The sequence below is a fragment of the Pecten maximus genome, chromosome 11 (genome assembly GCF_902652985.1).
Source record: "Pecten maximus chromosome 11, xPecMax1.1, whole genome shotgun sequence".
NCBI lineage: Eukaryota > Metazoa > Mollusca > Bivalvia > Pectinida > Pectinidae > Pecten > Pecten maximus.
In genome coordinates, this window is record NC_047025.1 from 10,437,128 (window position 1) to 10,548,509 (window position 111,382).

At 35.8% G+C, this 111,382-nt stretch overlaps 4 protein-coding genes across 5 annotated transcripts; 2 read left to right on the plus strand and 2 right to left on the minus strand.

Moving 5' to 3' along the window:
• Nucleotides 1-506: 506 nt before the first annotated feature.
• Nucleotides 507-4,686, minus strand: LOC117337977. Its single transcript, XM_033899135.1, has 2 exons — nt 4,386-4,686; nt 507-4,285 (listed from the first exon to the last, which is right to left on the minus strand). The coding sequence occupies exon 2, from the start codon at nt 1,931-1,933 to the stop codon at nt 764-766; it is 1,170 nt and encodes a 389-aa protein (XP_033755026.1). The 5' UTR covers nt 1,934-4,285; nt 4,386-4,686; the 3' UTR covers nt 507-763.
• Nucleotides 4,687-7,233: 2,547 nt separating this feature from the next.
• LOC117337519 (poly [ADP-ribose] polymerase 2-like) lies at nt 7,234-25,741 on the plus strand. The gene is made up of 18 exons (XM_033898533.1): nt 7,234-7,297; nt 9,252-9,439; nt 9,864-9,978; nt 10,627-10,836; nt 11,309-11,512; nt 11,859-11,974; nt 12,834-13,003; nt 13,505-13,601; nt 14,254-14,343; nt 14,841-14,925; nt 15,501-15,639; nt 15,999-16,062; nt 16,525-16,656; nt 18,752-18,876; nt 20,179-20,278; nt 21,243-21,341; nt 22,208-22,332; nt 23,060-25,741. Exons 1-18 carry the CDS (start codon nt 7,279-7,281, stop codon nt 23,211-23,213), a joined length of 2,232 nt encoding a protein of 743 aa, XP_033754424.1. The 5' UTR covers nt 7,234-7,278; the 3' UTR covers nt 23,214-25,741.
• A 1,901-nt stretch (nt 25,742-27,642) lies between these two features.
• LOC117337640 lies at nt 27,643-62,151 on the minus strand. Of its 2 annotated transcripts, none has more exons than XM_033898724.1 (20): nt 62,044-62,151; nt 59,352-59,578; nt 58,116-58,332; nt 57,231-57,368; nt 54,193-54,458; nt 52,687-53,208; nt 51,699-51,863; nt 50,915-51,068; nt 49,882-50,065; nt 49,088-49,183; nt 48,134-48,373; nt 47,803-47,930; nt 46,667-46,902; nt 46,060-46,198; nt 44,138-44,378; nt 42,986-43,106; nt 42,255-42,405; nt 33,534-33,646; nt 32,667-32,874; nt 27,643-30,772 (listed from the first exon to the last, which is right to left on the minus strand). In XM_033898724.1, exons 2-20 carry the CDS (start codon nt 59,446-59,448, stop codon nt 30,154-30,156), a joined length of 4,035 nt encoding a protein of 1,344 aa, XP_033754615.1. In that variant the 5' UTR covers nt 59,449-59,578; nt 62,044-62,151; the 3' UTR covers nt 27,643-30,153. The 2 variants fall into 2 exon arrangements, with proteins under 2 accessions (XP_033754615.1, XP_033754616.1); XM_033898725.1 differs by having other exon boundaries at nt 59,352-59,566; nt 62,044-62,140.
• A 24,058-nt stretch (nt 62,152-86,209) lies between these two features.
• On the plus strand, nt 86,210-89,571 carry LOC117338240. The gene is made up of 3 exons (XM_033899503.1): nt 86,210-86,438; nt 87,699-87,887; nt 88,989-89,571. Exons 1-3 carry the CDS (start codon nt 86,228-86,230, stop codon nt 89,054-89,056), a joined length of 468 nt encoding a protein of 155 aa, XP_033755394.1. The 5' UTR covers nt 86,210-86,227; the 3' UTR covers nt 89,057-89,571.
• The last annotated feature ends 21,811 nt before the right edge of the window (nt 89,572-111,382 follow it).

A 111,382-nucleotide genomic window follows, 5' to 3' on the forward strand; every position in this document is an offset into this window, starting at 1 on the left:
CTTTCCGTGGTGTTTTATTTGTTTTTGGTTTCTTCAGCTGTACCTGTGAAGTGTGTGCTCTTCGACGTTTCCTGCTAGACTGACGATGATGTTGGGTGCGTTTCCTTTTCATCTCTGACTTGACTTGTTCTACGACTTGTTGAGCTGGAGAGACCATGTTTACATTTACCTCCCTCGCAGGTAAAGACTTCTCTCCTTCTTTATCGTTTTTATCGATGGGAATCATGAATTCGTTCCTATTCTGTGACAATCCCCCACCGAATTGCTTCACGTTTCGTTTGGTGTTTTCTGTATAGGCATTTTCCTTTCCACGTGCTACCTCTTGGTAATATTTGATCCATTTTCCCACGTTAGGAACGTACATCTTTGTAACATTCATGATAGAAAAGGATATTGCTTAAAATGAAGTGTAATCGTCACTCGATCTTTTAAGAATGAAGCGATTTCACCTTTTCCTGTCTTTATATAAAATTCTACGTCTCTAACGTCCGACTTTTTTACAGGCATGTAGTATGGAACATCGAACGATTGGGACCAATTGGCTACCTTAACTGCTTTGATGGGGCGAAGTAGAGTTTCCTTTTCACCATCGACAAAGCTTTCTTCACACACGTCACTATGTAGGTATAAATTTTGTCTGGTCTTCGTTCCACTCGTTGTTAATGTTATGTCCATTAACGCCACCTTCCAAGTTCCGTGTAGATTTAGCGGTGTTTGGAAATGTGTGCCGAAATAGTAAGGTTTGTTTTGTGGAAAGTATTTGCTACTTCCGTCGTTGTGAATGACTACGTAATGTGACATCTTCGGCTTTGCTTACATCTGTGATGTCTTTCTCTGCTATCCACTGGTTATATTTAGACGGCCAGCCTTCGAATTTGACGAACCATTCGGTTCGGCCTGCTCTCTTACGTTCTTTTAATTTTTCTTCTATGTACCACAATGTAGTTTCGTCCTTGTCCACTCTCTGTAGTTCGGCCTGATAAAAGTTGCCCATGATTGGTTCGTTTAAAAAGTCGATCAATTGGTATTGTGGTATTCCTTGACGTAAGAAACGTTTCTTGACCTTGAAGATTTCTGACGACCATTGCTGTTGATAAGCTCTTGTAAACGGTTGCTTCAAGTGAGAGATTCTCACGAGACTTCCTATCTTAAACCTAAATTTTGGTTTCTGGACAGTTTTCCTAACAGAAGGTCTCGTGTGTTTTTTTCTGAGGTACATATAGGCAAAAAGGTCCGCTTCGTTGGTCTTGTTTACATCTTTGGGTGTTATACCGTTTAGTGAACTATGAGGTGTAGCGTTGTAACTCTTGACGAAATCCTGTAATTTGTCTGCGTACTCGTAAGTTCTGTATTTTGTGAAATACCTATACATCATGGTCTTCAATGTCCTAATTAAACGCTCTACTACCGAGGCCTTCTTTTCGTTAAGACTAATAAAGCACTTAATACCATTGTCTTTGCAATATTGTTTCATCAGGTTCCCCGTGAATTCTTTGCCAGCATCGGTATATACACGTTTCGGCTTTTTACTCCTATCGATTATCTTTCTAAATGCATCTAATACATCTTTCGTCGTTTTTGTTTTTATAGGTTCCACCCATAAGAATCGGCTGAATACATCTATGACTACTAGTAGGAATCGAATACCACCATTCTGTTTCGAGAGGTTCGATACATCTGCAAGATCGGCTTGAAATTCCTCGTATGGACCAGAGACTTCAACTCGTGCTCTCTTGAAAGATCGTTTGACTGGTTTTTGTAAACTGTAATCGTCTAGACTCTGAATATATCTCCTAATCTTATATAGACCTGGTGAATTGAATCCGCGAGATTTCAATACTTGATGAACTTTAGTTGGACTCAGAAATGCACCTCCGTTATTCAGATCGTAATACACTCCATCTATAAGTCGTTTCTCTTTAACGGTCAACATATTCAATGAGGCAAAATATAGATGTACATGACTTTTATTACAATATATACATTCAATATTTTACAATGTTTTATGAAACCAGTCTTCTACGCGATTCATAGATTTGACCATATTACATACACATTTTTTCCATTTTTCTGTTTTGATCTCGTTTACTCTCCATTCGGCATTGCATAATTGTGATATGAATGAGTTTCTAACACCTCGCTGGACATCAAAACGAAGAGTCTCTCGAATGAAGTCTCGGATCACTTTGATATCATCTAAATGAATAAAAGCGTCGTTAAAATCACATTGTCTTTCATTCATGATTTCTCGAATATGATTTGCATACGTCAGTTTTAATAAGTTCTCCATACTGATGACTTCTGATGACTCCATATCTATACAAAACCTGTACTGGGAGGATATGGTAAAACACAATGTTTGTCAATACATTTCACTGAAAAGTTTCTATGCTTCCAATATCTCAGTGTTTTCCCACACTTATAACATGTCACATAATCACCAACACCTTGATAATAAAATCCACCAGTAGCCAGTTGATATGGAGTTTGACGAAGTCTACAGTTCCAATTATAAAACGTCATCAAGCGATCAACACAGCTTGTCATCGATGAATTGATTGAAGGGTAGTAGTGTCCATCTATAAATGGAATGAGTAAATAGTTGTTAATATTCTTTTCCGTAGTGTAACGTTGTTTGTTTAGTACAACTACAGCCAAGTATCTTTCGGATGGTCTTCCAATATGTGTTTCACTAATCGTTTCTGACCTCTATCAGAGTAGTTTTCATAATGACACAGACAGATGGGACAAATGTATCTACGACGTCTCCCGCGGTCTTCAACGATTACGGAAATCTCATCACCATCAACGTCAATGTCTACATACTGATCACCACCCATCATACGTCTACTCTCTGCAACTGTTCAAAGTCAAATGAATAGAGATGTCTGAACTTCACCGATTTTCTTTACGTATTTCTTTATTTTTTCACTACAATGTTGTTTCACATAGTTTTCATCTCTCAAACGTTCATCGTTCATTAGTCTATGTAATGTGGCTGCAGGTATGCAAGACTGTATAGCGAACTCACGCCAGGTTTGTTCCACTGTCAAATGATTAGTATGAGCTAATGCTTCGTCAAAGTGTAAGTCTATAACAACAGCACCTGAATACATCACACATTCGTGTTCATGTTGACTTTCTCGACGGTTCTCACACCCCAAACATACGAATAGTTCTGTTATTTTTGGTTTCACAACGTATGCATAAGAGAGACACAGCAGATTTTTTAATATTCTCCGATAAGCTTTTGCTTCGGTTTTTTCTAACAAATAGTTCTGTATTCTTTTATCCAACAAATCTGTATTCAATTCCATAATGTTAGTTATGTAGTCATTAAATCTACTATGTCGTTTAGATCAATAAAGTTTAATAACTCACTTCAGCTCCTATGTGTTCATTAAATACAAAACACAATCTAATATATTCATTGTCGATATATCCATCTCTTTCCTCCAGTTTCACCAATAACTTTAATAGCTCTGTTATGTGTTCCTTTTTTATCTCTCTGTTATTGTATGACCAACCTTCTTCTCTTAGCGAATCTATGTTATTTGGATGCACCCACACGTCACACTCCGTACAACTACACCTTCTATTCTCGTCTCCGTCGAGAAATAAAAACGTGATTCCTCCCATATCTACATCACAAACATCATCTGTTGATAGAGACAATCCTTCGACCACCTCACGTGTTCTGTTTTGATATCATCGAAATAGTTCCAATGTTGAAGGGAGACACCGCACATGAAACAAGTCACGCGGTCTTCTATTCCAGTGTAGAAAAATCCGTTTGTAGCCAGTTGTTGAGGAGTCTTGTGATGATGTCTTGGCCAATGTATATAAGTGTTCAGACGATCACAGCATTTGACTAATGATGGATGATTGGGTTTTATCACGGATGAAACGTTATGGACACTTACACTATCTGTTTCGGTGTTCATGCTATTTTTCTACAAATGCACATATACACCACAAACTCTCCGATAAAGTTAAAAGTTTTTTTTAGAAATTCTCCCGATAGTCTGGTTTTCTTTCCTTCGTCAATCAAACAGATCCTAAGCTCACCTTTAAGTTTTCTGATGATGGCTTCCTGTGTAGGACTGAGACGGCAAACAACTTTGTTGGATGAAATGTCCGTTATACTTATGTCTTCTTTCTTGATCTGATCGATGTGAGCTTGCGCCATTGAAAAATGAATATGATGATGAAAACGCTGTCCTTTTATATGATCACATACCGGATCAGTGAACTTGACTATTACCATGTTGTCTAACTTTAACACCTGTGTCCTGGCTGAATGACTTGACTATTGGCATGCTAACATTTCCCCTTACTTTAACACTAGCCTGGCGCATGCATGTAAAAGCTGGCGTTTTTAACACCTGTGTCCTGGCTGAATGACTTGACTATTGGCATGCTAACATTTCCCCTTACTTTAACACTAGCCTGGCGCATGCATGTAAAAGCTGGCGTTTTTAACACCTGTGTCCTGGCTGAATGACTTGACTATTGGCATGCTAACATTTCCCCTTACTTTAACACTAGCCTGGCGCATGCATGTAAGACTGGCTTTGACATGCTAACATTTCCCCTTACTTTAACACTAGCCTGGCGCATGCATGTAAGACTGGCTTTGACATGCTAACATTTCCCCTTACTTTAACACTAGCCTGGCGCATGCCTGTAAAAGCTGGCGTTTTAATCCTCTTAAAATACATCTACTGATTTTCTAACTTTGACGACAGAATCAAACCTTTACCGAAACACCCTCATCTATTGACAATTCCAAAATCCGCGTCAAAACCTACTTGAATTGCCCAACTGCTTCAAACTACAGTAATTTAAAAAAATTGTCTGGCAAAGGCTCGGTGAGCAATTAAAACTGACAAAAGAAACAGCTGAAGAAAATATGTAATTATTATCCAAGATACCATCAAACATGTCCTCCAAGAAAGTATTGGATAAGGTTAGGAAAATAAGTAGGAAAAAGAATCATTAAACAATCTCACACCTCATTAAAAACATGCATTTACAAACCACATAGCAATTAACTCATCGACTTCAAACCAGCCCCGAAAAATACTAGTCTTTAAAGAGAAAGAAAAGAAACAGCTAAAATTCAATTCAACAAACCAGGAAAGTTACAGTGAAATATTTACTCTACGAGAGGTTTCAGATTCACTTTGAAAATCACAGGACTCTACTTCATGCCCAGATGACATTCCATATCAATTTTTCAATCACTAACCGGACTCGTCACTATCGTTCCTTCTTTACACGTTTAACCGAGTTTATGCTTCTAGGGCTCAAAGTAGCGCCTATTTCAGTGGCCATTGCGCCTTTAATTCACCATTGGCGACCAGTTATTGACCTATAAGGCGCCTGCATGGCCACTAAAAAGATTGTGTACATTTGCAATTTTGTTAATCTTTCAAATGTTGCAGTTAATGCTAAAATGACAGTCACCATCGAAAAAGTTACAGAGAGATGTTATACTGATCTAAAGATCTATTGAATTTAAGACAACTAGACCAGGCAACTAACTTTTCCAATTGGCTTGGTAGCCAAAACGGCCACCTGGTAAAAATATCCACTTTGAGCCCTTGCTTCTGGAAAGATTCCAGATTCGTGGAAGAAATCCACTGTTATCCCAGAACCGGGAAAGGATGCTACTGATCCAAACATTTACCGTCCTGTTTCTTTCACTAGTTTAGAACGAAAAAAAAAGTTTGGTTTCTTGAGGCCAACGATGTAATATCCCCTCTTCAAAGTGGTTTCAAAAACAGAAGAGGGACAAATGAACATCTCATGAGACTGCAGACATTCATTCGAGACTTTTCGCTAAGGAACACCTTGTTGCAATGTTCTTTTATCTTGAGAAGGCCTATGACACCACTTGGCAGTATGGCATCATAAAAGATCGTCCTGATATTGGCGTACATCCCCAGTTTCATATCAAATTACTGTACCTGTCAGATAGACACTTCGAAGTCCGTGTTGGCTCAACTTTTTCTGAAACTGACAAACAGGAAATGGGAGTCCCACATGGTGGAATCATATCAGTTACCCTGTTTAGTATTAAATCAACCATATAGTTAAATCCCTTGGTCAATTAACCGGAATATCGCTATTCGTGGATGATTTCTTGATGTTATAGATCCAAGAACATGCACACGATAGAACGATCCCTACAACATAATTTAAACCAAAAAAACAAAAAACAAAAAAACTGAGAAGACGAAAACGGCTTCAAAACAGACAAATTGTCTTAGTCTCGTTTTCGATTCGAAGCTTTGTTTAATTCCACACATGAAGTATCTGAAGGATAAGTGTTCCAGCTAGGGTGTTAAACACTATACGAGTCATTTCTAACACAAATTTGGGAGCGGACCGTTACCCTCTTATTTTTTTTTACAATAAGCAAAAGAATCGCCATGGCACGAGAATACCACAGTCGTCGATGGGCCGTTTAACAGAAACAAAAAAAACAAAATTTGCATTGTAAATATATTGCATTTTGTAATTTATATTTTTGTATATGGTTAAAGGGACGTAACTCGAGCATACTGTAGTGTTGGTGTGTGCCTTGTGTTAATGCCATTGGCATCACTTGGTCAGTTGTACCTATTCAAATTAGATTTTTGGTCAGAAAACAATATATCCGACAGCTTCGGCCAGATCAGTATAACAAAGGACCAGTAAAGATCACTCTTGGGTCCCTTAACTTTAGTGTTATAGCTAGGCTTAACGTTACATGTTTTTCACTAGCGTAGGTGCCGGTTTCATTATTTCCTGTCCGGATTTTATCTTTCTCTCGTCATATTACCTGCCTATGTGTTTAACTAATAATGAAATCTTTAATCTTTCAACTTCACGTGTAAATTGTCGACTACTGTACATAATACATATATTTATAAGGTGAAATGCATTGAAATTCCACCGCAAGGGTCGTTTGCCGCTTTTAGTGCTTCCACGTACGCCTCGTTTTAAAAGTGAAACTGACTGTTCCGGCAAACCATTATATAATATTGATGTAAATGTTAATACTAGCCTCGAAATTATTAAGAAGTTAAAACGTTGTTTACTCCTTCACTAATCTAAAAAGAAAAATCCGTGCAGAAACTATTTAATATTGTAACGTGACTGTCCAACCGTAATGTAGGCCAATGTTGCGTTTCATTAAAAAGTATTGTAATTTCGAAATATACATAAACCTTGTGTAATCATTATTTTGCTGAACGTACACAAACTTTGTCAAGCAAGGGGTTGCTAGCTATGCCGCGCAAAAGGAAAGGTGAGAAATTGCTTGTTTTTCATGACATGCTATTGTAAATATTGGATCCTATTTAATGACCTTGTCGGGACATATTAACGCTGAAATGTAACGGAAATTAATTTTCAAGACCGAAGTATTTTTCCCGCCATCGGATCGTTGAACTAACAGTAACAGAATAGAGATCTAACCCTGGCATGCAATTTTCCAGTTTTGGACTCTTAATAGTTAAACGGTTTAACTGCATAACAAATGCTTTAGCTTTTGACTTCTGAAATGTGATGAAGAATACTGATGTCATTATTTATATAATTAGTTTCCCTTAATCGGAAGTCATGACGTTAAAACTCACACTGCATGTACTGTCAGGTTAACATTATCTGAGTGGATTAAGAAGCATAACTGGACTTAACTGCATGGTCGCCGATTGCCTAAGTACATATATTCCTGTCCCCACCCCTGCATCTCCTCTCTCCCAAATTGCAGGACTCGTTAGAGGCGAATAAATATTGAGTCTGTTATCTTTTCTCTTCTTTCTTCATGATGTCTCCCTTGACACTGCTTATACTTTTTGGCCCGTTATCAAGCCTTCGCTCTTGTGAGGAAGGTCTAGCTTAAATTACTAGGGTTATATTAGCCTGAGTTTCCTCTGACCCTGACAACATGTCTGGTGTAGGGCTAGAGCACACAGCTATATAATATGAAACCGTGGAATTCTCCGACACTGTTTGGTGGCGCTAAGATTGAAAATCAGGGGTGACATATAACACCTACCTGACATATACAAGAGATATTTTGTTACCCCAAAACCCCCATTTAGTCCCATATCAATGTTATATTCCATCTGTATAGACCCTATTATTTATGGGATTTTGTAAATAATATAGTCAAGACTACTTGTCTGGCAGCTGTATTCTTTCGGTTTGTTTTCTGTTTATAATAAATTTTATTTATTCATATAATAAAATATAACAATAATAATAATATTGGACGAAGCCAATACTAGCATCCAGATAGAAGTTACAATGAGTTTTTTCCCGAAATATGGATCAGTTCATTATTGTCTATCTCATGATTATAAAAACATTCAGTTTGCCCCCAATGCTTATCCAATCGGGATTCAAATGTTTTGATCGTTGGGGACGTAACGACGGAATTAGGAAGAGAGTTCCAATGGTTAACAATCCGCTCACTGATAGAATATTTTCTCAAATTTAGTCTACTTCTTCTTTTTAGTAGTGGCAGACTATGTCCTCTTGTTATTTTGTTATTGTTTAATTTGGAATTAACAAACCCGCAATGACAGCTTTATCGTATCCTCCATTTGTTAGTTTGTATACTTGGATCATATCTCCTCTCAGTCTTCTATGCCTTAGTGTTGGTAAATTAAGGACCCTCAATCTGTTTTCATAACTTTGATCTGTCATCCCCTGTATCTGCTTCGTTGCTCTCCTTTGCACATTTTCTATTTCATTTATATCTTCTTGGAGATAGGGATTCCATACACAAGCCCCGTATTCAAGATGTGGTCATACAAGCACTTTGTATAAAAGACAGTTCTAATGTAGTGTTATCTTAGTATGTGTACATTCTTCGGATAGTTCCCATTATTCTATCAGCTTTTAGTACTGCATCGTGAATATTATCATTGAAATTCAATTGAGGTTGTTGTCTGTTACAATTCCTAGGTCTTTTTCTTTTGTCATGTGGTCTAATGTGACCTTAATTGACTCTTCCATTTTCCTCATCTTTATATAAATGTAACGCTGCATTATTAGTTTTCTTCCCCACATGCATAACTTTGCATTTGTCCGGATGAAACTTCAGAAGCCATTTTATCTGACCATTTTATATTAGATTATTATATGTAATATTATATTATATTATATTAAAAGGAGTGAAATATAATCTTAGATTATCTATTATTAAATTCTAAATCTTACCCATAATCATAAACATTATATATGTTTTACAGTAGTTGAAAGTAAAGCAGGAGGAGATGCCAGTTCATCCAAGAAGTCATGTCCCGATGGATTAGGTGGGGCAACCATTGATTCATGCACGGTTCGCTTCGAGTGGGAAGGCGATAAAAATGTATGGACTCAGTATGCCAGCAGTGTCAATGAGTCGGTGTGTGCTGCTGTAGCTAATGGATTGAAAGAGGTAAGAATAGTATCCATTTTTGCCTGCATGATGTAGCCAGGTAAATAGTAACATTTTTGATACAAATACTGAAAATATGTATGAAATAAAGTCATTGTCTTCACATTGGGAAAATATGTTCTCAAAAAAAGAATTAAAGCAGCCTTTTATATTTTCTGTTGTACATCCCAGCAAAAAAAATCTCTACAATCATAAGTATTCTGTTGAACTCTTTTAACATTTGCTGATAGGTTTCAAAGAGGTATGTATAATTTAGATATAAATATAAAAATTCAATATACCACATTAATGGGATTGTCATTTTCTCGTCCATTCATTATTACACCAAATCATTTAATAATTCTTCTGATTATTACACCAAAACATTACTTTTCCTGTTCTTTCTCTGCTCTCAAATATGATTTCAATATTTTTTGTTTTCAAGATTGATTTTGCTGTTGGAAAGACGTCCTTTACTGTCAAGTTGGAAACAATGGTCCAGAAAAACAAGAAAACTGGATGGCAAAGACGTCTCAGATGTTGTGTACAGGAAGATGGGGGTAATGCTTGTCCTCTTTCTGAACTAGTACTAAATATTAACCCTATAATACTCTCCTCTACAATCATATTTGAATTTCCCCTACTTTGACAGAAATTTCAGAAAAAAAAACTGGCCTCGGGTAGTGAAAATTAAAATCAATGACTTGCAATTGTCATAAAACTGAAAAATAGAAATGAACTTAACAGTTTGTTGTAAATGTTCTTACTTAAGATTTATTACCTCAAAATTGGTATTCTTTGAAAGTTGAATCATATTCCAATGTACAATATATAAATTTACTAAATTAATATCTTAAGTAAAATGTGTACTGTTTATCCATAATTTGCAAAAATGTTGTCCCAAATTTAGGAATAAGCCATGCTAAGGATTTCTGTCAGTGTCTTAACAAATCAAATGCATAAAAATGGTAGCTCTAGAAAAATCTGGAAGTCATATTTTGTCCCAAAAAGATTTGCTGAGAATATATATATCATCTCTGTATTATAAGGAATCCTTTTGATACATCCATGATGGATGGTTGACACTTAATTTATAGAATGGTATTTTTCAGTCTCGCAGTATAAAGTTCTTTTTTCTCTTGTTGAGTGAATTCCCTCTAATAGGTGATTTCCTCATGGGATCCTTAATAAATTTCCTGGAATTGTAGGATTCTATGTATGGCAGTGGGAGGATGAGAAAGGGAGGTGGAATCCCTACAGCTACGATGTCGCGGTTAAATTGGAAAAGGCTCGACAGCTCAAGGAGACTGAAGTAGATATATCGGCTTGTGCTCGATCTTACAGTGTGGACATCTCAGCCATGGAACAAACCAATACCGCTACAGATGTAGTGAGAAACGTAGCCAGGATCAAGTCAGGTACCTAAAGGAAAAATAATGAATTTCGTTATACAGTGGATCCCGCTTATAATAATATTATACTTTTCAGAGGGAAATATTAAAAATAAGATTAGATATAATAAAAACCAAGCAAGCAACAAATATATTCCCCTTTAACAGGAATGAAGGCCTATTACGACCGTAAGGCCTGTGACATTGCATAGAAAGGAATGAAAAACATCTTAGTGTAGAAATAAATTTTTATATAGAGGAAAAATATCAAAGTTTGACAACCACTGAACCAGCTTACTATCAGTTTTCACCCTTTGCTGGGCTGTTCAGGTAAGGCTTATTTTGGAAGGACAATTCAATGATGTCATGTCATAATGAACGTGTGTTCACATTACAAATATACAAAACACTGCAAATTTTTCTATGACCTGTTGAGACTAGGTTCTGGTATTTTTTATTAATTGATCCTCTATATTGGCCTGTTTGGTGATGTTACTAGATGCAGAAGAAGCTTCGGGAGAAGAACCAACAGTAACCAGTTCCCTGAATGATACTGCAGCAACAAAATCAGGCAAGGGAAAGGTCAAGGCAGAACCAGTGGACAATGAGGCAACAAAATCTGGGGGGAGTGCTGCAAAAAGTGGAGGAAAGGCTTCAAAATCAGGCAAAGGGTCCGACAGGTCAGGGGAAGGTGAATCAAGGGGTAGGTATTAAGTGGAATTACTAGAACAAAGCCATATAGATTTTGAATCATACAGATGGATCGCTCGGTTTAAGCTGGCAGTTTATAGCATAAAATTATTGGTATGTTGTTTGTTCGAGGTAGTCACCGCTCATGTAAAGCGTGGTCAAAGTTAACTTGGTAAGTTTGGTCAAAGAAAGATATCTATAGATATTTTTGCAAGCACATATTTCAGAACCCATGTCCAGTGTAGCGTGAAGCTTTATTGATGGGGATATTGACAAACAATTTGTACTTCGTTAAGTTTTATCAGAAAATCGTCATTTGCCATGACTACATTAATAGTTTTTATTTGACTGTTTTGTAGTGAAAACGGTAATCGTAAAGAAAGGAAGTGCCCCTGTAGACCCAGAATGCACTTTGGCCGGAAAAGCTGAGGTTTTCACCGAAGGCAAAAATGTTTGGGACTGCATGCTCAATCAGGTATTATAAATGAAAAATAAATGTATAAACAGAACAAACAATTTGAGGTAGACAAATTTTGTGTGTTTAAAATATATATAGTATTAAATATTCCCGAACTGAATCTTGTATGATATTGTAAAATAATAATGGGATAAAATCTCTTTTCTTTCACTGATTTCATTTCAGGAGGAAATTGTAAAATTACAGGATTCTTTACATAATGAAAGATTACAGTATTTATCCAACCTGTAATATGTCCATGGGTCCATCACAACCTTGACTCAAAACACAGAAAAAGCATTTGTTGGCACTTAAAATTCTGCTGAACTGCAATATATAGGCATACATTTTTTTGTAGGTGGGCCAGGTACCATAGTGTTGTTCCATTTAATTGATGATTATTCGTTTTACCTCTGACCATAACTAATTGATCATGGTTTTCTGTGATCAGTCATGGTTTAAGTATAACTTTGAAATTTGCGGGAGTTATTGAGATTAACAGCAGGCTTGAAACATGAATAAATGAACAAGATCACTGATAAATTTATATAAAATGTACATTTAAACAACATTTTAAAACATAAGCCAGGCACCTTAAAACATATCCACAAAATTATATATTCATCCATTTTTGTGTATGCGTTTGCAGAGAGTTTCCTTCATGTTCATGATCAATCAATAATCAGTCATCAATCGTTTTAAAAAATAACGATTATCATGAGTTTGAAGTACCGGTCATGGGCTGATAGTTATTGTCTGATAAATACAGAACCGGGCGTACAGTCAACACCAGGGAAACTTTGAGAATTCTCATTTAAAAAATAATCGATAAAATAAAAATGATAATGGTATGATACTTCAGTTTTACTATTTCCAGACAAATGTAAGCAATAACAACAACAAGTACTACCTCATCCAGCTACTGAATGAAGGCAAGGGAAAATTCCACGTGTGGCAACGATGGGGTCGGGTCGGCTATAATGGCCAGAACAATCTTGTACCATGTGGAGGTGACCTGGATAAGGCCAAGACAATGTTTACAAAAAAGTAAGTAATTTATACTCTGTGCATGGAATTTGTGTAGGATAAAAATGTTATTAAAATTCTTTAATTGCCTTGAAAAGTTTCTGAATTTTCATTTTTGGATTTAAAGAGTACTTGATTAGCAGTATTTTTTGTATTATTTATGTCATTAACAGTGAAACTACTTGTTATTGAAGCTCAGAATATTTCATATAATAGGAACACTACTGTAAGAGCTTAGGATACGAATCTTGTGGTCTAGCTACCATGAATTCTGTCCATAAGTTCGTTATATTCTGTTACACTGAAACCTGACTTTACCAACACTGTTGAACTGAGTCAATGTGTGGGATATGACAGTGTGTCGTTATTGACAGTGGAACATGTCGCGGTTCAGGTGGATATGGTCAGACGATACAGGATGTTGTTAAAGTCAGTGTTGGTAAAGTCAGGTTTATTTTCACAGAATGCATTTTACCAAACAAGTGCTTCTTGTAAAACAGTCATTTAAAACATATCTTTCAGATTTACTGACAAGACGAGAAATGATTGGGCTAACAGAGATAAGTTTGTTAAAGTTCCTGGAAAATACGACCTTCTTAAGATGGACTATGGTGAAAAGGTTAGTAATCTGAAAATAATAACAAATAATTGTTCATCTTGAACAAACTGAAGATTGTAAATGTGACTCAACCTTTTGCTTTGTGATATTTATGTTCAAATATAAACAGTTTTAGCTCACCTTGTCCAAAGTACCATGGTGTAACATCCTCTTTCAAACTTTCAAAATTTTTGTTTGATATTATCTTTAAATATTTCTCTAAATCCTTAATCTGCATCAAATTTGTTTGGGTATCATTTGTAACATCCTTGGGTGAAGCATACTTGCTCAGTGTTGTGTAAATGGAGGGTTTGCACTGCTCCCTTGGGGGCTGAGGGGCATGTCCCCTCATAGAGAGACATGGATATTAAGTTTGAGCAGTTTTCGACCAAATTTTCTAGGAATCATTAATTACTAGAAAGACAAAACAAATTCTGTATACAGACATAAGTATTGTCTCCCTTGGTACCAACAAAGAGCCTTTAATTGGGCTATGACTATTTCGAAATGATCAGTGATATATCCAAGCAAGTGTGGCTGTTGTAGCCTGCACTAATGTGAAATACTGAAGTTTTTATTGTTTTTGACTATTTTGTCATTGTCCATATATATGTGCTACATGTAGACAATGTTCTTACATGATATATATTTCATCCAATTGATATTTCTTCAGGAAGGTGAAGATGAAATGGATGCTGGGCCTTCGGGTAGTCTCAAGGACGATACACCGGTTCCTTCCTCAAAACTGGACCAGAGGTTGCAGGTAAGATAGATTACAGTGAAGAGCCGATATTAAGATGACATTTAAGGAGACTGTCTTTAGATCAGGTAGTGTTACATTAGATATAGAAGTCTTTATCGTCAAGGTTAAAGGTCAAAAGTCACATTCAACTGTGTTTTCTTAAACAAGAAATCCAATACAGTCGGTTAGTATTACTGAGGATTGGACAAATTTATATTTTAAGCCCACAGGGCATACTGTATCGTTTAATTTCACTGGCTAATATTTTTGTGGTTGTTTCAGTCGAACCAAGTATGTGATTATTAAATTCTGTAACCATGCATTTAAAAAGACACAGTGAATAATGCTGTACATCTGCATTTATATAACATTTATATGTATATATTTACTGGGTATAAATTTTCGTGTTATATTAAATGACCACAAATATAGCAAAATTAAACCCCCGCAAATATTACCGACTATACAGTATGATGCCGTAGTTATACAGTAATGAGCTATTGGTGTTTGTTATCCAGGACCTGGTGAATTTGATATGCGACATTAAATCCATGGAAGAGGCTGTGATTGAAATGAAATATGACGCCAAAAAGGCTCCTCTAGGTCAGTATAGTCCAAAAAAAAATAATAAAAAATCTGTCAAGGCACTAATTTTGGACTGGAGACCCAATTTATTTTTGTAAATTTGACAATCTCTAGTGCAAAAATGTGGTCTCAAATTGCCTTGAGGTTATTTGAAAAAAACTATCATTTCCATTGACATATAATATATTTGACTTAACTGCTGAGTTGATAACAGTTTGTACATGAGGTTGTAATATAATTGAAGATGTTTCAGTCACAAAATTGGATTTAGATAACAGCCCGTATATCTTAGATTTGAAGGACTCTCCCCAAGCTGGAGATGTCAAGTTTTTAATTTAAAAAAAAAAAAAAAATTTACCGAATTACTCTTCACAGGTATGATATAATTGTATTGATATTAAAAAAAGACACTTCAAGGTTGACCAGTGTTATGAAGCTTGTGAAGAGAACAATTTGGGAAAGACATATTTAAAAAAGATTTGGATTTAACGTCATTGTCGTTGTTATTTACCAATGACTTCCATTAATATGTTTTTGTGTATGTCAGTTGGTTTGTATGAATATTCACATCTTTTCTTTCCCACTTTGTACAGGAAAGCTAACAACAGAACAAATCAAAGCGGGATATGCCGCCCTGAAAGTCATTGATACATGTATCACCAATGGTGACTTCGGTACAAAACTAAACCGGGCATGTGACGATTTCTATACCAGGATCCCCCACGAGTTTGGGTTGGTCTTCACATTCTTAGTTTTATATCTACCTGTTCATATCTCATCAAGTGTTTGTAAGCATAGGGGGCTAACACATCAACTTCAATTAAATGTTGGGGATGGGATTATTGCAGAAGAATAAATAACATTTAATTGAAATTTACTATTAACAGTAGACATGAGTGCGCTTATTACAAGGCTCGTGCTTATTGTCCAATAAATATTTAATAAATGAATAAAGTACATGTTTTGGCATAGCAATATTGGAGTTACAGTCAATATACTGTACATGCATCATGTATATGATGAAAAATTTTACTCCTTACAATTAATAAAGTTACGAAATCATCTGTCTGATGAGAAACAATTTGTTTAAGGATGCGACAGCCGCCTGTGATACGGACCAAAGAGGTGGTAGAACTCAAGATGCAGCTTCTTGAGGTATGATCCATAGCATGTAAACCTGAAAATAGTCCCAAGAAAAAATGTAATTAAACATTTTACAGAAAGGTCGCTAATCTATCAGTATAGGGAGTCCTCTCAAACAGACTTGTTTCTAAGTGGTAAATTGTATACAAGGGGTGAGATGGCAGTAGTCGGTCAGAGAAACGAAGGATTGGAGTGGTAATATATATTGTTATATACCAGATGATATCAGTAGTCTCCCTTAAAATGAAGATTTTGTTTATACACAAAAAAGGATATGGTATGTATCTGAATAACACATCTGATTGTAGAACTATATTATATATTATAATCCAATTTATAAGTGATTTTCTGATGATCTTTTATTTCCAAAAATTGATCACAAAGTAAATGATGTTGGAGGGTTTATTACCAGACATGTACAAGTCTTGCCCACCAAGTGTTTATGCGTCATATTTTTTGTTGTATCATGTATAGGCACTTGGCGATATTGAAATTGCGATTAAGACACTGAAGATGGGAGACCGATCCGAGAACCCAGTGGACAGACACTACCACTCACTCAAGTGTAAAATGGAACCAATGGACCATAAGTCGGACGACTTCAAGGTAGGTGGATTGTCACATTGGCAAAGTAAAAATATGCCGTGTAAACAGAACAAAATTTGTAGATCTATGAGAGATTCCAAAAATTATTTCTGTTATTCTTGTCAAGAGAGGAGGGCTTATGACGTATGTGTGTGTTGTGGCGTCTATAGTTAGTCTGTCACATTGCAGTCAATGGAAAATAGGATTAAGGTAGTTACAGGTGCTCTATACAGGTACATTGGACCTCTTGTACTGCATTTTTGTGCCAGAGATCTTTCAGTGAGTCAAGTGTATTGAATCAATAAATGTTAAAAGTAAACAACCATATTTTATATTTAGGATAATATCATGTTACCTGTATTACCTGTGTCATGTTATAGATGATAACAGATTACCTGTGTTGTGTTATAGATGATAACAGATTACCTGTGTTATAGATGATAACAGATTACCTGTGTTGTGTTATAGATGATAACAGATTACCTGTGTTGTGTTATAGATGATAACAGATTACCTGTGTTGTGTTATAGATGATAACAGATTACCTGTGTTGTGTTATAGATGATAACAGATTACCTGTGTTGTGTTATAGATGATAACAGATTACCTGTGTTGTGTTATAGATGATAACAGATTACCTGTGTTGTGTTATAGATGATAACAGATTACCTGTGCTGTGTTATAGATGATAACATATTACCTGTGTCGTGTTATAGATGATAACAGATTACCTGTGTCGTGTTATAGATGATAACAGATTACCTGTGTCATGTTATAGATGATAACAGATTACCTGTGTTGAGTTATAGATGATAACAGATTACCTGTGTTGTGTTATAGATGATAACAGATTACCTGTGTTGTGTTATAGATGATAACAGATTACCTGTGTCGTGTTATAGATAACAGATTACCTGTGTTGTGTTATAGATGATAACATATTACCTGTGTTGTGTTATACATGATAACAGATTACATGTATTGTGTTATAGATGATAACAGATTACCTGTGTCGTGTTATAGATAACAGATTACCTGTGTTGTGTTATAGATGATAACAGATTACCTGTGTCGTGTTATAGATGATAACAGATTACCTGTGTTGTGTTATAGATGATAACAGATTACCTGTGTCGTGTTATAGATAACAGATTACCTGTGTTGTGTTATAGATGATAACAGATTACCCGTGTCGTGTTATAGATGATAACAGATTACCTGTGTTGTGTTATAGATAACAGATTACCTGTGTCGTGTTATAGATGATAACATATTACCTGTGTTGTACTTATAGATGATAACAGATTACCTGTGTTGTGTTATACATGATAATATATTACCTGTGTTGTGTTATACATGATAATATATTACCTGTGTTGTGTTATAGATGATAACAGATTACCTGTGTTGTGTTATACATGATAACAGATTACCTGTGTCATGTTATAGATGATAACAGATTACCTGTGTTGTGTTATAGATGATAACATATTACCTGTGTTGTGTTATACATGATAATATATTACCTGTGTTGTGTTATAGATGATAACAGATTACCTGTGTCGTGTTATAGATGATAACAGATTACCTGTGTTGTGTTATAGATGATAACAGATTACCTGTGTTGTGTTATAGATGATAACATATTACCTGTGTTGTGTTATAGATGATAACAGATTACCTGTGTTGTGTTATAGATGATAACAGATTACCTGTGTTGTGTTATAGATGATAACATATTACCTGTGTTGTGTTATAGATGATAACATATTACCTGTGTTATAGATGATAACAGATTACCTGTGTTGTGTTATAGATGATAACAGATTACCTGTGTTGTGTTATAGATGATAACAGATTACCTGTGTTGTGTTATAGATGATAACAGATTACCTGTGTTGTGTTATAGATGATAACAGATTACCTGTGTTGTGTTATAGATGATAACAGATTACCTGTGTTGTGTTATAGATGATAACAGATTACCTGTGTTGTGTTATAGATGATAACAGATTACCTGTGTTATAGATGATAACATATTACCTGTGTTGTGTTATAGATGATAACAGATTACCTGTGTTATAGATGATAACAGATTACCTGTGTTGTGTTATAGATGATAACAGATTACCTGTTCAACACTCACGCCGCTACACATAACCAGTATAAGTACCAGGTGGTGGATATCTTTGATGTTGACAAAGATGGAGAAACAGCTGCTTTTAAAGATTATGGAAATAGGTTTGTTAACAAAAAAATTTATTGTCTATTTTAACGTCAGGGTGTCTTTGGCACCTGCCATTATAGTCGTGGTGGGTAAATGTTGTTAGTGACACTTTTGTTTCCGTGCAACAACTTCTCTTTTCTGTAATACAAATGATATTCATCCACAGCCTAATATAATTCCTATTCTAACAGCAATTATTGACACGATTTAACTGATAGTTTCCGTGTTTACTGCAATTATTTAAAATTAAATATGAATGTTTGGTGTTCTAGACTATTTTAGATTATAAATATAAACATTTTCCTCATCAGTACATGCAATTTTGTTTGCGTCGGATTACGTAGTTCTGTCTCAACCCTGCATCAAAAACGAAAGTAAAAATATTTAGTTTGATCGTCGTTGAAACAAGTGTCCACAGAGAAACTATCCACATATCTTCATCCTGAGATCATATGCAGGAACATTTCATATAAGCCTAAAACCATTTTGGTTGTACTAGTATGTAACTGTTAATAGACCGATTTGTCATTCAGTTGATTTTTTTCCAAAGTTTACAAGCAGCTTTACTGATTCAGAAGTATATCAATTATCTTCAACAAACATTAAATAATTAGGTCAGAGAAAGAACTATACTCAGCTATTGGAAAGTTTTCAAACATAGATATGTTGTACATGTTTTCTTGAATATATATAGAATAGGAATAACCAGATTAAGACATTTCATCTGATACAAATGTAGCTGTCTGACTATAAAATCCGATTTTAAATTTCTTATTTTATGACCTCAGACCCTGACATTTATCAGGGCCTTTGGCCCTTTGATTGTATAATAGTATAGATATTTTGGCAATAAAATCTAATATTAAACTGTTTAATGCTTCCTGTTGAGAGTAAAATTTACGATCAAATTTCTTTATTTTGAGATAAGAAATATTGTACATGTATATTGTACTTAACACCAGAGTTTTCAGCACTTTAGCAGCTCGTTCCTTCAGGGAATTTGATCAAACTTCACACAATGATAAAGGACAATAATATCTGGGGGACAAATTTGAGTTTCTGGGTTTTTAGGTCAAGATGAAAGTCACTGTAACTATTTTTAGCTGGGGCTTGTAGAGGGTATATATTGCCAGTACACTTCTGAATTTACATCATATTCTGTTTACAAATTTTACTTATTTAGAGTACATTGAATATCAAAGGTTTTACTGACAGCAGTGGGAGATTATTTTTCATTGTTTTAATTGGATGGTGCCATTTAGCAATATTGTGCACCTGATTCATCCCTCAATAAATGTCCCTGTATTTGATTACAGAATGTTACTGTGGCACGGATCACGTCTAACAAATTGGGTCGGAATCCTGAGTCGAGGATTACGGATAGCTCCACCGGAGGCTCCCGTTACAGGATACATGGTAAGCAGAGTTTATCATGCTGAAGGCTTTAGGAGGTTTTTATGCTATACTAAGATTTGAAAAAAGAATCACCAGTGATGGAATTATTTTGTCATATCAAATTGATAAATATCTGTAGAAATTCCCAAGTATTGATAATACAGATATAATGGAATTATTGATTTCACAGAATGTGGTGTGCGGAATGTTTTATGCTGGTCGTACTTTGAACCAACTAAAATATCACTGAAAGAATTGTGAAATCTTGTAAGAAAATGAACATTTATTTGGTACAGCCACCAGCTACTAGATCGATACCCTATCTCAAAATAGTCCTGACTGTTTACTGGGCAATAACTAACAAACATAGATTTGTCATCTGTTTTTTAATAATTATGATATAGGTTTAATAGACTTTTCTTAGCTTGCAGCTCTTACAGTAAAATTTATCTATCCATCATCTAAACAGTAAAATTTATCTATCCATCATCTAAACAGTAAAATTTATCTATCCATCATCTATGCATTTATTTATGTAGGATATATATGCTACCAGAGTACCCCAAAAAGCAGGAAACCATTTACATGCAGAGAAATTGTAGCATTTCAGAAAAGCTAGAATCTTCTTGTTCAGAAATTATACTGGAATAGCTTTGACCTGGACATTCTAAATCTTGAAATCAAGGGACAGATCAAGCTGTCTGCATTTTAGTTACTGAAGAAAATGGTATATGTTTATCTGTCTTAAAAGTTTCTCATCTCTGTTACTGTACATACTTTTATATTTTAAAAATTCTCATCTCTGTTACTGTACATATGTACTTTTCTATTTTAAAAGTTTCTCATCTCTGTTACTGTACATACTTTTATATTTTAAAAAGTTTCTCATCTCTGTTACTGTACATACTTTTATATTTCAAAAAGTTTCTCATCTCTGTTACTGTACATACTTTTATATTTTAAAAGTTTCACATCTCTGTTACAGTTTGGCAAGGGAGTATATTTTGCTGATATGTCCAGTAAAAGCGCAAACTATTGCTTTGCCACAAAGACAAAGAACACAGCACTCATCCTTCTATGTGAGGTAAGGCTTCAGGACGACATTTTCTAACTATCTATGGCCACATCATGTAACAGAAGGGATTTTTTTCTCTTTAGTTTTAATTTTCTAAAATTCCTATATTTATAAAAATAACCAAATACTGATCAAAAATACATTTAGATATATCATGTGTTTTCTTTGATACAATAAAACTGTTCCCCTGCAAGAGAGCTTTATTAGCATTATGGTAAAAAAGAACTGACTATTTTATGATTATTAGACTTGAATGAGTTGCTGTGTACATCCGATGACTAATGATGGTAAACTTAAGATTCCTGTTATCAGTAAGTTTGTTTAGTTTGAATCCTTGGATTAAATCATCGTTTTCTTCCTTGATCTCACGGATTGATGAATTGAGTTTATTCTGACAAAGCCAACATGAGCTGAAAGAAGATTCACCTCCTGAAGAGAGACAAAAACCTTATTGGTGAATCTGAAATATTGTACACCAACAGAATCACAAAGGATGTGATACATAGGAGTGTTGTTCCAATCAATCAATTTAGTTGATAATTAGACATTTTTCCTCTGACAATGACTAATTGATCATGAACTACTGTGATCCGTCATGGCTGCCTTACTTAAAGGAGTTGCTGAGATCTACCGCAGATTTGAAACAAAGTGATTAAATGATCAAACTTACTGATAAACTTAACCACCATTCATTAGAACAATACTTTAAAATATATCCCAATTTTCATTAATGCTTTTGTGGATAATTAACCTTTCTGTTCATGATCAATCTCCTGATAAATTGAAATAGTCAGCCACAACTCTGAAAGGGATTCCTCACACTAATAAAAAGATTATTAACAAATGGATTCTACATTTTAAATTTTTATTTCCAGGTTTCTCTCGGACAAACCCATGACTTACTCAATGCTGACTATAATGCAGCTAAGCTACCACCAGGCAAACATAGCACAATGGGCCTTGGCAGGATAGCCCCTGACCCAGCTGCCAATAAAACACTGTAAGTCTTGATACCAAGAGGCTTAGCGTAAATGTAAACTTTATTTATTTCACAACAATTGCGAAACAAGTTATATCAACTTATATTAATCACGCTTGTTGATTCGGATTGAGGAGGCAACCGGAGTACCTGGGGAAAACCCATGTGGTCAGGCAGGTGACCCAATACCTTTTCATGTCCGATATGGGAATCAAATCCTGGCCACATAGGTGACAGGCAAGCAAGTCTGTTACGATTATGCCAACCAACCACCCATAGGGCCTGTAACATGTGATGAAGGAGTAACAAGTTTGTTCAAATAATGATTGACCTTGACCTACTTTCTTTATAATTGGGATGGTAAACTCAGGTCAAGGTTGGATATTGTGAATTAAGGTCAAAGTCAACAATGGTGTTATTTTGTATACTAAGGTCAAGGTCAAAGATGGTAACTAAGGTCAACATTTGTATTCATTTGAAGAAATGAAGTTTTCATCTTGCTCTGGAAAAGACTTTTTAAACCCTATCTATATAAAAAATATTCCTTGTTTTTGGTAAATAACAGTATCATTTCATCGAGTTGGATGAAATTTTTGATATTTTTCAAAAGTGTGAGTGAAAATATCAAAACTGTTATTTTCATTTAAGTGAAAATATAACTTGTGTACATTATAAAACCTTATTTTTCACTGCAAAAGTAATAAGATTGTTTTGATTTAATCATGTTTATCTCCTATTTGATTTGCAGGTCTGATGGCACAATTGTCCCCCTTGGCAAGAGTAAAGACACAGGAGTTAAAAATCCCAAAGGCTACACACTGAACTATAATGAATTCATTGTGTACGACACAAAACAGATACGAATGAAATATCTTGTCAAAGTGAAATTAAATTTCAAGTGAGGGATTTGAGTGTCAAATTGTACTGAAAAATGCTCTGACAATGTAAAAAGACAATAACGAAGTTGATAAAATGCCATAATTAACATTGAACTTGAAAGTTTTGTTGAAACTTAAAGTTGGAAGACATTGGAAACTGAAAGGTCTTATCTAGGCTGCTTGAACTCTGAATTCTTCACCACAGATTGAACTCTTGACCTTGTTACTTGCTGTGATATCACACAGAGTACCTGGTAATTGAATTAATTACAAAGGTTTCAAAAACAATGTTTTAAGACCTTTTGTTTGCATGATTTTTAATAAACTTAAAGAGAAAATATGTATGCTTTTTGATTAAAAATTTTTTTTACTTAAAATTGGAGGGCTAAGTTGCCAATTCACCTGATTATATCAGGTCAACTTGATGGTTTTGGTCGTATTGTGATTGGTTCAACCTTAAATTGTTGGAAACACTGATATTTTTATCAAAGTTTCAATTTTTTACAGAATAAGTTAGAATGTACTATAACTGTCTTAAGTTATTCACAAATATGATTGATTACCGGTATATAAGGCCATTCCACTATTTTTGAATGGCTATTAACAAATCATATATTCAAACGTAACAAAATTTTAACAGGTTATACAATAATTTTGCAGTAGAAATAGTGATTAGAATAGGAACACTGTAATTAGCACAGTTATAATTAACCATAATGCTTCCTATACGCAAAAATTAAAAAAAAAAAAAAAAAAAAAATAACTCAATAATTATGTGAAGTGTGCAGAACACTTGACTTTAGTCATTGGGACAAAACCTAGCAATAGACGAAGTCGTGAAGGAGGTAAACCAGTAACTATGCTTACAGAACAATTTAGTCAGTGAGACAAAATCTAGCAATAGACGGAGTCATGTAGGTGGTAAACCAGTAACTAACGCCAACAGAACACTGACTATAGTCAGTGAGACAAAACTTAACAACAGACAGAGTCATGTAGGTGAGAACTATAATAGTAACTAATGCCTGTAGATCACTAAATAAGTGAGATGCAACCTACTAATAACTAATGCAGACAGAACACTGACTGTAGTCAGTAAGACAAAACTTATAGCAATATAGGTGGAGTTATGTAGGGGTTAACCAGTTACTAGTGCCTACAGAACATTAGCTATAGCCAGTGAGACAAAACAGTGGCGAAATAAGGGAGAGTTGATATTTCTTCAACCATTATTAACATATATAAATATACAATAAAAAAGGTGAGGCACTCATTCATCAATTGATAATACATGTGGTTTTGACATGGAAAGCTTTGTATTAGGTATTGAAAACCATTAATATCGTCTCCCATTAGCATGTAAAGTGTAAATTGTATGTTGTTAAAGACTTGTGACAATTTCGCTTCTGATCCATCTTTGATACTCCAGGGGTTACATTTACGTTAACTCTCTAAACCCCTGATATATATTTCGTGGCAAATTTGAAGACAAGCAGTCAATTCCATGTAGCTACTTAATTGTTGTCGGGAGAAAAACCTACCAAATCGCAAAGCTGATGCATTTGAAGAAGACGACCAATTTCAAAGCCGATCATTTTAACAGTATGGTAACCTTGATATTCAATTTATGTTTATGAATAGATCCATCTAAGTCTGCCTTCAATTTTATGAGGGCATATTCCAGGGGTGCAGAGAGCGAAAGTGAATGTAACCCTGTATTAACGAAGATGATTCTGACCAATAAGAGGCTTTCTTATGTTGACCAGGCAGCTATTCTGTATATATTAACACTATCTTCAATGTCAACCGAACATTGACTTAATCTCCAATCAGATGAACCCTAGCAATTCAAGAAGCAGTTTCATAGTCGGAAAAGTTTTTACTCTCCACCTGCCCATTTACAGTAATCCTAACATTTGAAAATTAATACATGATCATTCGCTTTAAATAATCATGTGTAAGGCTTGATTAAAATCTGGTAAACCCCGGGAGGATTTGTCAAGTACTTCAGAACAGTACTTTATTGCTGTGGAATTGGCTTAGTTTTGTGTAATAAGACACCTGTCCTTTTAAATAGTATTTAATTTGTACATGAATGTGTCATTTGTACCATTTCTGATAATCAGTATTCTGCTTGTTAGAAAGCGCAGTAAAAAAGAAAGAAAAAAAAGAAAAAGCCAGATACCAAAGCACAATAGAATTACAGATGTTTAATGGAACTTTAACTACTGTATATTTGGCTGTGGTACAGCAGTATATCTTCTGGGTATGTGAAACAAGAACAGAATAATCTGTTGGGTAAATTTCCAAGAACCAAGTTCAGGTTGAATTCATGTGTGTTGTGATTCATATACCACATTATAGTAGGTGTCTTGATGATATCTATACAGTGGTAAAATCAAACAAATCAAAATAGAATAGAAGTCCCAACTCCTAATTTATAAGCCAGCTTTCCAAACAGTATATATTCTACTTGCTTATATAGCTTGTTGCTGACGTGTTTCTGGGTATATGGGAACAGAAATACCCCAGCAAAAACAGGTTTTGTAAAAAAAAAAAAAAAAAATCATGTACATGTATATGGATATATACATGTACAAAATTGTATTTAGAATATTTTCCGTATCCTGTAATATGGATAATTTAAATCTCGGAGGATGTCAGACTTTGGTCTCAGAATTATCATATATACTGGTAAAATATTCTTCAAATTTCTGGGATGTAGAATGTACAAATTTATGAAGGATGGCAATGTTTGTTTTTGTATAGTTTGTGTTGTTAGATATACGAGTGCAACTCAAATTCCATTGTTGTAACTTACTGATGTGTGTAATTTTTTTTTTTTTATGTAGAGTATATTTGTTAAACATTAAAATTTCTCAACAATCATGATATTTGTTCATGTCTGAAATGTTCATTAGAATATTTTTTTGTTAATAAAATATTTTTTTTAGTATAAACTAGTTTTGTAATATGTTAAATTAGTTGTTTGTTTTTCCTTTAGTACAAGTTTGGAATTGAATCACCAATAAATCATCTTAATAAAGACATTTATGAATCAACTTGATAGGTTTTGATAACTTATATCTGATACGACTGTTATATCTTACATAATATATATAATCACAATTGTTGACCCAGATGGAAGCATGATAGGGGTCTCGGCGTTAGAGGAAACCCAAAGTACCCAGAGAAAACCCACAAGGTCAGGCAAGTGTCCCCATACCATTTTTTGTCCGATCTGTGTATATTTCTGTAACATAAATTTTATAGAATCTAATGATCTCGCAGAGAGTATCACCGTAATATTGATATTGGAATCAAAAGTTCTGGAGGCAATGGTTTTAAAAATGTTTGTTATAAATATCCACCATTTCGTATTTTGAAGTTTATTTTTAATATTTATTAAGAAGTGCTGGAATTATATAAGAGGAAAAGGGGAAATAAGGGCCGGAAAGAACTAAAGATACATATGTGTATATAGTGGGCGCCAAGATTCCAATGGAATCTCTTGTCTTTTGTACAATTTCATGGTTTCATAGTATCTTAATTCAGCAGGTGTTTATTAATGAATGGTTTTGACAGGTTATTACTGATCCATAGACAGGTTTTCATAGTTCCAGTTTAGACAGGTTTTCATAGTTCCAGTTTAGACAGGTTTTCATAGTTCCATGTTAGACAGGTTTTCATAGTTCCATGTTAGACAGGTTTTCATAGTTCCATGTTAGACAGGTTTTCATAGTTCCATTTTAGACAGGTTTTCATAGTTCCAGTTTAGACAGGTTTTTCATAGTTCTAGTTTTAATAGACTGATTGTAACTATTAAGTGTTCCTGACAGGCTGTAGCTGTTTCAGTAATTTTCTTTCAGATTCACTTTACGCAGGTTTTCACCTAGTGGGTTTTCAGTTCAGTGACCAATAGTTGAGTTTTCAGTTCAGTGACCAATAGTTGAGTTTTCATTTTAGTAGTCTGTGGTCATATGGGCAGTAACTGCCATCAGTGTATAGTCAGTTCTGCAAGCTTAGGGATCAACTGTGGTCATTCAGTTCAGCAGTCTGGCAGGCATTCACTGTAAGACAGGCAGGTTTTCACTTTCTAAGTTGAGTTGTCTGAATGATTTGGTAAACAAGTATATAATAATCACATCGGTTGTGAAAACATTCAAGGTATTTGATCGACTTACAGTATAAAAATCATCCAAAATACCGTAAATGTAATTTATTAGACTCCCTCAAATTTTAGTGCAAAACCAAATTAAAACAGATTTAGTGGAATAATGAATTAGAGCATCAACAATGTTTGCAACCGATATAGATAAATTACAATTAGTGCAATCATAATTTAATGGAATGCTGAAATATGCCTGTTTACAGTTTTAGTTGAGGTACGTCTGTACAAACAGTTTTAAATACATCACTGTTTTGCTATGAAATGAAATGGAAACAGTCTCTAGATATTTTGACACAATTTTTATTATCAAAAGAACACATATTTCTACACCATAAATCATTTTTCTTAAGAAAAAGTAGAATTGTATTTCTAAATAACTTTGTTCACTGTTTTTGACTGAGCCAATCGGTGATCACCTGGGTTAATTCAGTCCAGTAGCAGATGAGACATCACAATCAGTAACCCTTTCTTTCTGCTGAAAAACCGTTAACAATATATGTTCGCAAACTACTCCGAAAAGGGAGATAATAACTCCATAATGATATAAACTTTTGATTACAAAAATCTTTGAAACCAATCTTTTTGTGTAGTTGTTTTCCTTCAGCACCGGTTACTTTGAAGCTTAGGTAAATAAAATTCAGGTAGGAGAAAAAAACTGAAGTCTTCTATCACAATTATAGTTGTACAATCTGATTAATCAAAATCCTTGATTGCTCGGCTAAATGTTCACTTGCATAGAGGCTTTCCTTAGTTTTATAAAACCTAGATAATAATTAAAAAAAAAAATATAAGATCTACTGGCTGCATGTAAATTTACAGAGCAAGAAATATCAGAAAAGTTTTTCCGATGTCAAAAAATGTTAAAAATTATTAATAGTGGTATCAAAAATAATATTCATTACAAAGAACATGTAGATGGCAATGTAAATGTTGAACATTGATTGGAAATAGTGACTTGTACATACTGTATTTATCATGCAATAAACACAGGGGCTGACACGACTCCTGTCAGGGTTGGGTTAAATTGTATATACATACTGTACTTATCGTACATAAACTATGGGGCCAACACCACTCAGTTAGGGATGGATTTGAATATGTGACTTGTACATACCATATTTATCATGCAATATTAAACCCTGGGGCCAACACGACTCAAGCAAGGTTGGGTTTTGATTTGTGACATATACATACTATATTTATCATGCCATAAACCATGGGGCCGACACGACTCCGTCAGGGTTGGGTTTAGATTTGTGACGTATACATACCGTATTTATCATGCAATAAACCCAGGGGCCAAATCAACTCAGTCAGGGGTGGGTTTAAAATTTTTACTCATACATAACTAGGTCATGGGGATCATTTTTAAATCTTACACTTTAATACATTAATTCCAAGTACACAGTGTATATTTATATATGTTTTTTACTTTTTATGTATTGAGATATTTAATTTTACATAAATCTCCAGAGGAGTAATAAACAATGGGTTGTTAATTGAAGTACCTGGCAGATATATATTTATTTGAAAAAAAAAGGGAGATTTAAACAATATTATCCATTTAGAGCTATCATATTTAGTTTAGGAAATTAATTAACTAGTGGATTAGGGTTTTTGAAAACTATTGTCGGTATCCCACATGCAATTTATTTAAAATCTGTTCTTTGATGTAAAACTTCTTATTCTAGGACCCGAGTGTAAGAATGTACATTTCAAGTCAATACCTTTTTAAATATGCAGACTAGTTTATTGCAATTTCTACATAATTCATTCATTTAAGAACACAAGAGTTATTATTTTCTAGTACATCATTCTATTTTGTTCTTTTTCTAAAAATCGTAAAGGATTTAAGAATTTTACATTTAATTTTGTGCTTTTCTATTTACAGTGTAAAATACAAATTCTCACATATATTTGTAAAATCTTTACATTCTTGCTTACTTTTTACAGTGTAAATTTACAAATTGTCACATACAATAGATTTCTAAAATCATTACAAGTTTGCTACCAGGTATTTTTTACAGTGCAAAAATACCAATTCTCACATAAACTTTGCAAAAACATTTACATTGTAAAATTTTACATATAAAGTACACATACAGGAAACATCTGAACAGCACAAAAAATATATTTCATATTATGTTAAATATAAACTACATACAATGTAGTATGTGTATATAATGCTATCAATCCTGAATGAATTCACACAAAAATGTGTAAGAAATATATATATATACATGTACACCTATATAAAAATCTGTGGCAAACATTATTTCATTAAAATGCTTTTTCTCCCCAGGTATTGTTAAAAGATATTTGGAAAGATACAAATGTATTAATGCTAAAATTACTCTCCTGATCAGGCTGCGGGTTTACCATGTTTAACCAACAGTATCACGAAAAAAATGTGATGAAATTAAAAAAAAGTTCATAGCACATGTTTTATGGAATGTATATAATAAGTCCTTCAAATCCACAGTCCTGATATGAAGGTCACATTCTTAATTAAGATGGGAGCTTAAATTTCTCAAGCCTCAAACAGATCGGTAGGTCAGTTAAGATCCTCATCAGAAATAATGTCAGATGTAGTAAAATAGACATTACTAGAGTTCACAGCAGATTCTAAGAATTAACGGTCCTTACAGTCTTCAGCCTCGGAGTGCAGTCACTCAAGTTCGTTCACATGTCCTTCCAAAGTCTTAATTCTGAGGGAGAGCTCATATAGTCTCAAGAATTAATTGCGAGAGTTCAATTAACAAAAAAAAAAAAAAAAAAACCTCCAGCCTATCCTCAGACAGAGGTAACAGTTTCACACATTTCCAGGACTGTCAGCTGATCTTTTGAATAATCACTGAAATAATCACTAGTGGAGTCGCCTCGCTCACCCGGGCTTAATAGAGGATAATGGCTATAACCACTGTCTCCGTGGATTTCATGTGAGTTGCGATTGGATTTTACGGCTGTTTCACAATTTTCGGGACTTTCATTGTCTTGGATTTCTTCAAATTGATTGTACAGGTCCTTTTTACACGGTGATTGGGCTACCAGATCAAGGCTGTTGCTGCGGGAACGTGTAAATATAGAAGGCACAAAAGTTTTGATTGATAGTTTTGTGGGCGTTGAGAGTTTGTTACCCTGACTCCCCGAACTAAGGCGTTTAACATCCTGAGAAGTCTGTGATAATCTGTTTAGCAGGGTTGGTAGCACCGAATGTGATTTTGTGATTGTGCTTTGACAGGAAGCGTTAACAAGTTCTACCGATTCCATATCTTCTATTACAACACTTGTAGTGGGAGCATCCAGACACGGTTGAATAAATGACGGATCCTTTGTCAACTTGTCAAATATATCCTCGATATCTGGACGATCATTTGCTTCATAAGACAAACAGGAATGTATAAAGTCACACCTGAAACAGTTTTCAAAAAAGCTTAAATTTTATTGAAATATTTTATGTCATTCTTAAGAAGAAATTATCACTGCTGAAATATATAGAGGATATCTAACAGTGTTTTCAGTAATACCAAATATATTTCACGAGTGGGGCTAATATTTTGATATTTTTCACGAGTGCGCAGCACGAGTGAAAAATATCTAAATATTAGCCACACGAGTGAAATATATTTGGTATTACTGAAGACACTGTTAGATATTCTGTTTATTACATTTTTTATCAACGAAAAACCTACCCCGTATGCTAACTAGGCCTACAGCGATAATTTGTAAACAAAATATGTAGTTCCCCCTGTCCAGGTGCTGAGATATATGTCGGGCTTTCTGATTGGTCAATTATTTTGGTATTTTCTAATCATTAATTTGATTGGTCAAATCAGCAAAAGTGATATTTTTCACTAGTGATAAATATGATATTTTTCACTTTCACTAATATCACTTTTATAGAATGAATAATTTTTGATATTTCACTGGTAAAAATGTAATATATACCTTTATGTTAAGATTTATTCCTATATTTGTATGTACAAACAAAAAATGTACCTTCAGGAAAGCCAGGAAATCTTAATTTTGGCACTTTTTAAAAAAAAATTGATTCTCCAATAACATGACATTAGTGTCCACATTATAAGCAATCATAAGTACAGTATACTCTTAAGTCCAAAATCACAATTCAGAAATCACATTCTCATGTACTAGCTTTAATACAAAATTTGACATCAGTGCATTGGACTCATACTGATATCGGTATATACAGTTTAACTTATCTGCAATTTCAAATACTTGTAAATAAATGTTTGTTTTCATACTGAAACATGAATTTAGAGCGAATCCTCATATATGACACTCACTGTTGTGAGGTAAAAAAAAGTTTATCTTTTTGTTTTCTTATTGGAAGTACATTAATTAACAAGTGCAATCAATGATTGCGAGAGCTCACCGGCGGCAGCAATCACACTATGCATTCATTTTTTATGTATGTATAAGCATGTCATTTTGAAATTTTATGTCACATAATATTGCTCCTAGACCTCTAATGGATGTATAAACCAAATAAGAAGGGTGTGGACTTACAAGCTTTTCAAAACTAAGTCAACTAAATAGTAAAATGCCAAAATGCCAATTTTTTTCTGCATGATTTGCCACAGCATCCCTCCTGGATCTCTAATGAATGTATAAACCAAATTAGAAGGGTGATAGGTGTATACTTTTGGACTTACCCCAAAACTTTAAAGTGCATGGGTTTTGGTGCAAAAAACCATAAAATGGTAAAATGCGAAAAAAATCACAATTTTTTTCTGCATGATTTTGCCATAACATCACTCCTAGACCTCTAATGAATGTATAAACCAAATAAGAAGGGCATGAGGTGTATACTTTTGGACTTACAAGCTTTCCAAAAACTTACTCCAAAAACTTTAAAGTTTTGGGGTGGGACGCGGACGCGGACGCGGATGCGGACGCCGGGGTGACAGCATTAGCTCTCGGTTACTCGTAACCGGTGAGCTAAAAACTGCTTTAGTAATTAATTGGTTTGATTTTGTTAAGTGATGTTTTATTATCAATCCAAAAGAAAAAGTGTTCATGAAACAACTTGCATGGTTTTGAAAAACCAGGAATTATTTTTATAAGCTTGTGTCCGGACAAAATTGATTATTTTTCAGTGCTAATTTAATCTTACTCAATGAAAATTGACATTTGGAGGGCAGTTCCAGTAGACACTTGAGAGTATGTTTTTGACTCCCCATGAGAATGATATGTGACTGCGGGGTCTGAAGGGATTATGACTGTCTTAAACAAATGATATTTTACATGACTAAAAATCAAGAATCACTGTATGATTTACTTACAAATCTTCTGGACAGTTTCCAGGCAGAATAAGTCGGTTTCCCTTCTTTACAAACTCTAGCACCTGGTTATTTGACAGGCCTTGGTAAGGAAAACTCCCAAATGTTACAACCTCAAAAACCAAGATCCCAAAACTCCATATATCTGACTTGGAGGTAAACATTCCATCCCATAGGCTTTCTGGGGACATCCATCGCACAGGTAACATCCCTGTCAGTGAAAACGTCACAATTGTTATACTGGTATAACATGAGTAACATTTCATGTAAAATTCATGAAATATGAGTCATTTTAATTACAGGATTATACAAAAAACAAGCGAGAAACCAAAATCTTTAACTACAAAAATTTTGATTTTAAATACAGTTCGAGTAAAAAATGAATTAAACTGCATCATACAACTTCTATAGGTCTCATAAGTGATGCAGAGAACCTATGAAGTGATGACACTTACCATTAGGAGGCAATTAGGGAAACTCAAATTTAGTCAAAAGAAATGTCTAAATCTAGATGGAGACATGGAATAACCAGGATGCTTTAATTGATTTTTTGATTTTCATAACTGGATTTCAAAAGAATATATACATGTACTTGTATATATGTCCAGCACATAAGTATATGTATTCTGGAGTGTTTCACATTTCAATTAAAGTCTACACCACCTGTAAACTTGACGGATTGGACAAATGACACACAAGTAGCACCATTCAATTGAAAACAAATGAAAAAAATGGAAACGAAATTATCTAAAGATGAAAAATTGTAATGAAATCTAAATTTGCCATATGTATTTTCACTGCATGCTTCTCTGACTTTAAGTGAAGTAATCCATGTATATAACTTTTGATATGTTTTATAATTTATGTAACCTTTTTTGGTGAATCTGTAGTAATCAGACTCTATGAGTGTCCTTGTCATTCCGAAATCTCCAATTTTCACAGTCTGATTAGCATGAACAAGACAATTCCTACAGGCCAAGTCTCTGCAACAAAAAAAATCAAAGGTAAATATTTCAATAACACAAAAAAGCTAAAGTTTTGAAAATGCGGTATATAAACCTTTTAACATATTTTTTTCAATGGTTCTAGAAGGATATTACTTGTATGAATTGTTTTTTAATTTTGACTGCAATTGACCTTATAATTATATAAATGTACCAAACGGCAATGACATTTATCATGACTAAATGCCACTGGTGTCATAATAGCCATCTGTCTGAGAAACTGTGACAACAGAACTAGTCAATAGGAGTATCGACTTAAATATGCAGGCATAATTATACATATATAATATATATGTATAACAGAGATCATGTATTACCTATGAAGGTATCTGAGGTCGTGTATTACTTATGTACATATCTGAGGTCGTGTATTACCTATGAATGTATCTGTGGTTGTGTATTACCTATGTATGTATCTGAGGTCATGTATTACCTATGTACGTATCTGAGGTCGTGTATTACCTATGTAGGTATCTGTGGTCGTGTATTACCTATGTATGTATCTGTGGTCGTGTATTACCTATGTATGTATCTGAGGTCGTGTATTACCTATGTATGTATCTGTGGTCGTGTATTACCTATGTATGTATCTGAGGTCATGTATTACCTATCTATCAATCTGAGGTCATGTATTACCTATGTATAAATCTGAGGTGGTGTATTACCTATGTATGTATCTGAGGTCGTGTATTACCTATCTATAAATCTGAGGTCGTGTATTACCTATGTATGTATCTGAGGTCGTGTATTACCTATCTATAAATCTGAGGTCGTGTATTACCTATCTATAAATCTGAGGTCGTGTATTACCTATGTAGGTATCTGAGGTCGTGTATTACCTATGCATGTATCTGAGGTCGTGTATTACCTATGTAGGTATCTGAGGTCGTGTATTACCTATGTAGGTATCTGAGGTCGTGTATTACCTATGTATGTATCTGAGGTCGTGTATTACCTATGTATGTATCTGAGGTTGTGTATTACCTATGTATGTATCTGAGGTCATGTATTACCTATGTATGTATCTGAGGTCGTGTATTACCTATGTAGGTATCTGAGGGGGTCGTGTATTACCTATGTATGTATCTGAGGTCATGTATTACCTATGTATGTATCTGTGGTTGTGTATTACCTATGTATGTATCTGAGGTCATGTATTACCTATGTATGTATCTGAGGTCGTGTATTACCTATGTATGTATCTGAGGTCGTGTATTACCTATGTATGTATCTGAGGTTGTGTATTACCTATGTATGTATCTGAGGTCATGTATTACCTATGTAGGTATCTGAGGTTGTGTATTACCTATGTATGTATCTGAGGTCGTGTATTACCTATGTATGTATCTGAGGTCGTGTATTACCTATGTATGTATCTGAGGTCGTGTATTACCTATGTAGGTATCTGAGGTCGTGTATTACCTATGTATGTATCTGAGGTTGTGTATTACCTATGTATGTATCTGAGGTGATGTATTACCTATGTAGGTATCTGAGGTTGTGTATTACCTATGTAGGTATCTGAGGTCGTGTATTACCTATGAACATATCTGAGGTCGTGTATTACCTATGTATGTATCTGAGGTCGTGTATTACCTATGTAGGTATCTGAGGTCGTGTATTACCTATGTAGGTATCTGCGGTCGTGTATTACCTATGTAGGTATCTGAGGTTGTGTATTACCTATGTAGGTATCTGAGGTTGTGTATTACCTATGTAGGTATCTGAGGTCGTGTATTACCTATGAACATATCTGAGGTCATGTATTACCTATGTATGTATCTGAGGTTGTGTATTACCTATGTAGGTATCTGAGGTCATGTATTACCTATGTATGTATCTGAGGTCATGTATTACCTATGTAGGTATCTGAGGTCATGTATTACCTATGTATGTATCTGAGGTCGTGTATTACCTATGTATGTATCTGAGGTCGTGTATTACCTATGTAGGTATCTGAGGTCGTGTATTACCTATGTAGGTATCTGCGGTCGTGTATTACCTATGTAGGTATCTGAGGTTGTGTATTACCTATGTAGGTATCTGAGGTTGTGTATTACCTATGTAGGTATCTGAGGTTGTGTATTACCTATGTATGTATCTGAGGTGATGTATTACCTATGTAGGTATCTGAGGTGGTGTATTACCTATGTATGTATCTGAGGTGATGTATTACCTATGTAGGTATCTGAGGTGGTGTATTACCTATGTAGGTATCTGAGGTCATGTATTACCTATGTATGTATCTGAGGTCATGTATTACCTGTATCTGAGGTCGTGTATTACCTATGTATGTATCTGAGGTCATGTATTACCTATGTAGGTATCTGAGGTCGTGTATTACCTATGTAGGTATCTGAGGTCGTGTATTACCTATGTATGTATCTGAGGTCGTGTATTACCTATGTAGGTATCTGAGGTCGTGTATTACCTATGTAGGTATCTGAGGTCGTGTATTACCTATGTAGGTATCTGAGGTCGTGTATTACCTATGTAGGTATCTGCGGTCGTGTATTACCTATGTAGGTATCTGAGGTCGTGTATTACCTATGTATGTATCTGAGGTCGTGTATTACCTATGTAGGTATCTGAGGTCGTGTATTACATGTACCTATGTATGTATCTGAGGTCGTGTATTACCTATGTACATATCTGAGGTCGTGTATTACCTATGTATGTATCTGAGGTCGTGTGTTACCTATGTACGTATCTGAGGTTGTGTATTACCTATGTAGGTATCTGAGGTTGTGTATTACCTATGTAGGTATCTGTGGTTGTGTATTACCTATGTATGTATCTGAGGTCGTGTATTACCTATGTATGTATCTGAGGTCGTGTATTACCTATGTATGTATCTGAGGTTGTGTATTACCTATGTATGTATCTGAGGTCATGTATTACCTATGTAGGTATCTGAGGTTGTGTATTACCTATGTATGTATCTGAGGTCGTGTATTACCTATGTATGTATCTGAGGTCGTGTATTACCTATGTATGTATCTGAGGTCGTGTATTACCTATGTATGTATCTGAGGTTGTGTATTACCTATGTATGTATCTGAGGTGATGTATTACCTATGTAGGTATCTGAGGTTGTGTATTACCTATGTAGGTATCTGAGGTCGTGTATTACCTATGAACATATCTGAGGTCGTGTATTACCTATGTATGTATCTGAGGTCGTGTATTACCTATGTAGGTATCTGAGGTCGTGTATTACCTATGTAGGTATCTGCGGTCGTGTATTACCTATGTAGGTATCTGAGGTTGTGTATTACCTATGTAGGTATCTGAGGTTGTGTATTACCTATGTAGGTATCTGAGGTCGTGTATTACCTATGAACATATCTGAGGTCGTGTATTACCTATGTATGTATCTGAGGTCGTGTATTACCTATGTAGGTATCTGAGGTCGTGTATTACCTATGTAGGTATCTGCGGTCGTGTATTACCTATGTAGGTATCTGAGGTTGTGTATTACCTATGTAGGTATCTGAGGTTGTGTATTACCTATGTAGGTATCTGAGGTTGTGTATTACCTATGTATGTATCTGAGGTGATGTATTACCTATGTAGGTATCTGAGGTGGTGTATTACCTATGTATGTATCTGAGGTGATGTATTACCTATGTAGGTATCTGAGGTGGTGTATTACCTATGTAGGTATCTGAGGTCATGTATTACCTATGTATGTATCTGAGGTCATGTATTACCTGTATCTGAGGTCGTGTATTACCTATGTATGTATCTGAGGTCGTGTATTACCTATGTATGTATCTAATGTCATGTATTACCTGTATCTGAGGTCGTGTATTACCTATGTACGTATCTGAGGTTGTGTATTACCTATGTATGTATCTGAGGTCGTGTATTACCTATGTATGTATCTGAGGTCGTGTATTACCTATGTATGTATCTGAGGTCGTGTATTACCTATGTATGTATCTAATGTCATGTATTACCTGTATCTGAGGTCGTGTATTACCTATGTACGTATCTGAGGTTGTGTATTACCTATGTATGTATCTGAGGTCGTGTATTACCTATGTATGTATCTGAGGTCGTGTATTACCTATGTATGTATCTGAGGTGGTGTATTACCTATGTAGGTATCTGAGGTCATGTATTACATGTACCTATGTTTGTATCTGAGGTCGTGTATTACCTATGTATGTATCTAATGTCATGTATTACCTGTATCTGAGGTCGTGTATTACCTATGTACGTATCTGAGGTTGTGTATTACCTATGTATGTATCTGAGGTCGTGTATTACCTATGTATGTATCTGAGGTCGTGTATTACCTATGTATGTATCTGAGGTCGTGTATTACCTATGTAGGTATCTGAGGTCGTGTATTACATGTACCTATGTATGTATCTGAGGTCGTGTATTACCTATGTACATATCTGAGGTCGTGTATTACCTATGTATGTATCTGAGGTCGTGTGTTACCTATGTACGTATCTGAGGTTGTGTATTACCTATGTATGTATCTGAGGTCGTGTATTACCTATGTATGTATCTGAGGTCGTGTATTACCTATGTAGGTATCTGAGGTTGTGTATTACCTATGTATGTATCAGAGGTCATTTATTTAACCTATGTATGTATCTGAGGTCATGTATTACCTATGTATGTATCTGAGGTCATGTATTACCTATGTACATATCTAAGGTAATGTATTACCTATGTATATATCTGAGGTCGTGTATTACCTATGTATATATCTGAGGTCATGTATTACCTATGTATATATCTGAGGTCATGTATTACCTATGTAGGTATCTGAGGTCGTGTATTACCTATGTACATATCTAAGGTCATGTATTACCTATGTACATATCTAAGGTCATGTATTACCTATGTATGTATCTGAGGTTGTGTATTACCTATGTAGGTATCTGAGGTTGTGTATTACCTATGTACGTATCTGAGGTCGTGTATTACCTATGTATGTATCTGAGGTTGTGTATTACCTATGTAGGTATCTGAGGTCGTGTATTACCTATGTAGGTATCTGAGGTTGTGTATTACCTATGTAGGTATCTGAGGTTGTGTATTACCTATGTATGTATCTGAGGTTGTGTATTACCTATGTATGTATCTGAGGTTGTGTATTACCTATGTAGGTATCTGAGGTTGTGTATTACCTATGTACGTATCTGAGGTCGTGTATTACCTATGTATGTATCTGAGGTTGTGTATTACCTATGTAGGTATCTGAGGTCGTGTATTACCTATGTAGGTATCTGAGGTTGTGTATTACCTATGTAGGTATCTGAGGTCGTGTATTACCTATGTAGGTATCTGAGGTGATGTATTACCTATGTAGGTATCTGAGGTTGTGTATTACCTATGTAGGTATCTGAGGTTGTGTATTACCTATGTATGTATCTGAGGGGGTCGTGTATTACCTATGTAGGTATCTGAGGTTGTGTATTACCTATGTAGGTATCTGAGGTCGTGTATTACCTATGTATGTATCTGAGGTCATGTATTACCTATGTATGTATCTGAGGTCATGTATTACCTATGTATGTATCTGAGGTCGTGTATTACCTATGTATGTATCTGAGGTAATGTATTACCTATGTATGTATCTGAGGTCGTGTATTACCTATGTATGTATCTGAGGTCATGTATTACCTGTATCTGAGGTCGTGTATTACCTATGTATGTATCTGAGGTCATGTATTACCTATGTACGTATCTGAGGTTGTGTATTACCTATGTAGGTATCTGAGGTCGTGTATTACCTATGTATGTATCTGAGGTCATGTATTACCTATGTATGTATCTGAGGTCATGTATTACCTATGTATGTATCTGAGGTCGTGTATTACCTATGTATGTATCTGAGGTAATGTATTACCTATGTATGTATCTGAGGTCGTGTATTACCTATGTATGTATCTGAGGTCATGTATTACCTGTATCTGAGGTCGTGTATTACCTATGTATGTATCTGAGGTCATGTATTACCTATGTACGTATCTGAGGTTGTGTATTACCTATGTATGTATCTGAGGTCGTGTATTACCTATGTATGTATCAGAGGTCATTTATTTAACCTATGTATGTATCTGAGGTCATGTATTACCTATGTACATATCTGAGGTCATGTATTACCTATGTATGTATCTGAGGTCATGTATTACCTATGTACATATCTAAGGTCATGTATTACCTATGTACGTATCTGAGGTCGTGTATTACCTATGTACATATCTGAGGTCGTGTATTACCTATGTAGGTATCTGAGGTTGTGCATTACCTATGTAGGTATCTGAGGTTGTGTATTACCTATGTATGTATCTGAGGTCGTGTATTACCTATGTATGTATTTGAGGTTGTGCATTACCTATGTAGGTATCTGAGGTCGTGTATCACCTATGTATGTATCTGAGGTCATGTATTACCTATGTATGTATCTTAGGTCATGTATTACCTATGTTTGTATCTGTGGTTGTGTATTACCTATGTATGTATCTGAGGTCATGTATTACCTATGTATGTATCTGAGGTCGTGTATTACCTATGTAGGTATCTGAGGTCGTGTATTACCTATGTAGGTATCTGAGGTCGTGTATTACCTATGTAGGTATCTGAGGTCGTGTATTACCTATGTATGTATCTGAGGTCATGTATTACCTATGTATAAATCTGAGGTCGTGTATTACCCATGTATGTATCTGAGGTTGTGTATTACCTATGTATAAATATGAGGTTGTGTATTACCTATGTAGGTATCTGAGGTTGTGTATTACCTATGTAGGTATCTGAGGTCGTGTATTACCTATGTATGTATCTGAGGTCATGTATTACCTATGTATAAATCTGAGGTCGTGTATTACCCATGTATGTATCTGAGGTTGTGTATTACCTATGTATAAATATGAGGTTGTGTATTACCTATGTATGTATCTGAGGTCATGTATTACCTATGTATGTATCTGAGGTCATGTATTACCTATGTATGTATCTGAGGTCGTGTATTACCTATGTATGTATCTGAGGTTGTGTATTACCTATGTAGGTATCTGAGGTCATGTATTACCTATGTAGGTATCTGAGGTTGTGTATTACCTATGTATGTATCTGAGGTCGTGTATTACCTATGTATGTATCTGAGGTCGTGTATTACCTATGTATGTATTTGAGGTCATGTATTACCTGTATCTGAGGTCATGTATTACCTATGTACGTATCTGAGGTTGTGTATTACCTATGTATGTATCTGAGGTCATGTATTACCTATGTATGTATCTGAGGTCGTGTATTACCTATGTACGTATCTGAGGTTGTGTATTACCTATGTAGGTATCTGAGGTTGTGTATTACCTATGTAGGTATCTGAGGTTGTGTATTACCTATGTATGTATCTGAGGTCATGTATTACCTATGTATGTATCTGTGGTTGTGTATTACCTATGTATGTATCTGAGGTCATGTATTACCTGTATCTGAGGTCATGTATTACCTATGTACGTATCTGAGGTTGTGTATTACCTATGTATGTATCTGAGGTCGTGTATTACCTATGTATGTATCAGAGGTCATTTATTTAACCTATGTATGTATCTGAGGTCATGTATTACCTATGTACATATCTGAGGTCATGTATTATCTATGTATGTATCTGAGGTCATGTATTACCTATGTACATATCTAAGGTCATGTATTACCTATGTACGTATCTGAGGTCGTGTATTACCTATGTATGTATCTGAGGTTGTGCATTACCTATGTAGGTATCTGAGGTTGTGTATTACCTATGTATGTATCTGAGGTCATGTATTACCTATGTACGTATCTGAGGTCGTGTATTACCTATGTATGTATTTGAGGTTGTGCATTACCTATGTAGGTATCTGAGGTCGTGTATCACCTATGTATGTATCTGAGGTCATGTATTACCTATGTATGTATCTTAGGTCATGTATTACCTATGTATGTATCTGTGGTTGTGTATTACCTATGTAGGTATCTGAGGTCATGTATTACCTATGTATGTATCTGAGGTCGTGTATTATCTATGTACGTATCTGAGGTCGTGTATTACCTATGTAGGTATCTGAGGTCGTGTATTACCTATGAATGTATCTGTGGTTGTGTATTACCTATGTATGTATCTGTGGTTGTGTATTACCTATGTAGGTATCTGAGGTCATGTATTACCTATGTATGTATCTGAGGTCGTGTATTATCTATGTACGTATCTGAGGTCGTGTATTACCTATGTAGGTATCTGAGGTCGTGTATTACCTATGTATGTATCTGAGGTCGTGTATTACATATGTAGGTTTCTGAGGTCGTGTATTACCTATGTAGGTATCTGAGGTCGTGTATTACCTATGTAGGTATCTGAGGTCGTGTATTACCTATGTAGGTATCTGAGGTCGTGTATTACCTATGTATGTATCTGAGGTCATGTATTACCTATGTATAAATCTGAGGTCGTGTATTACCCATGTATGTATCTGAGGTTGTGTATTACCTATGTATAAATATGAGGTTGTGTATTACCTATGTAGGTATCTGAGGTTGTGTATTACCTATGTAGGTATCTGAGGTCGTGTATTACCTATGTACGTATCTGAGGTCATGTATGTACTTCAGACCACTAGTCACATCAAGCACCATCTGAGTGAGACGTTCCGCACTGATATCTTCTGCCTCGCGTGACACCTGTCCGACTAGACTTCTTCGGGACAGCAGATAGGTCTTAAGATCACCTAAACACAGGTAGCATTAATCACAGCTTATAAGTAGCTAAATTAAAACACATAATGTAACAATCGCTAACATTTTGAATTTACATCCAAGAAAAATTATACAACATGGTTTGAAATAAGCAAGCCCATCCATCAGGTCCATTACAGTTCAGTAAAACTGCTTACACACTAATTTACTGTTCTACAATACACCCATTAGGTGATATGGACAAGACCGACTTATGGGAGGAAGTGTTTTGTCTGAGAACTTGTTAGGTGCAAGACAAGTTTGAATTTGATATGGACATTACATTTAATTTCTGTTCATTCTGTCGCTAAAAAAGCACATGCCCAGTGAGATTAAATGATGAATTATGGGAAAAAACACAAATTTACATTAAATTTCCTCTCCTATAGGCAACGAAGATTTTTGCACGGAATGAATCGTAAATTCACCCCACAAGTATATCTGAGTGAGTGCTTGTACTTTGAGTGAAAGGTTGATTGTGCTGACTCCATGGGCTAATTGCTGGATAGATATAAAACTCTACAATATTTAAAATTTATCAAGTAATATCTGCCTCCAGGAAATTTAACTTACCATGGAGATGGTACTCCATTATAGCCAGTACCGGCTCACCTCGAGTACACACCCCTAGTAACTTGACAATATTGGGATGCGAAAACCGTTTCATGATCTCCGATTCAGTCAGGAAGTCAATCTAAAAAGAAATAAAACTCCTTATCAAACATTTTATAACTTATGATCAATGTTTCCGCTCATTCTAATTAAACCTCTTCAAATATTTCAAAGTATTATTTCAGCCAGGATCATTTTATGTCGGGGTCCTTTGTGTAATAGTTTTTACAGCCCTGTGAACAGCCAGGATCATTTTATGTTAGGGTATCTTTGTGTAATATCAAGTGTTTACCTCAAGGAACCGAGTGAGCATTACAAGAACATCACAATTCACCAATATAAATCTTACAAATTTTACTATAATGTAACACATGACCCTTGACCTTTGACCACTGACTCTGAAATTTCTAAATTTCCTTCTTTGCTTGATAAAGGAGAGCAATTTCAGTTTGCCAAGTTTAATTTTCTTCCATTGGTACAATTTTCTCTGAATTGTACTGATTACGAGTTATTATTTGGCCTTGACCCCTGACTCATGATTTTAAAAAAAGATGGGTTCATCCTCTCATGAAAGAACATACATATATGCCATAGTTAAACCATCTGAATTATGCTGATTACCAGTTGGACATATGGATGGCTGCAATACGTATCTGTCCATAATGGTTCAAGGGAGACAATTAATATCAACAATAAGGGGAAAAACTTCAAAACCTACTCATATGTATATTCTGTGTCTATATATAAATATATGCATCATCAACATCTGACTTAAAAACAAACTGATCATTGTTAAAGATTTGTTTCACATAAATACAATTTGAATACGGCAGGCTCACATATATTAACTTCCCACTCTCATCAAGTGTGACCTTTGAGATTTAACTTTAGATTAGCCCCAAATATAACCAGTTGTAGAACTTGGAATGCCATCATGGGATGGTGTAGTATGGATTATGAACTATATCTGTCCAGGGGTTCATGATGTTGTACACAAGCTTTGCACGGATGCATGGATGGACGTATTCAAATTGATTACAGAAACACACACCTCCCCTTTACTAGGTAAGGGGTATCATAATAAGCTAACAACATATAACTCCTGGGACATACCTTTTCCTCTACCCTTGATCCTATTTTAAGGGTTTTTACAGCAACGGGTACCCATCCCTCATCTTCCTGATAGGCTTCACCCCCAAACACTGTACCAAACGCGCCCTCGCCCAGCTTCCTGTTAAGGACTACGTTGTCTCGTCGGATCTCCCACTCATCAAGGGACAGACACGAGAAATCCTGGGAAAGGAGACCTAACTCTTTCATACGATCGTGTGTGCTCCGCATCTTCTTGTCAAACCTGATAACAGCAGTTAATATTACACAGTATATGGTATAAGTACATATGCTATATATATAATTATATGATAAATATTGGTGTTTTAGGAAAACATTGTCATATTACAACATGTAAATTTCTGCTTATATATACTTAACTGTAAGCTTTTGTAGACATGATTAAATTCCTAAATATAGGTGCAGTTGAAAAATAGTATTAAAAACTTATTGTAAATTTCAGCTGTATTAACATAAGTTGTGGGTGGACGGGTGGCCCAGTGGTTAGCATGCTTGCCTCTCACTTCAGCAGACGGAGTTCAATCCCCGACCGGAGTTGAAAAAGTTAGGGTCACCTGCCCAACCACATGGATTTTCTGTGGTATGCTCTAGTTTCCTCCCACGTTTAGACCCCTCACTACTTCCATCCAGGCCAACAAGAGGGATTGATATAAGCTGACATAACTTGTTTTGCAATTGTTGTTTACATTTAAATTAACCAGTAGTTAAATTGTTTGATTTTAGGGATTTAACATCCTCACAAAAGCCAGTGTCCTATAAAGTCAGGTGTCAAAGAGAAAGTGAAGAAAGGAAGGAAATATTCATGATCCAAGTGTTGTAATAGTTAAATTGTAAGCATCTGTTTATTTGTGTGCTTTAAAATTTTTCATGCATTTGATCAAATTCAATTACATTAGCAATTAGATGAGTTGAAACGTGTGTTGTAAATAAAATTTGTAAACATATGTTGTAATGTATGTTTTGTAAATCCAGGTCCAGGTAAACATGGGATGTAAATTAATGCATGCATATCATTTGCAAATATTCAGTTATAATTAAGAAATAATTAACGATGATTCGTGTATTATTGCAGGATATACAACTCGGACTCCGATATTTTGCAATTGAATTAATAACGAAGGCCGCAGGCCTGAGTTATTAATTAAAATTGCAAAATATCGGAGTCCGAGTTGTACTACTATATCCTGCAACAATACACGAGTCAAAGTTGATTATTTCTATTCTACCATGTACTGTTTAGTTCTGAGATCGACCTCTTTCTAATAGAAAAACAGCAAAGAAACCCCGAGAAAACCTTGTAATTTATTTCTTGAGTATTGCATTATTTGTTGATGAAATATACAGGCAATACAGTACTACGATCAAGAGCATCTATCATATAGCATTGATTTTGAAAATAAAAAAAGAATAAAAAAAGAAAGAAAAAAGAAGAAAAAAAAGGGGGGCCTCCGTAGGATTCGAACTCGCGTCGTGATAAAAATTTATTGAAAGACTAACCCATTAGCCCACTCGGCTATGGTAACCTTTTATAAAATATGTGAATATTAGATACATGTATATAAAATTGTTACAGCCGTGACTCCTGACCATGTATTATTGGCACGAGCGTGGGTTATTGGAAAATAATACATGGTTTTAAACCAATCAAAACTGGCGTTGCATAGCAAACATGGTAGAATTATACATAAATTTTAAATATAGATAATAAACAAATAAAATTTTGATGTTTTTTTCCCCTTAAAGATGTGTTTTATGTATTATATCAAATAAAACAAAATGTAATACATTTAAAGAATATTATAAACATGCATTATAAAATGTATAGTTGTGAATATTATGTGTAAAGAACCATAGTGATTGTAGACACCATTTGCAGTGAATTTCTTACATTATACAGTTTTTACCTGAACTTGATGACGACCAGTACAAACACGACTAAGATGACGAACACTCCGAATCCAATGACGTTAGCGATGACAATGGACATCTCGCAGCTGACACTGAACATCTCACGGAAATCTTCTATCACGCACAACTTCTCCTCTATACAAAAAATGTCCAGGATATTCATGTCATTGCAGTAATGAAGATTGGTTTGGTAAGTTTTTTCATCTGATAAACATATGATACATTAATCCTATATGTACAGAATGTAAATATAAGCATGTTCCAAACATTTCCCAACTATTAATCATTGATTATCCCCTTTGAACCGGTCAATCATGGACAGATATGTATTGCTGCTATCCATTTGTCAAACTGGTAATATCATGCATTATATACAAATTAATTTTGCATGTAACAGGCATTTTCATTGGCCTAAGAAATATAGCTAACAACAGATGTTTATTATTCTATGTACATGTATATGTATATATATTTTTTTACATGAAACATGTTTTATTTCAGCATAGACATTGCTCACAATAAAGATTTCAATTTTGAAAAGACATTTTTGAAGTAAAATTCATGACCAACAGTTACATGAACATCATGAGCCTATTATATTACCTGGCTGTCCATCACTAGGAGTTTGACCACCAGGGGTCAGCCATTTGATGTGGGACTGGTACAGTTCCAGTGTCCCTGCCCCCGCGGGAACCCCAGGGGTGTACTTGCCCACAACCCTTGTGATGTTATGGAAGAATTGCATGATTTGTATCTGACCGGGTCTGTCTCCTCCGTCAAACCGTACCCTCCCGGACACGCCTTGAAAGTTTGTCTCATTAAAGTAATGCACCAAGGTACTGAAAAATAAAGATATTTGTCAAAACTTTGTCAAAATGTTTTTTTTAGTAAAAGTGTTGTTAACAAAAACATTTAATAAAACATGACATTCATTATCTGATTATCAGGAAAAACCACAGCAGGTAAAAATGTTAAATACATGTATTAGTTATAAAGGTGGTCCATTATTACAAGTATAATTATGTGATAGGAATGGTAAGTGGTCACTTAATACAGATGATCACTTAATACAGATGGTCACTTACTACAGATGGTCACTTACTACAGATGGTCACTTAATACAGATGGTCACTTACTACAGATGGTCACTTAATACAGATGATCACTTAATACAAGTGGTCACTTAATACAAGTGGTCACTTAATACAGATGATCACTTACTACAGATGGTCACTTAATACAAGTGGTCACTTACTAAAGATGGTCACTTAATACAAGTGGTCACTTACTACAGACGGTCACTTAATACAAGTGGTCACTTACTACAGATGGTCACTTACTACAGTTGGTCACTCAATACAAGTGGTCACTTAAGCCAGTGGTCACTCAATACAAGTGACCAAATAATAACAAGTGATCACTTAATCCAGATGGTCACTTGATACAGGTGATCACTTAATACAGGTAGTCACTGCATATGGGTGGTCATTTAATTAATACTGGTGGTCTCTCAATACATGTCACCACATAATAACAAGTGGTCACTTAAAACAGATGGTCACTCCTGATGGTACAGGTCATTTAATACCGGTGGTCACTCAATACAAGTGACCACATAATACAGGACAGACATACTTTGCTGTAGATTTGGACAGACATACTTTGCTGTAGATTTGGACAGACATACTTTGCTGTAGATTTGGACAGACATACTTTGCTGTAGATTTGGACAGACATACTTTGCTGTAGATTTCTGATGAAGCAGCTCTAGGGCTCCTGGTTGAGAGCTGAGAAGCTTGTGGAGTCCGAGAGCATAAACCCACACAGCATCATACACATAGTTAGCGTACGGACTGGGTTTCACATTCTACAACGGAACATATACCTCAATATCAAGTTTGTTTCATAATTAAAATAATATAGGCAAGGTTGCTTACTTCTAATTATGTCTTTCAAGAACAAACTTTTTTATGTCTATATAGAATTTTTTCTCTTAGTTTATTACAATAAAGCCTTTACCAGGAGGTAATTGCAACAGAATTCAAACATTTAAGTATCTGTTAAACTTACTGCTTTTCCAACTCTTTCTGCATACAACTTCTTAAACATTCCTACAGTAAAGTTTCCCATAATCACGGTTTGATCCGAGTCGGCAAAAGTCTTTGACAGTATAAAATGACCATCAATGGCGTAAAGCATCTGTTGGGTGGTACAGGGGATGTCGGCAGCCTCGTGATGGACCTGCCACCAGCCGAAAGAGTACCACAGAGAGGGTAGGAACCAGACATATCCTTCGTGGGCAGTCATCCTCTGTAGCAAAATTACCACAAAAATAAAAAATGAAAAAAAAAAAGTTTGTTTTTCACTCGAGTCTTCATCTTATGATACAATGTTCTTATCGTAAGTTTGAATTTTAAGGATCTATTACAATAATTAACCTAAACAATGTTTTTGGCTGATTCACTTTTCAACATTATTAGAAGATACATTATTTAAATTTAAGGAAAACTTGTTTTCCCATATCCTAAAAAAAATGTATAAGCTGATTGTACTACCTAAAATATGCATAACGTTATAACATAGCATGAAAATCTGCATCATGTCATATCCTCAGAGAGCAAAATTAAGCTTAAATAGAAATATATATATATATATGTAAGAACATAAGCTACATATATATTATAGAAATATCAGATTGACATTTTTTTTTTAATGAAGTGTATTTGGAACTCTGAGGAATCATCAACAATTCTCATTATCTACTATAGCTCTAAAATCATAAAAGGACCTTAGGTAATTTTATTCTAACAGAAATGCTGACAAAAGTTTTGATTCATGGTTTTTGTTTTCAGTTCATTATATTATTTGCCTCACGACATGGCATGATGGATCATGGTTTTTTATTATTTTATTTTTTTAGAAAGTGAAACGAGAGAGAGAGAGAGAGAGAGAGAGAGAGAGAGAGAGAGAGAGAGAGAGAGGGAGAGAGAATGGATAATAATTTAGACCTCGAGATCTACATACCTGTCGGTAGGCTTCACACATGATTGCACGCGCTGCTCCTACATAGAAATCAGCAATAATTATCCTCACATTTCTTGCTCGCAGATCGGCAAAAATCTGAAAAGATAAATCAGAGAAAAGTGAAAACTTCACCATTATATGTAAGTGGAATTAATCCTGTAGTTTAATAAACAAATGAGGTCAACACTTGGTGTACTTGGGAACATTCTCTATAAGTTGACCATAAAGAAGTGCAAGCTAACACATTATAGGTTAAATTTAACCCAACGAATCAGAACAAGACTAGGAGCAACATTTGGACTTCACCATGACTTAATTCTCATGGATGCTTATTTTTATTCTTCTTATATATATACTCCTGCTAAATTCCTGATGTGTGGAAATTTGCTCTGGGAACATGATCATGAGTCGCTGTTTTTTTTGTATTTTGGCGAAAATTTCACCCCCAAAAAAAGTGTTCCCGAGTATTTCTCTCCAAAGGCACCAATAAATTTTGACTATATCAAGTAGAAATGAAAAAGGTGTGAAAAGGACTAGGCATGCATTTTGTAAAATTATATATAAATGAACACCGTAACTTATAAAATAAGAGGCACTTTAACATTGCAACACCATGAAATTATATCTAACAGACTTTTAATTGTATTGATCTGCAACATGCCGTCACATATAGGTTGGCTTTTTACCAAACATGGGAGAATTGGGTGTATTGAGGATAAAAAAGTGCCGTTAAAGAAACCATTACTATAAGTACTGCACAGTAGCTCCTGTAGATCAAGTAGAGACTATTTTACCTGTGTGACATCATAACTCAGATCGTGAGTTTGTACAATGTCGTGGCGGATAACGACCTTGACTCCTGTTTTCTGTAAGTGATCCTGTAGAATGAGGTGATACTCGGGTAGTTCCTGCCCTGCCTCTGCCAGGGCTCCTACTTGGTGCCATTTCAATTTGCTGAAAAATTGCTCGTACACATACCTGTATACAAAGATTTAAAAATTTAGCTTTCAAAAATTGCATGGACTGCACTTAAAGAAGCTAATTAAATCACCTATTTGTCTGATAGAAAATTTTGTAAAAAAATTTTTTGACACATTTTGAGTCAACAAAATTAAATTCATGTATAGATTTTTCTCTGTACTGTAAATATACAAACAATGAATTAAGTTTGCTTTCAACTACTAATAAAAAAATTTCCAAAGTTTTTACGCAGAATGCAGCTTTCTGATTGGTTGAGATTTTTTTTTTCATACCACGTACTATGAAAAAAAATCATCAGATAATGGCGTGAAAAATGTGACGTCACAATACGACAAATGACGTTGCGTATTGATTTGAGAAAAAGAATCCCATATAAAACCAGTAAAAATGTACATAAAACATGTTTTTAATAAGAAAATTATTTTCAAAAATTAATTATAAGCGATGCATGATGTCAATTATTTTTTAGTTTCATAGGGGTATGAAAAAAATTTTGTTTGCAAACTTCTGTAAGAATCCGCTACACGGATTCATACAGTTTGCAAACAAATTTTTTTTCATACCCTGCGATGAAACTTAAAAAAATTGACATCAATGCTTAAATAAAAATATGAAGATGGAGTGTTTTATATATTCATAAATTTGAAAATAGAATTAAATTGTGAACAATAGATTTATACATTTATGTACCTTATAAACAAAACTTTCATAGAAAAATAACAGGGTATAGTCATGCAAAATCATAATTTCCCTGAATTTCATTCGGAAAAGTACAAATTTGAATGATTGAAACAGTATCTGATTTTTTTTTATTTGAATTTAAAGAAATAAAAGAAATGAATTTACTTGTGAACACTGATTTGAGGAATGGTGCGATAGAAGTAAGGGTAGGTAACTCTATCAGAAAGTGATGAAGCCTCTGCACTGTAGCTCACAGTGAACATGTAAAAGTGTTTGGCCAAGGACGCAATGGATTCTGCTTCATCGGAGCATGCTGGTCCTGTTAAAACAAAAGAGAATACGAGTACCACCAAGTGATAAAATATATATGTACCCCGTCGATTGCCAATATATATACTTGTGTTGTAAGTTGTAACGTACACGTGTTACATACAAAAGTCAATGTAACAGTTTTAGGAAAACAAGTCATTACAGTCTTTAACTCATTATAAACACAACTTGATATCATAATCATAAATCCTACCAAGTTTCAACAGAAAAATGGAGAAGGAGATATCCGCATAAGATTCAAATACTAGTAAATTGCAAATTTTGGGAATTTGGCATAAATATGAAATAATTTCCATTGCAAATGAGGCCTGTTATTAATTAGCACCAAAAAAAGCCTTGTGCGGTATATCTTCTGGTGCATTCAACTTCTAACTAGCATTAAAGACCTTTAACAGATATGAGCAATTGATAAATTAATTGATGCACCTAAATATTTACTATAAACAAAGTTCACTACACAGAAAGAACAATGAATAGCATCAATTATCATAATTTAAATTAGCTCATTACAGTTTTCAGCATAAAAATTAGATTACCTCTCAAATATATACATTTGCAGTCTAAATATACTTTCATAGTTTGGATACAAAACAGCTTTATAATAAAAGTTTAGATTTACCTAAGACACCTCCAATATGGAGATTCGTTGAGTTGTGTATATACTTGATGTACTCCCTCATGGCCACATCTGCTTTACATTGTGAATCAACAATGATGAGTTCCAGGTCATGGTTAGGTAAAACTCCCCGGTCTTTGTTCACCCTATTAACTGCCAGCTGAGCTCCTGTTGCCAAAAAACAAATTTATTAAAAAAAAAAATCTCGATAGTTTGTAGATTAAATTATTATCAAGCTGAAATTTTTATTGAAATGCTAAATTTTAAACTAAAGTTGATAAAATAACAAACAAAACAAAAAAACAAAAACATTCTAACAAGAAGCCCATGCCTGGTAATAAGCCTATCCTTGTCTACTGCTATTCAGCTTCTTCTTTTTAAGGTCAATTACTGTATGCCGCTGCGTTACCCCTTGAGCTTATAATTAGTCCCGTACCGGTGAAACCAGGGACTAGGTGCATCAAGTTCGAGTTTCAGGGGTTTTAGGACAAGGTCAAGGTCAAACTAAAGCAATTACCCAGTATGGTTGTTTTTCTGAAAATGCTTTACCAGTATTTATGACATTATTTCCGACACTTAATAGAAATATTTTAAGATAATATTTTTTGCCCTCAAAGCCCCAGTTGATCTTAAACACATATGCCAAAAGACTTGTGAGTATGCAAAACCCTAAAGAATCTCTATGACAACATCTTCAATAACAGATCACTGCCCGAAATTTAACTCACCGATTGCCAACATGTGTAGCTATAGCTATTTATACAGCTACACTAGCTGTCTACAATCAATTAATGGATCAATTTCCAACACGTGTACAAGGTATAACTAGCTATTTATACAGCTACACTGTCTGCAATCAAATAAGGTAAACTATATATTCAAGGGATTGATGAATAACTATAAGAAAAGGCATATTAAAATATTTCCAATAATTATAAGGATATGCAGACATTTTGTTAGGATTTTTTTTTTAGTGAAGACAAATGCTTACCCTGCACTAGCCCTGGCTGTGTCCATTGTACTCCAGTAATAGGAAAAAATCCAAGTAAATGAATTTTCTGTTTCATTGATAAATTTTTCGGTATCCATGACAACCACTTATGTCTATTTTGATTTAACCAATCACAAGCGACAGCTGAAACTGATTTTGAAATACTGTAATTCTTGAGAAGAGATTCAAACTCCAATTGTTCAAAATTGAATTTTGATATAACGTGGTAGGCCTCTGGTGCATTAGTTTGTATTTTTGACCAGACAAATTTTGTAAATTGATTTGTTTCATAATCACAGCCAGTAGGGAAGTTCGTGGGAAGTGTTCGGCATGTTGGGAACCTGATACGGGTAAAATCGGTGCCCAGGGCGATGATGTCTGGATGTAGTCCGAAAAGCAGGACTGGACGACGCTGTTCCACTTGTTCACTTATATATGACCAATAGTGATCTCCTAACCAGGCGATGTTCACAAGTAGGTCAAGTTTCTCCACCTGACCAATCAGGACATCTTTGTTCCAATCTTGAAAAAAAAATGCAGACCCTTTAAAAGCATGCAATACCAAATGCTTGCTATTCAAAAATACCTATTATTTAAAAAGATGCTTGCTATTACATGTCTATATTTTTTTTCCGAATGGAACAAAGATGTACATAGGGGGGTTATAATGATTTTAACAGTTTTTTCCAATAATCATAAACATAAAAAAAATATTTACATTTAAATCCTTAATAATAACCAATATTAGATATCAAGGATTTAAATGTCAATATTTTTTATGTTTATAATTATTGGAAAAAACAGTTAAAATCATTTACCCCCCCCCCCCCCCCGGGGGTACATCTTTGTTTCAATATGAAACACTTAATACCAAGCATCTTTTTAAATGAAAGATATTAAAGAATTTAAACACATACTTTTTATTTAGCATTTTTTTTTAACACAAACAATTACAATCATTACATGGTATTGCACAATAAAACATGTACGTAGCATACTGTATTGTTTATCATGTAGTTCCAAAGATGCATTACAACCCTTTAATTTATATATTATGCAAAGCAACAAAGAAGTGGTATTTATTAAAATTAAATGGGGAAACCACTGAGCAGTGTGAAAAAAGCAGCTTTATGTACTGTTACCAATTTGTCAATAAAAAGTTGACTTCAACATATGATTATTTGCTGAAGCTAACATGAAATTTTTTGACCCACACAAAATTTTCTGCACAGAAATTCCAAGATTCTGGAAAGTACTTAATAATGAAAATGTTGAGGGAATTTGTGGGAAAAGTGTTTGTACCTAGACAGAGAAGGAGTAGCCTTAGGTTAAGTTTTAAGGCATTAGTATATGTATAATAATTTTTTATATATTCAATAGACTTTAAATCAAAACACGTTCAATCTTCCGGAACAGAAATTCCTAGAAATTGGTATGTCCGAAAATGATGAATTTCCGTTAAAATATATTGTTGAGTTAAGTTTGTGGCCAAAGAATTAAATGTACCTGGATAGGATGCCAGCAGGACGGCACAAGTGGACCGGTCAGTTTGTGGACACCTCGGACCGTAGTAGATTCCCTGGACACAGCCATGGAAGTTACATAGGTAGCCGCCGTTAGTTTTCTTGGTCAGGTTTCGGAGGACTGGCAACTGGTCAGACATGGAGAAGATTTGGGTCACATCCTCTAGTAGGAATGACCGCCAATGATCAACAATCTGTCCGGTCTCCCAAAGCTTATCGATAGTATAGTCAGCAATGTACCAGCCAGGTCTGAAGGAATACATGTAATTAGCTATATTATTTAGTAATACACTGTATACGTATTTAATTAGGAAGTTAAAAGTAGATGCATCTAACCTTTCTACATGTACATTTTAGCCAAATTGACTTCTCCCAAGAGCAGCTTCTCCACAAAGTAGGTGAATTGACTTCTCCACACAGTATAGTTTTGACTTCTACAAAGAGTAGCCGAATTAACTTCTATGCAGAGTATATGTAGCTGAGTAAACTTCTACACAGAGTAGCCAAATTAACTTCTACACAGTCTCAGTAGCCCAATTAACTTCTAAACAGAGTAGCCGAATTAACTTCTATGTAGAGTAGCCGAATTAACTTCTATGCAGAGTAGCTGAATTAACTTTTACACAGAGTAGCCGAATTAACTTCTACACAGAGTAGCCGAATTAACTTCTAAACAGTGTAGCCAAATTAACTTCTATGTAGAGTAGCTGAATTAACTTCTACACAGAGTAGCTGAATTAACTTCGACACAGAGTAGCCGAATTAACTTCGACACAGAGTAGCCGAATTAACTTCTACACAGAGTAGCCGAATTAACTTCTACACAGAGTAGCCGAATAAACTTCTACACAGAGTAGTCATTTCGGGAATATTATGGAATAAATGAATCAATACAATTGTACATTATAAACATTCTATGCTCCGACTTTGACACCGAAATGTTATAAAATAGCTATGACACTTAACATACTATAATAGTTTCAATTAACATGATGATTACTGTTTAACGATGAATGATCAAAGTTGGGTTATTTATGACACTTATATATCAATCTAGCCAAATCAGGCCCACCATTTGTACAATTTTGAATCCCCACTTCATTACAATTCTATCAGTCAAATTTTGTTTACCGGGTAGTTCAAATCGGCGGTTATCATGAAGAAGTCAATTATTGACAGACGGCAGACACGGACGCTATGGTATGGCATTAGCTCACCTTTGTCCTTCAGACTAGGTGAGCTAAACATCCGATGTATTAATTCAAATGTGTTTGACTGTACCATCATGCAGTTTTACCGTATATACTATATATATATATACTGAAACGAAAAAGAAACGCAACTTCAAATTGTAGGTTTAATAAAATAATACTTGTGAGCATTATGTTTAAATTTCATATGTAATAGTTAATATTGAATATTGATGTAACATCCTTTAAATGTTTAGAGATTTTTAAGAACAGGTCACTTTGCTAGAAGGTCATGATTGGTAGTACCCTACGTGAATCCAAGTTGAAATGGCAGCAGTTTTGAAACCGTGCCCTAATATCGTGTGTGTCCTCCTCGAACAGTTATCACATCTCTAATTCTTTGTTGCATTGAGTTCATCAGGGCATTGACTTTCCGTATTGGAATGTTATTCCATTCTTGGACGAGTGCATTTGCTAACTGAGGGAGGGTATTTGGGGGGTTACGGCGATTTCGAATTCTTCTGTCTAATTCATCCCACAAATGCTCGATTGGGGACAGGTCGGGGCTATATGGAGGCCAATCTATAGGAACAATGTTCTGTGTCGCAAGAAAGTCTCTACAGACTCTTGCAACGTGTGGTCTCGCGTTATCTTGCTGAAAGGTTAGATGATGCTGCCTAACAAACGGCACAACATGGGGCCTAAGGATCTCATCCCGATAGCGTACGGCCGTTAAATTCCCATTGACTATCACCAAAGGCGTCTTCAAACCATGGGAGATTCCCGCCCAAACCATAACTGATCCACCCCCAAATCGGTCGTGTTCCAAAACACAGGCGTCAGCAAAACGTTCGCCTCGACGCCGGTACACACGTTGACGGCCATCTGCTCGAAATAACGTGAATCGAGATTCATCGGTGAAGAGCATAGACCTCCAACGTCTCATAGGAAAACGTCTGGGCATATGTGCCGTTGCCCATTGCATACGACGTGCTCGACGTTGCGGTGTTAGTGGTAAACCAACGTACTGTCGCCTTGCATGCAAATTAGCCTCACGCAGTCTGTTGATCACTGTTTGGGGATGAATTCGACGGTTATGATTACCAATCGTATTCCTTGCCGTTTCAGCGGCCGTTAATCTCCTGTTACGCAGGTGTGCCAACCTAAGAACCCGGTCTTGACGTCGCGACGTTACGCGTGGACGTCCTGATCTCGGCTGGTCATCGACTCTTCCTGTTGCGTTAAGACGTGAAACTAATCGACTAATAGTCGATTTGTGAACTCTGAATTGTCGAGCGACGTGAAGTTGCGTGTTCCCTGCCAGAAGCATCGCTATAGCACGTCCTCTATCAACCTTTGATAACCGTGGCATAATTGTAAAAGGAATTATTGTTTGCAAAAGTATTGGCGATGATGTGGCTCAATGTTAGTGATGAATTGATACTGGTTTGAATGAAAAAAGAACGCATATGTTTGTACAGGCACGGTTTTTGATGTTTTTACCGCGCCGGAAGTGCATAGGTCTCTAGTCACACTTGGGTGATTTTGAAGATTGGTATGGGTGTTAGGCAGGGTGCATGTTTATTTCCGCGATTTTTATACAGATATGTATATTTAATACAAAATTAATCACAATTTTCCATGTTGCGTTTCTTTTTCGTTTCAGTATATATACATATCAGGGGCAATTTATTGCTGCTGCATGTTCAGCATGTCTAAAATTCTACACAATAATTCTTTTTTTTAAAAATTAGAATAGGAAGCATACAACATTAAGATTATCACACTTTTTTCATTATGTTCTTCCATTTTATGTATAAACTTTGATTACCTGCCCAGAGGTCCAAGAGGTCCAACACTTATCACTGTCCCTGCCCGACTCCAACTGTCAGTCGAAAATCCCGCCACTACCGGAACCTCAATGTTCACCATTGTGCGTGGTACAACGGACTTGGACTTGGTAGAACATCTGAAAAAGTAAATTTGTCTTTTTTTTTAAGAAACTTAACTAAATTTCATTTTTAATATTATTTTTAGGCCTAAATAATACCTGTGTCGATTTCGTTTACCCTATACCAACCTTATGTGCCTACCCTGAAGTTTTTTTTAACCATTTTGAAAGAAGGACTAATTACATCAAGATTACTTGTCTTTACAATTAACCTTACTAAACGTTACGAGTATTCAAAAAAGTTCCAAATGAATTTGTTCTAGCAAAATTTGGCGATGATCGCGTTAGGTGGCTGTTTCACAGCACCCAAAGATACCTTGACCCACATGCCCTATTCATTTTTCATTTATCTTTTTTTTTTTTTTTTTTTTACATTTTAGAGGAAACATGTGTAATAAGATTTTTTCGGCCTATATAATTTTTACCTGATGATACATGTAAATTCTGTGTTTGGTTCCAATTGCAATCTTGGAGAATGTTGTAATTTTCTTTTTTTTGTATAGGCATTAATATTTATCAAGCATTTTTCATGTTATGGTAAAAAGCATAGACATTTTTAGATATGTTATATAGATTAACTGCAATAAAACAATATAAAATAATATATATTACTATTACATTCTCAGAAAAAAATCAGACCTTGATAGAAATGGACTGACTGACAAAGAGTTACATTAGATGTCTCAAACCCATTCATGTCCAGAGCGTAATTAAAATTAACAAGCATTATTTTTGTTTAAACCAGCATTCTTTTTTAAACCTTACCCTGTGTTGTAACAGCCGGACATGCGGTTGAGTATAGCGGTAGTGTTGAGTGTATTGGAAAAATCATTTTGTATTTGGACGCGACGATATCCTATGACCTCCGTCAGTAACGTTTTCAGCAGATGGTTGGTGATGTTCTGGGACACACTGTGGCTGCTCTCCAGCATAATAGTCAGGCTTTTACCATTGTAGTACATTTCTCGCTCGTTTAAATCTCCTATGATTAAAAAAAATCCCAGTGAAAAAAAAAAAATCTGTTCGTGTACATATATTAAATTAGTACATATACTACCATGAAATAAGTCCAGTGGAAGGAGCAGGGAGGGGGTAGGGGTAAATGAACTTTGGCTCAAAGTAGGGAGTATAGGCTTATTGCTGGACCCTGCAATATACATTTACATTTTCCCTGAAATAGACATTGGTGGGCTTATTGCGTGACAATGTGGGCTTATTGTTGGATAAATATGGGCCTTTTTCTTAGTTTCCCATTTGTATGGCTCGATATGTTCATTTTAAAGTTATACACCTTAATTTCTTAAATTGTGAAAAGTTGATGAAAATGCTTTGAAGTTACAACTTTTCGTGTTTTCTTGAGTTTCTTTTATCTTTATATGGCACAAGTTTTATGTTGTACGCCTCTATGGCTAAATGATCAGGAATCCTGTTTCTTTTACAAAATACCTATATATCCATTCAATTCTTAAAATTTGTGTGCACTGAATGAAATGTTTAAAATTGATTACAATCACAAAATGCAGAACTATAATTTAACCATCAATATAATATTAATTTTTATTAAATTACGTGTTTGATTTTCCTTAAAGATACACATAAACTATATATTTTGAACTATTGCACGGCTAAAATGAATATTGCACGGTCGCGTGAGAAGTTGAGAACTATATATGAACACCAAAAATTTAGTCCTACCCTTTCAAGCGTCTAAGTCACTCAGATGTCAACACTGCCAGACAACAGTCTTGGCGACTTCTAGGCCTACAGGAAAGTCGAGATTTCAGTGATTCTATGTGTGTTTTATATTAATTAGTGATAATGTAATAAAACAAGTATCATGGGTGTCTGAAGGCCTCGTGCAATAGAATCGGTTGATGACCAGAACCGAGGGTGAAATATTTTGGACTATTGCACAGACATCCATAATGTATTTGTATGATAGAATCTGAAAGCTTATTCTTGATAACATCCCAATTTCCATTCCAATAATAATTCACTCACCATGGTTTTGGAAACAATTTGATTGGTCTGTGGCCAATAGTCCCGGTAGCCATGGCAACAATAAAGTTATCAGGACACTGAGTCTCCAAGTTGTCATGGTTACAGAGATGGTATTGAACAATATCCGTCATCTGCCATGTTTTTGGGGGAATGACGTTATTCCACATGCCCAAAGTTGATTTTCATTATCGAATAACAGTCAGGTCATGTTGAATCTGTAAGAAGTTCTAAGAACAAACAAAAGATGTCAGTTTAAAACAATTTGATCAGTATATCGTCCGTATGATTTAGCTAACATAACTTGTACATCTATAATAATATCATATTCTGTACAGATCTCCTTATTTCAGGAGGCCACGATAGCTCAGTTGAAGATCTCGGGTGCATTGACACAGATTCCCTACCCGTGTTGGTTTGTGTTTCTGGGGAAGCTGAGAACCAGCCGGTCTGTGCTGTCGTGGTTGTGTCCCATGGCATATGACGGGTCTCCCGTATATTGTTCAGTTAGGTAGTCACCAACTACTACAATGCAACCCTGCATCAAAATGACCCTGGCTATACACTTGTCAACTAGAATATCACAAACTATTTGAAATATTGATGCAGTGATTTTCTCATGTAATATTTTTGGATATGTCATTTGTGTACTATGACCTGAAGTATTTTTTATTGATTGTGCCAGTCAAAAATCAATTGTGATGTCATAATATGGACAATGATGTGATGTCATGAACTGTGAATTGCACAATGAAATGGTTTAGGTTGTCTCTGTTTGCTAAAGCGCTCCAATGTCAGTTTGACTATGAATTTGACCTATCGAAATGGAATTTTTCAGGGTTATGTTATAAAAAAGATCATGCAGAGTGAAAACATGTCTGCTTTTGGATATTTAAATTATATTTAGGATCTTAAATGAGTTTTCATTTCATATGAGATTTTATGAAACTCATCTCGAAATAAGAAAACCTTCTAACGAAGACTTGTTTTATAAAATCTGAGTGACAATTCACAATGTATACGTAACAATATACCATTGTCCATATTATGACATCACAATCACTTCCCGACTGGCACAGTCAATGAAAAAAGGCTCCAAGGGTATATTTATTATACCAGTGACATATGTAAAAATATTGTACAGGATAACAGGCCGATTAGGTGAGAAAGCCTTGAAAGCATCCCTGACATTAACACAAACGAAGGATGTCAATTTTATGACTCGTGCCCTGAACGGGCCTAAAACTCATGATCTACGGCGCCTAATCACCTGGCAAGAAATCCAACTCCAATTCTAATACCAGCACTACCATATCCACATTTTTAAAAAGAACATTTTATTGTGCAGGGATGGAATAACTTCCATGAAAAGAGTGACAAATTTCTTTTACAACAATTGTTAAACAACTCGCATCAACTTAAATTGGCCCATGCAAGTGTAACAGGAGAGGAGAAAATGTAGCAGGCAGACCGGGGTTCGAACCCGGGACCTCCAAACACTAGCCAGATGCTCTACCAATTGAGCTACCTGGTCACAGATGATCGACCCAGTCTAGTCCCGCTACACAAGTATAGGCTTGTTGGCCCTGATGGAAGCTAGTGCTCATGTCTGGGTATTACATTACATTATATACAATAATGTAGTTCTGTGGGAGGAAACAGGAATGGGGTTTAGTACCGGTTTAGTGACATAATTTGTTATAAATGCACCATGGCCACCTGACCACTGTGACTGATGGAAATTCCAGTGTCCCCCCCCCCACCCCCATCTCCATCAAACAATAATTAGCAAATTATATATATATAATCGGTCGCACACACGTCTATCAAGTGTTGTTCAGTCTTGTTCCATAACTATTGTTTTTATAGAAATGATATAACAAACACTATATTACATACCCTCTTTGTTATAAAATAGGCTAGGTAACGTCAAAAGGGTCATTTAGTGCAGATTTTCACATACAATATATAGATATTGTATATATACATTCATATATGTGGAATGTTTTTACAGAATACATCATGCATGGAGACGTTTAATGTCAACAGTGCTCGTCTTGACTAGACCACAAAGACGTCTTCAAATGAATTACGAATCTGTACACATATCGTACAGGCGCTTGTTGGTGATAAATAACAGACTTTTCGAGAAAAAAAAAGGGCAAAACAGCAGCGTCTATACTGAACATAATCATTTAAAGATATATATAAATGGAAATCGATCAATTTTATGTTTTAAGAATCAATTAAAGCTGTATTTTAGGATACCGAACTTAAGAATATAAATACGTTCAAATCAATATCGACAAGGGCCTGCGTTCGAGGTCAAGACCTCATATCGGATAACGGTGACATTCAGAACTTAGTCATAATAAGTTACAGAATTCTCACGGTAAGATAATGTTTTACACAAAAGCGTTTTGATTATTTTTCAAATGATGTCGATACATATTGTCTCCAAAGTTCCCCGTGAGGTGTAACCTATAGCTAGTTGAACAACAATCGCAACTCCCCCGGCCCGTTCCCTTCAATTATACAATTTATAGTATCTCTGTAAGCGGTGCTATATATAGAACCGATCCGAACTTCAGTAACTTTTCCAATGTATGCATAAGGTATTTTTGCCGATATGGATTATGATTAATCTGAAAAGCGATCGGAGAACAGATATCAACATTAACGATAGTCTACTTACCCTCGTCGCAGCCAGAATTTACATTTCTACTTTCGAGTTGGAGTAGCCGCTATTGTCCTAGGTGTCAATGAATACACCTGTGTGTTTAGGTATTTAGGTCAAGTGACGTCAGGCTGTTTTCATTTGTAATGGCGGGAAAATAGGAATTGCGTTGCGGTTACACTAATGATGTTTGGATGTGGGTGTGGGAAATTAATTTTGAGTATATCAATGTATGTCATTTCTCTTGTTTCGTTCACGAGGCCATGTATCCGTTAAAACTACCTCCTAGGCAACGATAAGCAAAAAGGTTTTTAGCTTAATCACTTGATTAGTGAAAATCTCATTTCTCCTTTAATTAAAATCCTATGTGTGTATATTCTTAAAAACTAAGCTGGTGTGAAGTGACTGGTGAGTGTTATAGTTTAAAAATAAAAATGTCAAATAAAGAGGTATATGGCGCATATTGGCCTGTTTCGACCTAACGGTAACCGTTTTCAAAAAGAAAAAAATAAATGTTGAAAACTGAGTTTTTGAATACAAACCTTAAATCTATAACATATAAATATTCTTATTTGCGAAAAATGTATTTGTTCATTGCAAAGTATATTTCATTAAAAGACCGTATCTTTCGAGGGTTTTTTCCCCACATTCACATCATTTTTAGCTCACCGGTTACGAGTAACCGTGAGCAAATGCTGTAGCCACGGCGTCCGCGTCGGCGTCCCGGTGTGTTCCCCGAACGCCTACATATTTAGAACAATAGACGGAGTCATCAAAGGAAAGGTAATTATAGTCTGTTTCATACATGTTCTGTATTTACCTCAAATATTTTACCTGTATTTTACCTGTAGAAATCACTTGACAACTAAAGAAAACCAAGACACTAGCATATAAATTTCGACATTTTATTTAAATAGAATTGTGAAATTTATAGTATAGTATTAATCACATTGATATATAAGTTATAAGAGCATTAGAATTCTGCAAGTTAATATATCTTTATATCTTATTTTGAAAACAACACTATGAGAATCTTAATAATATATTGAGCACTTGAAATGTACATGTACATATATGCTAATACATTTTGGAATATCACTATTATAATCTTAGAATGTTACATGTTTTTATACTATAACATATTTTGATAGGAATAACACTATTAGAAACATAATTTTTTCGGGATCAGTTTTTGGAAAGCTTATAAGTCTAAAAGTTTACACCTCACACCCTTCAGATTTGGTTTACACACCATTAGAAGTCTAGAAGTGGTGTTAAAGCAGAGACGTATATACCACAAGTCTCTGGTTAAAGCAAAATCGATTTTTTTTTCGCATTTTACCATTTTGTGGACTTTTTGTAGCACCAAAACTGACTTTAAAGTTGTTTTTTTTTTATATTTATTTTATTTTTAATGACATTTTTAATACATAAATACATAAGAATCACACACACAAACACACATCGATTCCAATATGTATGGTTTGCTATCATCATAGTCATAATATCATCTTCACTGTCATCATAACCTATATTTTTCATCATCATAGTCTCATCATCCTACAGTGTGTACTTAAACATTAAAATCATCATCATAATAATCCTGTAGCACTTGACACGTTCATGAGCAGCACTCTTATAACAACCGATTTTAGTATCGAAATTTTCCCACCATCCACCCCTTTCACACCGCCCTATTTCAAATAATTTAGTATTTTTGTTTAAAATTAAAGAGTACATATATTTAAAAATAAGGTATCTTATGTTGTATTAATAAATGTGTTCACCGCTGACGGTGGATACAAAGCTATACGCATACATTCAAAGTTGTATTTAATTATTACTTAATGCATTTGAAAGTTAAATGCTTTTGTGTTTCATTAACAATTTTCTGCTGTCGAGTTTATCTCTTTCAGTACTTGAGTATTGTGGACACACCAGAAGGTGGACATGGGTCTTGAGTGTAACAACATTTTCTGTGAATTGTCTCCAATTATCAACCATATGAGAGCTGTGTATCTTGAGTGACTTTGAATTTTGGTGAAAAGAGACAATTACATTATGACATAAGGACTGGAATGCGGGTCAGCGGTTTTGGAATACTGTGTATTGGACTACGATCGCGAGTGCTATACTTTTATGCTGCAGTCTTTATTTCAGGGCAGGATATGGCGGGCAGGCATATAATTACACAATTTTGTGTCATATTATTTAATTCTGGTGGTATTAATTATACTAGACTGTGCTCTGGTCGGCCAATAGTCTTGCTAGGGTTTACCCTGGGGGACTAAATCTTGCTATGGAGGTATCCTAGGAGTTTCTGGCAGGCCAGTGCTAAGTCTAAATATAATAATCCTGATCTTGTAATGCTTGCCACGTGCTATCCTGGGAGCTAAAGGCAGGATTATGGTTTTCTCCAGGCTGGAGATGTTGGTTCCTCTTGCGAGAGGTGGTTTCGGTTTTTTACAAGTGCAGGCAAAATCTGCTAGGTCAGAGGGCAAGGGGCTTTATGTCCGGATACCTGCGGGTAGACATTTAGCATCGGTCCTTGCCTTTGCATGCACTTGTAATAATAAGTTTTGGCTGCGGCCATTGTCATACAATCATCATCATACTAATCATCATCATCATCATCATCATCATCATCATCATCAGTCAACATCATAATCTCATCATGATATCATCATCATCATAGTCATCATCTTCATAATCTCATCTTCACAATCATAGTCATATTAATCATCCTCCGAATCATTACCATCATAATCATCATACTCATAACCATCATATCATCATCATCATCATCATTAGTCATCATCACAATCTCATCATGATATCATCATCATCATAGTCATCATCATCATCATAATCTTATCATCATCATCATCATCATAATGATAATAATAAACCTTAAATCATCAGCATCACCATCATAATCTCATCATGATATCATCATCATGTATATATAGTCATCATCATAATCATCATCATCATCATTATTTTACTCATCATCATACTAATCATCATAAAACCATAATCATCATCATCATCATACTCATCATCAACATCAATTTAACAACAAGGATAAATACATACAAACCATACATACTCCTATACCTGTATACATATTCTGATAAACATACATCCATCCACACCTACATACATATTCAGTTACCTGGTAGCCTGATCAATCCTGTCCAGGGCTCAGCTTCTGTGTTGGTCATATCAACTCTTGCCACATGAACCGAGTCATCGGCACCATTGACCAGGCTCCACACTGATTGCACCATTTAGATCTAGCATATACACACAAAACATACATACACATTCAAAACAATATCATACGTATACACATTCAAAATTACTTAAATGTGCACTAACTAACAACCTCTCTCACACACACACACACACCCTCACACACACACACACACACACACACACACACATACTCATGCATATTCACACATACTTGCATTTAATAGTCTACTTGCTATTTTGACATATATATTTCACTTAGCAAAAAAAAAAAAAAAAAGACAAAGAAAAAGGAAAGGGATAAAGCAGAGAGAGATGGAGGGAGGCCATGGGATGATGAATTCATTCTTATACGAATTAAAGTGTACAGGTGTTATTGTCAGCACATAGTCAGGATTAGATTTCAAGTTTAATAAGACTTTCCCATTTTCTCCATTCATTCATAAATTTTAATCTTAAAGTGTTATTTTTGCTATTTGAAATATATATTTGCACAGAATAATGACTTTGTATAGTTTTTACTAAAGTATTGGTATTCAGAGAACTATGCAGGCATCGTGTTATGTAAATGTAGTGTTTAATTATCAAAATTATTTCATTATCAACTCGAACACTTGGGCTATTGTAACTAGTAATTTCAAACAGAAAGGATTGTTTATTGATAGAAAAGGTAATAAACAATGCATCAGAAAGTGATTCTAGTGTCTGTAGGGTTTTTGAACTTCTTGGCATTCCCATAGAACATGACTGACTGATTCTCTTTCAAAGTTACATAGGTTGCATAAGGGACTGATAACTAGTCTTGCCTTAAACAGTCTTGAATTGGTAGTTAAAATGTTATGAGTAATCCTGTATTGCAGCTATTGAAGCTTAGTATTTTTTGTTACCTGGAATGGTAATTTGTAAATATTTTCCCAATCTTTATGAGTTAGTTCAAATTGTCCCCCCCATTTTGCTTTACTTGTTGGTTTTGCTTTAGTTATGTTTAACAATTTATAAAAATCCTTTGTACCTTTCTGGTTCCTCAAAATAATCTGAATATAAAAAGGTATTATTGGCCGCACAACAGTATTTTCAAATGGTAACCTATCAGCAATGAATCTTTTAATGGAAGACACAAGTCCTTGGTATTGAAGGAAATTAGTTGTTATATCATATATTTGGACAAAATCTTTATAACTTAGAAAAGATTCAATACTAATAGATTCCAACATATCCACTACATTTGTTACTCCTTTTCTGTACCACTGATTGTAAAAAACTGGTTTACCTGATATAGTAATATTCCTATTAAACCAAATAGGTGCTTGCAAAATTGAATTATCCTTAGGAATAGTAGTTTCTAAGGAAATATGTAATTTATACCATGCTCTAAAAACCTCCTTCCAATATTTATTAGTACAATTCTTATGGCATTTTTGTATATACTCACCTCCAATATTTAGCAAAACATTAGTATTTACACTAGTATTTAATATCAAGGACTACTTGCCTGGTGTATGGTAAAGTCTTCTAATCCAACTTAGTTTTAATGAGTCCGCAAAAGCCTTGATATTAACCATTCTTAAACCGCCATTTATAATATCTTGGACAACAGTTTCTCTCTTAATTTTGTCAACTTTACTGTTCCATAGGAATTCAAATAGAATAGTGTTAATATTGCTGAATGTTTTTTCATCTGGATTAGGCAGAGCTGTAAAGAGGTGGATGAATTGTGAAATAAAAAGAGATTTAATTATGTGTATCTTCCCTATCGGTGTGAGGTTTCTTCTTTTCCAAGTATTTACAAGAGTTTTAAGTTTTACAATTTTCTTGTCATAATTGATCTTTGGCATAGCATGAAGGTTCACATCAAATTCTATCCCAAGTAGACTAAACCGTTCCCGTCCCCCAGATTAAGTTCAGGCATAAGTATGTCCTTGCTATATTTTTTTGACACTATCCATATGATCTGTGTCTTATCAATATTTACTCTAAGCCCTGAGAGATCTGCATAGGTATTTAGTTCATTCAGAGATTCAGATAATGATTGTTGCTATCCATCAAGTGTGATAAAAGTGTCGTCAGCATACTGAGAGAGAAGTATGGGGAAATCATCCCACTTTAATACCATTATTTTTTTTGTTGTTATTTCTCACTTTAATAGCTAGAACCTCGGCACATAAGATAAATATATATGGTGCTATTGGATCCCCCTGCCTACAACCCCTTTTTATATCGAAAAAAGTAGATAAATTGCCCCTCTGATTGATGGTGGCCGATACATTCTTATGTAGAGTTTTAAACCAAGAAACTATATTGTCTTTAAAACCAAAATAATTTAAGACATTTTCAATGAATTTCCACGAGACTGAGTCAAAAGCTTTTTCGAAATCTATCATTAGTATCATGCCTGGTATATTATTGTCTTCTGTAAATTGCATCAAATCAAAGAGTAATCTAGTGTTTTCTCCGATATAACGCCCCGATAGAAATCCAGTTTGGTCCCTACTAATAAGGTTGTCTAATACTGTTCTGATTCTACATGAGATAACCCCGGATGCTATTTTATAAGTAATGTTCAATAACGAAATAGGACGCCAGTTTTTTAGAAAGTGTCTAGGTTTATCTCCTTTAGGTAGACAGGGACTTTAAAGTTTTTGGGGTATGTCCAAAATTATGCTCTCGCACCCTTCTAATTTGGTTTATACATTCATTAGAGGTCCAGGTGTGATGTCATTGCAAAATTATGCTTAAACAAAATGTGTGTGTGTGTGTTTTTTTTTTTGGGGGGGGGGGGGGGGGGTTGTTTTGTTTTGCATTTTACCATTTAGTGGATAAGTTTTGGAAAGCTTGTAAGTCCACACCCTTCTTATTTGGTTTATACATCCATTATAGGTCTAGGAGCGATATTATGTGACGTACAATTTCAAATGACATGCTTATCAATACATAAAAAATGAAAGCAAAGTGTGATTGCTACCGCCGGTGAGCTTTCGCAGTCATTGATTGCACTTTGACATAGAGCGCATCAGAAGACCAGCTTTTACAATGTCCGAATTATAATCTATGTACCAAAAGATAACTAAAATCCTATTCTCAAGAAGAGGTCATCCGATGCACTGGTATCGAAAAATTGAAAAAAGTAGATATTTTGATCTAGCATTAACAAGACTGACTTTAAGTTATAACATAAACATCACATTCCAATAAGCCCACATAGCTCATATAGTAGAATCATCGCTTAGCAACCCAAAAATTTGAAGTTTGAATTACCAAGATGTATCTTTGTCATATTTTGTTATGTATTTTACTATCATTCAATTTTTCTTGATCGTATTTGAAAGATATTTGCAACATAAAATGCATATTTGATATAAAATATTTAGTATAAAGATAAAAATGTTGAGATAGAAAATTTTCACTTGGATAACAAAAGAGTAAATCGTATCATTCAACTAAAATGTAAATGAACTGCAGCGTCGACAACAGGCATACATGGATGGGTAGTGTAAAATTCATATTTAACATGCCAATACTTAATTATTTCATGTGGTATTGATTGACTTCATACCCGTTCACAACGCACAGCGCGCCAATGGGCCATGGCGATCTTTTTTGATACTGTGTGAATCACTGGGGTCACATGATATTTTATTTTAAATTATTTTATCAGGATCTTGATAATGTTGTTAAATTGTGATTAGCCTGAGCCGAGAAGGAATGTAAACAATTCGTCTAAGATGAATAATTCTAAATCTGCAAATAACCATAGATAATTCCACAAATCAAAGGCATGTCGTTGACCAAGGAAAGTAACTGACAGAGATAGCAACATTTTCAAACAGGATTGAAGAACACATCTGCATACGCCGTAGCGGACGGCTCTTAATCGAAACGAGAGGGCCCAAAGAGCCTCGCACGTTCTATAACCAAGTGGTAAACGATGCGTAGCATATTCGACTTCTATACATTGTGAAAACACGTAAAGCGCTAAAATAATATATCTGCTAAACATTTATTTCACAGTCATGTAAATAGCGTTCTATAAGATCATGATCCGTGACATTCGTCCTCATACACAAAACTCAGCTAAATGGAAAGCGAAATTACAAAGGTTATATTCTTTTCTAAATTTATCAATACAAATTTGGCTTCCAACCTGGTCAATCTACCGTCCATCAAATGATAGAAATTTACCATACCTTATGTGAAAATATGGAAAAAAATTAACCAACCTATCAAGTATTTTGTGAAATCTCCAAAACGTTCGATCGTTTTTGGCATAAGGGACTGTATGTAAAATTAGCGAATTAATGGGAAACTTCTAATTTGGTTAAAAAATATGTTAGTAACAGGAAACAACATGTTTTTGTAGGAAATGGTAAATCTTCCATAAGGACTACAAATGCTGGCGTGCAGCAAGGATCAGTATTGGGCCCACTACTTTTTATTCTTTACATAAACGACATATCTGATAATCTCGATAGTCTTTCAAAATTATTTGCTGATGATACCTCTTTATTATGTTCTGGTCGATCACCCTTTGAAATTGAAATTAAAATAAATAATGACTTAGCAAAAATTCAAAATTGGGCAGAAACCTGGTTAGTGAAATTCAACCCTCTGAAAACGGAAGCATTACTAATTTCAAAAAACGAACTTGAACATGTTATAGACTTTAGATTTAATAATATAGATGTAGAATTTGTTGATTACCACAGACACCTAGGCGTAACATTAGATGTAAATTGCAAATGGTCTCGACACATTGAAAGCTTATGCAAAAATGTATCTAAAGAAGTATTCTCAGAAAGCTCAAACATATTTTAAATAGACAAACTCTGTATAAAATTTACAAGTCATATATTCTGCCTTTATTTGAATATTGTTGCGAGGTTTGGGATTGATGTTCTCTCAATGATGCAGAAAATTTGGAAAAATTAAATTTTGAAATTGCAAGAATAATTACCGGATTACCTTCCTTTGCTAGCAGGCTCTCATACTCTGAAAGTGGATTCGAACCTCTTGTAAACCGTCGTTCTAGAAGAAAACTGCAACTATTCTATAAAATTACTAACCAACTCACTCCTAGTTACTTATCCACTTTATTACCTCCCTTGGTATCTGAAAACTCACATTATAACCTTCATTCAAGGTCACATGAGTCAAATAGGCTGTAATCTTCAAACGACTTCTTCTCAATAACCAAGAGGTCCAGAGACTTGATATTGGGCCTGTAGCTTGCTGGGGTGAAGGGCTACCAAGTTTGTTCAAATACATGACCTTGACCTTCATTTAAGGTCACATGGGTCAAATAGGCTATAATCTTCAAACGACTTCTCAATAACCAAGAGGCCCAGTGACTTGATATTTGGCCTGTAACATGCTGCGGGGAAGGGCTACCAAGTTTGTTCAAATAAATGACATTGACCTTCATTTAAGGTCACATGGGTCAAATAGGCTATAATTTTAAAACGACTTCTTCTCAATAACCAATAGACCCAGGGACTTGATATTGGGCCTGTAGCATGCTGGGATGGAGTGCTACCAAGTTTGTTCAAATGAATGACATTGACCTTCATTCAAGGTCACATGGGTCAAATAGGTTATACTATTCAAACAACTTCTCAATAACCAAGAGGCCCAGGGACTTGATAGTGGGCCTGTAGCATGCTTGAATGAAGGGCTACCAATTCTGTTCAAATAGATGACCTCGACCTTCATTCAAGGTCACATGGGTCAAATAGGCTAAATTCTTTAAAAGACTTCTCAATAACCAAGAGGCCCAGGGACTTGATATTGGACCTGTCTGTAGCATGCTTAGAGCCAAGAGTCACCAAGACCCGATCATATCTGTAGAAATGACCTCAATCAACTGCAAATTTGCTGTAGAACCAGGTGAGCGATACAGGCCCATTGTGCCTCTTGTTTCTGTCGTTTACAGGTGAACATTTCTTCCTGGTCACGTTCTGAAAGCATGCGCTTCCGGTTACGTCATCAAATTCATTTCCCGCGAATATATTGGGGAATTTAATTTTCCCTTTAAAATTAAATGAAATGAAATAAATAAAGATTATCTAAATAAAAGAAAAGTTATCAGTATTGAGTAGAAAATTCAATTCCCTTTGTAAATAATTATTACGATTGACTGACCTCAAGCATAAGTAATCAAAATTAAAATGATTTAAAATTTACTTTTCGTTTCTTTGATAATCTTAAAATTGTTGATCACAATATCATTTAGAAGCTTTGCAGTACTAACTGTTTCAAACGCACAGATGCTTTGATTTGAACAAAGATGGCGACCTGAAGCTGCCAGGCGGTTTGGATTGGAATTAAATTGCGTATATTTCGGCAAGTAAACATCGTACAATGTACGCGTGTGGTCAGATCGTCTAGTTTTTTCAATTCGTATTCAGAACAGTTGTTGTTTAGTCACTACGGTCATTAACATAAACATTCGGATTATTATATAGATACTTATTTAATTATTATTATTCTTATTACTTTCACTTTCTTCCGCCACGGAGGTTTCCGACACTTTTCTCAGTAACTACTGGGCGGATCATCATCAAACTTCACAGACATACTCGTTAGTGTATGGGGTGTGCAACCACGTATTTTTTTCGTGATCGGACATCCAAGATGGCCGCCAGAGCCCACTTCCTGTTTTTAGATTTCGGTCTCCGATGTCAGTGAAAATTGTTGTATATGGGTTTTTAGGGATGCCGAATAACGTGGTAACATTTCCGAAAAGATTTGTTGCCATGGTAATGAAATGGTGGCCTGTCATTGGTCGAAATTTAGATGTCGGATTAAGCTGAAATTTGGTACATAGGGGTTCCGAGCGATTGTGAACAACATGGTAACCTTTTCAAAAAGGTCAGTTGCCCAGTTGCCATAACAACAAAATAGTGGCCTCTGATTGGTCGGTCGAAATTTAAATGTCGTCGGATTAAGATGAAAATTTGTACATAGGGGTTGAGGGATAGCGAACAACATGGAAACACTTTCGAAAAGGTTGGTTGCTATGCTAGCAAATTTTGGTCTTTGATTGGTAAAAATACAGTTGTCTGATTAAGATGAAAATTGCTACATGGGGGTTATGAAGGTTACAGATGACAATGATATGACTGTGAATGGCCTGTAATTGGTCGAATTTGAATGTCGTCATATTAAGATGAAAATGGGTACATACCGGTTATGAATGGCATCAAATTAACGTATAACATAGACAAGGGCCCAATGGGCCCAAATCGCTCACCTGCAATGCAGTGATCTTTTCATATATGGATCCTGCAGTTATTTGAAAGCATGCTACAGGACCAATATAATGTCTCTCTGCACTTTGGCTTTTCACTAAAAGTCATTTAAAGATTTAAGCATACTTGATCGACGTGATCTTGAATGAAGGTCAAGGTCATTCATTTGAACAAACTTGGTAGCCCTTCACCCCAGCATGCTACAGACCCAATATCAACTCCCTGGGACTCTTGGTTATTGAGAAGAAGTTGTTTAAAGATTTTAGCCTTTTTGACTCCTGTGACCTTGAATGAAAGTCAAGGTCATTCATTTGAACAAACTTGGTAGCCCTTCACCCCAGCATGCTACAGGCCAAATATTAGGTCTCTGGGACTCTTGGTTATTGAGAAGAAGTCGTTTAAAGATTTTAGCCTTTTTGACTCCTGTGACCTTGAATGACGGTCAAGGTCATTCATTTGAACAAACTTGGTAGCCCTTCACCCCAGCATGCTACAGACCCAATATCAACTCCCTGGGACTCTTGGTTATTGAGAAGAAGTTGTTTAAAGATTTTAGCCTTTTTGACTCCTGTGACCTTGAATGAAGGTCAAGGTCATTCATTTGAACAAACTTGGTAGCCCTTCACCCGAGCATGCTACAGACCCAATATCAACTCCCTGCGACTCTTGGTTATTGAGAAGAAGTCGTTTAAAGATTTTAGCCTTTTTGACTCCTGTGACCTTGAATGAAAGTCAAGGTCATTCATTTGAACAAACTTGGTAGCCCTTCACCCCAGCATGCTACAGACCCAATATCAAGTCCCTGGGACTCTTGGTTATTGAGAAGAAGTCGTTTAAAGATTTTAGCCTTTTTGACTCCTGTGACCTTGAATGAAGGTCAAGGTCATTCATTTGAACAAACTTGGTAGCCCTTCACCCCAGAATGCTACAGACCCAATATCAAGTCCCTGGGTCTTTTGGCTATTTAGAAGAAGTCGTCTAATTTTTTTTTAGCCTTTTTGACTCCTGTGACCTTGAATGAAAGTCAAGGTCATTCATTTGAACAAACTTGGTAGCCCTTTACCCCAGCATGCTACAGACCCAATATCAACTCCCTGGGACTGTTGGTTGTTGAGAAGAAGTCGTTTGAAGATTTTAGCCTTTTTGACTCCTGTGACCTTGAATGAAGGTCAAGGTCATTCATTTGAACAAACTTGGTAGCCCTTCACCCCAGCATGCTACAGGCCCAATATTAGGTCTCTAGGCCTTTTGGTTATTGAGAAGAAGTTGCTTGAATGGAAAGTTGACGCCGGACGGACGGCCGGACGGCCGGACGGACGACGGACGGACGACGGACGCCGCGCCACGGCATAAGCTCACTTGCCCTTCGGGCAGGTGAGCTAAAAATGGGAGCAATAAATACACTGAATAACTTTGAAACAATTGGAGCAAGAACTACTTTGGCCATTTTACAAAGAGTGGGTTGGTGTTGTGCTAATGCCTTTTCCCCTATATGATCAAATTGACTATTAAAGAAACCCAAATAGCTGTTTCTTTTTCAATTATTTATCAGCCTTAATACCAAAGATATAAAGGTGTTTGGCACAAACATATTACACTGAATTAAGTAACAAGCAAAAAATATTAAATGCTTCAAGATGACGATAACACTGACTTTATACAGAGTACAATGAATTGCATGATGATTAGTAAATTAGGTATGTATACATTTTATTTGGGACCTGAGTGTTTTCTATATCATGAATTTAACAACTTGTATACGGGTTATGAGTTATATTGAATACAATGATAGACCCATGGGGTCGTTTTTGGGATATCTATAATGGTTCCCATTACAATCAGTACTTGTTAATTAAAATATAGATCGGTGAAAGGACCTCTAACATCTAAGAAGAACAGTGTAATTCTGTCCACGAACCAATTTGACCAAAACCAGGTGTTATCTGTAGCAGCCTTAGAGACAAAACATGAAGTATTTTTAAAAAATTCAAAAGGTCTTAGCAGCATAAACCATGGCCTTAGTGATCCCCTGATTTCATTTGTAACAATTTTTGTTTGTTTGTGTGTATTTTGATAGGCTGTCGTATATTCGTGTTTGTCTCCTGATAGCTCGAAATTAACAAGCAGCACAACAGATTAAATGTCAACACCAATACCCATGGTTAGCCTTGATACATGCTAACAATGGACCAAGTTACTTCTGTTGAATTACACCAGAATAGTGATTTATAGGCTTGCGAAATATCACTGCATATGCTATTAACATGAAACTTGAGTTTCTCAGCTGGAATAAATTTACCCCTACATTTAAATTTTCACGACAATCGGCTCATTATTTCCAGACCTTGTTCGAGTTCCTTAAATCCTTAAATTAAATAGATACATGTACTTCATTATTACAGAGAAATCAATGGTATTGGTGTGCCGACCTTAGCGTATACGTACTTAATAAACCATTTGAAGTAGAAACGCACGATTACCGCAACAGTCAGAAACGTACGCATGACACGATACACTGAGCTGGGTATGAAGAGATTAATCAGTTAAATAGGAGGACGTGGATGTTTCTGGGAATTTGGACATTTTGTTGTTTTGTTCACCATGCAATATCAGGTATGTGCAAAAGTATATTTGATGTATTAGGGGATATATTTTCAGTCCGTTATTCTTCATCAAACAATATAAGGTAAGTATATTCTTTTTAAACTGCTGTATGATATTGTTAGACGACTACTTATCACGTAATGCAACACTCCCGCAAAACAGGGATTGAAAGAAAATGAGTTAATCTGCAATTTAACCTACCAAAGAATTTTGACACTTCACATCTTTATCTTTAATTTTTATGTATGCGTCATCATAGTTCTGATTATAATTTTAAATTAACATAATTTTTATGTTAAACGTCCTCTTCTGTCTATGCGCACTGCAGGTATTGGCAGTGAACATATGTATGATGGGGAGGTTGCGGCAAACAAATGCAATCAAACTCTTTTGTGAAGTATCATTCAACATTCAAACCAACAACATAAGCTTATACAATGAGCTATCAACCAAATAATACTGCTTCCCCCATTGAAAATGCAAATACATCTTCGACGACCATATTAGTTAATGAGCATGGTGCAAATCAACATTAACCTCACTACAAGAATTTCGGTAAGTTTGTGATAATTAATGTTAGCTGTACTAACTGAAAGCTCGGGCATTTTCGTTCTTCCCTTGCCTCACTTTCGCGCTTCGTTTGGTACAGTGTCTCTCTTCTCTTGCCTCACTTTCGCGCTTCGTTTGGTACAGTGTCTCTTTGCATGGCGCATTGTTGCTCTTCTCGTTGCACATTTTCGCTCTTCGCATGACACTTTGTTGCATTTCTCGTAGCGAATGTTTGCTTTTTGTCCGGTGGGACGCTAAGTTGTTCTAACGTCACATTGAGACTGCCTCAATGTTGAACTATATTTGGAGCATTCGCCCCTGTGAGGTAGAATTTGGATTCTTGACCTTGGCGGAGACATACCAAAGTCTATAAAAATGGTTATTACTACTCCTACTTAACACCGGACATTTACCGTTAAATACTTTTTATTTGAATGCATGTTTACTACAGTAAAGCGAGTCTAAAGGTTCTTTTCAAATCTGTTAGCATGGAGATCTTTTTGAGCTATCTAAAAATCTGTTGGTCTTTATGACAAAATTTGAGTAAAAATAGCCACCTTTTTATTCTAAACTAAACGTGCGTGTATACATGTGTGTTTAATATTGCCCAATTTACTAAAAAAAAATATGCTCTAATGATCTTTAAATGTTGCACTTTGTGATTGAATTATAAGGATTAACTTTGAGTATTTTTGAAGTTTTTGATCAATGTCACGAAAAACGGAATGTACTTTTGACACTATTGGCTTCGCGGCGTTATTGGGAGTGTTTTTCAATTACAAAAAAACCTCATTAAAGTCAATCCTGAAATACGAGACATTTTCTGGAAACAAACTAATTATGAATTTTACTTACATCAATTGCCCCCGTCTCCTTTTGGGCTATATTTCAAAATTCATCAGGTTTTGTTGAAATCCCATTGCATTTATATAATTACGCCAGATATTGAGCAAAAATTGCTTTGGGAAATCTACTAAAGGCCATAACTGGATAACAAAAGCTGAAATAAACTTGGTTATCGTACATCTCATGTCAATAAATCTTTCTATGAAATTTCCAATTAATCTGTTAAAGGGGCATTCCTTCGTTCGGACATCAGAAACATGCACAAATTCTATTGGTGAAACAACTGATTTATATTATGTTGTGCGAGATTCCGATGACATGCTTAAAAGTTTAACGGCACATATATATTCAACTTAAAAAAAAGTTTAATAAAATCAAAAACGTGATACAAGTCATAACGTTTTCTATAACTTCTCATTAAAACTAGAATCAAACGTGAACAACATTGTTTTACTAACGTCAATCTCATCTTCTTATTCATGCTCATTTCGATTCATATACGTTGAATCCAGGACGAAACTTCCAATGTTTTCATAGTCCTTACATCGGGAATGTTAATATAAGGAGACTAAAAAGACCATACCGCAGCCTCCGTATATTCTAGAGTTTGGTTTGGTTTATTTTGTTTAACGTCCTATTAACAGCTAAGGTCATTTAAGGACGGCCTCCCGTGCGCGTAACATGCATGCGTGTGGTGAGTGCGTATGCGTGTTTTGGGAGTCTGCGATATGTTCGTGTTAAGTCTCCTTGTGATAGGCCGGAACTTTTGCCGATTTATAGTGCTACCTCACTGAAGCAAACTGCCGAAGACACCCAGCAGCACACCCCGCCCGGTCACATTATACTGACAACGGGCGAACCAGTCGTCCCACTCCTTGTATGCTGAGCACTAAGCAGGAGCAGCAACTACCATTTTTAGAGACTCTGGTATGTCTCGGCCAGAGGATTGAACCCAAAGCCTTCCTCACAGCGGCGAACGCTCAACTAAAGGCCAAAAGTGAGGCAGTGTCAAGGGAGACGTTAGGAAGAAGAAAGTTGTTAAAGAGTCTTGCCCGCAGAGAGATCAGAAAAATTGGCTAATAGAAAAAGATTTTTTACACATGACAGATTGTTAGAATTGTTGAGTTTTTCATTTTATTTTCCTTATAAAACGCTGAAAAGTGATATTAAAACCTCATTTTTAAAATATTATTTATTTAATCGCAACCCGCAATAAGTCCCCGCTATAAAGTGGAGTCTAATTTTATTGACACATCAAAGAAACAAGCACGTGCACAGTGCCGCACAGTGATAACTTCAAAGGCAGCGGCGATTTACAAAGAAGATTTGCCGTTATATTCCATACATTTCCCTCTCAGGTTGAGTTTTAAAACGTCTTTTAAATACATATTCTGTAATTGTTTTCAAGAAATAAAGTCGGAAAGCCTCTAATTTTGTCACATAGAAACGTGTACTGAAGTTTATTTAGTGATCGGAGTGCCGTTTACCGGTCCGTCTGCGGGAAAGCCTCTTTAAGAAAGAAGAGAAAAGGTAAGATCCCAAATTTAGTCGCCTCTTACGATCATGCAATGGTGGCAGCAGGTAAAATTCTTACGCCCTACCTGCAGGCTAGAGAAGCTCCAATTATTCTGTAAGATGATCAACAAAGTCAATTTTCGACGCTGCATAATTAATAAAACAAACAAACTTGCGAATAAATAATAAATATGAGTTGTTGTTACCGTTCTTCAGCTTTGTCACCTACAGAGACTAGTATCTGACTATTGCTTGTAATAAGACGTCAGAAATACAGATTTTTTGTTACCATGTGTTGTTTTTTGCACTCTTCTTTCGCACTGCACTTTTTCAGCAGCTATACAGCAATTTTCATTAGAATCTATTTAACGATGTAAATTACCTTAGACCGCAGACATGGTGCGGATACATACATATATTATAAAACATTACCGCGTTAACAGCTAATATTTGATAAACAGCATGATCATTTTTATGTTGTCTGAGAACAATCCATGCGTTCGCTTTTCAACAAAACGTCGAAATCAATATACCTTTTCAATGTAGTAAAACAAACACTAAATCAAAGTAGAATGCAATGTTCGAATAATCTAATGTTCCCTTTGTGTGCGGAAATTTTACTGTCAGGTTTATTCCGTCGAAACCCCCTTCCCACCATGACCTTATGCGTTGCTAGGTCATAAACATCCACCAAACTCCGGTTTAATACTGACGTTTCCGTGTTGTGACATTTTTTTTGCTGCAATATATTTGTATATACATAAAAGACACCGTTATTATGATAGATTGTATTACTTAACGTCCAACCAACATCTACGGTTATTTAAGTACGGCCTCCCTGTGTGCGAGATACATGCGTCAGTGTTTACGTGCGTTTTTTAAGGCTGCAGTATGTTTGTGTTGGTCTCCTAATGAAACTAATGTTGACTTTATAATGCTACCTCTCTGAAGCATACTGCTGACGACATCCAGCATAAAATTGGTTTGGTTTGGGTTTACTTGTTTAACGTCCTATTAACAGCTAAGGTCATTTAAGGATGGCCTCCCGTGCGTGGATATGCATGAGTGTGATGAGTGCGTATGTGTGTTTTGTGAGGCTGCGGTATGTTTGAGCAATGTCTCCATGTGATAGGCCGGAACTTTTGCCCTTTTATAGTGCTACCTCACCGAAGCATACTGCTAAAGCCACCCAGCAGGACACCCCACCCAGTCACATTACACTGACAACGGTCGAACCAGTCGTCACACTCAAAAACATGCTGAGCTCTAAACAGGAGTTGCGATTATCATTGTTATAGACTCTAGTGTGTCTCGGCCAGGGGACAGAGCCCAAGGCCTTCCCCACAAGGTAGAACGCTCAACTAAAATCTAAAATTGAGGCATTGTCAAGGGAGACATTAGGAAGAATGTATAGAAAGAAGAGAAAATATGATCCCAAATTAAGTCGCCCTTAACGATCACGGAATGAAGGCAGGAGATACAATTTTTACGCCTTACCTGTTGTCATATAAATGATCTCTTTAAGCTTCTTGTTCAATGCAATAAAGTTAAATATTGTTTACAGGTAAATAGTTGATGCCCATTGCAACACATTGTCCTTTTATGACTGTTGGTGTCTCATTGACACCCGTCTTCATATGACCCTGGCTGTTCGCGTCTCCTTGGCATCCACCTTCATATGACCGTGGCTGTAGGTGTCTCCTTGGCACTTGTCCTCATATCACCCTGGCAGTCGCAGAAGACGTCTAGGTAATTCTAATTCAAATCTAAATAAAAAGCAAGATGTTGATTTGTGTGGAGACCCTTAGAAAATATGATTGTTTGTATGTTTTTTTTTCTATGTTTGAGATTATTTGGGCCAAAACTGTTGAAATCGAAAAGGAAAGTCAGGAAAAAGAACCGAAACAGAAATGACTTGGAGGGATGACGTGTGCATGGCTAATAACATGATCATTATTTGAATTTGTATATTCATTTAGTTTTCTTTGATGAATTTCAGATCTGTTAGTGTGTTCAGACTACCTGATTTCCGGCTTTAACTGCGTTGAGGATTCAGCTCTTACCGCGTCAAGCCAGGTTTCACATACACATGCACCAACAAATGCCAGATTGCATTTTTTGGGGAATTATGGAAGCCCGGATGGTGTTGCTTCGTCATGGTCGTCTGGACAAATAAACGATCAACAGTTTATACAGGTAATAATTTTAAGTTTTCGTAATGATACATCTGACCAAGTTCATTGTCAATAACCTACTTTTATATCGTAACAACAACTTAGTATAAGAGTAAGAGTGTAATACAAGTAGTGTGATTTTTTTTTTTTTGATTTTTTTTTTGATTTTCTTCCATACATATGCATACATGTAGCAATACATAATATTGGTGTATATTTAATTGCAGCAATTACATTTTTTTTCATATGCTTAATAAAATTCGCTTATCGATACATGAAGTATACCTCGGATGCAGTTTCGTCACAATACATTAAATCTTGCAATTTATTAGAGTGTCAATACAAGTAGTGTATACAATACAAGTAGTGTTGATCGTCCACATACTCGTTATAATATGCCAGGACGTCACAGGGAAGTTTGTTTATCATCTTTTTCCCCATTATCGATCGAGATTTGCTTCGGCAATTACCTTGGTGCATAATTCCTACTGAGGAAATATAATGTTTTGGCTGGTTTATTGGCCTTTACGATGCTCCTGAATTAACTTAACAACCGCTACCTGCAAACTTTTCTCTAGTGTGTCAAGGTAAGAGACAATGCTTTTGTGCATGTGTAGATTTGATTATTGATCGAGGTTCGCTTCGGTTTATTAACATGAACGTTCCAATTAAAATAGCCTTAGAACTTTACAGCCGTTACCTGCACACATATCCCTAATGCACCAATGTATGAAAACAAACTTGTGCAGGTGACTATCGGTTTATCCCCGGACCCTTGGCCTCAGTTTCACTTAAGTTTATAGGGTTTCCCATGGAAAAGATGGAAATACCTAACGTATTTTATTTCGACTTGGAAATAACTTTTAAATCTGGGACGTAGTATGGTAAAGGAACATTTGGTATAAAATACAAATGTATGTCCAATGTGTGTGTTTGACATAGCAAGGCCTCCACCACGCACTACAAATATATGTGTAAACCACGAATATAAATATTTTGTTGCACTTTATATTTACATGTACATTTGAGTTATTGATTCTAGTGATAGTTTATAAATAATAACCACTTTCATGAACCTAACGTCATGACATAACTATATCTATAGCGATAACAAAAAGAGGGTGTGGTTTACGAGGACTGATTGATATGTTGTGAGCCTCATATTGAAGGATTTGAATTTTGCCGGACATATGGTATAATTTTCCAACATCATCCCCTTCAATATCTATACACTTTTGCCTGCGGTGTTTCATGGCCCTCATGCCACTTTTATATAAATATTTTTCCTGGCTGTTCAAAAAGTCATTCCCTGCATGTATGACGTCATCATCGGACTGAAAGTGGGTGCGTGAAATAGCTGTTTTCAGTTTTGGAAATAGATGAAAGTCTGATGGAGCGAGATCGGGTGAATAATTTGGTTTGGTTTATTTTGTTTAACGTCCTATTAACAGCTAAGGTCATTTAAGGACGGCCTCCCGTGCGTTGGACATGCATGCGTGTGATGAGTGCGTATGTGTGTTTTGGAAGGCTGCGGTATGTTCGTGTTATGTCTCCTTGTGATAGGCCGGAACTTTTGCCGATTTATAGTGCTACCTCACTGAAGCATACTGCCGAAGACACCCAGCAGCACACCCCACCCGGTCACATTATACTGACAACGGGCGAACCAGTCGTCCCACTCATTGTATGCTGAGCGCTAAGCAGGAGTAGCAACTACCATTTTTAAAGACTTTGGTATGTCTCGGCTTGGGGACAGAACCCAAAGCCTTCCTCACAGCAGCGAACGCTCAACTAAAGGCCAAAAGTGAGGCATAGTCAAGGGAGACATTAGGAAGAAGAAAGTTGTTAAGAAAGAAGAGAAAAGATAAGATCCCAAATTTAGTCGCCTCTTACGAACATGCAATGGGGGCAGCAGGTACAATTCTTACGCATAAGGCGGTTGCTCAATCAATTTAAAGCCATAATCATGATTGGCAGCCATAGCAATGACAGACTTATGAAAAGGAGCATTAGAATAACACACCTTTAGTGAGCTTTCCGCGAGTGAGTTTAATACCGCTGGGGTAAAATGTTGACATAATGACAAATCTCTGAAAAAAGTTATTGGCAGATTCGTCTTTTAAAAGGTTAAGATTAGCACGCGATAATATGCGTCTGGTGTTGATCAACTGTCAGAAGTCTTGGTACCCATCGGGCCGACAGGTTTTTCATAACAAGATCCTCGGTCAGAATGGAATGTTCTCTTTCCTGTGAAATGCCATCTCTACTGGCTACTTTATTGACCATTTCTAGGGTTGCAACATTGACAGGCCTTCCAGGACTGGGGTCATTCCCAAGGCTCTGTCGGCTGCGCTTCAATTCAGCCACCATCCTTTTCACTGTAGCATATGAAGACATCTAGTGTTGCTACCATATCACTATGGATATCCTTAGGTGCTCAAACTTGTTATGGAAATATTGGATCACTTCTCTTTCACCGATTTTGTCCTTTTTGCAGAAGTCGCTTGTTTTGTTTACTCTAGATTGCTAATATGACCAGTTCCTAAAAATAACCTTCAATACGAGGCTCACAACATGTCAATCATCCCACGTATGTTCCACACCATGCGTACATGAGGTAAGCTCTGCTCCACTACCACCACTACTAAACTGATATTCAAACCCTTTTTCGGGAGTGTATAGGTAATGTACATGTAGTAAATAACACTTTAAATAGTCAGTACGGAGTTTTGAAATAGGTAAATTTAACTTTTTTATTTGATTTTGTTTATAAAATGACAGTATAGTTAATATCTAAATGAACGATTATTTTTTTGAGTAGAACGAAAAATATTTTTCAATTATTTGATATTTAACAACCGTTCTTAGTTTGGTAATTTGGCGATTGTATGATCATCTTTAGTTTGTGTGAAATGTATTGCCGATGCATCACATACAATTATAATGCAAAGCATTGAGCAAATGCCTGTCTCGATAGATAATAATTTTTAGGCCTACCTGCTATAGTTATGGTAAGGGAGCGCCCTGTATACGTTGATAACGTGATAATAAGGGAGCGCCATGTATACGTCGATAACGTGATAAGGGAGCGCCCTGTATACGTTGATAACATGATGATAGGGAAGCGCCCTGTATACGTTGATAACATGATGATAGGGAAGCGCCCTGTATACGTTGATAAAATGATGATAAGGGAGCCCCTGTATACGTTGATAACGTGATAAGCAAGCGCCCTGTATACGTTGATAACATGATGATAAGCGAGCGCCTGTTTACGTTGATAACATGATGATAAGAGAGCGCCCTTTATACGTTGATAACGTGATAAGTGAGCGCCCTGTATACGTTGATAACATGATGATAGGGAAGCGCCCTGTATACGTTGATAAAATGATGATAAGGGAGCCCCTGTATACGTTGATAACGTGATAAGGGAGCGCCCTGTATACGTTGATAACATGATGATAAGCGAGCGCCCTGTTTACGTTGATACAGTGATGATAGGGAAGCATATTTTATCCTCCTTCTTAGGACTGGCAGTGTTTCGTGTGAAGTTTGTATAAAACATCCTTGGGTAAGGATTATTCAATATTGTATAAACGTCAGGTTTTCCCATCTCCTCTTGCCTGATGGGCAGATCCAATAGTGGCAGTATAGTTAATTCTTTAGGAAACTTATAGAAATGATGTAAAACACCCTTGGGGAAAGGAATAAATTTTGGACCTCTTTGGCCTAAGGTTTAGAAACCAATATTGGGGGAAAATAGCCAATTCTTTGAAATCTTTTTTCTGTACAATGTCTTGCCATAGTCACTAAAAATCCAGGTGAGCACAAAGGCCCGTAGTGCCTCTGGTTGTCATTTTACTGTGGGCATTGTCTTTTCAAGGTGCAATTCCGGCAAGAAACGACTGTTGATACCATAATGATACAAGGACGAGCAGACCCGGCATACCTACAGTGGGTGAAGACGTATTATGTTTCCTATAGTATTGACGGTCTTACGTGGACCAGCATGACGTCACAAAACGGGGACCCAATGGTACGTCATGTCACAACACGAGGTTTCGAGAGATGCAGTTGAATGAAGGAGCATGGTTTTATGATTGTCACCCTGATCTATTTAGGAAATGCTCTACTCCTTTAGACAATATGACGTCTGTCCGTTTGTCTGATGTTCCTGTTGTCATCTCTGGCGCGAATTTCCCTTCCCATAGTAGGATATCCGCCAGAAATGAGGAACGATTAAAAGAGATCTTATTTTTATGGACATGTTTTAGCAACAGTTCTAGTTAGACAAAAACACATGTTTACCTTCATTTGATTTCCAATATTTCAGTCAAAAACAGTTTTGGATATCGCAATTTAAAGTATATTACTGTTTCTGAAAATCTTTTAAGATGATATTCCCGAACATTGGAAAAAAATTAAAATATGCATGGGTCATACCGCAGCTTTAGCCTGAATGAACATTCATGTTCATTTTGAAATTGCGCAGATCTTTTTGTCTCACTTTGCTATTATTTGCAATAAATTAAACACCGTGTCCACATACGTAGTCTTTAAAAGAGTAATTTCAGAAAAAGCAGAACGAACTATTACTTAATGAATGGAATTTGGTTATCTTATTTCATAACAAACGCACGTGGTTAAATTCATTTGAAAGTTTGGCTCATGGTGTATTTGTTTCTTCTGGCGTTTGCTTAAGTATCTATTAGCCGAGTGTCAATGATGAATACGTTGCATTTGTAATGTCCTCTGTAAAGTCCTTTATCATATCACACTATTGTTCCGGTATTGACAAATTGGAAATTATTCAGAGATTTAACTTATTTTCTTCTGAATAGTAATAGGACATTTAGAAAGGACATAACAGTGGATAATAACTAAAGAATTCAGACGTAATAACGAAACCATGATTCCAACTCATAATCAATTAAACGATGGCAAGCTATGAGCAAAATATTAAATTTGTATGAAGTGCAATGGTAATAAAACCAAGTATCCCTGAAGTGCCAGCGTTTCTACTCCCGCCATAAAAATCTATGTAAAATCCAAGTTATATCACATTCTCGAAATGAGAACAAGTTTGGCTACAACGAAACCAGTAGTTATTTCACCAATCACGTCTGATTAATATTGAATAAAGAAATATATTTCAAAATGAAAACATGATGTCGTAAATAAAACGTTCAACGATTACGCCGCTGAGTCCATGTTGTATTGAATTTATCAAAATAGCTCATTAATGTAGAAATTGATTGATAAGTGAGCATGACACAAGTGAAAGATTCAAATTTTTTGCCGTTTTGTTTACAACTGCAACAATTATATTTATAGATATGATATTTTTTAAAACTCTTTTCATGTTACATTTGCTAAGCAGTTATAATCAATACAATTCTTTATTTGTGAAAATCATTTTTGTTCCAGTTATTTACCGGAAACAGTGACCGAAACACCGTAGTCAAGTCCAGTCTCGTCCCCAGTATCACAGCTGTTTACGTCCGTATCAATCCCAGAAGCTGGTACAGCCTCAGATTTGACATCAGTGGATGTTACAATGTTAAGGAAAAAGGTAAGAAAACTTACGTGATTTGACGTTTCGTTTGCGTTTTGTTTTGGCTTTCGCCATTGCAATTAAAATATACTTATGGCATACGATATATTTAGAAAGAAAAAACACGTGAATTACATCTTTCAACGTTATTTCGAACTCTGATAACTCGATGTAAACATTCAGTCCTATAAAAAATATACTCGAGATACCTTCTTCATGACTTTCATCAGCTTTAACATAACGAAGTTCGACTGTATATAAATTGTTTGACAGATTTGTCTCTAGGTTTTATCAGAAGGGCGGAAATCAAGTAAGCTCAGATTGGTCGTATCGGAGGTCAAACTATAGGATACACGCAGACTATATTTTGGTCGATGCCCTAGCCAAGCATGTCAAATAATTAGTTTAGTAACATGTTTTACGTTGCAGATGTCGGGTCGGAATTTTACAGATCGCCAATGTCGCCTTCCGCGGACTCCAATCAGCACCTTGTGTTCGAGTCACAGTCTCAGTCACTTCCTAACTGTGGTAAACTGTGTCATAGAGGAGAATTGTGTTTTTCCTTCACCTTTGACACAAATCAGAACACTTGTCGAGGCTATAAATCATCAGTCACAACAACACCCATCCCCTTCTCCACAGGGTCAGCGAATTATTTCGTTAATACAGGTGATAATTTCTATGTTTTCTTAATAATTTTTCTGGTCCTTTTAAACTGCTGCAATAACAAGTGATATGCTATAACTTTTCGGTCACAAACAACGAGACAGATCGGGAGGCATATCATGAGGAAACTGCCAATTGCTTTCGTTGACTAATTACATGACTTTTTACATATCAAATGAGTTAGAATTATGGATTGAAACCTGTTGTCGCTGAACTGAGTTAGTCTTGCGACCATTTGGTTTGGTTTATTTTGTTTAACGTCCCATTAACAGCCAAGGTCATTTAAGGACGGCTTCCCGTGTGTGCGATATGCATGGTGTGGTGAGTGCGTATGTGTGATTTGGAAGGCTGCGGTATGTTCGTGTTAAGTCTCCTTGTGATTGGCCGATTTATAGTGCCACCTCACTGAAGCATACTGCAGAAGAGACCCAGCACCACACCCCACCCGGTCCCATTATACTGGCAACAGGCGAATCAATCGTCCCACTCCTTGTATGCTGAGCGTTAAGCAGGAGCAGCAACTACCATTTTTAAAGACTCTGGTATGTCTCGACCAGGGGACAGAACTAAAAGCCTTCCTCACAGGGGCGAACGCTCAACTTAAGGCCAAAAGTGAGGCATTGTCAAGGGAGACATTAGGAAGAAGAAAGTTTGTAAGAAAGAAGAGAAAAGATAAGATCCCAAATTTAGTCGCCTCTTACAATCATGCTATGGGGGCAGCAGGTACAAATTAATTCCTAGACTAATATGAACTAAGTAAACAATAGTCTTAGGTGACATGAAGTAAGTACACTAGAATATTAGACGAAGTACAGTGTAAGTACATTAGAATGTTAGATTACATGAAGTAAGTACATTAGAGTGTTAGATTACATGAAGTAAGTACATTAGAGTGTTAGGTTACATGAAGTAAGTACATTAGAGTGTTAGATTACATGAAGTAAGTACATTAGAGTGTTAGATTACATGAAGTAAGTACATTAAGAGTGTTAGATTACATGAAGTAAGTACATTAGAATGTTAGATTACATGAAGTAAGTACATTAGAATGTTACATCTGAATAAAGATTTTGTTTCGTTTTGTATTGATTAACTGACTATCAACAGCGAAAGTCACTAAATAAACGAATAAGGTAGACTAAGTCAATTACCATTATGATGGTCCATTTCACGTGTTTAAATGTTATTAATATTCTTTTTATTTTATCGCTGTACAAAAATCTAATATGTGATTATTTTGACCATTTTATATCTCAAACGCAGGATTGTTGACATCCCTTGGTTTCCAAATGTTATCAAACAGCGGCACGTTCTACAAGGTGACCGAACTTGAATTGTGCCAGACAAGTGCAGTCGATTTCTGCGCCCAACAGTACTCGGGGCTGATGCGGATTAAGTCGGAGTCTGAAATGTTAAATTTACAGAATGTCATTGCCGGAAACACCATTCTAGGTAAGAGGATTGATCACAAACCCATATTTATATTACTGAATATGTCAGTATTGCTGCCTAACCACTGTTTTATTTTGTCCATACATATGTATTATAGTATCAACGATGGAAACTTTCGGTAGTGAAAACCGGACAAGGATTTAAAATTTTGGTAAGATAAGTCAACGGCACCACAAGCGTTAAATCCGTGTATTTGCACTTGCTAATTAGCTACCAATTAGCGACAGGATTGTCTTACAAAGAGAGATGTATACTTTTCCTAATCTACTTTCTTTTTCGAAATCGATATCATAACGATACCAATTTCTTACCGTCAATACTCGTCATAAAGATTCAGCATTTGCAAAGATAAGACATTTCTCTTTACGTTACGTTGATACTCTTTATAACAAATTGGGATTCCCTATCCGTAATATATAAAAGATAAACCTTAATTGTAAAAATTCCCGTTCGATTATTTCTATCGGGGTGTTACTACCCTTGATACTATAATATATGTATGGACCGTGGGCTGGGAATTCGTACCACACCCCTGTACGCCAGGCATTAACGAATCCCACGCGGAAGGGTACACCAAGTGGCACTATAATGTTAGTTTGCTTGGTTTTTCGTTTTTTTTTCAAATTGACGAACTAAAATGCCGCTCAGCTATACGAAACAATTATCATTTATCAATAATCACTAGAATACCCACTAAGATTCAAAGTGATTAATGAAGTGAATCATCCAGCAATGTCAAAGGTGTTAAAATAATGCTTTTCGCTTCCTGAGTTAATTAATTAAAAACAAGTGAGCTGTATTCTATAGCCCAAAAGTTTCTTGTTGGAACATCTCCTCTACCCCTAGTATGAAACTTTCAACTTATCCTCGAGACCAACATCATAGAGCTCAATTTAATTTTTTTTTTATTAGTCAAGACAATATTTTGAAATGGATATAATAATTACGTTTGTATCTACCCTACCTACACTACTCTATGACACGACCATCTGTCGGAAATCTCCACTCGTCGTCCAGAGCTATGTTAATTGTCGCAGCTACGGTAACAATTGTGCTCGGTCACATATTGCCATGTAAAATGAGAAAAATCATATTTTTCAGCAACAGACCACAACCAGTTGTTCGTGTCTGGTACGTATATGTTGTCAGAATGGAGGTATGCTGATTAATCGGAAGTTATTGACAGCGTTCTTTGGTCGCCTAGCAACCCTGACCCGGGTCAGGGTCACTGTGTCATGATGACACCAACAGGTCTGGAAAGTGTGAACTGTACAGCAGAACTCTTCTCCATTTGTGAATTCTTTTGATAATATTGAAAGATTTCGAACCAGGTGGAAATCAAACTCCATGGGAAAATCCCCATCGTTCTAGATCAAGATTCTGTTGATATATGAATCTGAGCAAAAATCTATGTTACTCTTTTCCGTACATATCGTTGTTTCTACCACAGTAGGTGGGTTTTGTTCCACGCCCCAGGCACGGAATAATCATTACCGTTTAATAACATTCAGTTTATACCACACGTGGAATAAACTCTAAATCCGTTTTGATTGGATGACACGGTGACCTTTGGCGGGGCTATTTTTTAATCAAGTGGTTCAATGCAATTTGATTAGCTAACACTTGAAGGCCGATTCACGATGTCCTGTAAATGATAACGCATTTCGCAGTTATTATGCTATATTCTTGAAAATGTATAAAGATTTTTATCAGGTTATTGTTTTTGAAAAATTAACCTTCTTATCATTTTGTTATGATTTGTAATATTTCCATTCATTTGTAACATTGCATATTAATTAGTGCCATTTTTAATTAGGTCATACACTTACACCACACCTGATACTGAGAAGAAAACAAATAAAGAAAAGAACACACGTTGACACAAAACAGGTAAACTTATCCTCATGATAGCTTTTCAATTCTGGCAGAAACTGAAGCTCGTGTTTTTGTAACTTTTGAAAAATAACTAACTCGAGTGAAAGAAATACCATATACAACAACCACTCGTTGTGTAACCTCTTTATTTAATATATGTGTGTGTATTGTTCTTTTCTAGTTCAGAAAACGCTTGCTGAAAACCACGGGAAAGTGGTATTTTGAATGAAGGTAAGCCAAGTAATGATAGGAAAAAAACGTTAGAAAGTATCATCTACACTACATCAGTAATAACTACAGAGACAATCACCATTAACCGTTAAAAACTTTTTATTGGATTGCATTGATCTACAGATTGCAACATACGGTTTAACTTCAGCATGTCAAATCTAAAGGTTCTTTTCGGGCTTGTTAGTATATACAAAACTTTTAAACTATCTGAAATCTGTTGGTCTGTTTCGCAATATGAGTAACCATAGCCACTTTTTGATTTTAAACTTATCGTCGATGTACCAATATATACACATTTTTCATGCCTGTTTTTTTTTATGTCATTTCGTCTTTTGGACATTTTGTTAATATTTGTTAATCGCGAATTTTGGCCTAACTGACATTTACTGTGCTGATGGGCCGTTATGAACTTATAACTAGTCATGAGTAATGTACTGCAATGTATATAAACTGCGAAAATGTATTATTAAGTATTGCCTTTTCCGCTTGTTTGGTTTAGATTTATTTTTATTTAACGGCCAACCCACAGCAATTGTTTATCCAACCTAACCTTACCCAACTAGTAGACGAATGTACACATTATACAGAAAATAGCTCGTCGTTGTTGGACCTTATTCTTGTAAGTAACAATTCAATATTGAATCGGACATACGTTGGAGAATCCTTCCTGGATCAACCAATGAGATATCATTGTCCGGTATATGGCATTTTTAATATTCAAAAAGTTATATCAAAGTCAATTACACGTAAAATATGGATGTATAAGTATGCCAATTTTGAGCAGTTTAGAACATTGTTAGAAGAGACCGACTGGTCATGTCTTGACACTAATGATATAGATCATTCATGCAATTTGTTAACTGATAAAATTAACGAAATAAGGAGTATCTGTATTCCAAATAAATGTGTTACTGTTAAAAGTAGAGATCTTCCGTGGATGTGTTATGATATTAGAAAGAAAATTACTAAACGTAAAAAACTGCATAATAAGGCAAAACTAAGTAATAGAGAAATAGATTGGTTAGAATTTAAACGTGTACGTAATAAATGTGTCAACATGATAAGACAAGCGAAAGATAGGTATTTTTATTAAACTTACTTCCAAATTAACTGAAAATAATAGAAATAAGTCATGGTGGAAAGTTAAGACCCTAAAACTCAGCAAATTCCTCCTGTAGTGTTTGATGGGAGATATTATGACGATGACACTGACAAAGCTAACGTGTTCAATACTTACTTTTCTAGTCAATCGTCAGTGGACGATTCTGCTTCACTTCTTCCAGATGATAATTCCAGCATAACACCAAACAACCTTAATGAAATAACTTTAACAATCAATGACGTAAAAGATGTATTGGTTAACCTTGATGTTTCTAAGGCCGTGGGACCCGACTTGATTAGTCCCGGAATTCTTAAAGAGACGGCGTCAGCCTTATGTGTTCCTCTTGCCTTCTTATTTAACAAATCACTTTCTTTGTCAAAAATACCATCGCAATGGAAGGAAGCGAATGTAATTCCAATTCACAAGAAAGAAAATCGTGCAGATGTTAAAAATTATCGTCCAATATCTTTATTGAGTGTTATTGGGAAGGTCTTTGAACGCTGTGTTTTTAAATATATACATAACTTCTTCTGTGACAACAATCTGATAACTAGTCGTCAATCAGGGTTTACCCCTGGAGATTCAACTATAAACCAACTTGTTAGTATAGCTGATGATGTTGGTAAAGCCTTAGATGTAGGCAAAGAAATTCGAGTTGTCTTCTGCGACGTAAGTAAAGCTTTCGATCGAGTCTGGCATCGAGGTCTCCTTTTCAAACTTTCCAAATTTGGTATTTCTGGGAGCTTAATTAAATGGTTTGAAAATTATCTCAATGGAAGGAAAGAGCGGGTGATATTAAATAATTGTGTATCGGATTGGGCCTCCATCAAGGCTGGGGTACCTCAGGGCTCGATCCTTGGTCCTCTTCTATTTCTTGTGTATATAAATGACATTGTTCATGATATCAATTATATAATTAAGTTATTTGCCGATGATACGTCGCTGTACATAATAGTTGAAAATCCCATCACGGCACATGCCACTCTAGAGTCAGATATCAACAAAATACATGTATGGTCCCGTCAGTGGCTTATAGACTTCAATCCCCCAAAAAACTGAAACTATGCTAATAAGTCGAAAAAGAAATCCCATTAACCATCCCTCTATATATATGAACGATACTCCTATAAATAATGTATCTTCTGATAAACACCTGGGTGTGTTCTTCTCAGGAGATGGTCGTTGGATAGATCAAGTAAATTACTTAATTGCCAAAACTTCATCTAAAATCAATATGATGAGATCGTTGAAATTTCAGTTAGACAGAAAAACTTTGCAAACTATTTATTTCTCTTTTATAAGACCACTACTTGAATATGCCGATATTGTATGGGGAAATATTCCTAAAGAATTGGAAAAAAAACTTTTAATATTGAAGCTGCACGTATAGTAACTGGCGCAACAAAGCTAACCAGTACTGATAAATTGTTAAATGAGGTAGGGTGGACTAGTTTATTTGATCGTAGACAAAATCGAAAAATTCTTCAATTTGATAAAATGTTCTATCAATATACTCCTCAATATTTATATGGTCTTATACCTAACACAGTTTCGGAGGGACATAACTATGATACAAGAAACTCGGACCAAACATTTGTCACTCCAATATTTTGCAAAACTGCTTTTTATAAACAATCGTTTTTACCCTCTACAATAGATCAATGGAATAAAACTTCCACCTCACGTTCGATCAAACCCATCTGTTTCTGCTCTAAAATCTTACCTCGATCAACAGTTAAGCAGGAACATACCTATCCACTACACATTTGGAACCCGAAAGGGTCAAATTTATCATGCTCGTCTACGAATGGAATGTAGTTCCCTAAACAGTTATTTATATAATAAAAACATTGTTCAATCTCCGCTTTGTCTGTGCGGGCAAGTTGAAAACGCTATCCATTTCCTTTTAGAGTGTGCCAGGTATGACGACATAAGAAGGCAGTATTTATATTCCTTACCTTTTAATATTACAACAGATATCTTACTATTTGGGAACCAAACACTTTCACCACAAGAAAATAAGGTCATCGTCTTAGCTGTTCAAGATTATATACTTAAAACAAACAGGTTTTCATAAAATTTTATTTATTCCAAAAGCATGTTTTTGTACTTAAAGTCAAGTTGTCTGTCTCAACAATCTGAACTCTACACCAAGTATTCACCATTTTCCTTTTCTTTTCCTTGCTTAAACTTTTGTTATTCAATGTTAATATATGGTCTTATATGCCAATAATATGTTGTCCATCCTCATTATATTTGCTGTTTATGATAAGGTGATAGATTTACATAAGTGTCCTAGACACTTGTTTCTATTTCCTATTCTGTACATTCAATTTTGTAACTATACATGTTTTTGAAATGTCTGAATAAAAGAAAGTTTAAACTAATTGTTTATTTAAGGACAGTTCCTCTAAGGACGCCAAGTGAGTTGACTACAATAAAAACTACTACAGCAGTATGTATGCGTTGTATTTCATACAACTAAAGAGTCCGGCTAACCTAAAGCAATCGTGTTTCGTCCGTGGTCGTGCGTAAACCTGTACCTTCAAATCGCTACTCCTCATTTACACCAAAACAGATTTCAACAAAATTTGACCTGAAACATCAATTTGAAAGGACAATCAGAATTGTGTAAGTGATGCTGGTTCAACCGGGGGCCTAAAAGAGGAAGTTAGCTAATACTTTTTCTTTAGAGCGCTTCCTCGATGCCTTAAGTGATTACATCAAAATATAATCCGAAACATCACTAGAGAAAAAAGGGCTTGTTCGACGACTGGCTACATAGGAAATGAAAACCAAAAGGGGAACTTTACAGCGCTACTCCTTCGTGCCTTAATGGATTACAACCATATTTGTTATGAAACATCAGTGGAGGTGGACAGTCATGGTTTATATATAAAGGGATGTCTCAATGACTGTTTAGGCCCATGGGTCTTTTGTCAATCAGTGACTCAAAAAGGCTTCCTCCAAGCAAAAATATTACAACTCTTGGAGAAAGCTGGTTATAATGATTGTTTCCATGCCGGATATTCACGCTTGCAATTCATACATGCTTGTGTATGTACTTACATAATTGCGTTTATTTCGTCACCAGATTGTTCCGGCTCGGGTTCAGGTCATTTAGTTATTGCTAACTTATTAACTATGGCCATTGAAGAACGACCTCTCTAGTGTACAAAGTATATGTGTATGTGTTTTGGGAGCCTCCCTAATGCTCATGTTTGTAACGTTTTGTTTGCACGAAACCAATGTCTACCTTATAGCACTACCGCACTGAAGCATATCTCTGAAAACATCAATCGGGACACCTCAACCAGTCGTCCCAATCACAAAATGCTAAGCATTAAGCAGGAGTAGAAACTTCCATGGTATATACCCCAGAACTCTCGCCCTGGTGCTAGGACCCAAAAAATCCTTCTTCACAAGAACAATACTAACAATATGGCGTCTCTCGACAAGCATATTTTACAGCATGGATGATTGAGAACTTATGGAAACATCTATCAGAGCAAGACACGGCGGTAGATGACACAGAAGCTAAACTTAAGCTGTGTGCTTCACTTAAAGATTTAACAGATGCACCAATTTTACCAACAATAGTTGAAGATTTTAAGCAACAAGTTGCATATGTCACGATCGTATCCCCGTCATACAATGGTTTGCTAGGCGAACAAGAGGCCCACTGGCCTTAACGGTCAACTTGTTTTGAAATATATCTTTTTTAACCCGCTTTTCAGCTCCTGGGGCTCAGGCCAACATTTGCAAACTATAACACCGCCTTCCAAAATTGGGTCTAGAAACCGCTTTTTTTTTTAATTTTAAATGTCAATTAGTTTGATCCATTTTGGCCCAACCCATCTGCCCTGGATGTCAGTCAAGTCTAACTTCCGACCACACTAGACTGACTAAGATCGAGTGCGATTAATTTCTTCAGGATGTTTCATTATTCAACAAATGATCATAGACACATTATACGAGTACAAGAATGTACATTATCACGATATGTGAAACACATTATCTTGGCACTTAGATACAAAACAGTGACTAGATGCAAAAAAATCCTATCGCAAACTATAACTTTACCCAAGCCAGTCAAGTTTATTCCTACTTCTTCAACAAATACTTTCCTGTCAACCTCAGTTCGTACGGGTAATATAAAATTGTTGATGTACCCATGACAATCAATTATTTTCCCAAATGCCGTATTGCTCGACACTAGGATAATAAAGATATTAATCAAGTGCAACGGCTAACAGCAGTTGTTTTTCCAACCACAGCTATTTACACCGTATAATGACATAAAATGTAATTAAGCAATGGAACAACTATCATGCAGTTATTTTACCAGAGAATTGCATTCCGCAACAATTAGAGCTATAAACAAATAGAGTTTTAACAAAACTTACCTGTAGTATGCTACTTTCAAATGTATTGCATTTCACAATAATAAACTGCCCTGACATATTCCCCAAACCTAACAAGAGTTACCTCGCTTTACACCACCTCTTCACTCGCTGTCTTCTAAACAAGTTTTTTTGAAAAAGCAACGTGTTCTGCTATTTTGACCTCGTAATGGTTTTTACCACGTGCACCGTTTGATGCACGATTGATTCAACAATAAATTCATATTATTTACAACATCAAAGTTTTCATGTGATTTTTATCATTTAAACTGTAAGCATCACACTCGTTAATCTCACTGATACTAAAATAGCCTAAGAAAATAAACCAGGAGTTGTCGACATAACGGAAACAGAAAGTTTTTACCTGGTATCAAGAACGTGCCTTTCGCTGCTATCACGAACTAGTAACAGCAATATCAACATACATACATGATATTTTCGTATCATTACATGAAATTACAGAAGAATGATTTTCAATAATATTCAAACATAACATATATGTACGTGCCTGCTACAGAAATATTTGTCGTGATATATATACGAAAGCATCAGTGTTACATATAGGTCAGAACGGAGGATATTTATCTAACGACTGCCTCTTCGACACAAGTAAATTTACAAACTGCTATTTTAGAAACCGGTAGATAGACAAAAATGCCAGTCAACGAAACATGACAGTTTGGCCGATTACCTTTCCATTAATGTTACCGACGCGGCCTAAACTGGTCAACACGGAGCCCTGACAATCAATTTGCTTAGTAAAAACTGACAGTACACATGTGACTTAATTGCATGCGATGCAACTTGACATCAGCATATCCTACGTACCAGCAGTTTCTTGTGTGCAATTTATTTACAAACGAAGAAACTGAAAAACACTAGCATGGCTTTATTACATCAAAGATAAATAGATACATAAGGGTTCAAGGTGAATGAGAACAATAGCATATTGTGTTTTAAGGGTATGAGCTGCTGCCCTCATATAGTGTTTTGAACACAATAAGAACATTTCATTGGTCTTTTCCATTTTCCATATTTTACCAAATGTTTCAAAACACTGACGAGTTCAATGGAAACACGATGAAAAGACACATTCTCTCCTTGAGCATCCAAACATCCACGGAACGAGCTCATATGTCACCACGTCAACGTTAAACTAAAAACTGGGTGAATTAACTTATTGTTTATCAGCATCGTTGCATATATCACAATGAAAACGAGATGAAAACTTTGTTTCATTTCATTTCGACATATTTTATTGTATAACATTAATACAAATGGGTTAGACAGCAGGCTAAGCCTATATAAATCTTCCCCAATACAAACAGAACAATAGTAGAATTAAACTAAAACAATTGAAAGTGAAGAAGTATAAGAAATATGTATAATCTATGAAAGTGAAACATCTTTTATGAATATAATGATTTTTATGGTCAAAGGGAGGTAATTATAAAAAGAACTAACAGTTAGTGGAAAAGGGAGGTAATAAGGAGTAGTATAGCCTTTGTCAAATTATGATAATGTTTCAGAGTTATAAAAAGTTTTAGTTCTCAGTTAATAGCTATTGCTTAGAAACAGGATTGGCACCCAGTCTTAAATTCAGCAGCACTAGATTTTCAGGTATAAAATGTCCTTACTTCTCCTTCTGTAGCCATCCATCTAAGTGTGCTAGATTCAGACTGAATGCCCCTGCATCCAAGCAAAGCTTTCATATGTTAGATATAACAAACTGTAATTATACTTTGGAATAAAAAGACTGTAGTTGAATATACTAGTTTTGAATTAAGTAAATCAATCAGAGATATTCAGGTATCAGCTGACTTTTGAAGCAGGTCGCAGGTTCACCACATTCGTATATCAAGAATATGAACAATATAGAATATATATAAATACGGATAAAATAATAATCAAATACTAATTGACTGAGTCTGGGTCTAGAAAATAACATTTGAATAAATATGGTTAATTTTGAGTTTGATCAAATCGCTTACTATCTTTAATGTATTTTTGAACGGCATTCAGAATGTTGATATTAATTTCATCAGACAACAGGTAATTTCCATGTGTTAATACTATAGTGGTTATAGATGATGCTGGTTATTGATATTTTGTTCCAACTCTTGCCTTTGCTGTTCATATAAGCAGCATTCAAAAAAGTAATGGTATGAAGTTTCATCCCCTTGATTACATCTGCACAATGGTGAATCTATAAGATGATCATTAAAACGGTCAAAATTTAAATTACTTGCATTATTTCTAAGTTGACATAATATAATACTTTCTTTTCTATTACTTTATTTTTCAAAATGTCCATTGCACGGATTAGACCCACGGGAGTGATAAGTTTCTTAAAAACACCTAGGGATGGTGAATTTATAACTTTAGTGTCAATGGAATTAAATTCACGTCGCATAGTTGGGAAAAAGCTGTTATAATAATTTTCTGATCTACATAGAGGCTGATTGAATAATCGTTGCCTACGGAGATGATGTACTGTGTCTTCATTGTCATTTACGTATTGAGTGACTATATCAATTAGGTATTGGGGTGCATTATTATGTAAGATATGGTACATTAAGATAAGTTTATGTTTTTTTCGACGACTTTCTAAAGTTTCCAATCCAAGTTCTCTGTATAATATATTATAAGGAGTTCCTTTCCTAAGTCCAGTGATAATACATGTAGCTTCTAGCTTCTATGTATTATTGCAATTATCCCAAACTACAGATGAATACATGTATTCTAGTATTGGTCTTATAAATGCTACGTACATAGTTATTAATGTTAATCTATTTAATTTACGTTTCAAACTTTTTAGAATGTTCAATCGTTTGTAGGATTTTTCAAAGATCCATCTGAATTAAACGTTAGACCTAATTGCTTATGAGTGTGTGAGTTATCTATTGGTGTGTCTAGGAAATATAACTGCGGAATAATTTGTGTTTTTTTTCTGGAGAACAGAACAGATTTTGTTTTATTAGGGTTGAATTTGACATCCCATTTATTGGCCCAAAAACTAATATTTTCTAGATCTGTGTTCAGGGTACCAGCTATCTCTTCTTGGTTATCATCAATTACAGCATATAGGGATGTATCATCAGCGAAAAGTTTTACTTGATTTGTTAGGCATCTGGTAGGTCATTAATGTATAGAAGAAAAAGAAAAGGCCCCAGTACAGACCCTTGGGGGACCCCAGCATTGCCATTTTTGAATGAAGAATCAAGGTATTGGGAGCCTCTCTAAACCATTAAGTACCATACTACGTAAGATTAGGGAAAACAGGCTTGTTTCCACCACAATATCTACATACTAGCAATTGCCAATGGATAGTTACAGGAAAACGTTATTCATACGTGTTCCGCAATCTGCTTTAAAAGCCCTCAATAATCAAAATATGAAAGTTAAGCAATAGTTATGTATGAACTTGGAATAATGATTCTTTTTGGGAGTAGGCAAAACAAGCTGTTATACGAAATTAAAGGTAAATCAATACGTACATTATTATATTAAATACAACTGTTTTTATGTTTTCATGTATACTGCGCATATTTTATATTTTAATAGAAAATAAAATATGAGGATCTGTTTTACATTCTTTAATAAAACGTATTGTATTCTGTACATATGTACCTCCTGAGTCGTAATTTATTTTGTTACACTTCATTTGCTGTCCCCATTTATCTGGCTTCGAGGCTTTTCAAGTTTCCGGACATAATTTAAAAATATCAAAATGAATCGCATGATTTTTTTTGATTTTTTTTTTTTTACAAAAATGGTGGAATCCAACACAACTCCGTGTGTTGTAAAACCCGAGAAATTTCAAAACGAAGTGGTAAAAATATCTGACAGGGATCTCCGCTCTAAGAAAAATGAACGTCAAATGGATGGGCTGACAATGGCATACCATAATGATTGGACTTAAAGCAAGATCCAATCCAAGACCGGAATATTAAAATTTAAGTAAGTCAGTTATCAATTCTGAACAGTCCTTAATACTATAAGGTCATTAGGGCCAAACATGACGAGTAAAATTGGGAAAGGACGAAACACGTATACATGTATCTTAAAATGGAAAAGGGACTGTTTACGAAATGCTATGATAAAGACCAACAGCTTTTAAATAGTTCAACATTTTATTTATACCTACAGTTTTGAAAAGAACCTTCAGACTTTCAATACTGTTGCAATCTCTTGTAAGCTGTAGATCTATATAATCCAATGAAAAGTATTTAACGGTAAGTGTTTTATTGCACGCGATGCACCGAGTCTATTCGAAAATTCGAACATTTTACACAAAATAGTTTGTAAACAAAACAAGACTAGGCTACATTTACTGTATGCTGTACACGGGCTTATTTAGATACATGTTACCACAGAGCCCTGTGCCTGTACCAAAGGCATGGTCGACACGAAGTCATGGTCGGACGATCTACACCATGACAATTGACTTATATCACTAAATTAATCTCACCTATGTATTGAACGAAGCCTTGTCAAGGCATTTTATATAATCCAAGTGTAGATATATCACATAACTGTTATATACATCATTTCGGGGTAGATTGGTTTGGTTTGGTTTATTTTGTTTAACGTCCTATTAACAGCTAAGGTCATTTAAGGACGGCCTCCCGTGCGTGCGAAATGCATGCGTGTGATGAGTGCGTATGTGTGTCTTGGGAGGCTGTGGTATGTTTGTGTTAAGTCTCCTTGTGATAGGCCGGATCTTTTGCCGATTTAGAGTGCTACCTCACTGAAGCATACTGCCGAAGACACCCAGCAGCACACCCCACCCGGTCACATTATACTGACAACGGGCGAACCAGTCGTCCCACTCCTAATTTGCTGAGCGCTAAGCAGGAGCAGCAACTACCATTTTTAAAGACTCTGGTATGTCTCGGCCAGGGGACAGAACCCAAAGCCTTCCTCACAGGGGCGAACGCTCAACTAAAGGCCAAAAGTGAGGCATTGTCAAGGGAGACATTAGGAAGAAGAAAGTTGTTAAGAAAGAAGAGAAAAGATGAGATCCCAAGTTAAGTCACCTTTTACGATCATGCAATGGGGGCAGCAGGTACAATTCTTACGCCCTACCTGCAGGGCAGTTCGGGGTAGAAATAGCATCGGACCTAATTTTGCTACTGTCTTCTCGGTATTTGCCGAAGTGATGGGAATGTTTACAAAGGTGCTCTCGACCAAGTTCAAGCAACTTACACAAACGGGACTGGATAAAAAAAATAGATAAACAAGAAGCCCAAAGGGCCTGTATCGCTTACCTGGTTCATTTGATCAAACATCAAAATAATGTTGATGTTCCATTTGCTAATAGCTTTATTTGTTGATGTATGATTATGTTGTCAGCCCCATTATTTGTAAAAAATTGAATTCCAGCCTACTGGGGATGTCACCACAGACAAAATCAATGTAATACATAGCTTAGGTCCAGAAAAGAAGTTATTAATATCAATATTGCCAAACGGATCCCTTTTGACCCCGCCCCTTAGGGGGTCAGCCCCACCATTTGTACAATTTTTAATACTACTCCATAAGGATGCTAACAGTGAAATAGGAGTGTTACTCATTGCTTGTGTAGTTTCAGAGAAACTATAAATTATACAAATGATGGGGCTGATAGGCGGGGCCAAAAGGGGTAAATTTATTCTATATTGATGTAACTACTTCTTCTCTGAAACTTCACAACGGATATTTAGACAATCTAATTAAAATCTAGATGTTCATTCTCACAACGTTACATGAACATCTAACAAGATCCCATATGGGGTCACATTCTGATGACCCTTGAGATATGTGTATGTCACTTTCAGGGCGAATTGTCTATTTGTCGATGAAATTAAAGCAAACCATTTCGTCAAACCATGCATCTGAAGAAAACCGTTCCGGCACACCTATATATAGCTATATGCTATGAAGGACGGAATGACTCGAAACAAATTGACAGATGATGCAACCTATGCACTATAGTCATGCTAATTCGGACATATAAGGTTCACTTCCAAGATTCTGGAAGAAGTCATTTAATTGGCTAATCCAAAAAGGTCACCATGACGTGACTACTTATGGGATGTTGTTATATGTCCATGTAACGTAGTGATAATGACCACCTTGATTTTAATTAGATTGGGATGCTTCTGTTGAGCGGTTATGAAGAAGTCAATTGTTGATGGACGGACGACGGACGCCACAGTATGACATAAGCTCAACTTGGTCCTTCGGCAGTATGCTTCAGTGAGGTATCACTATAAATCGGCAAAAGTTCCGGCCTATCACAAGTAGACTTAACACGAATACACACTCACCACAAACATGCATATCGCACGCACGGGAGGCCGTCCTTAAATTACCTTAGCTGTTAATAGGACGTTAAACAAAATAAACCAAACCAAAAAATCAAATTTGGTTAAAATCCATTTAAAACTTTATGGCAAATAGCAATTTAAAGACTAATCTCTATTTCCCCTATTTGGCCCCGCCCCTCAGGCCCCTCAATATTTATACAAACTCTTTCCCCCCTTCCTCTCTGGATGTTCCTGACCAAATTCAGTTAAAATCCATTCGAAACTTAATAATTAATAGCGATTTAAAGGATTAACCCCTATTTCCCCTATCGGATCCCACTCCTCAGTCCCCTGGGGATTCAGAGTAAAAATTTATACCAACTCGGTTCCCCTTCTCCAATGAATATTCCTGACCATATTTGGTTAAAATCCATTTAAAACTTGATGACTAGTAGCAATTAAAAGACTTATCTCTGTTCCCCTACTTGGCCCCGCCCCTTAGGCCCCTAGGGGTACAGAGTAAAAATTCATATAAACTCTGTTCCCCCTCCCCTCAAGGATGTTCCTGACCAAATTTGGTGAAAAGCTATTCAATACTTTAGGACTAGTAGCGATTTAAAGGAGTATTTCCCCTATTTGGCCCCGCCCCTCAGGCCCCTGGAGGTTGAGAATAAAGATTTAAACAAACTCTGTTCCTCTTCCCCCAAGGATGTTCCTGACCAAATTTGGTTCAAATGCATTTATAACTTAATGACTAGTAGCGAATTTAAAGGATTAACCCTATTTCCCCTATTTGGCCCCGCCCCTCAGGCCCCTGGGGGTTCAAAGTAAAAATGTATACAAACTATGTTCCCCTTCTGCCAAGAATATTCCTGACCAAATTTCGTTCAAATTCATTCATAACTTTATGACTAGTAGCGATATAAAGGAGTAACCCTATTTCCCCTATTTGGCCCCGCCCCTCAGGCCCCTGGGGGTTCAGAGTAAAAATGTATACAAACTCTGTTCCCTTTCTGCCAAGGATGTTCCTGACCAAATTTCGTTCAAATTCATTCATAACTTTATGACTAGTAGCGATTTAAAGGAGTAACCCTATTTCCCCTATTTGGCCCCGCCCCTCAGGCCCCTGGGGGTTCAAAGTAAAAATGTATACAAACTATGTTCCCCTTCTGCCAAGAATATTCCTGACCAAATTTCGTTCAAATTCATTCATAACTTTATGACTAGTAGCGATATAAAGGAGTAACCCTATTTCCCCTATTTGGCCCCGCCCATCAGGCCCCTGGGGGTTCAGAGTAAAAATGTATACAAACTCTGTTCCCTTTCTGCCAAGGATGTTCCTGACCAAATTTCGTTCAAATTCATTCATAACTTTATGACTAGTAGCGATTTAAAGGAGTAACCCTATTTGGCCCCGCCCCTCAGGCCCCTGGGGGTTCAGAGTTAAAATTTATACAATCTCTGTTCACCTTCTGCCAAGGATGTTCCTGACCAAATTTGGTTCAAATTCATTCATAACTTTATGACTAGTAGCGATTTAAAGGATTAACCCTATTTGGCCCCGCCCCTCAGGCCCCTGGGGGTTCAGAGTAAAAATGTATACAAACTCTGTTCCCCTTCCCCCAAGGATGTTCCCGACCAAATTTTGTGAAAATCCATTCAATACTTTAGGACAAGTAGCAATTTAAAGAAAAAGTTGACGGACACCGGACGACGGACGCTGCACCATGGCATAAGCTCACCGGCCCTTCGGGCCAGGTGAGCTAAAAATCTTCTTCTCTACTCTCATATTTGGTAGAATCAAAAACTCTCCATAGATGGAAGGGTCTTATGGTGCTTTACCAAAACTGAATTTAATCACCCTTCGGTCTCATGTTTGCCCCCGGGGAGTGAGTAAACTTTGCTATAGTTTATATAGGGAATTCATATTTTTGACAATCATTTGTTTTATTTCTATTGGAATTCATTCTAACTTTCTGAAAATTATCAGCATGGGATGACAGCTTAATGATATGCACATGTTGGCCCTGACTGACCCCAAGGGACTGATTGGTTGGGCCAAAAAGGGTCAATTAAATTAACTGAAATATTTCAAATCTCAGGTGACCGTTAAGGCCCGTTGGGCCTCTTGTTTGCCAAAGTCTGGGGAGAAATATTGTTTTGAATAAAACATATATAGTAGTTACTGTCTGAAGTTCCCTAATTAACGTTGAACACCGGATAGCGCTATTGATTTAAAGCTGGTATTTACTGAACAATTATTTATTTAATGAAAACAGCTTTACCTACTCATGGATGGAATTGATTATAATATGGATCTGTGAAAGGATATCTGACAGGAACAATGTAATTTTGCCCACGAACCAATTAACCAAAACAGGTTTTTATTTGTTGCAACCTTACAGACAGCCCATAAGGTATGCTTAAGGGAAAAAATGTTAAATTTAACAACCAAAATAGGATTTCCTCTGTATGTAAATTTCCATCAATATCAATGATATCGAGGTGTCTCCTGTGTATTTAACTCACACCATAAGAAGAAGCATGTTTAAAACAAATAGTTAAACCGCAGAACTTGAGGCAAGATATATAGATTCTGAAAATAACCCCTAACGTTAATTGTACTGTTTACCTACTTGTTTCGAAACCATTCTTCTTATAATGTTAAAGTGTCTTTTTAGTATGTTATAGGGTTCATTATCTTTATCAATTGAAATACCTCCTTTTTTTTGCGTTTTTGCCAATCAAATATAAAAAATTATCAAAGTAATAAAACGTAACATTTTCACTGCAGCGATGGACTCCGCTCTCGTGAAAGTATCGATATTCTATCATACTCGTGAAATACATTTATATTAAACGGGAAACCATTCAATACCCTCTGTATATGCCATATTTATTTGATATTATTTACAGCCGTCATTTGTATTTTAAGATCAAAGGAAAAGCAATATTCATGCTTTCATAAATTCAAATCCGGTCAAAAAATGTTTGCACTATCTGCTATAGAAACTTATGAAATTAATAGAAATTGTTCTTGCCTTTGGGACGTGACGAAGAAATCTCAACCCTCGGGGGAACCATTGGTGTCCAACCCTAGGTAAGCCTCGTGTTTTGCCGAGGGTTGGACATTCATGAATTCCCCCGAGGGTTGACATTTCTTTGTCACACTCCCTAGGTAAGGAATGATAATTTTCCTCACAAACACTTCAAAGAATAACATATGTGATCGGTGATCAATTTCTGTTTGTAAACAAATGCACATGGTCGGCGCATGATTTTAATTTAATAAGTACCCACCAATACCCCATAAATTGCATACCAATAACATTGCCAGAGAAAATGGGTCTAAGATTAATTTACAATATTTATTCAGACACCAAATAAGGTATCAGTGATTCTCTTCTGATTTTAATAACAGTACATCTTGTAATTTTATAAAACTTTGTCTCTTACGCCGATTTAATATCAAATACCAACGCGGGAACTATAGTGACGTCACTCATTCATCACTGTCAGAATCTGGGTAGGTCACCCGCGATCGCTTTGAAATTTCAATTATGTGTTATTAAGGATGTGAATGTCGAAAGTTTCATCAGTAATTGTGGAAGCGTAAAACACAGATTTTGTGCGATTTCTTCATTTGTGACAGCTGCATGATGTCGTTATCACCATCATGGAAATACTGTTGACGACGTCAGATTAAGATATAAGAGAGATTTTGTCTCTAGTTATTAAGACTGGTTAATTTTTGTCCAGTGATGTGTATTGCCCCAGAGTCGGACACATTATTTTCTATCATTTGTGACGCTGGTGTTCGCAAATCCCCTGTTATCATATTTCCGAACGTTCATAATCAAACACTGTCGGCCAACCGGATTCATTAGAAACCACTGCTCACTAGGATTAGGTTTGGTTTGGTTTATTTTTTTAATGTCCTATCAACAACTAAGGTCATTTAAGGACGGCCTCCCGTGCATGCGACATGCATGCGTGTGGTGAATGCGTATGTGTGCTTTGGGAGGACTGCGGTATGTTCGTGTTAAGTCTCCTTGTGATAGGCCGGAACTTTTGCCGATTTATAGTGCTACCTCATGGAAGCATACTGCCGAAGACATCTAGCAGCACAGCCCACCCGGTCACATTATACTGACAACGGGCGAACCAGTCGTCCCACTCTTAATATGCTGAGCGCTTAGCAGAACTAGCAACTACCATTTTTAAAGACTGGTATGTCTCGGCCAGGGCACAGAACCCAAAGCCTTCCTCACAGGGGCGAACGCTAAACTAAAGGCCAAAAGTGAGGTACAATTATTACGCCCTACCTGCAGGGCAGTATTATAAGCAGATGACGGATTGTGAACAAAAAGTAGTTCCGGAAGTACTTCCGGTTTAGAAGGTTAGCGCGTGCAATCTGTCATAGGGGTTGACAAAGAAATCTCTCACGTCTAAAACTGGAGATAAATCTGAAGGGTGGGAGAACTATGTGATCCACATGAGGTTACGGTGTTCTCCTGAGACTTGCATTTACGCAAATTTTGCCAAAATTAACAAGCAGCGAAAGAAATTAAATAACGCCGGTAAGATCAATGGTTAGTAATGATATATACTAACAATTGACCAATTTGCTTCTATTGTATTGCACCACCAGAGTAAGGATGTATATGCTTGTGAAATATCACTAGATATGCTACGTAATTGGGCCGCGGTGGCCGAGTGGTTAAGGTGTCCCGACACTTTAACACTAGCCCTCCACCTCTGGGTTGCAAGTTCGAAACCGACGTGGGGCAGTTGCCAGGTACTGACCGTAGGCCGGTGGTTTTTCTCCGAGTTATCCGGCTTTCCACCACTTCCAAACGTCCTTAAATGACCCTGGCTGTTAGTAGGACATTAAATAAAATAAACCAAAATAAAACCAAAAATAGCCTTCCCTCTGTATTTGTAATTTTCATGATAATTTGTTTATTATTTCCAGACCATGTCGTATCTCCTTAAGTGCATTTGATTAAATATATACATGTTCCTTCATTATTATAGACAATTAATGATATCGATTTGTCCCTAGCGTATTTAAATAAAGAAACGCACGATTAACGCAACACTTTCATTAACGTACATTGTACGCATGATAGGATTCACTGAGCTTTGAATGAAGAGATGAATCATTTAGATTTGAGGACTTGGATGTTTCTGGGAATTTGGATATTTTGTTGTTTTGTTCATCATGCAATATCAGGTATGTACAAGTGTATATTTATTGTATTTGAAGATATGTTTTTAACGCTTATTCCTCACCAAGCAATAGATATCTAATGGATTTTAAGACTTATTTCAAAAAGGGGATTGATCTATCAGATTAGCCAAATTAACATGGTTTAATCAGCGTTAAGATTACTACAATAGTTTAGGGAAGTTTCTGATAATTACTGTAAGTTATATCGGGTGGGTATTGGGGTATTCAGAGGTTACTAATATAAACATCTTGCAAAATTGACCTTCCGTTGTGGACACAGAATTGACCAAAGATCTTCTGCTGCACCTTTTGTAATATTTTGGTTCTATATTCTCCCATTGTTGCCGAAAATCATGCAGGTGTTGGTAAACAATGATGTATCACACTTAACGTTAGGTAACGCGACTTCGTGGACTTAACTAAATTAATTCTAATACTGAATATTGTGACAGGATAAGTCGAGAAAAATACGCATTTGGGTTAATGTTATATCCCATTTTGTTGCCCAATAGTATAACCATGTAAGATATACATTATTGTACAATGTTGCAACTTGTATATTACAATGACGTTACGTTGTATGCACTGTCTGATATGAATGATTCATATATATATGATCTGTTATGATAAAACAAACTAAATTAATACGAGGTATGAATGTAGTTTTACGAAAGAGCGGACTTCAAACTTACACTTTGTCAGTTCGTTGGTAATCCAAGCTTGGATCGGCTGTCATGGCAACGACGAGGAGCTGGTTTCACCGGTGTTGAATTTAGAAATTTGTATGTTACAACTCAAAACTTTTAACTGTATCATAATGTCTTTGGAAATCATCTGTAAATAACAAATTGAAGTAATGATCAATTGCATTCGATTATCAACTTTTTCTTCTTCTTAATTCTTAATACAATGAAGAGTTCCATTACAACTGGCTCAATAAATCGTCCTGGAGCAGCGGATTACACAAACAAATACTAAAGAAACATTGTTAATAATTGTGTTATTACGTCACATTGCGAAGGCATGTCCGCTAATTTTGAAATCTTGTAAGTGCAACCACCATAGATGTTTTGATTGGAGAAATGAATGCTATATATTGCTTTTTGATTGCACGTACTTATTAAGTTTAAAAACAAGTTTAGTAATTATGTAAAAAACATGTTACAAGACGATATTTTATACGACAGTAAATCAAGTCATTGCCATTTCTATAACTTCTTGTTCAAACGGGAGTCAACTGTGACAAGCGCATTGCTCGTTATCATTTATCTCTTTCGTATTTATAATCATTTCGGTTCTAGATCATAGACTGCAGCGCGAATTTAAAAGTAAGGAGACAAACAAGAACACAACAGCCTCCAAAAACATTGGTTTGGTTTGGTTAATTTTGTTTAACGTCCTATTAACAGCTAAGGTCATTTAAGGACTGCCTCCCGTTCGTGCAACATGTATGCGTGTGGTGAGTGTGTGTTTGTGTTTTGGGAGGCTGTGGTATGTTCGTGTTATATCTTCTTGTGATAGGCCGGACCTTTTGCCGATTTAAAGTGCTATCTCACTGAAGCGTACTGCCGAAGACACCCAGCAGCACATGTTTGTGTTAAGTCTCCTTGTGAAAGGCCGGTCACCCAGTCACATTATACTGACAACGATCGAACTAGTTGTCCCATCTCTTATATGCTGAGCGCTAAGCAGGAGTAGCAACTACCATTTTAAAGACTCTGGTATGTCTCGATCACCTATCTGTCTCGGCCAGGTGACAATACCCAACGCCTTCCTCACAGGGTGAACGCTCAACTAAAGGCCAAAAGTGAGGCATTGTCATACGAAACATTAGGAAGATACAATCCCAAATTCAGTAACCTCAATGTAATGGGACAGCAGGAACAATTTTTACACCCTATCCCGCAGGGCCGAATCACAAAGGATCGTAGAGGCATTAGCCGAATGGTTAAGTTGTCCCTACACTTTATCAATGTCGTAGCCGTAAAAAAAAACAAGTTCTGCTATACTAAATGGCTTCAATTGTCTGAATTCAAGCATACATGACGTCAAAAGGTATAGAGGGAAATTAGAATAACTAGAAAATACAACTGGTAGAGAGTACCATAGTGATTCACATAATTGCCTGGAATCGGACGACATACTGGGCCATCCACTTAACCTGGTGCTGGCACAAACATACGCTGTCAACATTACCGCCTTATAAGCTAATATTTGCTAAACAGCATTATAATTTCTATGTTGGCTGAGAACAATTATCAATGCGTACGTTTTTCAACTGGACGTCTAAATCAATATCAACAGTCTACTCATTAAAAGTTAAATTAGATAAAAATAGAATACAATGTTCGACTAATTTAATGTTTTCTTTGTGTTCAGAATTCTACAATCTGTGTTAGAAGATAACTTTCCCACGGACATTTAGTAAACCGTCAAAACCACCTTTTCATGAACTGGTGTCTTTTGCGTAAACTTCCAGCAAACACGAACCCTGGTTAACTAATCACGTTTGTATACATTACATTTGTATATACATTGCATATATTGGCTGATCAACGCTAGAATCAGCACTAGGTGGACCCTGAATCCTGCTCAAGACATATGAATCAATCAATTCATCCGTTACTTCTGTTTAAAGATAAATGGTTCAATGCACCTAGGTTTGTCCTTACGCTTCATTAATTGTTAGGACCCCTGCCGGGTGTTTTCTCCCAATGTCTTCTCTTAAGACGATATATCAGAGCCGTAGAAGCTTATTGTAGAAGGCGATCAAACGTGGGGCCCGAGGAATCGGATATGTACTTACGTGGCTTCTATTAAGGGGCCACTGAATATAACCCCCATTGCAGCACTTTGGATATTAAACCTTTCTAGTATTTCCTCACTTTTCTGTCTTTGTGTACTATTTGGTTTTTACTGTAGGTTGTTCTGCTAACCGAAAAGCAGTAGACTCTCAACTCGTACAACAGCAAACGAACAAATGCAGGGTAAATTCCGCCAAGTTCGGACGGCCGGCAACTTCGGACATAATTTTTCTAAATAAAATATATCCTTCTTCATTATACGTCCGTTTACCTGCTCCGTGTGCATGCTAAAGCGTGTTATACCCGTTTCAAGCGTCGTGTCTACAACATCAGCGGTACTGTCTAAAGGTAAGAACCGGTACGGAATCCGGAACAAATTCGGTGACCTTTATGAAAATTGCTGTGCCGCGAACGTTTGAACCGATTCAAAGACATTGACTCAAATACTGTAAAGGTATGTTATTTTTTTGAAACTTATATTATAATTAGGTATTATTAGTTGTTGAAGTTACGGAAATGCATTTTAACGTTCTTTTTTAAAATAAAAAATATCACAATATAGAGATATTTCAGTATTTGCAAGTGTCCGAAGTTTTCGGACATAATAATAGCTTGGACCTTGTTCGGACATGTGTTATTTTCAAATTAATCATTCCAATATTTGCAAATTTAATTTAAGGCATTCCAATTTGCGGCTATTTTTCTTTTTATAAAACCGATTCGTTTTAAATATTGTTCAGTGGTAAATTAATTTTTGTTTATATTACAGAATGAGGGGAAATAAGAAATCTCCTGGAAAGAAACACCATTCTAAGGAAGATATGGAAAAGGCATTTAACTGTGTTAAAAGTGGCCAAATGTCTGTCCGTAAAGCTGCAGCGAAATTTGATGTTCCCAAATCTACACTCTATGATCGTGTGTCCGGAAGATTTGGCCTTGATACGAAGAATGGAATGAGACCAGCTCTTAGCCCTCAGGTGGAAAAGAACATAGTCGAAAATGTTACTCTGAATGCTGAAAAGGGATTTGGATTATCGCATCAGCAGCAGGTTCTAACAAGGACTGGAATTCTCTGCAGATCGCTGAAGATTGCTCCGTTCAAAAAACAAACTCCAAGTAAGCAGTAGTGGTATGGCCTTAAGTCTAGACATCCGAGCTTTCACTTCGTAAGCCGGAAAAACGGGACCGTAAGCGCTAGGATGCTCAATAGCGTTATCGTGGAAAAGTACTTTGAAGACTTAAATGACATCGTAAAAAAACTAAACCTACAAAATTCACCTAAAAGAATTTGGAATGCAGACGAAACAGGGAAACAATTAGAACATTCTCAGCGAAATCAGTGGTAGGGAGGACGAGCAATGATCGCTCAAATATCACTATTATGGCCTGTGTGAACGGAGACGGATCCAGGATGCCGCCCGCCCATGCTAATTGTTAAGGGTAAGACAAAAAAAAGTTTGTATGGCTACAACACAGCCGAATCCCCACAAAACTCCCAATGGATATGGCATGAGAGGGCTTGGATGAATGAGGAGATCGGAGAAAAGAGGTTTTGTT

Coding starts and splice junctions, on each gene's coding strand:
- LOC117337640 (XM_033898724.1), bottom strand. CDS start 59,448: ATGACAACTTGGAGACTCAGTGTCCTGATAACTTTATTGTTGCCATGG. Junction 50,066..50,914: donor CCTCAAATCAGTGTTCACAA/GTAAATTCATTT, acceptor CTTTGTATACAG/GTATGTGTACGAGCAATTTT. Junction 46,199..46,666: donor TCCTAGTGATGGACAGCCAG/GTAATATAATAG, acceptor TTTTTTGTATAG/AGGAGAAGTTGTGCGTGATA.
- LOC117337977 (XM_033899135.1), bottom strand. CDS start 1,933: ATGTTGACCGTTAAAGAGAAACGACTTATAGATGGAGTGTATTACGAT.
- LOC117337519 (XM_033898533.1), top strand. Junction 10,837..11,308: donor CGTAGCCAGGATCAAGTCAG/GTACCTAAAGGA, acceptor TGATGTTACTAG/ATGCAGAAGAAGCTTCGGGA. Junction 15,640..15,998: donor AGGATCCCCCACGAGTTTGG/GTTGGTCTTCAC, acceptor AATTTGTTTAAG/GATGCGACAGCCGCCTGTGA.
- LOC117338240 (XM_033899503.1), top strand. CDS start 86,228: ATGTCGCCTTCCGCGGACTCCAATCAGCACCTTGTGTTCGAGTCACAG. Junction 86,439..87,698: donor GAATTATTTCGTTAATACAG/GTGATAATTTCT, acceptor TCTCAAACGCAG/GATTGTTGACATCCCTTGGT. Junction 87,888..88,988: donor TGCCGGAAACACCATTCTAG/GTAAGAGGATTG, acceptor CATATTTTTCAG/CAACAGACCACAACCAGTTG.